Here is a 144,179-nt window from a genome sequence, read left to right on the forward strand (position 1 = left end):
AGTGGCCAAGCTAGGTCACAAGTACCTGGCAGCATGGGCATGGCCAGAGCCCAAGGAGGGACAGCACATTTTGGTCAACACCCCCCCCCCCCACCCACTGCCGTCACTGTAACATCTTGGCCAGTAGGAGTCCCCAACCCCCACCAGCTAAAGACTTCGTCCAGCACTGGTCTTCGGTGCCTCCAAATTGCTTACCCTGCAACTGAGCAGTTTCACTAAAAGGAATGTGCCTGACGTGAGGGAAGAGAGAGCAGGGCAGGCAATACAGCGGCGCTGCCGCAGATCAGCGCTGGATGAAATCTTCATCTGATCGGGGTTGTGGTCCCCCACCAGACAACCAGGGGCCCAGAGCAAATTTTGGGGAGCCCAGGCCCCCATGGCCCCACCTAGCTACGCCACTGCCTGGCAGAAACCCAAATAGTAGCAACATTCTATGCTAGCAATCCCAGGGCAAGCAGTGGCTTCCCCCATGTCTGTCTCAATAGCAGGGAGGTCCCGAGAGATCCTGTATTCTCTACAGGGAGAATATTCTAGCAATTGGTAATTGAACTTATGTGAGATAGGGCCATACTGGACTTAGTGCTTACGAATGGAAAGAGTGTTTTAGATGTTATAGTAGGTGATCATATAGCATCCAGTGATCACCAGATGGTGAGGTTTAAGATTAAGATAGGTGTAGAGAGGGTTCATTCAAAACTGAAGGTTCTAGACTTTAAAAAACTAACTTTGTTCAGATAGGGATTACCTCAAGGAATTGCTGGCTAGATGGGAACATCTGGAAGAAGTTGCAAAGCTGTGGTCAAAACTGAAATAAGCTATTGTAATGGCAACAAACCTTTTGTAAGGAAAATAAATAAAAGAGGAAAAGAAGGCCACTTGTAGTCTCAAAAATAGTAGCTGAAAAGGTAAGTAAAAGAGGTTAGCCTTTATAAACTACAAGAGATTGCAGAAAGAGGAAGACAGGTGACAATATCTGGAAAAGCTAAGAGAAGCTAGTAGAGTAGTCAGGAAAGCAAAGATGCAAATGGAAGAAAAAATAGGTAATACGGTAAAATGGGGAGGCAAGACATTTTTCAGATATGCTAGTGATAGGAGAAAGTTCAAAACTGGCATTGTTAGGCTGAAAGGAGAATGGGAGGAATATGTAGAAGCTGAAAGAGATAATGCAGAATTGCTTAACAAATATTTCTGTTCTGTGATCACAGCTGAAGGGCCAGGAGCAAGACTGCAGAAAACAAACACAAATAGAAATGATGGGGTGGTAGTTCCTGAATGATTTTCTGAGGACTGTGTTCGTGAGGAGCTGGATATCCTAAAGGTGGATGAAGTTGCAAACCTGGCAGCAGCAGTGATTCCCATACGCTGCCCTGCTGCTGGCACCTGCCTCTTCCTTTTATTTCGGCTTCCTGAGCCTCTGACAAAACAGGAAGTTACATCAGAGAGGCAGCTGCAGTAAAGGGAAGAGGTGGGTGCTGGCGGCAGGGCACCGTGTGGGAATCGCTGCCACTGTTGGGTTTGGAATGTGACGAAACAGGTAAACGCAGTGAACAGGGTGGAGGAAGGAAGGAGGAGATGCCGTTCCCTGAAGAGTGGGGAGATGCCATTCCCTGAAGAGTGCCGCCCGAGGCTCCCGCCTCAGGTGGCCTAATGGTCAGGCCGCCCCTGAGTAAATGGAAACATTTTTAAAACAGAGAAAAGCAAAGTTTTTTTGTAATCCAATGGATTACAGGACCTGAGGCAGCATGGTATAACTAGAGGCAGGTCTTGTCAGACAAATCTGATCAATTTCTTTGACTGGATGACCAGAGACTTAGGTTGAGGGAGAGCGCTAGATATATGTATTTAGATTTTAGCAAAGCCTTTGACACAGTTCCTTTTAGACGACTAATAAATAATCTGAGAGTCCTTGGTATGGGCCCTAAAGTGACTGACTGGGTTAGGAACTGGCTGAGTGGAAGGCGACAGAGGGTAGTGATAAATGGAGCTCATTCTGAAGAAAAGGATGTAACCAGTGGTGTGCCACAAGGTTTGGTTCTTGGATTGGTTCTTTGTAACAATTTTTTAAGTGATATTGCTGAAGGGCTGATAGGTAAGGTTTGCCTTTTTGCGGATGATACCAAAATCTGCAATAGGGTAGACACCCCTGATGATTTGGATGACATCACAAAGGACTTAGCGAAGCTAAATGAATGGTCTGGAATTTGCCAGGTTAGATTTAATGCTAAAAAATGCAGGTTCATGCATTTGGGCTGTGAAAACCCAATAGAACAGTACAGTTTAGGGAGTGAAGAACTTTTGTGCTCAAAAGAGGAGTGGAACTTGGATGTGATCGTATGTAATGATCCTAAGGTATCCACTAAAAAACAGTATACAAGGTATGGAAAAGTAAGACTCAAAAAATATATCAAAATACTACACTTTCCTTGCACTAGAATGATACAGAAAAATCAGTATGTCATACTGGGATTATAAAATGGAGGAAAAAGAGCCTCACAGAGCTCCTGGACAATAGCTGTCTATTAGAGCTAAAACGGATCTTAAATTGATCCTCTGTTCATCATTGGCTCTGAAAAAACCTCCAAATTAGTACTACCACAATAATGACAAATATAATGGTTCCATTCAATTGTTGCCCCACAAAATATTGGAACTAAGTGTAAAATAAACACTTATCTATAACTCTAGAAGACTTCAAACACTCTTCTTAAGGCGCTCCAAGCCAACGTGGCCAGCGTTTCGTAAAAAACTGCTTCAGGGCTTAGGTAGCGCTAATTTTATGAAAACCGCTGTAGCGGTAGTCTCCTGCATTCGGCATTCTACCGCTACAGCGGTTTTCATAAAATTAGCGCTACCTAAGCCCTGAAGCAGTTTTTTACGAAACGCTGGCCACGTTGGCTTGGAGCGCCTTAAGAAGAGTGTTTGAAGTCTTCTAGAGTTATAGATAAGTGTTTATTTTACACTTAGTTCCAATATTTTGTGGGGCAACAATTGAATGGAACCATTATATTTGTCATTATTGTGGTAGTACTAATTTGGAGGTTTTTTCAGAGCCAATGATGAACAGAGGATCAATTTAAGATCCGTTTTAGCTCTAATAGACAGCTATATTGTCCAGGAGCTCTGTGAGGCTCTTTTTCCTCCATTTTATAATCCCAGTATGACATACTGATTTTTCTGTATGATCCTAAGGTAGCCAAGCAGGTAGCAAAGTTGAAGGTGAAAGCTATAAGAATGCTTGGGTGCATAGGGAGAGAAATGGCCAGTAGAAAAAGGAGGTGATGATGCCCCTTTATAAGACTTTGGTGAGACCTCATTTAGAATATTTACAATTCTGGAGACCGCACTTTCAAAAAGATATAAACAGGATGGAGGGTGGCTACTAAAATGGTTACTGGACTTGTCATAAAGCATATGGGGACAGACATAAAGATCTTAATATGTGTACTTTGGAAGAAAGTCAGGAACGGGGAGATATGATAGAGATTCTACATTAGGAATCAGCCCTCACTCCCAACCTTTAAACAAGCTTTGAAGACTCATCTTTTCTCTATTTGTTTTTCCACTGTTACTTAATTCTTCTCAGATTTTATTTATTTATTGCATTTGTATCCCACATTTTCCCACCTTTTTGCAGGCTCAATGTGGCTTACAATACATCATGAATGGTGAATGGTGAATATATACTAGAAAATAGACATTTAGTGTTACAGAAGAATCATGGGTAGCATGATAATGATAGAACATGATAATAATATGACAAGCAGATATTATAAGACAGTTCTGAGTATACGTGGAGGAGTGGTGTATGTTCACATTTGTTGATCTTTGTGGTATGCCCTATTAAAGAGATGGGTCTTCAGTAGTTTGCGGAAATTGGTTAGTTCGTAAATCGTTTTTAGGTTGCGCAGCAGTGCGTTCCATAACTGTGTACTCAAGTAGGTAAAGTTTGACGCATGCATTAGTTTGTATTTTAGACCTTTGCAGTTGGGGAAGTGCAAATTAAGGAATGTGCAGGATGATCTTTTAGCATTCCTGGGTGGTAAGTCTATCAGGTCTGACATGTAGGCTGGTGCTTCTCCGTGAATGATTTTGTGAACTAGGGTACATATTTTGAATGTGATGTGTTTTTTAAGTGGGAGCCAGTGTAGCTTTTCTCATAGGGGTTTAGCACTTTCATATTTTGTTTTGCCAAATATGAGTCTGGCTGCAGTGTTCTGGGCTGTTTGAATTTTTTTGATTATTTGTTCTTTGCAGTAGAGTGCGTTGCAGTAGTCTAGATGGCTGAGCACCATTGATTGTACCAGGTTACGGAAAACAGTTCTTGGGAAGAAAGGTCTTACTATTTTTAATTTCCACATTGAGTGGAACATCTTCCTGGTTGTGTTTTTCGCATGGCTCTCAAGTGTTAGGTGTCGATTGATGGTAACTCCAAGAATTTTTAGGGTGTCCGAAATTGGAAGGTTCACATTTGGTGTGTTGATGGTGGTGAATTTGTTCGTGTTATATTAAGAGGTAAGTACTAGGCATTGGGTTTTTTCTGCATGAAGTTTCAACTGAAATGCATCGTGTATCTTGTCTACTTTCTTCTGCTTTTTTTTTCAAAATCATTTAGTTGCCTATGTGTAGTCCTTTGGTGGTATATCAAGTGTGGAAAATAAATAAATAAATAAATACCTACTTGGCATAAATGCACAGGAGGTGAATCTCTTTCAATCAAAAGGAATCTCTGGAACAAGGGGACATAGGATGAAAGTGAAAGGGGATAGACTCAGAAGTAACCTGAGGAAATACTTCTTCACAGAAAGGGTGGTGAATTAATGGAATGCCCCCCTCCCCCCCCCCAGTGGAAGTAGTGGAGAGAAAAATAGTATTTGAATCCAAGAGAGGTTGGGACAAGTACATAGGATCTCTAAGGGAGTGACAGTAACATAGTACGGTCCATCCAGTGTGCCCAACAAGATAAACTTATTATATGTGGTATGTGGTACTTTGCTATGTGTTTATCTTTTTTGGGCAGACTAGATGGACCGTACAGGTCTTTATCTGCTGTAATCTTACTTTGTTACCTGAGTTTGATTTGTCCTTGCCATTTTCAGGGCACAAACCGTAGAAGTCTGCCCAGCACTGTTCTTGTACTAAAATGTATTTATTTGTTATATTTGTATCCCACCTTTTCCCACTTATTAATAGGCTCAAAGTGGCTTACATAGTTCTGGAGAGGTGGTTACAGACTCCGGTGTGAACAAAAACAGTATAGGGGTACTATTACAGTGACAAGAATAATAAAGAAGTATCAGCAAATAGGTTGGGGTGATTCAGACAAAATGTTAGGGTGTGATCATGCATCAGGGTTGAAAACTGTCTGTTTCCTGATTAAAATGCCATATTTCATTATTTGGTGTTTAGGTCAGATACTGTGGGGTATGCCTTCTTGAACAGGTGAGTTTTTAGTTTTTTTTTCGGAATTCTAGGTGAATATTCGTATATTTCAGGCATTTTGGTAGAGAATTCCAGAGCTGTGTGCATATGTAAGAGAAACTTGAGAAGTAAAGAGTTAAGTACATTCTGACTGATTCAATTGTGTTTCTAAATGGTAAGTCGATTAGTTCAGACGTATAGCTCGGAGCTAGACCATGTATTATTCTATGAACAAAGGTACAAACCTTGAAAGCAATATGCTCCTTTATTGATAGCCAGTGTAGTTTTTCCTGGAGGGGTTTTGCACTTTCAAATTTAGATTTTCCATAGATAAGCCCGGCTGCCGTATTCTGAGCAGTCTGTAGTTTCCTTAGGATTTGTTCCCTGCAACCCGCATATACTCCATTGCAGTAATCGACATGTGTTAATACCATTCTTTGAATCGTGTTGCGAAAAGTTTCCCTCAGGAAGAATTGTTTTACCCGTTTGAGTTTCCACATTGTGTGGAACATTTTCTTTGTAATGGCGGTGGCTTCGTTCTTTAGCGTTAGGTTGCTGTCAATAATAATGCAGAGGATTTTCAGGTTATCTGAGATTGGAAGAGTATGTTCCAGGGTATGTATGGCTGTGGGATAGTTTGTAAAATGTTGAGATGAAAGAATAAAGCAGTGTGTTTTTTCTTTATTGGGTTTTAGTCTGAATGTCATAGCCCAGGTATCCATTAGGCTTAGACTGTTTTTTATTATATTGGTGATTTCTGAAAGGTTCGATTTGAAAGGTACTACTACTACTTATCATTTCTATAGCGCTACTAGACGTACACAGCGCTGTACACTTGAACATGAAGAGACAGTCCCTGCTCGACAGAGCTTACAATCTAATTAGGACAGACAAACAGGACAAACAAGAGATAAGGGAATATTAAAGTGAGGATGATAAAATAAGGGTTCTGAACAAGTGAATAAGGGTCAGGAGTTAAAAGCAGCATCAAAAAGGTGGGCTTTTAGCTTAGATTTGAAGACGGCCAGAGATGGAGCTTGACGTACCGGCTCAGGAAGTCTATTCCAGGCATATGGTGCAGCAAGATAAAAGGAACGGAGTCTGGAGTTAGCAGTGGAGGAGAAGGGTGCAGATAAGAGAGATTTACCCAGTGAATGGAGTTCCCGGGGAGGAATGTAGGGAGAGATGAGAGTGGAGAGGTATTGAGGAGCTGCAGAGTGAATGCACTTATAGGTCAATAAGAGGAGTTTGAACTGTATGCGGAAACGGATAGGAAGCCAGTGAAGTGACTTGAGGAGAGGGCTAATATGAGCATAATGACCCTGGCAGAATATTAGTCGTGCAGCAGAATTTTGAACAGATTGAAGAGGAGAGAGATGGCTAAGTGGGAGACCTGTGAGAAGCAAGTTGCAATAGTCTAAGCGAGAGGTGATAAGAGCGTGGATGAGGGTTCTGGTAGTGTGCTCAGAAAGGAAAGGGCGAATTTTGCTGGTATTATAGAAAAAGAAACGACAGGTTTTAGCAGTCTGTTGAATATGTGCAGAGAAGGAGAGGGAGGAGTCGAAGATGACCCCAAGGTTATGAGCTGATGAGACAGGAAGGATGAGAGTGTTATCCACAGAAATAGAGAATGAGGGAGGAGAAGAGGTTGGTATTGTGACATCATCCGCATACAGAAAAGGGTTAAGACCTTGATTGAACAGAGACTTGGATAAGGGGGTCATCATTAGGTTGAAAAGGATGGGTGAGAGAGGTGATCCCTGAGGTACTCCGCAGTCGTTTTCCCAGGGTGGAGAGATGTTGGAGTTTGACTTTACTTGATATGACCTTGTGGTTAGGAACCCCTTGATCCATTTGAATATATTCCCTCTGATTCCTATCCCGTCGAGTATACTTAGTAGTATATTGTGGTCTACCATATCGAATGTGCTAGACATGTCGAACTGAAGTAGGAGTATATTTTTACCTAGTGCAATTTCTTGCTTGAATTTGGCAAGGAGAGATACCAGTACAGTTTCTGTACTATGGAGGGGTCTGAAACTGGATTGTGATTCATGAAGTATAGAGAATTTGTTGATATACTCCGTGAGTTGTTTGCCTACGATACTTTCCATCAATTTGGTTGTCAGTGGGATGGATGCCACAGGACGATAGCTTGGTGATAATATTTGATTTCTTCTTAGTGTCTTTTGGTAATGGTGTAAGTAAAATGTTGCTTTTGTCCTTGGCATGTAAGATCTGCAATGAATCGGTCAGGTGGTGATTTCATTAAATTGTTGGGACATGTGTTGAGTTGACAATGAGCAGATGAGAATTTTCTGGTTACCTGTGCAACTATTTTATCTGTAGTCTGGGTGAAGTTTGACCAATGTAACCCCTAAGGGGTTAAAGATTTTACCTGGGGTGCACAGGAGCATTGGATCCCAGCTGCTCGTCGGGTCTGCAGATGCAGGGGCAAATTATTTTTGGCGCGCCGGCGCTATAGCGCGATCGCGTCGGGGAACGAAGGTGGAGGAAGCTTGGGAGGTGTTTTGGGCTCTGATTGGCCCTGCGTCGGCGTCTGACGTCGACGTAGTGACGTCAGACGCTCGTTTCAGACGCAGGGCCTAAGGATTCCCTTTTCTTAAAGGAACCGGCTCTTTTAAAAGTATAGAGCCGGTTCTGAAGAAAATAACGGACCGGCGTGGGCAGAGGAAGTTGGGGAAAGTGCTCCGGTGCACTTTCCCAGCGTTTTTTGTTTTTAATTAAGCGGCCAGCAACGATGTTAGCGCTGCACGCGCTAAGAGGAGGTGGAGAAGAGTCGGGTGCAGAGGGAGGCACGCGGATGATGTTGGCTTGCGACGGAGTGAGGAAGGACGCTCGTGCCAGGACAAAATGAGGAATTTGCAGGCTGTAAGAGCTTTCAGGTAACAATTAGACATGTCAGTTTTAATATAAATTAAATGTATATGTCTAGAAGGTGTTTAATAGTGTTTAAAAATGCTGTTTTGTGGCTGTGGGGACTTTTAGAATGTTGGGCTCGTGCGTGAGGCTCGAGCTCCATGGGGAAGGTAAGAAAGATTCTAAACTGCCTTCAGTGGTCAGTTGGGTGGGTATTCAGCTTCTGGACGGTTGTAAATGAGAGAGTCCGTCCAGAAAAGCCTTTAAAGTGTTTTAAAGTTGTGAAAATTGGTTAAATGTAACTTAAAATAGTTTGCCTGAGTAAAGTCTGGTTAAAGTTAACTTAAAAGAGCCCCGCGGTCGTTTGGCTCTAAGTTGTGTGAGTGGGAGACTGGGCTTCTGGTAGGCACTGAGTACATATTGTTATTGAGTTACTAAGACTCAGTGTTTGAGAGCTCAGGCTGAGAAATATATTTATGGGAGTTTTGTGTGTGAGTCTAGTTATACACTTCATTCAGAAAATAACTAGAGCACAGTACAGTTTCACTTTAAATATTTACTTTAAAGTAAGGGAGTCTAAATGGTAAAAAGCCATTTAGAATCTGTGAGCTGCATGTTTAGTTGAGCCGGGTATTCAATAAAAATATATACATATGTAATTTTAAAATAATTACTGAACAAAAAGTTGATATTTCCTATTTCTTTAATTTTTGTATCAACTTTGAGGTTTCCTTAATTCATTTTGGGAGAATTAATTGAGGGTGGGATCTAGCATAGGGATTCATGATTATATTTTTATTTAATTGGGTAGCTAGAAAAATAACAATTTTAGCATTTGCATAGGGAATAGGTTTTTTTCCTTTGAGTTTGTTAAGGTAGAGTAGTAGGTGTGTGGAGCGAAGGAGCTGATCTTCTATCAAGCACATCCTAAACCAACCCAACATCAAGTTTATGCTGGCCAGCCAACAAAAGAGCAAGGAGAAGAAAGGAAAAGAACAGTGTTAAAGAGAGTATCCTTTAATTTACATCTAAGTAAAGACTTATCAAAGACCTAGGTACTTGGGATAAACATAGACATTATACTTACCTGCACGCGTCCTGAAGAACCTGAAGAAAAAAACAACAACACAAAGTATCATTCCTTAGAAGATAGCGTCATCACAACATAGTTAAATAAATCTCTTATTTGTTTAAGTAAAAGCTGATAATATACAAGATTATACTTATCTAACAGTTCTGGGTAGCTGATAACCTGTTAGAGAAAGGAGAGATAAAAAAAAGTTTAGCATGTTGAAATGTTATGTTAGAAGAAATATATATAAATTCTGTGGTAAAATAAATTTTGTTTAATTTTACTTATAAACTCATTTACTTGTTTGAATTTCTTAATTTTTTTAGATTACATTCCCCTTCCCAATTCAGAATTAGGAAGGAGTGGTTAGTGTTTAATATTTTAACCTTACTCCCTCGTTTTGATAAGATATATCTGAGGTAGCTGCAGAGGTATGGTAGGATATATCTTTATCCTGGAGGGCGGGGTTACATATTATTTTGGCGTCACGGACAGGATATCATAACTTTTAGAACGTTCGCTGGGAAATCTTATTGTGGTTTTGGTGGGGAAAATAATTATTGCAGCATTGAAAATTGGTACTGACTGGTTATTGAAGATATACCTGAGTTAACTGTTGTGCTAAATATTGTAGTTTTGCTAACCTCTGTTTTCTTGGTGAGGCCTAGTCTCCAGGCTTATAGTGAAGATGGAAGAAATGAGGAAAGAAATGGAAGAATTGAAGGAGATGGTAAGAGCCTTGAGACAGACACCACCTGTGATCACGAATACCATTGTTCTGAGGAAGGACAAGGAGATCCCGGATTTCTTTGGATTCCCTAGGAATGCTGGGGACCTGTCTGTGGAGGAATGGGTAGAAAGTACCAAGTCGGCGGTGAAGATTTTGAGAATTCCTCCAGAGGATCAATTGGAGACCATTAAGGATCATATCAAGGGTCAAGCAAGGGAGACGGTTAAATATTCCGCTCCAAGAAGACACTGCACAGTAGATATGATTTTTGAACTACTTCTGCATGTCTACGGAGATAAAGTTCCGTTAGGTATCCGTGTAAAAGAATTCTACGACCAAAGACAGAAAGTAGGAGAGACCATAAGGGAGTTCTCTTATAAACTGCAGGAGAAGTTGGAGGCAATCCGAATAAGAGATGCCTATCGAGTGGGTAACCCGGAAGTCGTCCTTAAGGAACAGCTGATTCTGGGATTGCGCGATGATGTGCTCAGGAGAGAGATGAGCCGAAGACTGGAATTGAATCCGGAGCTGACTTTCGAGGATTTGATGCAGGCAGCCATAAATTGGGCAGAAGAAGAACGTAGACCCATTCGGTATTCTGACATGCCGGTTAAAATACTGCAGCGAGAACCAGTGGAACTGCCTAGGGGTGGATCAGGAGCAACAGTGTTAGGGTCGGGCCTGGAAAGGGATCCTATGTCAGATGTCATCAGGAGGCTTGAGAGAATGGAGAAGAGGCAAGAAGACTTCATGTACCAACAAAGAAGGAAAGAATTATCTCTAGCCGCGCGAGGGGAGTCAGTAACCCGCCCAAGAGATTTCTCCAACATTACTTGCTACAACTGTGGAGAACCAGGACATCTGGCTAAGTATTGTCACAGCGAGAAAATAGTCAAGAGACCGCAGAGATGTGAGGAAGAACAACCGAGTACTAGCATGCAAGGAAGAGTAGCAGAAAAAGGTCAAGGTGATGTTACTGTACCCAGAGCAAAATTACAAAGTCTAGAGTCTGAAATACTTCAGCAAGATTGGAGTGTTCTTCAAGAAAAGGCTATGGGAACGAGCCCGGTCCTTGTTTTGCGGATTGGAGATGTGGAGACCAAGTGCACAGTGGACACAGGATCCAATGTATCCACCATTCTCGCTAGTTATTTCTACAAACATTTTAATCATTGTGAAGATCTTCAGGATGCAAGCTGGATAAATGTGTCCGTGGCTAATGGGACGGCTCTCCCGGTTATTGGCTGTATTGCAGCGGAGGTGCAATGCTTGGGTCAAAAGATCCCGGAACGGTGCATTTTCGTGGTATGGGATACCAAAGCGATGGCAGAGGATGAAGAGAAAATTCCGGGTATAGTGGGCATGAACGTGCTCAAATATCTGGAGGGTTTTTTTAAGGATCTATCCTGTTTTACCCAGAATTTACCTCGGCAGGAAATTAAAAAATTGCATGTGGAAATTAAAAACAAGAACAAGTTTGATCGTTGCGAAGGAGAACAAATGGGATTTGTGAAAATGGCTGGAAGTCGTCCAACGGTGGTTCCCCCCATGTCAGAGAAAGTAATAAGAGGAAAGTGTCAGAAGTTACATGGTCTAACAGCCTGCACGATGATGGTGACAGCTACACCTACAGGACATCGGCCGGAAAACTTAATGGTGGCAAACACCTTAGTAAACCCGGTGCAGGGAAATGTCTTTGTAAGAGTGCTCAACGTGGGGGAAAAGGAGCTAATTATTCCACCCAGAGTGAGGCTGGCTGAGGTGGTAAAACCAGAATCCATTCTAGTTCCGGAGTTAGGAATGCTGTCGCCCGAGAAGAGTGAAAATTTACGGAAAGATATTCAGGAACATTCAGACATTCCTGCAGTAAAAGTGGATTGGGAATCCTTGAATTCTGAGCAGGCTCAGGCTTTGAAGTCGCTGTTGAGAAGACACAGTAACGTGTTCTCTATTAACAATCAAGATATAGGGTATACAACCTTGGTAACCCATCCAATAGATACGGGGGATGCTGTTCCCATAAAGCAACCCTATAGACGCGTTTCTCCTCATTTATACAACGATTTCAAGGACCATGTCCTAGAGTTAGTGAATCAAGGCATCTTACGAAACAGTAACAGCCCATGGGCGTCACCAGCCGTGGTCATACGGAAAAAGGACGGGACGCTCCGTTTTTGCTGTGACTACAGGAGATTGAATCAAGTAACCATAAAGGATGCTTTCCCATTACCACGTATCGACGAGTCTTTGGATGTTCTGGGGAGTGCTACGTGGTTCACGTCCTTGGACCTGACATCTGGATATTTTCAGATGGGCATGGACCCCACCGCAATCCACAAAACTGCTGTCACCACACCATTTGGCCTTTATGAGTGGACACGAATGCCATTTGGTTTGTGCAACGCGCCCGCCAGTTTCCAGCGCTTGATGGGCACAGTGTTGGAGGAATATGTGTTTCAGATTTTACTTCTTTATCTGGATGATATTCTGGTGTACGCCTCCACATTTGAACAACATTTGGAGAGGTTAGACCTGGTATTCACGAGACTTAAGGAATGTGGATTGAAACTAAAACCAGCAAAGTGTAAACTGCTGTGCAAGGAAGTAAGGTTCTTGGGATTCATCGTGTCCAGCAAAGGAGTGTCTACTGACCCAGAAAAAACAGAGGCCTTGAAGAATTGGGCTGTCCCAAGAACTAAGACCGAATTAAGGAGTTTTTTAGGATTTGCCAGTTTTTATAGGAAGTTTATCCAGAACTTTGCGCATGTGGCAAGTCCATTGCATTGTCTAACAGGGAAATCCAAGAAGGGCAGGAAAGAGGTACCGTTCCTTTGGAATGAACAATGTCAATCAGCCTTCGAGGAATTAAAGAACAGATTGTCAACAGCTCCAGTTCTTACCTTTCCCAGATTCGAAATTCCATTTATAGTCACCACTGATGCAAGTTTCAAGGGCTTGGGAGCTATACTGAGTCAAATCCAGGACGGAGAGGAGAAGGTAGTAGCGTATGCTAGTCGTGGACTTCGAAAGTCAGAACGTAACGACAAGAATTACTCAGCTTTTAAGCTGGAGTTACTGGCGTTAAAATGGGCTATAACAGAGAAGTTTAGAGAGTACTTACAGTATAAGAGATTCATAGTTCGAACCGACCATAATCCCCTCAAATACCTGAATTCAGCTAAGGTACATGCGGTGGAACAGCGATGGCTGGCGCAGCTAGCAGAGTTCGACTTTACCGTGGAATATAAACCCGGTAAATTAAATCAAAATGCGGATGTACTCTCCAGAATTCCAACCGTGGAAGAAGAAGAAGAAGTTGAAGATGTGGAAAAGGATTTTTGGACATTATCTGTGAAGGCTAGTCATGCTGTTTTAAGGAGAAGGGATCATGGAAGTAACGTTAAATGTACAGCAGAATCCAAATTTCTGTATACGGAGCTGGAGATAATTCAAGCCCAGAGAACGGATTCAGTGCTGAAAGAAGTAATCAACTCTCTAGAAGCAGGTACGGCACAAGTAGAGAATCACTATTCTGGAGAAGTAAAGAAGATATGGACTCAACGAAAATATCTCATATTAAAGGAGCGCATTTTATATCGCCTAATTGAGGATCCTAGATCAGGAGAACATGTATGGCAGTTAATGGTTCCCACTGCATATCGGGAAGAAGTGCTAAAATTATATCACGACAGGGGAGGACATTATGGGGCTGAATCTATGTTAAAAACCCTGAGAAAGAAGTATTTTTGGATAAATATGGCTAAAGACGTAGAGGCCTGGATAAAATCGTGCACCAGATGTATCCTGTCCAGAGAGTGTTGTCCTAAGGAGGCAGCTAAGATGACCTGTTTCGAAGTGAGACGTCCTCTTGAAATAGTAGCAATGGATTATACAGTTCTAGATAAGGACGTAAAAGGGTTTGAGAACGTTTTGATAATTTGCGACATGTTCTCCAGATTTACCGTAGCCATTCCCACCAAAAACCAATCCGCAAAAACAACAGCCAAAAATTTAATCAAATTCTGGATTTCTATTTATGGGGTTCCTTCCAGGCTACATTCAGATCAAGGCCGGAATTTTGAAGCTGAGATTATAAAAGAACTCTGTCTTTGGTATGGAGTTAAGAAATCCAGAACCACTCCATATCATCCCAGGGGGAACAGTAGATGTGAAAGGTTTAACAGAACCATGCACCATTTGGTAAAAACTTTAGCACAAGAGAAGAAGAAAGCTTGGTCAGAATATCTAACAGAGGTGCATCAGATCTATAATAGCACAGTGCATAGTGCTACGGGTTTTACCCCAGCATTTTTATTCTTGGGAAGGGAATCTCTACTGCCACATGTTCCGGTGAGTTCCGAAGAAGAGCAGAAAGACATGGAGTTATCTGACTGGATTCGGGAAAGACAAAGGAAAATGGAGGAGGTTCATGCAATAGCCAACCTATCCTCAGAGAAAGCAGGGCTGAAGAATAAAAAGCAGTATGACAGAAGAGCAAGAGGCGATTGTCTTAGGCCTGGGGATTGGGTCTTGTTAAGAAAACAGGGGTTCAAAACAAGGCACAAACTACAGGATGTATGGAACTCAGTTCCTTTCCAGGTATTAACTTCATGTGGTGCCAATGTATATAGAGTTTGGGACAAAAAGGGCACAGAGAAGGTTCTTCACCGAGATCAGTTAAGATTTATTTCGGGGGAAGATGCCAATCAAATTGCAGAAACTTGTTCACCTAAAGAAACTCAGAGAGCAAAAGAATGTTTAGAGATGGTAATGAATGACAGGCCTTCTAAATCAAATGAATGGTATGTCATTCAAACGGTGGTTGATGTTTCCCCAACATGTAGTGTATCAATAAGAGATGTACCTAGTCCTTTTGGGAGTAATTCTGAGGCCAGTAGTAGTGAAGGAGAAATTAGAAGTTCGTCCAGAACCACAAAGGGGAGGAAGCCAGAATTTCTGAGGGAAAACTATTTTCTGAATTAATGGTACAGAAGAAATTGTTAAGATGTAATATATAAAAAATGAAAAAAATGAGATGTTAAATTGTTATTAAATTTTGTGTTAGATTTGAAATTGAGGTGGATGAAAAAAATGTTTTTACAAACATTTTTTTACTTTGCCTGGCACGAATGTAACCCCTAAGGGGTTAAAGATTTTACCTGGGGTGCACGGGAGCATTGGATCCCAGCTGCTCGTCGGGTCTGCAGATGCAGGGGCAAATTATTTTTGGCGCGCCGGCGCTATAGCGCGATCGCGTCGGGGAACGAAGGTGGAGGAAGCTTGGGAGGTGTTTTGGGCTCTGATTGGCCCTGCGTCGGCGTCTGACGTCGACGTAGTGACGTCAGACGCTCGTTTCAGACGCAGGGCCTAAGGATTCCCTTTTCTTAAAGGAACCGGCTCTTTTAAAAGTATAGAGCCGGTTCTGAAGAAAATAACGGACCGGCGTGGGCAGAGGAAGTTGGGGAAAGTGCTCCGGTGCACTTTCCCAGCGTTTTTTGTTTTTAATTAAGCGGCCAGCAACGATGTTAGCGCTGCACGCGCTAAGAGGAGGTGGAGAAGAGTCGGGTGCAGAGGGAGGCACGCGGATGATGTTGGCTCGCGACGGAGTGAGGAAGGACGCTCGTGCCAGGACAAAATGAGGAATTTGCAGGCTGTAAGAGCTTTCAGGTAACAATTAGACATGTCAGTTTTAATATAAATTAAATGTATATGTCTAGAAGGTGTTTAATAGTGTTTAAAAATGCTGTTTTGTGGCTGTGGGGACTTTTAGAATGTTGGGCTCGTGCGTGAGGCTCGAGCTCCATGGGGAAGGTAAGAAAGATTCTAAACTGCCTTCAGTGGTCAGTTGGGTGGGTATTCAGCTTCTGGACGGTTGTAAATGAGAGAGTCCGTCCAGAAAAGCCTTTAAAGTGTTTTAAAGTTGTGAAAATTGGTTAAATGTAACTTAAAATAGTTTGCCTGAGTAAAGTCTGGTTAAAGTTAACTTAAAAGAGCCCCGCGGTCGTTTGGCTCTAAGTTGTGTGAGTGGGAGACTGGGCTTCTGGTAGGCACTGAGTACATATTGTTATTGAGTTACTAAGACTCAGTGTTTGAGAGCTCAGGCTGAGAAATATATTTATGGGAGTTTTGTGTGTGAGTCTAGTTATACACTTCATTCAGAAAATAACTAGAGCACAGTACAGTTTCACTTTAAATATTTACTTTAAAGTAAGGGAGTCTAAATGGTAAAAAGCCATTTAGAATCTGTGAGCTGCATGTTTAGTTGAGCCGGGTATTCAATAAAAATATATACATATGTAATTTTAAAATAATTACTGAACAAAAAGTTGATATTTCCTATTTCTTTAATTTTTGTATCAACTTTGAGGTTTCCTTAATTCATTTTGGGAGAATTAATTGAGGGTGGGATCTAGCATAGGGATTCATGATTATATTTTTATTTAATTGGGTAGCTAGAAAAATAACAATTTTAGCATTTGCATAGGGAATAGGTTTTTTTCCTTTGAGTTTGTTAAGGTAGAGTAGTAGGTGTGTGGAGCGAAGGAGCTGATCTTCTATCAAGCACATCCTAAACCAACCCAACATCAAGTTTATGCTGGCCAGCCAACAAAAGAGCAAGGAGAAGAAAGGAAAAGAACAGTGTTAAAGAGAGTATCCTTTAATTTACATCTAAGTAAAGACTTATCAAAGACCTAGGTACTTGGGATAAACATAGACATTATACTTACCTGCACGCGTCCTGAAGAACCTGAAGAAAAAAACAACAACACAAAGTATCATTCCTTAGAAGATAGCGTCATCACAACATAGTTAAATAAATCTCTTATTTGTTTAAGTAAAAGCTGATAATATACAAGATTATACTTATCTAACAGTTCTGGGTAGCTGATAACCTGTTAGAGAAAGGAGAGATAAAAAAAAGTTTAGCATGTTGAAATGTTATGTTAGAAGAAATATATATAAATTCTGTGGTAAAATAAATTTTGTTTAATTTTACTTATAAACTCATTTACTTGTTTGAATTTCTTAATTTTTTTAGATTACATTCCCCTTCCCAATTCAGAATTAGGAAGGAGTGGTTAGTGTTTAATATTTTAACCTTACTCCCTCGTTTTGATAAGATATATCTGAGGTAGCTGCAGAGGTATGGTAGGATATATCTTTATCCTGGAGGGCGGGGTTACACCAAGACTGATCTGCTGGATATTCTCCAGAGTGTGGGTCTAGTTCATCAAGGAAGGTATCAAGGTTAATGTTTTCATCAGACATGGATTTGCGAATGTTAGAAATTTTTTCTTTAAAGTATTTGGCAAGTTCTTCTGCTGGTGGAATGTCGGTATTTGATATGGTAACTGGTTTGGTGTCTGAAGTTAACATCAAAGCCCCTTAAAATTTACACTCCAGCCTGTCCATATCTATTCAGTTATGATCAGGGCACAGATCGTAGAAGTCTGCCCAGCACTGATTTTACTTCCCAATTACCAGCGTTGTCACCCAATCTCCGCTAAGATTCCATGGATCCATTCCTTCTAAACAGGATTCCTTTGTGTTTATCCCCCGCATGTTTGAATTCCATTACCGTTTTCATCTCCATCACCTCCCGCAGGAGGGCATTCCATTTATCCACCACCCTTTCTGTGAAAAAATACTTCCTGACATTACTCCTATTACTCCTGAGTCTGCCCCCCTTCAACCTCAATTCATGTCCTCTAGTTCTACTGCCTTCCCATTCCAGAAAAGATTTGTTTGAGGATTAATACCTTTCAAATATTTGAATGTCTGTATCATATCACCCCTGTTTCTCCTTTCCTCCAAAGTATACATGTTCAGGTCGGGAAGGGGGAAGGCTGGCACAAGGCATATGGGGTGGTGTATTCCATGGGGGAAGGGGTTTGAAGAAAGGTAGATGGAATGTGTGTGTTGTGGGGATTGGGATAGAGAGAAATAAGGTGGGGGTTTGTATGGGAGAGGGTGAGGAGACCTTGGTGGTGGTGTCTTGGCCTTTTAAAGTGTAATATTCTTAAGGCTTTAATATCCAAGAAGTGTAATCTCAACACATCAGCACACCCAGAAGTCTCTTCTCTTTTTCTGAAGTTTACTTTATTGAATAAATGTAGATCATTTACTCACATAGATATTCAGATGTTCATGCCCTGAGGCAAGAGACTTCGTAGTTCTGAGAGCTGTATCGGAGGATGGAGATGGAAATCTGAAGAGAAGAAGCTTTATTGCAGAAGTGGGAAAATAGTAAATAGATGAAAGCAGTTCAGAGATGGGATGCTGGGATTGTGCAATATCTTGAGTGAAAGAATGAGCGAGGTGAAAAGATGAGTTTTCTTCAGGGGAGCAGCAGAACAAGTGCTGCTCATGGCAAGAAGGAGAATGAGTCTTGTGGAGTCATGGAGGTCAAGAAATGCCCCACACAAGTCCAGGGAAGGGGACATAAAGAGGCCAATAGGGACAGAACCTACCAATAGGTAGCAGAGGTGGTCCCAGAGGGCAGCCCTCGATTGGAGAGAAAGGTCATAACCTGGCTGACCCATCAGGACAGAGAAAGTAGAAATAGTAAGGAAATGGCAATAGGTAAATAAAGGAATCAAGCTCAGTAGAGACTGGGAGATCTTTGCAGGAGAATAGACCACTATTGACAGACTTTATACAAATAAGCAGGGGTGGCTGCAGTGCATGTGAGACTACATTTCACATGATGCATTGCTCATATATCTTTGCAGTGAGAAAAACAGTAAAATCATTAAGCACTATAAAACTAGTGCAAGGCTGCTGAGGGGGCAGAACATGTGGACAGAATCGGGAGACAGACGTTTATCTCACAAAAACGAATAAATCGGTATAATGGAAAGCCGATTTTGGACGTTTTCAACTGCACTCCATCGCGGAAGTGTACAAAGTTGATGGGGACGTGTCAGAGGCGTGGCGAAGGTGGAACTGGGGCGTGGTTATCGGCCGAGAGATGGGCGCCTTTCGCCGATAATGGACAAAAGTATGCGTTTGTAGCTAGAATTTAGGGCACTTTTCCTGGACCCTGTTTTTTCACGAATAAGGCCCCAAAAAGTGCCCTAAATGACCAGATTACCACCAGAGGGAATCGGGGATGACCTCCCTTGACTCCCAGTGGTCACTAACCCCCTCACACCACAAAAAAATGATGTTTCACAACTTTTTATTTTCACCCTCAAATGTCATACCCACCTCCCTGGCAGCAGTATGCAGGTCCGTGGAGCATTGTTAGGGGATACAGTGGACTTCAGGCAGGTGGACCCAGGCCCATCCCCCCCCTACCTGTTACAATTGTGCTGCTTAATGCTTAGTCGTCCAACCCCCCCAAACCCACTGTACCCACATGTAGGTGCCCCCCTTCACCCCTTAGGGCTATAGTAATGGTGTAGACTTGTGGGCAGTGGGTTTTGAGGGGGATTTGGGGGGCTCAACACACAAGGGAAGGGTGCTATGCACCTGGGAGCTCTTTTACCTTTTTTTTTGTTTTTGTAAAAGTGCCCCCTAGGGTGCCCGATTGGTGTCCTGGCATGTGAGGGGGACCAGTACACTACGACTCCTGGCCCCTCCCACGAACAAATGCCTTGGATTTATTCGTTTTTGAGCTGGGCGCTTTCATTTTCCATTATCACTGAAAAACAAAAACGCCCAGCTCACAAATTGTCGAATAAAACATGGACGTCTACTTTTTTTTCGAAAATACGGTTCGGTCTTCATGGACCCGTTCTCGGAGATAAACGCCCATGGAGATAGACGTTTTCGTTCAATTATGCCCCTCCACGTCTCTTTATAAGATACTAGCAGAAATCCTGCAGCACTAGTGCCTCTCAAACCTGGTTCTGAAGGCACCACAGCCAGTCAGGTGTTTAGGATATCCACTGCATGCAAATATTTATGCTGGAAATCCCCAAAACCTGACTGGTTAGGGTGCCTCCAGGATCAGGTTTGGGAACCACTGGTCTAGATTGTGGGTGCTGGTCCTAGGAGCCAGCTAGTCAGATTTTCAGGATATCCATAATGAATATTCAGAAGAGAGATCTGCATGCACTGCCTCCACTGCATGCAAATCTCTCTCATGAATATTTATTGTGGATATCTTGAGAACCTGAGTGGCAGGGGAGCCTGCAGCTCCAGGAACCACTGACCTACAGGGAAGCGGGTGTAAATGTTAGTGTATGTGCATAATTGATCAAATATGCACGTCACTTGTGACTATGCCCACACTCCACCCAAATTCCATCTCTGAGCATGTCTACCTTACAAGTACAGGGGCTACTTGCACCGTGCAGACTTTTATGCATGACCTAATTTTACAAGAGGCTTTTTATGAGTGTAAATCAGTATTTTATGCAGATGAAGGTTCTATATATACGGCAAAATACCTTAGGAAATCAGACCCTACAAATTAAATAAAAATTATGTTATCTGTTAGGCACACAGAGCATGATGGTAGCTAAAGGAACAGAAAACACGGCACCTAATACTGAAAATGAGAAAACATCGAGGTAGACATTCAGCAGGACAAGCACTGCAAAGTGATCTGTTTAAAGTTAAATGTATATTCAGCCAACAAACATATAAGTGAACTGACCGGGTATAACTTTTAAGTGGTTAACCTATTTAGAGTTCTACTTGCTATGTCTGCAGCCAGAATGAAGAGAGTCACCAATCTCCACATAGCTTATAACGTGATCTCAGCACTCATCTAATCCTGCAGCAATTTAGGCCATACAGGGATTCATCTGGCCAAAATGTATGTGTTCTTTGCCAGGCAAAATTGAAAGAAAGTAGCTTATTGGTGAGCACCCAAATGTATCCTGCACAAATGCTTTTGAATTCTGCATTCACTAGTTATGAAGACAGCTCATAAATGTTATGTGCCCAAGGAGTAATTCTGACAGCTCTCGCTTCTAATTATCAGAACATTGGAATGGCAGAAATATTCCCCTGGTATTCAAATTTTTATGTATCCCCCTTATGCCTGATTTTTTCTGACTTTGAGACTTTTAAGTGCCACAGTTTACATTCACTTTTGATTCTTGATGCTTTTGATCTTTTGGGGTAAATTAGTAACTCACTATTTGCCCACTTCCCCTTCCATAAGCCCTGCATGATCTTCTTTTTTTTTTCTGATACTGTGCTTATGTACTTCACCTAGAATTAGAAAGACAGAGCGGAATATAAATATTAAAATAAATAAATAAATATGGTATTGAATTATGTTGCTGTTTGTGTCTCATCACCTCCATTGGGAGATTATTTCATGCGCTCATATCGCTTCTGGGAAGAAGCCATAGTCCCTACCTGTTCTGAACCTACATCCTGTCTACTTCATTCTTCAAAGGTTGTTGGTTGGTAATCTATATCTATCTATTTATTTATTCTTTAATTAATTACAAATTTTACACTATATATTTGCTTTCCTCTTAATTCAGTTTTCTAGGGCCTGGTAGATTCCTCCTGCTCTTTTGGGCTTCTGGTTGAATTAAAGAAAATACTGGTGTGAAGGGGGTCTCCTATTTTGTGTATTCACCTTGCAACTCATTTAACCCAATCACTGTAGAATCAGTCTTGAGTAGGAGGCTACATACCAGAGCATTTTCTAGGATGCTGCAATTGTGGATTTTTAGACCAGCTACGAGGTGTCACTATTGAATGATGACTGGGTCTCTCTTTGTCCAGCATTCTGCAGTATTCCCATCCATGGCTGACAAAGTGAGCAGAAGCCAGGCTGCGAATTAATCCAGACCTTCACATGTGCACATCTGTTACTATACTTCTGGACCAGTTTCTATGTTTATTTTTAATTTTGATTGCCTTGGTGTAATTATGCAACGAAATCCTCAACAAAACAGTGCCCATATGTACAAAATCAGCACAAAAACGCAATAAAATACTCTGGTTTAACGAAGAACTAAAAATTCTAAAAACGCAAACTAGAAAATTAGAACAAACTGGAAAAAAACAAAAATGAACAATCATCAAAAGGCCTGGAAAGAACATTAAAAAAATATATATATATAAAATAAGGCAATCCAAAAGAAACTTCTACAGAGAACAAATAGGCACAGATTACAAAGACACAAAGAAATTATACAAACTAATAAACAACTTACTTAACACCAAAACAGTAACTACACCGAATGCAAACCACATGCAGACAATCTTGCCAAATACTTTGAAGAAAAAATTACCAATCTATGCAAGAATCTGCATCAGAGAAATATTAATCCAGAAACCTTCATAAACGAACTAGATCTGAACCCAAGGGAATACCTGGCAGACCGTATTTGGAATAACTTCACTCATCGAAGCATTGAAATAATAGCTCACACACTCAGAAAATTCTACATCACCCACTGCCAACTAGACACCTGCCCCAACTATATAATGAATCCCCCCTAATCAATACGTCACAGAACTCACAGACCACCTTAATTATCTATTCAAAAAAGGCCTATTCCCACAGGACAGAGGAAATATCCTACTAACTCCCATCCCGAAAGACATCAAACAAAAAGTAGAAGACACCTTGAATTACAGACCATCCATACCCCTAACAACCAAATTGACAGAAGGCATAGTCGCCAAACAATTTACAGAATACCTCACTGATTTCAACATACTGCATGAATCTCAATCTGGCTTCAAACCTCACCACAGTACAGAAACAATATTAACCACACTCCTGACCAGATTCAAGCAGGAAATAGCAAGGGGTAAAAACATGCTCCTACTCCAGTTTGACCTATCAAGCACATTCGATATGGTCAACCAACACATACTACTGAGAATCCTTGACAAGATAGGAATTACAGGAAAAGTACTCACCTGGATCAAGGGATTTCTGACATCCAGAACATACCAAGTCAAATCAAACTTAGATATATCTCCACCTTGGAAAGCAGAAAGTGGAGTATCACAAGGATCACCGCTTTCACCTATATTATTCAACCTAATGATGACACCACTGGCTAAATCTCTATCCAAACAAGGCCTCAATCAATTTCTCTATGCAGATGACATCACCATCTATATTCCCTTCAAACAGAACCCCACAGAAATCACCAAGGAAATAATAAAGAGCATGACCATCATGGAATCCTGGGCATCGGCATTCAAGTTAAAACTCAACAGAGATAAAACCCAATGTCTCATTCTCTTCTCTCAATACATTAATGTTCCCTCCTCAGCAATTAACGCACAGGGTTCATCCCTCCCAATCTCACACCACTTGAAAATCTTAGGCATAACAATTGACCGCAACCTAACACAGAAAGCCAAGCTAAGAACACGACCAAGAAAATGTTCCACACTATGTGGAAGCTCAAATGTATAAAACCTTACTTTCCCAGGGATTCATTCCACAACATGATCCAAACCATGGTGCTAACCCATGTAGACTACTGCAATAGTATTTACATAGGCTGCAAAGATCAAGTCATAAGAAAACTACAGACAGCACAAAGCATGGCTGCGAGACTCATTTTCGGAAAAACATGCTTCAAAAGCTTGAACCCCCTCCTAAGAAGCTTACATTGGCTTCCTATTAACACATAACTTTCAAAATATGCACAATAGTCCACAGAATCATCTAAGGACTCACACCAGATTACATGATGGAACTTATTGATCTACCAATAAGAAACAGGAAGAGAACAGTAAGAAAAGCAGACTGAGAAGATAAGATGCACAAAATAAATGAGCAAGAAAATCTCTTTATAATCCTGAGGGGAAACAGGAGAAACAGCAGTTAGGATCACAAAATGTGAAACACACCACCATCTAAACTATAGTAATGTATATCTCCAGTGCTTTGTTATTCTTTCCTTTTACCACTTTATGTATTACTTTGATGACAAGTTGTGTCAATAAAGTTACTTGAATCTGATTCTAGAAGAAGAGAGATTCCTAAAGAGACTATCTGTTCCTAGCTAAAATATTTTTTTACAAACATGGGCTGGTGGTTGGGAGGCGGGGATAGTGCTGGGCAGACTTATACGGTCTGTGCCCTGAAAATGACAGTTACAAATCAAGAAGGTAAGATATACACAAAAACTAGCACATATGAGTTTGTCTTGTTGGGCAGACTGGATAGACCGTGCAGGTCTTTTTCTGCCGTCATCTACTATGTTACTATGTAACCTACCTAACCCTTCACTACCCCAATTGCAAAGGTATAAAATACAAATCTTCATATGCCGCCAGCCTCTTGTTTATAGGCACACAACTTTGGAACTCACTACCCAAAGACCTGAAACTCACAGAAAACTACCTACAATTCAGAAAAAAAACTGAAAACACATCTTTTCAAGAAGTCTTTCCTCCCTGGATCTGCCTAATCCCACACCACCATACATCACGAAAAGTTCAGAAATAGAAAATAATAATATTAACCTCTCTCACAATATGCTAATATGTCGACCTAAGTGTTTATTGTACTTCTGTATTATGTACTAGAATCTACAACTCTAAATTTTGTAACTGCTTTTTTAGCAATATGTAAGCCACATTGAACCTGCCATATGGTGGGAAAATGTAGGATACAAATGCAATAAATAAATTATTTATTTATTTATTTGATCCATTTAATCTTATGTAACCAAACAAGAATACATTTTGTCTTTAATCGTGAGCTACAAAGTTCATTAAGGGGCTCATTTTCAAAGCACTTAGGCTTACAATATAGTAAACAAAAAAAAGCGAGGTAGATTGAAGGAGGATATCAAGGAGTCTTTATTGTAAACAAGTTGAGAAATGATCTGACACAGCCATGTTTCAGCAGAAGGCCTGCCTCAGGGGTCCTGTAAATCTCCAATGTTATTGCAAAACATTAAACATGAGAATATCTAAGCTGTTGAATCCTTAAAAGTAGAAATACGTTAAAGCTACCAAGTCATGTGACCACCTGGGTTTGTGATGCAAATGGACCACTAGATGACCGATGAGTAAAAGGGGCGATCAAGGAAGACAAAGCTCTAGTGGAGAGATTAAATGAATTCTTTGCTTCAGTCTTCACCAAGGAAGATTTGGGTGGGATACCGGTGCCAGAAATAGTATTCGAAGCTGACGAGTCAGAGAAACTGAATGAATTCTCCGTAAACCTGGAGGATGTAATGGGGCATTTCTACAAACTGAAGAGTAGCAAATCTCCTGGACCGGATGGTATTCATCCCAGAGTACTGATAAAACTGAAAAATGAACTTGCGGAGCTATTGTTAGTAATATGTAATTTATCCTTAAAATTGAGCATGGTACCGGAAGATTGGAGGCTGGCCAATGTAACACTGACTTTTTAAAAAAGGTTCCAGAGGATATCCGGGAAATTATGGACCAGTGAGTCTGATGTCGGTGCCGGGCAAAATGGTAGAGACTATTATAAAGAACAAAATTACAGAGCATATTCCAAAGCATGGATTAATGAGACAAAGCCAACATGGATTTAGTGAAGGGAAATCTTGCCTCACCAATCTACTACATTTCTTTGAAGGGGTGAACAAACATTTGGATAAAGGTGAGCTGATTGATATTCTGTATCTGGATTTTCAGAAGGCGTTTGACAAAGTACTTCATGAAAGACTCCAGAGGAAATTGGTGGATGTATATACAAATAAAGATTCAAACATCACCATATATAGACAAGCCACCACAGGGGAAAGAATATAAATATTTGGTGCGGTAAAAACCGAATGTTCCGAATATCTATTTTTTACCGAAAATTCATAAGTCGGTAAGAAATCCACCAGGGAGGCCCATCGTTTCCTGTGTGGGGTCCTTGTTTGAACCTTTGTCCCAATTTTTGGAACATCATTTACACTCACATATGGTGCATATACAATCGTATATTAAGGATTCTGGTGATATGTTAGAGTTCTTAAATACGATACAGATTCCTTGTGATCAGCAAATTATTATGCTGACATTGGATGTGGCATCGCTCTTACAAGTATTCCGCAAAAAGCATGTTTGGAGATTATTGAACGAGCGTTAGAACAGCAAGATTTATCTCGATCTGAGATCCAGCTGCTGCTACAGATGGCAACTTTTGTTATAGAAAACAATTATTTTCGATTTGGTGATCAATTTTATTTACAAGTGAAAGGAGTCGCCATGGGGGCCACTGTTGCCCCTGTGGTGGCTTGTCTATATATGGCAATGTTTGAATCTTTATTTGTATATACATCCATATATAATTTTTCCCATCTGGTTACTTGGAAGAGATATATCGATGATATATTTATTATTTGGTCAGGTACTGAGAAAGAGTTACAAACTTTTGTGGAATACTTGAATGGATGTGATCCCAACATCCGTTTTGTGGTACAATCGAAAGGTTCTAATGTACAGTTTTTGGATATAGATATACAGTTTATGAATGGTCAGTTTACCACAGGAGTGTTTAGGAAGGTTACGGATAAGAATGCCATTTTACATTTTAATAGTCATCATCCGAGGAAGTTGAAAGAAAGTATCCCCATAGGTCAGTTTTTAAGAATTAAACGCTTATTGCTCTAGTCCAGTAGAATTTAATCAACAAGCGAGATTCATGGCTAGGAGATTTCAGATGCGTGGTTATCCACAATATGCGATAAAATCAGCTCATAAGCGGGCAAAATATGCACAAAGATGCTGGCTGAATAATGGGGTACCCTCTGTGAATACAAATGCTTCCCAGTTTAATTGTATTCTTCCATTTTATAAGCAGACACAAGCTATACAGGACATTATTCTTAAGCACTGGCCTGTGTTATCTCTTCATCATGGTTTACAGACTAGACCAAGATTTGCTTGTAATCGTGAGAAAAACATGGGTGAGATTTTATCCAAGAAAAAATTGAATCGATGGGGTGGTCAGCAAGAAAGGTGGGCATACCCGTTGTAATGCATGTGTGTACTGTAAATATGCCTTATGTACGAATCAGATTTGGGTACAATCTTCAAATAGATATTTTGAGTTACGATCTCATACGGATTGTAATACACAAAATGTAGTTTATGCCATATGCTGCCCTTGTCGGCTATGGTATATAGGAGAAACTACAAGAAAAATTAAGTTGCGTATTGCTCAACATCTGAGTAACATTCGGTTACAAAAAATAGATACGCCATTGGTTAGCCATTGGTTACAATTTAATCATTCAGTGGATGATTTACAGTTTATCATCATTAATTGCCTGCAGGGAGGTTATGGTAATGTAGAACGTGAACTTATTCGAAGGGAGCAGCGTTTTATTTTTAATTGGGGGACAGTGCACCCATATGGCCTCAATAAGGAGGTTGATTGGGCATTATTGATGTCAGTATAAAAGCAGCAGTTCACATAAAGTTAGATCATTCAATCTATTCGTGAGGTTTCACGCTATCAGAAGGGATTTCCCGTTGTGAGCCCAGTGCTCCGATGTGGCTGGTAAGGGCTTCAAGTAAATGTTATTTTTATGGTGTTTGAGGTTGATGATGTGTTTAGCAATGTTGTGTGTTTGTATATAGGATCTCCTGTGTTGAGATCTATGGATATATGTATAAATGTGGATTGATTTGATAATCACTGTGAAGGAAACCTGATGCAAGGATCCGGTTTGAGTGGAGTTATTTGCTTCAGTAGAAGATTGACCTACTCCAAAGATGTTGTGAATTCCTCTTTTGGATTCTTTTTTTGTTCATCAATGGACTGGTGATTGATACTCATCAATGAACTTTATGATGGAACATTTAATACTCTGTTGTTAGGAACGAAGATAAGATAAGTCATCTGATTAATTTATGACGATCGTCTTAATTTATGAAGGTCTAAAGAACTATATTGAGTATCAGTATGGGTTACAATAGAACACAGTCAATGGATGATTAGTTTGTTAAGTATTTAATCAGTGATTATGTATGTTTGAATTGGTATAGCTGAATAAAGCAATGTGTTTGTAATATTATATGGTGTTGATTTTGATAAGAGATGATTAGGTCATAATAAAGTGGTAGTTAACTAGATTGACCCATAATTAATTAATTTAACCCTTGTTATTGTAATAACTAAGTTTATAGTGATACATAGTTACAGTATCAGTAACTGTACTAATAATTGCCTTCATTCTGTCTAGAAAGTTTCAATACATTGCCTCAGGTTTCAAGTCCCTTCTTCATATTCCATCGAACCTCTTCCTACAACCCTTGGGGGGGTGCAGGCATCACTGGTTAAGAACCTCTGCTTTAGGGCATACATATTCAGGCCTTGGTCTTCATCTATTGGTGCAAACCTCATATCATTTTGGTTACCTTCCTCTGAACCCCTTCAAGTCTTATGTTTTTAGTGAGATAGCCTCCAAAACTGAACACAATACTCCAAATGAGGCCCTACCAGCAACCTGTACAGGTGCACCAACACCTCCTTTCTTCTTCTATGGTAGTATATTTAAACAGTGAATGGACAGTTTCTCAGTTTAAACAATTGAAGACATTTTTTTATATCTTCCATCGTTTACCCAACCGTAAGAAAATAATATCTAACCATTAAGCATACCATACCCTAAAACTGTGGAGGGCACAGAAAGCAATTATTTTTATTTACTCATTTTGTGTGTGTGTGTGGGGTGGGGGGGATTTACCTCTGCTGTAGGCTAATTTGGTATAACATTCCCCCTTCCCCCCCAATACTACCTTTGGCATCTTTAAACACTGGAAATAAAAATACACTTGTGCAGCTTAGGACACCAATTGGGTGGGGGCAGTTTGCAGGGAATGGATACATGGCTTGTCTTATCTGATAAGAGCATTGTCAGCTGGAGAATACTGCCTTCTTCCAGTAGGTGTAGTTGAGGCACTGGGTGGGGGCTAAGGAACTCAAAAGGGATCTAGCTAAGCTAAAGTTTCCATCTGAAATGCTCTGCAGAAAGCTGATCACATTAAGAGGAATGGTCTCTATTATGTATTGCCCCACTTTTTGAGAAGGCCCAGCACAGTAGAGTGGGAACAGGACCTTGGGTTGCTGTTGGAAGATAGAAGGAAAATATTTAAGACAACATGAAGAATACTTATCCAGTTTAATAGAAAATGGTTTTAAAATCCTATTTTGGTGGCACATACGATACACGGGACTTACCCATCAGCTGTTAAAGAACTGTGGGCCCAGCAGCAAATCTACCTCTTACTGCAAAGATGATTGAATCTGTGGTTCACTCTCGACTTACAGATTTTACCCACAAAACTCATGTCCTTCATCCAAACCAGACGGCCTTCAGACATCATCATAGCATGGAAACCACACGTCTTAGTATTACTGCTTTTCTTTACTGCTCACTCAATCAAGGTTGATCTGTTCTCTATCTTTGGATCTATCAGCAGCATTTGATCTTGTGAACCATTCCATACTACTTTCACATCTTCACTCTATTGGTCTGACAGACTGCGCCTTCTACTGGTTTACCTCATACTTTAACAGACATTACACAGTATCCTTCAATAATTCAACTCCTGCTCCATTTCATATGTTTTCAGGTGTACCCCAGGGCTCCATTCTCTCTCCGATCCTTTTTAATATTTTTCTTGCATCACTTCTCACATTAGCCCAGACACTAGAACTTACCAGAATGACATCCTATAGTATATCTCCTATCAAACTGAGCTCTCTTTTTCATCAAGCACTGCCATTTCCTCCCCTCACCCTCCCCACTGACAGTTTGAACTTCGTGGGTGTGGCTTGGATCTCTTTCAGGGAGAGAAAACTAACAACTTATAGCAGCAGCTTCAGAGAGCATTTTCCATCTCACAGATAGGCTGCAGAGAATACCTTCTCCTGCTTTAGACTTAGCCTGGCCTCAGAATGACATCCTATAGTATATCTCCTATCAAACTGAGCTCTCTTTTTCATCAAGCACTGCCATTTCCTCCCCTCACCCTCCCCACTGACAGTTTGAACTTCGTGGGTGTGGCTTGGATCTCTTTCAGGGAGAGAAAACTAACAACTTATAGCAGCAGCTTCAGAGAGCATTTTCCATCTCACAGATAGGCTGCAGAGAATACCTTCTCCTGCTTTAGACTTAATCCTACCCACCCTACCCCTCTACCCACCCACCCCTAGAGTGACATGTCTTATATAACCTCCCTATCAACCCACTCATTACTTTACCTCACCCATTTCTATTCTTCTATCACCTTCTCCCACTACTCCAACCAGAGTTACACCTAATCACACTGACCACCCTTCAACATCTTCTGTCCTTCTGTGACTGTTCTCTTGTGCTTGACTGCTTAAATATTTTAAATTTAAATGCTTTACTTTTTGTCTATTAGATTGTAAGCTCTTTGAGCAGGGACTGTCTTTCTTCTGTGTTTGTACAGCGCTGCGTACACTTTGTAGCGCTCTAGAAATGTTAAATAGTAAATAGTAGTACCATGTTTGTATATGCTGATATTTAAATTCTTTGTAGACTGGACAGCTGCACTGCTTCTGAGATTAGTTTATTATCCCTCAAATTTTCTAAGATAACTACTTGGCTACACGAACACCATCTTGTCTTGAACCCCAGTAAATCTAAATGCATTATTTTTTTTTTCTGAAGAAATAAACTTCTACTAATTCCATTTCCTCTTGCCAATAGCCCAGTACCACGATCAGATGTTGTTTGCATCTTAGGTGTCCTACTAGACTTCTCTCTCTCTCTCCTTTAAACCACAAATCTCAAAAGTAGTCCATAGCTGTTCTTGTTCAATCCCTTGTTATTTCACAGTTAGACTATTGCAATCACTTTATCAAGGCCTTAAAGTCAAAGAACTTAGACATCTGCAACTTATCCAAAATACCACTATTTGCTTAAACTAAAACGTTAGGAAATACGATCACATCACAACTCATCTGAAAGAAGCTCACTGGTTGCCAATAACTCACCATATAACAAACTTCTATTACTTGTCTTTAAAACATTTACTTCCAATGAACCACCTTACCTGTCTTGTCTTCTGATGCCTTATAGTCCAGTTCATGCTCTCAGATCCTCTTCTCAAAACTTGCTCATCACTCTCACCGAGCGTCTGATCACTCATGAACACACAACAAACTCCATTTTCTCAGTATAAGGTCCTCCTCACCTCTGGAATATTCTTCCTAATTTTCTGCATTCCAAATCCTTTCTTCATACCTTTAAAACTGACCTTAAAACATATCTTTTTAGATGCTTATAACAACTAATGCAGTAGTCTTGCAGGTCATATTCCACGAGCTTCATTTTCCCCTTCTCATGTCTTTCTCTACCCGCTATCCTACTGTATTATTGAAGTTCTGCCCCTTTTCCCGCTCACTCTCCTTGCTTGTCCTCTTCCTATTACTTCCCCCCCCCCCTTTTTTTTTTTGCATTTTTAGTTCTCTTTCTTCTCTCTGCTTTATTAGATTGTAAGTCGCCCTGATGCTATCCCAAGGGCAGGACAGGAAATTCTAAATAAACTTGGAAACCTGGCAGGAAGTACTTTCCCTCCATGTTTGGTAGGACTGTATTTGGGCAGAGCAGTATTAGCTGAAAATGGCCCAGTTGTAATGTTTGATAAAACATGTGGAACGCCCTTGTGGAGCTAGATATGTTTGCTATACTGTTTCCCTTTCAGTGCTAATAGGTGGGTAAAAAATTGCTAATTGTATTGTAGCTGCCTGCATGGGGATTGCTGTGGCCTGGAAAAGGGAAGCTTTCCCACCCCTTTCACTAGTTGCTGCAGTGAATTTATTATGTCTACTTCTCTAGGCTACCTGTGCTTAGGAACAACTGGCCCAGTGTGAAAATGTATGGAATCCATATCTGTATTAGGTACACAATCAGTGAAGGCAAGTGGGGGGAAATATGTTGTACAGTGCTACCTCCTCTTGGCACAGGGTAGAGAGGAGGGCATTATTTGTTTTGGATTCAAAATTTGAAAAAATGGATCTTGTGGTTATGTTGATATTGTTATTGCCGCTGTTTTGCATTCTGTATGACTTAATCCAATAAAAATTTCTTTAAAAAAACCCCAAAAAGCTAAACACTTTGGCTTTTATTTGGAGAACAGGTATTGTGCTGCCAACCTACCTCAAGCTGATGTTTTTGGGGAGATTGCTTGCACAAAGTTACTGCTGCATTCTTCTCAATTCCCTAACACAGTTTACATACGGTTGGTCCAAATGATCCACTGATCCTACCAACTTGCAGTAGTGTACGTTAGTGAATGTAACAAATGTCCCCCCCCCCCCCCCCCCCCCATTGATGCAGTTGGAAATAGTGCGCTTCCAGCTGCAGTAACATGAAGAGCCTACCTATACAGGGGGGAAATTAGCCTCTCTCCTCTATCAGTCGAGTTCCAGGAAGTGCCAGCTGCCGGGGAGGAGGAATTGAAGATTCCTTCTGTCTCCCTTAGAACCCCAAAGAGAAGGTGTACATGCAGCAATGTTGTGTTTTTGTTTTTTTATCCTGTAAGGATCGGGGTTACCATATATATATATATATTTTTATAATTTATTTATTCATTTTAAATCAAATTAAACAATCTGATTTGAACAGTAAATACAGACATGCAACATTTATAAAGAAATATACTTTCCATATGGAAAAATAAATTCAAGGAAAATTTTTTTTACTCTTCTTTAGACCACCATAACAAGGGGCTAGTCTAGGATTAGGAAGACTACTAATAGAAAAGAAGAAAAGAAATATAAAGTGGTAATATGCATAGCATGCAACCTATCCCAATGATTCATATATCTCATCTAGATCGACGGTTAACCAATTTTCTTCATATTTATAAATGCTTTCAGCTGCTCAGGCTGGTAAAAGATGTATTTTAATCTCATATACTTAACGCATTTACATGGGTAATTAAGATAGAAGGAGGCCCCTAAGGATATTACTTCTGTACGCATAGCTAAAAACAGTTTCCTCCTTTCCTGGGTCTGTTTAGTAATATCAGGATAGATCCAGACTTTTTTACCCCTGAACAGAGCTTGCATTTTTTTTAAGTACATTCGCATTACCGCATCAATATCTTGTTGAAAAATAAAAGATGCAATTAGTGTAGTTCTTTCAGAATTCACGTTCAAAGTTGTTTCTAAAAGTTCAGATACATTCAAAGATTCCTCTTGATTTTCATCTGGAATAGCTTCAATAGACGTTTCAGGTAATTTTTTTTGTTGGAATATAATAGACCTTATTCAATGGTGGTATAGTTTCCGGGGAAAAATTTAAAACTTCCAACAAATATGCTTTAAAAGCATCCTGGGGATTAATTCCCAATTCCTTCGGAAAATTCAAGCGTCTCAAATTCAGCCTGCGATTGAAGTTCTCTATTTGTTCTAATCTACGCTGTGTAGACAAATTATCTTTCATAATTGAGGCTGAAATATAATTCAATTTAATAACATCTTTCTTAAGAGCTTCCAATTGCTCTGATGTTTCTTGTTTTGCAGCATTAAGAGATACGGAAAGATTTTCAACTGTACTTACTAAGTCTTTTATTTCTTTCGCCGAATTGGCAACCGTCGCTTCTACCCTCTGGAGAGCATTCCAAATGCTCTCCAGTGACACAGCCGCTGTTTTTCTTGTCAGAGCTAAACGCTCAGCCCCTGACTCGTTCAGAATCGGGCCTCCTTCTAGCTCTGCTTTTCCCATTCCTCGAACCGCCATCGTACCTTCAACCACTTCCAGGTCAGGTCGATCACGTCGGGAGAGACATGCTTCGGGGAGCGGCGGGGGATTGAGATCCGGAGGGGAGAGTGAAACTTCCAGCCCCAGGTCTCCCAGGGAGTCTTCACCCACGGAGATAGCAGGGTCCCTCTCGGTATTTAGGGTAGGTGGTTTTGTAGCATATCTCTCTATAGTTTGTTGTACCGGAGAGGACGTCTTAGCAGTCGAGGCAACTACTTTAACAATCCCCTTACGTTTAGTATGGGGCATCTTGTCACGAAGGAAAAATAAATTCAGCAAACCGTAGCAGAGACTCGCAGACGAAACTCAGCATGCCGCCATCTTAAGACACGCCCCCCCATACCATATATTTTTTTTAAAGGATCAGGGGAGTGGAGAGGGAGTCTAGCCAGAAAGAGGGTGCACTTAAGAAAAATGGAGTAAGGACAGGAGATTTTTTTTTCTCTCTCTTTTAAATTAACAGCAACACTGGGAGTATCAGCTCATGCACTAGCAAAACAATGCTCCTGAGGGAAAGTTAACACCATCACTTTAGCAGGTACAACTTTCAATGTATAAAGCAGCTTACAGAAGTCTAAAGCATGGTAGTCATTTTGCATAATACAGAGATGTTTTGCAAACATTTACATGCTTCACAGCTCATCCTTATTTAATTTGTATTGCAGTAGAAAGCTTATGTTAAGTTAGACAATGAGAAAAATACAAATTTAAACAAGGTGACATGCCCAATGAGCATCTGTGGGACTTTAACCTTAACTTCAATACTGTAAAACTCAAATTTATCTTCAACATTGGAAGAAAACCACCCTTTAAAAAAATATATATATAATAAATCAAAACAGAACAGAGTATTTAATATATGCCATTTTATCTAAATGCCTGGACTTGTAAGTGTGCATACTACAGTACAATGAAGAGGTCATCGTGTAATGAGCCTAAAGTCACTGTGGAGATCAGCTATGTGAAAATTCGAAATTAAAAAAGAGGCAAGCTTTACAGGTGTTTGCTTTATTCCTTCCTTTATTGAGAAAGCCACAATAAAAAGGAAATTGACTTAAAATGTCTTAAAAAAAACAAAACAAAAAAATAATATTACAGAAGAGACACCAACATCTGTGTAGATTCAAACTAAAGCTCTTAAATGAGCAAAGTCACGGTTTTTATATATAGATATGTGGTGCAAATGTCAAGCTTTAGAGTCAATTTCAGAGGCTTTAAACAAAACAAAAATCCAACAAATGTCTGAAATCTGCCAAATTCTGAGAAGAGCTGGATTTTCAGGTGACCATTTTAAAGCAGCAAACACTCTCTACATGGTACAGAGGGGTTTAAATGTGAGCAAAGCATTCACTGTGCCATCTGGGCTTCCATGGCCTGTGCTGTCCACTCAGGAGCTGTCTGACTGATCTTTTCCAACAGGTTATTGACTTGGAAGCACAAAGACTGGATCTGTTTGTCCCACGTTGGCAAAGCTTCACGGGCTGAAAAACAGAACAAAACAACTATATTAAAAATTGTTCAAGTTGAGAATTTCTTCTGCCCCTTATTCCTACAACTTTCAACTTGAACTATCACACACAGAGAAAGGCTTTTACACATTTCTAGAAAGCTCTGGAAAAATCTGTTCATTTAAATTACAGCTGGCCTGACCAATATGCACCTGCCTAGGGCAGCACAATATTGTGGTGCTGGTATGCGCGCAAGCACGCGTTGAGGGGGGGGGGGAAGACTAGTCACACTCAAGGCCTTCCAGGTCCTGCTCCCTCCTAAATTCCTAATTTGAAGGGGGCAGGGCCTTGTAGGCCTTAAACATGCATCTGCGAGCTACAATAAGTCTTCTTAGGCACACTGACCACTATGATGGAGGGGGAAGGGATGGCCAAAAATGCAGACCAGTGGGAGCAGAGGAGGGAGGTAGCAAAAGAGAGATGCTTGGAGTAGGGCCTTCAGCTGCTGTTGTGTGTGTGTGTGATTCCTTTGGTCTGGCCCTGCGTTTAACGTCAAATGCAGTCACATGACCATGATGAATAACATCTTCAGAGACTTTCAAATATCAAAAGTTTTCACATGTGGTTGTATTTCAGTACCCCATCATCTTCCAGAACCCTGAAGTGTGTGTGTGTGTGTGGGGGGGGGGGGGGGGGGGGGGGGGGGGGGTGGGGTGGGGGGGGAGGGGAGGAACAGCTTTTCTTAAAGAACCTGCCTTCAGGTATTTCATATGTAAAAGAAAAAAAAAACAAAACCCAAAACATAAAACATGGAACATTTAAAAGACAGCTGTAATGTATACAGCAGCACTTAAGTTTTTCTAATTTGCTGATGTTCCCTGAATTAGTTCAGAGAGAAGATTAAATGATCATATCCAGGTCAGAGCCAAATTGTATTTGGCAATACCAGGTCAGACTAATCTCACTCATCATTACTGAAGGGCACATTTTCGGTCAGCAATTTTCTCTGGTTGAAACAAACTAGCAAATCCCCAGCTGAGCAAGGGAGAGAAAACCAGGAGCCTTCTGCATGGCAGTGAACAGTATTACCAATGAATAACCAAGCCATCCCTTTTTAGTAAGCTCCTAAGCTTTACTGAATCTCATAGACAGAAACTTGCTCGCAATATATAAAGCATCTTTAAAATCAAAGTTAAATATGTGAAACAAGTCAATCAGAAAGGTCCAGTCCCAACATAAAAGTTTTAGACGTGCAAGAGTACCTCATGCTGAACTTGCACTCCTCCTACTTCATCCATAGAAGTTGTGTTAAACTATATTTTTCCTACGTCACAAGCTGCCGCTGTTTTTTCAATCCTTGTCTATCAGTTCATGAATGCTTTGGAAGAATATCCAGCATTTTTAGAGTGGTTCAATCTGCATTCTCAAGAATACTGAAAGTGTTGTTGCTTACCTGTAATGGGGGCTCTTCATAGACAGAAGGGTAATGGAGTCACACTTATTGGTGACATCTGGTTCTCCTCTAGCTCAGGGATAGTACACCTGTCTAATTTCAGCTCAGCCAGCACAGATTCCCTAAGGGACCCCGCTAACTACCCTTCTCCATTGCGCATATTGACCTTTTAATCCTACTCTTTCCTATCTTTCAACCAGTTTTAAATCCACAGTAAGACACTACTTCCGATCCCATGTCCCTCTAATTTCCTCTGTAGTCTTTCATGAGGGACCTTATCAAACGCCTTCTGAAAATCTAGATGCTTTCTTTTACTATGTAAGCCGCACTGGACCTGCTGTATGTGGGAAAGAGCGGGGTACAAATGTAATAAATAAATAAATAAAAATAAAATCAATGCATAAAACTACTACTACTACTTATCATTTCTAAAGGAGAGGAAGGAGGAAGGGAAGTAATGAGCTGCATCCCCTTACTGTTTACAGCAGTGGTTTTCAACCCAGTCATCATGGACCACCTGACCAGTCAGGTTTTCAGGATACCCACAATAAATATGCAAGAGAAATATTTGCAAGCAATGGAAGAAATATATGCTAATACAGCTCAGGCATATTAATTGTGAGTATCCTGACTAGCCAGCTACTCCTTGAAAACTGGGTTGAATACCACTGGTTTACAGAGAACCCTCATTATAGGTAAGCAACTATGCGTTTTCCTCAAACAAGCAAGGGAATTGCAGGTACATTTGTTAGTGACTTCTCGCTGAGGGTTGTTTGAAAATTACATGGTATCAACGGATGACACCGGAAAAGAAAAAGAAAGCAAAGGGATAGGGTGGTGGCCAATCACATACCAAGAGCAACATCATGCTTTGAAGAAACATCCTGAGTGTAATGACTTGTGAAAGTATAGACTGAAGAACATGTAGCTGCTTTATATATATCTGCTATGGATGTGGACTAAACCCTGAGGAAGCGGGCCATCACTGACCCTAGGCAGACCTGCATTAGGAGTAGTAGACAAAAACTGAACACTGGGAGGTGGTATGCTTGTGTTCCTGGATTATTTGGACTGTAAAAAGTACAGAAGCATTTCGCATAGAGGGAGTACTGCTCTATGGCAGTTTCAGAATACACAGAGAATGTTCTACTACAGTAGAAACAAGGCTCAAAGGGGAAAAACAAGTAGATTGATGGGATTGATTGATGTGGAACTCAAAGAATATAAAAATAGTCATTCGGGGTCAGGAAAACGGTCCATCTAGCCCAGTATCCTGTTTCCAACAGTGGTCAATCCAGGTCACAAGTTGGCAGAAACCCAATTAGTAGAAACATTCCAAGCTACCAATCCCAGGATAAGTAGTGGCTTCCCCATGTCTCTCTCAATAGCAGACTACTTTTCCTCCAGGAACTTGTCCAATCCTTTTTTAAACTCAGGTACGCTAACTGATGTTACCACATCCTCTGGCAATGAGTTCCAGAGCTTAACAATTCTTTAAGTGAAAAAAATATTTCCTCCTATTTGTTTTAAAAGTGTTTGCATATAATTTGTCTCCCTTAGTCTCTGTACTTTTTGACAGAGCAAAAAAAAAAAAAAATCAATTCACTTCTACTTGTTCTACACCACTCAGGATTTTGTAGACCTCAATCATAGCTCCCTTCAGCTGTCTCCTTTTCAAGCTGTTGAGCCCTATATTCTTTAGCCTTTCCTCATACGAGAGAAGTTCCATCTCCTTTACCATTCTGGTTGCTCTACTTTGAACCTTTTCTAATTCCACTATATCTTTTTGAGATACAGCAACCAGAACTGAACACAATAGTTAAGGTGAGGCCACACCGTGGAGCAATACAGAGGCATTATAATATTCTTGGTCTTCATTTATCATCATTCCTTTCCTAATAATTCCTAGCATCCTGTTTGCTTTTTTGGTTGACGCCACACACTGGGCAAAATATTTCAGCATATTGTCTACAATGACACCTAGATCTTTTTCTTGGGTGCTGACCCCCAAGGTGGAAACTAGCATGAGGTAACTATGATTTGGATTATACTTCCCAATGTGCATCACTCTGCATTTGACCACATTAAATTTCATCTGCCATTTGGATGCCCAGTCTTCCAATTTCCTAAGGTCTTCCTGTAATTTTTCACAGTCTGCATGTGTTTTAACAACTTTAAATTTACACTGACACAAAACTATTCAATCACCTCACTTGTTCTGATTTCTAGATCACTTATAAATATGTTAAATAGCACAGGTTCCAGTACAGATCCCTGCACACTCCACTATCCACTCTCCTCCACTGAGAAAAATGGCCATTTAATCCAACTTTCTTTTCTGTCCAATAACCAATTCCTACTTTGGGAAGGAACTTGGAATGGGATCCTTTAAAATAACTTATGAAGGAACCAAGTATAGTGAGGGTAGTGAAGTAATGGTTGATGCTCACCGACTTGTGACTGAAGTGATTGCTTTAAGAAATACCACCGCCAAGTAAAATGTTTAACAGTAGATTGTGACACTGGTTCAAATGATGGCAGTAAAAGGGATCCCAAGGGGGAGGCTTCTGAAGAGGTGGTCTCGTATAAAAAGACCGTTCATGAATCAAGACACTCGTTTTCAGTTGCTCTTTAATCTAGTTCTGAAATAGTGGCTGATAATAAGTTAATCTTACATGCACACTATTTGGAGAATGCAGTCTATTTAAAAGCATAAGAATTCTAAATGGAACTTTTCCTCAAAGTCAGAATAATGTTTCTTATTTCTTGATAGACTGGAATATGAGCAGTTGACTTTCAATATCCATACCATGAGATTGAAAATAGGAATAAGTTAACTTACTGTTGAGTTAGCAATTTTGGGTGATTCCTAGGTAGAGTGGTTGCTCTACTGCTAGTGATGGTCCCATGTTTTCAACAACAGAACCCATTTGTTTTAGTATCTAGGGAACATGTATAATAAATCATCATGAAATGCAGTTTTAGTTTCTTAGTGTCTACGGTAGATGTGACCAGAGTCAATTCTCACACTTAATTCAAGGAAGCACTTACTTTCAAAATGAACTATCCCATCAATCTGGTCAATGAACCCATTCATACGACCCTCAGTTATCATCTGAGACGCTATTTTTTCTGCCTGAAAAAGAATAAAAGTAAAAAAATACGTTGTGGGACTTGCTTTAACTTCCACTTTCCATTCTATTTTAAAAGGGAAGCTTTACAAGTTCACTTCAGCATCTCTTTTTTGTTAGGACTTAAAGACCATGTGAAGTGACCTAGGATGGTCTTCTATAAGTATTCACAACCAAACTTTTCACCCTAACCTAAAGATCTTCTGCTTCTCTACTAATACTTGGACTACAAAAAGGGACATTCCTTTACATATCACCTAGTATCAATGAAAGTATGGTCTCAAATACAACTCTTTTAGATGCTATAGCTTAAAAAAAGCCCATTAAAAACTGCACTAAAATGTGAACCTCAGATGCAGCAGCTCTCTGGTGTTTTGATTGGCATTAAACAGCACTAGGAGTATTTTATCTAAACACAAAGACAATAAGCAAAACTTTCCTGATTGTACACTGTCCTTCCAGCCCTAGAAATTTTCTAAACTAACATCACTGACCATGGAAGACCATTAGAGGGCAACCAAAACTGTTTCAACTAAACTGAATCTGTGGCTAAAATTCACTGCTCCTTTTTGGCTGAAGATAATAAACCTGGCCCAGACTCCACTCCCTCTTTCTCCGCCCCCCCCCCCCCCCCAATTCCTTCCTTCTTTCCTTTCTCCCTCTCTCTTCCCTCCTGAACATAAGCAGCCTCTTTCCAGACCCACATATAGGCCATAGCAGCCCTGCCTTACTGCCCTGTCCATCCCATGTCTGCAGTCAAAATGGCTACAATGGCTTCCAGCGGCAGTCTTGAGAGAATTCTACTGGGACTGCAGCCAGCACGGGTAAGAGTGACTGCTGCTAGCCCCTACCCGTGGTGGCTCCAATCACAAAATGGTTGCCATGACCTCCAGCACAGCAATCTTGTGAGACGACTGTAGACATGGGATGGGCAGGAGCAACTAGACATCACTCCTGCCTGATTCTCCACTAGACCAGTAAAGACAGATCCAAGGGCGGTAACAGCAGTCTACACGTGGTTCCTGGGGGGAAAAGGGGAGAAGAGCCAGAGATAGAAGAAAAAAAGAGTTCCAGCTGAAAATGCATCGGCCGCTGGATTCGGTGCCGAAGCCAAAACCAAAAGTCAGTTGGCTTCTATGTGGTACCTCTATGACACAAATGTTCAAAAGATTACAATTAAACTTAAAACAGTGCACATCATCCAGTAGAGTAGCTAAAAGTCCACGGGGGGGGGGGGGGGGGGGGGGGGGGGGAGCATGTACTTCCTCTCAGCTCTTCCCCCTCCCCCTCATGCATTTAAAATCATACCTTTGCTAGCAGGAATGTCCAAGCCTCGCCAGCTGAAGAGGTCCCCTGCCCTACTCCTGTCCCCCACCCCCCCCCCCACCTCAATGCTGCTTGAGTAGCATGGAAGTTAGTGGCACGCTTCAGCAGCGGAGGTTGGCACTCCTGAGCATGTGTGAGAAGGCAGGCAGCCACTGGACTGGTGCTACAATTTTGAAGGGGTCCCAGGCCTCTGAGGTTCTCTGATGGCTACACTCCTGACATCACCTAAGGATTTAAACTGGATTTCAATTTAAAGTAACAAGGTAAACAATCTCCTGTTTCATACTGTAACAGTATGGGAGCATACAGAAGTCTAATAAAATTGAGGAAAACCATTTTACAGAAGACCATTTTTACAGTATGTCATTATTTATAAAAAGTTTACCTTTGCTGCAGGAATTTCCAACAAAGCCCCAAGCTCTTCAAAAGTAATGTTGTTGTACAGTTTGCTTGCAGACAGCAGATTGTGCTCTATTACTGCTCTGTCCAAAATACTAGAACCTGAAAGTGAGCAAAATAATACCAGCATTCTCAGTTTCAAGCTCACGAAGAGGCCAACTTTCAAAATGTCCAGACTAGGACAAAGTCCACAGTACTTCTACACATGGATTTACACATATTTTCACAGAAAGTACACCTATCTTTTCTTTGAAAACTGCTGCACATTTGCATTTTCTTTGTGCGAGTACATTATAAATAGAACAAAGATGTGAAGATATTTATGAATACTATTTTGCACCCTCAAAACAGACCCAGAAGAACACTTCCTCCAATGAAGATAAACACATGCTTTTGTGAAAAATGCACATTTAGCTGCACTGAGGGTAGGTAATTTTCTGACAACCAGCTCACACAGGTAAAATGTAGTTGGTAAAATGTGACTTTTTCATGTATACTACATTTTGCATAGCTAACAGGGTTCTTTTTTTGTCACTACAGACCTAAGAGACAGCTCCAAACAGAAGCCCAACAAATGTCTTTTAACAGAACAGTCAAATTCTTGAAGAACAGCAAGTCTCCAAGCGTCTTCAGTACCTCAGCTTTAACTGAGGTGGCTGCCATCCAGTTTTGTAAACTTTTATTATAAGAATTCACTGGAGGAGTAGCCTAATGATTACTGTAGTTGCCTGAGAGCCTGGTTTGATTCCCACTACAGATCCCTGTGACTCTGGGCAAGTCACTTACCTTCCATTGACCCTGGTACAAAATAATACCTGTATGTAATATGTAAACCACTTTGATTGTAACCACAGAAGGTAAAATTATGTATAATCATACCTGATAATTTTCTTTCCATTAATCATAGCTGATCAATCCATAGACTGGTGGGTTGTGTCCATCTACCAGCAGGTGGAGATAGAGAGCAAACTTTTGCCTCCCTATATGTGGTCATGTGCTGCCGGAAACTCCTCAGTATGTCGATATCAAAGCTCCATCCGCAGGACTCAGCACTTAGAGAATTACACCCACGAAGGGACACTCTGCCCAGCTCACCACCGCCGAAACGGGGGAGGGGAATTAACCCAGCTCATCCCCACACAAGTGGGGGAGGGGAATCCGTCCAGCTCATCCCCGCGGAGCGGGGGAGGGACACCACACCCGCCGATGCGGGGGGATCTGGCTTATCCTGCAACCGCAACCGCGGGAGGAGCTGACTGACCCTAACACCGCCGAAGCGGGAGGGGTACAAAACTGCCCTACAGCCGCACGAAGCGGGAGGGAGTGCCGGCAGAATTTTAAGTCTCAATCCAGCCCCGTAAAACGGAGGGGAGAGGAATGCAGCAGCTCACTGTAACACAAACTCGTCTTAACTCTTGAAGAATCCAAGTGAAAAACTTGAACACGAAGTCTTTCTGAAGTAACTGAAGACTGAACTTGAACCTGAAATGCAACCAGAATAAAAACAGTACAGATATCTGGGAGGGGCTATGGATTGATCAGCTATGATTAATGGAAAGAAAATTATCAGGTATGATTATACATAATTTTACCTTCCATATCATCAAGCTGATCAATCCATAGACTGGTGGGATGTACCGAAGCAGTACTCACCCAGGGCGGGACATAGAAATCCCTGACCGCAACACTGAAGCTCCAAACCGGGCCTCCGCCCGAGCAGCCACAGTCAAGCGGTAATGCTTGGAGAATGTATGGACCGAAGCCCAAGTTGCCGCCTTGCATATCTCTTCCAAGGAGACGGAACCGGCCTCTGCCATCGAGGCCGCCTGAGCTCTTGTGGAGTGAGCCTTCAGCTGGATAGGCGGCACCTTCCCCGCGGCCACATAAGCCGCTGCAATGGCTTCCTTGACCCATCTTGCCACTGTAGGCTTAGCAGCCTGCAGACCCCTACGAGGACCTGCATACAGGACAAACAGATGATCCGATTTCCGGAAATCATTGGTCACTTCCAAGTATCTGATGATGACTCGTCTCACATCCAGATATTTAAGAGCAGAGTACTCCTCTGGGTAGTCCTCCCTACGAAAGGAAGGGAGACAGAGCTGCTGATTCACATGGAAGCGAGAAACAATCTTGGGCAGAAAGGAAGGCACTGTGCGAATAGTCACTCCTGCCTCAGTGAACTGCAGAAAAGGCTCTCGACATGAGAGCGCCTGGAGCTCGGAAACTCTTCTGGCTGAAGTGATAGCCACCAAAAAGACTGCTTTCAACGTCAGGTCTTTCAGAGATGCCCTTGACAAGGGTTCAAACGGCGGCTTCTGCAATGCTCTTAGCACCAGGTTGAGATTCCACGCAGGCACCACTGAGTGCAGAGGAGGGCGCAGGTGATTAACTCCCTTGAGAAAGCGCACCACATCTGGCTGCGAAGCCAGGGAAGCACCCTTCAGGCGGCCCCTGAAGCAAGCCAGAGCCGCTACCTGGACTTTAAGGGAACTGAGCGACAGGCCTTTCTCCAGACCTTCTTGCAGGAACGCCAACACTGAAGAAATTGGAGCAGTGAAAGGAGAAAGTGAGCCTGCTTCACACCACGCTGCAAAGATACGCCAAACCCTGGCGTAAGCAGTAGAAGTAGAGCGCTTCCTCGCTCTCAGCATAGTGGCGATGACCTTGTCTGAGAAGCCCTTCTTCCTCAGACGCTGCCGCTCAATAGCCAGGCCGTAAGACCAAAGGGGGAGGGATCCTCCATCACCACGGGACCCTGATGTAACAGGCCCTGCTCCACTGGCAGCCGCAGAGGATCGTCGACTGAGAGCCTGATCAGGTCCGCATACCAGGGACGTCTGGGCCAATCCGGACCCACCAGGATTACCCTGCCGGGATGCTTTGCCACCCGGTCTAGCACCCTGCCCAACATGGGCCAGGGCGGGAACACATAGAGAAGCTCTTGTGTCGGCCACTGTTGGAGAAGAGCATCTACTCCCAGGGATCGAGGGTCCCGTCCTCTGCTGAAAAAGCGCGGCACTTGGCAATTGGCCGATGACGCCATCAGATCTAGGCTCGGCTGGCCCCAGCGCTTCGTGATGTCCAAGAACGCCTGAGCAGATAGCTGCCACTCTCCGGGCTCCAAGGTATGGCGACTGAGAAAGTCCGCCTTGACATTCATGACTCCGGCAATGTGGGCCGCTGACAGCTGTTCCAGGTTCGCTTCTGCCCACTGGCATAGACTCATAGCCTCCTTGGCTAGAGGGGCGCTCTTGGTACCTCCCTGGCGGTTGACATAGGCCACAGCCGTGGCATTGTCCGACAGGACCCGTACAGGCTTCACCACCAGTACCGGGATGAACTCCAAAAGCGCCAACCGAATGGCTCTGAGTTCCAGGAGGTTGATAGACCACTTTGCCTCTGCAGGAGACCAGAGCCCCTGCGCTGTCCTTCCCAAACAGTGGGCTCCCCAGCCCGACAAAGAGGCGTCCGTCGTGACGACAATCCACTCTGGGGTCACCAGAGGCATTCCCGCAGACAACTTGTCTGTCTGCATCCACCAGCTCAGCGCCTTGCGCACTGCTGGATCCAAGGGAAGGCGCAGAGCATAATCCTCCGACATCGGAGTCCAACGCTGCAGCAGAGAGTGTTGAAGTGGTCTCATATGAGCCCTGGCCCAGGGCACTACTTCCATCGTGGCCGTCATAGAGCCCAACAGCTGCACATAGTCCCAAGCCCGAAGAGGAGAGGCTACTAGGAACTGGTCCACCTGAGCCTGAAGTTTGACAATCCGATTGTCTGGCAGGAACACTCTGCCCACTTGGGTGTCGAATCGAACTCCCAGATACTCCAGGGACTGAGTCGGGCGCAGCTGGCTCTTCTCCCAGTTGATGATCCATCCCAGGGAGCTCAAAAGAGCAACTACCCGGTCCACAGCTTTGCCGCACTCTGCATAAGAGGGGGCTCGGATCAACCAGTCGTCCAGATAAGGATGGACTTTTACTCCTTCCTTTCGCAGGAAGGCCGCTATGACCACCATTACTTTGGAAAAGGTCCGCGGAGCAGTAGCCAACCCGAACGGGAGGGCTCTGAACTGGAAGTGTCGGCCCAGGACTGCAAAACGCAGAAAGCGTTGATGAGGAGGCCAGATGGGAATATGCAAGTATGCTTCCTTGATGTCCAAGGATGCCAGGTACTCCCCTGCCTTCACTGCCGCTATAACAGAGCGGAGAGTCTCCATGCGAAAGTGCCGCACTTTCAAGGCCCGATTGACCCCTTTGAGGTCGAGGATAGGCCGGACAGAACCTCCTTTCTTTGGTACCACAAAGTAAATGGAGTAACGCCCCTTGCCAAGCTGACTTTCTGGCACCGGAACGACCGCACCCAGGCGGATCAGATTGTCCAAAGTCTGCTGCACTGCCACAGCTTTGACCGGAGACTAGCAGGGAGAGAGTACAAACCCGTCTCTTAAGGGTCGGCAGAACTCTAGCTTGTAGCCGTCTCTGATGACTTCCAGCACCCAAGCGTCTGAAGTTATTGTGGTCCACTCGCCCAGAAACGAGGACAGCCGTCCTCCGATCTGCACTGGGGCGTGGACCAAGACCCCGTCATTGGGTACGAGACCCTGGGGGAGGACTGGAGGGAGCACCTCCGGGACGGCGGTCTCTGCGAAAGGAATGCTGCTTGGGGGAGAAATTCCTCTTAAAGGAAGAGGGGGCAGAAGAACCCGACCTGCCCGGGCGGTACCGACGGGCTTCCTGAAACCGTCCTCTGGAGGTACCGGGACGAGCACTAGCCCGAGCCCTGACCTCTGGTAACTTCTTGCCCTTAGACGTGCCGAGATCGGTCACGATTTTGTCCAGCTCGACCCCAAAGAGCAGCTTGCCTTTAAAAGGCAATCTAGCCAGGCGGGATTTAGAGGCGTGGTCAGCAGACCAATGTTTCAGCCAAAGCCACCGCCGCGCAGAGACTGTCTGAGCCATGCCTTTAGCTGAGGCTCTCAAGACATCATACAGCAAGTCTGCCAAATAGGCTAAGCCCGATTCCAGGGCCGGCCAATCAGCCCTCAAGGAAAGATCCGAGGGGGAAGCCCGCTGCACCATAGTCAGGCACGCCCTGGCCACATAGGAGCCGCAAACTGAGGCCTGCAAACTTAAAGCAGCCGCCTCAAAGGACGACCTTAAGGCCGCCTCCAATCTTCTGTCTTGGGCGTCCTTTAGGGCCGTGCCACCTTCCACCGGCAACGCCGTTTTCTTAGTCACCGCAGTGATTAAAGAATCCACGGTAGGCCACAGATAGGCCTCACGCTCACTCACAGCCAAAGGATAGAGGCGGGACATAGCCCTAGCCACTTTAAGGCTCGCTTCTGGGGCATCCCATTGAGCCGAAATTAAGGTGTGCATGGCATCATGCACGTGGAAGGTTCTAGGCGGGCGCTTCGTCCCTAGCATAATGGCAGAGCCAACAGGGGCTGAGGGAGAGACGTCCTCCGGAGAGGAAATCTTCAAAGTGTCCATGGCCTGTAACAACAGGTTGGGCAAATCCTCTGGGCTAAAAAGCCGCGCTGCAGAGGGGTCATCCGCTCCAACCGAGCGGGGATCCGTCTCCTCCAAGGAATCCGCAAAGGACCGTTGGGAGACCTCAGACACGCTGCCCTCATCTACATCGGAGGAGACAAATTCCTCCAAGGCCTGGGAATCAACCCGAGGGCGTTTGCCTCTGGGAACCTCAATCTCTTTACCAGACGAGGGAGCAGGGGCAGCGTTGTGCATGAGGAAGGCCTGATGCAGCAGCAAAACAAACTCGGGGGAGAAACCCCCCAGACTGTGCACTTCCGCAGCCTGGGCAACAGCCCTAGACGCACTCTCAACCGGCGCTCGAAATAGCGGGGGAGAGACATGCTGCGCATCCAAAATGGCGTCCGGCGCGAAACTCCGCGAAGGAGCCGCGCGGGAAGAACGGCTCTTAACATTAGCCGGTTTTGTGCCGTCGCCCAAATTAAGGGCGTTCATGGCATTAATGTCTCCAACCTCAAGGGCGGCCCCCGAAGAAGCCGTCCGAGCCGCGTGGCCGGCCAAGATGGCGGAGGCGAGGAGCGGGGGATGGGCGTTTATGGCGGGAAAAACCGCCACGCCGGAGGAAGGACCGGGACATTCATCGGTCACGAAACTGTCACCCAACAAGGGCGAATCAGGCTTTAAGACCCCCGCATCCCCTCTAGAAGCGCTCAAGCGACCCGGGGAGCGACCCTTTGCGCCCTCGCCCTCCGACGCCATATGCCACGAGGAGAAGAATCGGGGAACCCCCTGCCCGCTATAAAAAGGTAAAAATTACCTGCTGTCCGCTCCGAGTTGTAACGACCTGGTGTCCCAGTGAGTAGCTGCAATAGACGCTTAAATAAACGTCGAGATAAACGCCTTTAAAGACGTTCAAATTTTTTTTTTTTTTTTTAACGGAGCCAGCGGGAGGGGGGAGAAAAGGAGGGACCTGGCACCACCAGGTTTGCACTTGCTCAAAAGAGCCCTCAACCCCAGGCCTCAACAAAACCTAAGGATTAGGCTTGGAGGCCTAGCCAGAGCTGCTGCTGTGTGTGACCACCACCTGCTGAGATAGAGAACATACTGGGGAGTTTCCGGCAGCACATGACCACATATAGGGAGGCAAAAGTTTGCTCTCTATCTCCACCTGCTGGTAGATGGACACAACCCACCAGTCTATGGATTGATCAGCTTGATGATATGGAAAGGTGGTATATCAAATCTTATTCCCTTTTTCTTTAATAGGAGGCTGTGCTCAAAAAAAAAAAATTGTATCAGCCTTAAATTAAACTAGTAATATGCAGTGTATTCAAAACATTACAGAGTAGAGAGCTGCACGGAAACGCAATTGTGGGAATCCCGTATGTAAGAAGTTGCACGGGATTTGCACGGGGATGGAAGAAGTTGCCATGGGATTCCCACAGGAGTAAAGTCCAAATCTCTGGTGACTCCAGAATGAGACTTGGAATGCCCAGAGAGGCAGCTGACTGAGGCCAAGAACACTCATTGAATAGTGAATACCATCTAAAACACCACAGGAGGCTGTTGGGGTTGGGAGGAAACAGAGGGCCGCGAGAAAGTAAATAATAGTGTAAATTCCTGCAGGTATGGATGGGGATGGAAGAGATTAATTGCGGGGATGGGTGGGGAAGGAATGGATCTTAGCAGGTACAGGTGGGGATGGGTGAAATTTCTGTCCCTGAGCAACTCTAGTAGAGAGACAGCAGGAACCTGGCTTCTGCTGCCATAGTAGGAATCCGTTTAGAACTGCAAGATATCGGTGTAAAACATTAGAAGTCAAAGTTCCAACAACATACAAAAACCTACATTTTAACAGAAGTTATTCCCCAAAACCCCACTAGATGGCTTTTTTTTGTTTTTGTTTTTATAGCTATTAAAAAAAATGTTTTACCCATATTTCCAACTAGAAGACCCGAGGGCATCTGTTGCAGAGATGGGCAGCGTTAGTTTTCTGCCACTGTTTTCTTCCACCCCTGGGCAGTCATATGCATTAAAGAGTTATAACAGGATGCTACACTGCACTTTTATAGAGCACCCTTGGCTAGGGCATTGGAGTGGAGGAGTGGCCTAGTGGTTAGGGTGGTGGACTTTGGTCCTGAGGAACTGAGTTCGATTCCCACTTCAGGCACAGGCAGCTCCTTGTGACTTTGGGCAAGTCACTTAACCCTCCATTGCCCCATGTAAGCCACATTGAGCCTGCCATGAGTGGGAAAGCGCGGGGTACAAATGTAACAAATAAATAAATATGAATGTTTATATCAGATTAAGACTTTAGCCTTTACGTCTGTCCTCGAGGGCCATTAACTGGTCAGGTATTCAGGACACCTAAATAAACTGAGTGTCCTCAGTATGGACCCTATAGTGACTGAGTGGGTTAGAGGTCGGTTGAGTAAAGGCAGCTAAGATAGTGGTAAATGGAGTTCACCCTAAGGAACGTGACATTACCAGTGGGGTGTTGCAAGGATCAGTTCTTGCAGAAGACCTGTCTGGTAAGACTTGCCTCTCTGCGGATCATACCAAAATTTGCAATAGAGCGGACACCACTGTTGATATGTGGCCGAACAGATAGAAAAGATGGCAAAAGCCAGAAGGATGCTTAAGTGCATATGAAGGTGATACCGTCTCTATACAAGTCTCTGGTAACACCTCATTTAGAATACTGCGTACAATTCAGGAAGCCTCATCTTCAAAAAGATATAAACAGGATGGAGTCGGTACAGACAGAGGCTACTAAAATGATCAGTGGTCATCATATGCCTTGAGTGAATTCCTTAAAAAAGGTAGTAAATAAATCCTAATAAACAAACAAATAAAGAGTATGGGGACAGACAAAGATCTCAATATGTAAGGCAGGGGATATTTGACAGACATTTAAATACTTCCATGGTATAAATGTACAGGGGGCAAGTTCCTTACAATTGAAAGGAAGCTCTGAAATTATGGGGTGTTGAGCGAAGGTGAAAGCAGAGATTCAGGAGTAATAATCTTTAGGGAAAGAGTGCTAAATGTATTTAACAGCCTCCCAGTGGAGGTGGTGAAGTGGAAAACTATCCACGAAAAAACTAGGGGACAGGCACATAAGATCTAAGGGAGAGGAAGGGATAGTATAGTATATGGTATGGATGGGCAGACTGGATAGGCCAGGAGTGGGCAACTAACCAGAGCCTGAGGGCCACAACCCAGTCGGGTTTTAAAGACATCCACAATGAACATTCATGAGATCTATTTGTATATAATTGAAAATGTATGTGCAAATCAATCTCATGCTTATTCATTGTGGAAATCTTGAAAACCTGACTGGGTTGTGGCACCATGGTTGTCAACTCCTGGGATAGACCATGGGGCTCATTTTCAAAGCACTTACAAAATTCCATAGTAACCTATGTGGTCTTTATCTGCTGTCATATTAGTGCTTACTAATGGGGAGAATGTTTCTGATGTTATAGTAGGTGATCATCTGGCATCCAGTGATCACCAGATAGTGTGGTATAATATTAAAAAGGTGTGGAAAGGGTTCATTCAAAAGTAAAAGTTCTAGATTTCAAAACAAAACAAAATCTTAACTTTATTCAGATGGGAGATTACTTCAAGGACATGCTGTCTTGATGGGAACATCTGGAAGAAGTTGGAACGCAGTGGGCAAAACTGAGAGGAGCTATTGTAAGCTCAAAGATTTGATTCTCAAAATTAGCAGCTGAAAAGGTAAGGAAAAAGAGGTTAGCCTTTATAAACAAGAAATTGCAGAAAGAGGAAGACAGGCAACAATACCTGGAAAAGCTAAGAGTCAGGAAAGCAAAGATGCAAATGGAAGAAAAAATAGCCAATGGGGTAAAATTGGGGGGGGGGGGGGGCACAAGACATTTTTAGACATGTTAGTGATAGGAGGAACAGCAAAAGTGGCGTCGTGAGACTCAAAGGTGAAGGGGAGGAATATGTAGAAGCTGACAGAGATAAGGCAGAATTGCTTAAGAAATATTTCTGTTCTGTGTTCACAGTTGAAAGACCAGGAACAGGACCGCAGAAGACAAACAAATAGGAATGGAGGGGTGGTAGTCCCTGAATGATTTTTAGAGGACTGTGTTCATGATTTGCTGGCTAAACTAAAGGTGGACAAAACGATGGGTCCGAATGGGGCCGCTTAGTAAACCTTGTCCTTAATCTCTAACTTCCAATTAGAGTAAATTTGAATACTTTTACTCTTCCTCCAATTCCTCTCTAAGAATAGCCACACTGGGTCAGACCAATGGTCCATCTAGCCCAGTATCCTGCTTACAACAGTGGCCAATTCAGGTCACAAGTACCTGGAAGAAAATCAAATAGTAGCAACATTCCATGCTACCAATCCCAGGGCAAGCAGGGGCTTCCCCATGTCTCTCTCAATAGCAGACTACTTTACCTCCAGGAATTTGTCCAATCTTTATTAAACCCAGATATATATTAACTGCTATTACCACATCCTCTAGCAATGAGTTCCAGAGAACTACTGTTTGAGTGAGAAAAAAAATCTCCTATTTGTTTTAAAAGTATTTCCATGTAATTTCATTGTGTGCCTCTGGTTTTTGTACTTTTTGAAAGAGTGAAAAATTGATTCACTTTTACCCGTTCTACACTACTTAGGATTTTGCAGACCTCAATATCATCCTGCCTCAAGCAATCTCTTTTTCAAGCTGAAGAGTCCTAACCTCTTTAGCCTTTCCTCATATGAGGTGTTCTACCCCCATTACCTTTTTGGTCACTCTTCTTTGAACCGTTTCTAATTCCGCTATATCTTTTTTTTAGATATGGCAATCAGAATTGAATGCAATACTCAAGGTGAGATCACACCGTGGAGCGATAGAGGCATTATAATATTCTTGGTCTTATTTACCATCCCTTTCCAAATTCCAAGCATACTGTCGGCTTTTTTTGGCCACCGCCACACACTGGACAGAATATTTCAGCGTACCGTCTACAATGACACCTAGATCTTTTTCTTGGGTGCTTACTCCTAAGGTGGGTCCTAGCATCAGGTAACTATAATTCGGATTATTCTTCCCAATGTGCATCACTTTGTATTTGTCCACATTAACTTTAATCTGGATGCCAAGCTTTCCAATTTCCTAAGTTCTTCCCTGCAATTTTTCACAGTCCGCATGTGTTTTGACAACTTAATAGTTTTGCAAATTTAATCACCTGTCTTGCTGTTATGATTTCCAGATCATTTTGTTAAATAGCCATGGTCCCAGTACACCGATCCTACTTCCAAATAGTATTCCATGCATAGGACATTACTGAAGTGTTCCTGGGCACTGGCTGATTAAAGTAATCTTAATAAAGACAGCTTTAATGTTTACTTCATGTTCCTTTTCCCTGTGTATTTGATGGTACAGTAATAACTTTTTTTTTTTTTTTTTTTTTTTTTTTTTTAACTATAATGCATTTTACTTAACTATAGAGTTTGTTAGCCCTGTTTCTCTTATTGGTGATTCTAAAATTAGATTTATAGGTGTATTCTTGGGAACTATATGCTCCCTAGGTTTTGAGGTCACAGTGTCACTAGGCAGGATGAATGCCCACAAGCAAATAAGAGGATCCTGCCAGTATAAGTGCTCAGGAGCAGGTAAGGTCTAAACAGTGTCCAGCAGAAGACCAAGTATCTGCAGGGCTAACCCTGTGGCACTATGTAACAATATTTAATGTCAATGTTCACCTTAAATTTAGCTTGCTAATTTGCTTTTACTCCATAATGTATGCATTCAGTGACTATTTCTGCATCTTTATTCTTTCCAAATCAAACTAGTATGTGCAAGCTTTTGAAACAAATTTAACTTTGCACTAGCAAAGTACGGGGCTGATACTTTATTAAAAGTACACTATGTGTTAAAAATGAGTTAGCACGTGAGCTAACTGTGCAAAGCCTCATTCTGACATCAGTGCACAGCTCATTTAAATGTCATGGAAATGAAGGCTGAATGCAATGTTGGGGCTTTAACACAACCTTTTCACCATTGCTTTTGGCTCCTAACCACTACTCAATTCCCCTATCCTTGTTCCTTCTCACCCAGTACTTTCCTCGCCCTTAATTGTCTTGTCTGTCTGTATTTTTAGATTGTAAGCTCTATCGAGCAGGGACTGTCTCTCTGTGTCAGGTGTTCAGCGCTGCGTGCGTCTAGTAGCGCTATACAAATGTTAATAATAATAGTCTGATTGAAAAGGTTAGCAAGTTCTTCTGCAGTTAGAGTGAGGATTTCATGCCTGTTTCTTCTGTAACTGGGAAGCCGATGCTCAGAACTAAACGTGGATGCTAGAGGCAATTAGCGCTGGACTTGCAGCCACATTAGTAAGCGCAGAATGCTCAGAGGCTCTAGTGTGCCAAAGATTAGTGCAAATAGCATGCTAATGTGGCACAACTAGGTGACTTCAAGGAGCTGCCCATACATGGATAAGGGCCCCACCCCTGCCCGTTCCCCCAACCCCTTCCAACAGTCATAACAGTCTGATCACTAAAAACCAGCCTGTTCAAAAAGGCATACCACAATGATCTATCCTAAATTCCAGATAACGAAACTTATACCAGAACTGGACAAAACTGAACCCTCGATAACTTGATTGCTTAATTTACTCTGTCACCACTGAACTTCAACGCAATACCACTTTATTTCTCATTCCGGAAATGAACTCTCTATACCTGACTGCTTAAAGTATTCTGTCACTTATGAACTTTAATGCAATACCACTCTGTATTTCTCATTCCGATAATGGCGATCGCCACTACGGCATAATGTAAGCCACATTGAGCCTGCAAATAGGTGGGAAAATGTGGGATACAAATGCAACAAATAAATAAATAATACAGATATTTATGAGATAATTTCCTATTCCCTCCCAATGCTCAAGAGAACAGCACACAAAAAGCCACCTTACCTCTGAAACAAACAACACCGGCTGGGAGCAGGCGTTAGGGTGTTTGAAAAGAGGATTTCTCTTGATTCTCTTTACAATCTGCCAGTTTTAATATAATTTGGAAGCAGAAGGAAGCTGACACAAGCCCCTAAGCGCTGGTGGTGTGAGACGAATGTGTGTGAGTCAGAGCAAACCCAAAAGTGAAAGCACACATTGGTGCCTGTTTCCTGCGTCCAAGAATTTAAAGGTGCAGAAAACAAATGCCAATGTGTGCGTCACTTTCGGGTTTTCCAGGTGCATGTGCACAGGAGCTGAGCCTGCTATGAACCTCTTCAGCACATGCACCAAGCACTTCCCCCCTTGCTTTTACAGCACGCATATAATTTGAACACCACTTCCTTTGATCACTGGCAAGCTAGGTTAGTGCGCTGTTCCAGCGGTATGGTTTCTGTGCTGCTGGCTTACTGCGGGAGTTCTGAGAATCGGCCCCTGGGAGCATACAGGACCCACAACCTTTTTCAAGCTTTAAAAGGATTAGTTAACAAGAATGACAAGACTTGAGGGGGAAGTGTGCTGAACAAAGGCAAAGTGCTGCAATATTGACAAACTGGTATTGCCAAAATTGTATCAGCATATGTGTTGGAATGTTACTCTGTACATTAATTGCAAAAACAGTATGCACAGAACAGTATTCCAGCACATGTGCAGACCTATGCACAAACAGCAGCAGATTCAGATTACAAGCAAGATTAAGCTGTTCCTAGTGATCTCCCATGTTAGCTCACTTTTTGTGCACAGACTGTTTGCACACTATTAGCTTACTGAATTGTAAAGCAAAATATATATTTTTTTGCTCATGTTAAGAAGCTGTGCACGGAACTGCACCGCAGTGCTAATGCAAGGTTATGGCATCAGTCCCTATCTTTCTCAACACTGTATTTATGCCCCCAAGCCTTTGCCAGCGAAATCAACTTTTACAAATGAAAATAATTTCTACCATATTTATCTGCTGTTATGGTACAATTCCAAAACTTGTACATTACTAAGGAATACATACCATCTGCTGTGGTTGCTTTCTGGTGAGGCATCAGCATGGCTGCAAACTCTTGCAGCTGGTTTCCTCGGATAATCCTGTCCAAGTACATTTTCTCCAGAATCCCATAGGCTGCAAGCTGTTGGCACCTTTCATCTTTGAACAGGGTGGCTAGCATACGAGAACGCTGTTGTCCTGGAAAAAGTACAACGGCACCAAACACATCACACTCTTTGAAAACGGCAACTGATGTGAGAATAACTGAGAAGAGTTCCTAAACAGCAGTGTTATCTTTAGGCTATTTTTCATTGCCAGAGATCAGAGGAGATGTTAGGGCTCACAACAGCCACAAAACAAAAATTAGACAGCAAGTTAACAGGTGACAGATTTAACCAAATATACGGCTCAACAGATTTGTTGGAAATAAACTGCTAGCTATCCTTCCACTAAGAATATTAATATGAAAGTATACCTCCATCAATGAGACAGAGAGTCTCCACTCACCAATCTATTACATTTTGTGAACATATCTCCCTCAACAGGTTTCAATTTAATACTTTTTATTTTGCCTTTTTTTTTTTTTTTTAATTTATTATTTATTCATTTAAACAATTTTTACAAGAAACCATCTTGTTTAGGAAAGAGTCTTAACAAATAATTTTTAAACAGGAAAAAAAAAAGAAAATAAGAAAGAGCAAATAAAACTTTACACTTTCAAGTTTCAAACATAAGACACTCAAGTCCATAATTAGAGATCCATGAATTTAAATTTAGAGAGAACTATAACTTCAGGAAGTAATATAAGGAAATCCTTCTCTATTAGGAACTATACATTATCTTTAATGCTTATCCTTCTTAGCTGAGATGATTAGCGAAGACAAATGTCCAGGTTCAGTAAAGACATACTTTTGTCCCCCGAGCCTGATTATGCACTTGCAGGGGTATCTTAAAAAGAAGGTACCCCCCAAGTGCAAAACCCCAGGCTTGAGGAGCAAAAATTGTTTCCTCCGTCGTCTCGTCTCCTTAGAGACATCTGGAAATAACATTACTTTAAAACCCAAAAAGGGTTTATCCTTATTACGGAAAAACAAGCGGAAAATCCAATTCTTGTCGGGAATCAATGCGACGGTTGCCACCAAGGTGGCAGCCGTCGCCAATTCTGAATCAGAGGTCTCAAGCAAAAGGGAAACATCAATAGGTTTTTCAGATTCTGGATTCGTGTTTTTCTCCGGGATATAATAAACTTGTGAAAAAGGTGGAAAATCTTTTTCCAAAATATTCAAAGTTTCAAGGAAATAACGTTTCAACATTTCAAGTGGAAGAACATTTTGTAACCTAGGAGCCTTTTTTTTTTTTTTATTGAACAAGTTACACACTGGCCAATATATATATATATTGTAAACAGGGAGACGTTCTGAACCACATACTTCCTCCTACCAATCCTTGTAAAAAGATAAAACTCTCAATGCAGAACTGATTAACCGCCTTGTTTACTAATCCGCGCGGCAATGCCAATACAGCCCATTCAAAGTGAATGAGCTGTGTCAGCCTTGCCACACGGCTTGGTAAACGGGGGAGGGGGTGTCTTTAATAACTTGGTAAGAATTTTTCAGATTTATATTTGTTCCATCATTAGCTCAATCAATCTTTGCTGCATTGCTAGCAGCCTCTTCTCCTGCTTGAATTTCTTCTCTTACTGTAATGAAGTTTTTGTGGTTCTACCAGTGCTAGAAAAAACTGGATTCTCTGCAAGACACTAGTTATCATTAATTTAGATAATGCTCTCTCTAAACCAGGAAACTTTTTGTAGGCTTTATCATCCCACTTCGGTATATATTTTCTCTTATTTCATCTCTATTCTTTTTCTGAAATTGAACTTGTCAGTCTTCTTATGTTCTGCTTGTGCAACAGCTTTACTATTGTTTATGCACTCTTAACTGATTAAAATTATAAACTGCTTTGTTGTTATTACTAAAGGAGCATAATTCAACCCAGACTCAAGATTTATGCTGCATTATACAGATTCACACAGTTCCTTCTTACAGCTGACAGTTTAGTTGCGATACAAGGTAAGTGTGTGGGTAGAACAAGGGACAAGATTTAAAATCTGAAAGGCAAGTGAATGAAGTGCATCCAAAAAGAGCGACATGCATGAACTTTCCACATCATATAGATCCTTTCTGCAAAGGCTTCTGGCTGCATTTTTGGATATTTCTGGCACTGGCATAATAATAAAAAGAGCAATTTGCAAACAATCCCATTCTCTAACTAGGATATTAGTCATCTCTTTTCAAGCAGACAGTCTATCAACTTTACCCCCCTGTCTCCTATAGTGGCCAATCCAGGTCACAAGTACCTACTGCCTTACATTGAGCAGATGTTGATTTTTCATACAGCACTTTGCAAGTATAAAGCATGTGCTACAGTTTCTGCAGGACTATGTGCTGACAGATTTCACAGAACTTTTTGGTGTTATAGGGACAACTCAAGCTACTCCTGGTTTTCAGTTGTGGGTTGAGGGAGGGAGATGGAGCTGAAGGTATGAGAACTCCGACACTATTGACTGTCCCTCACCCTTAGGAGGAGACTGGTTAGAACTATCCATGTCACACAGTGCTTCAGTTTCCTGTTTCTGCACTGTTCACTGTAAGCCAGGATGCTGTGGCAAAAGGAAGTGCAACCACAGATTTGTTTTGTCTGTTTCTGAGAGAAAGGTATGCATAGCTCTGGCACATGGGAGCTGAATGACTTGGTGCAGTCAAAAGCAACCAATAGGACAGGAACTTGTGTGTACGTTTTATATTTTTTATTGTATGGAGAGGAGCACTGCCAGCACATATCTACTTAAAAAGGTCCCAGTCCTTCTCCCTCCCTCCCAACCCCAGGACACGGGGACTGGCGGTCCAGTGGACCTCTAGACATCTAACTCCCCCCCCCCCCCCATGCCAAAAAAAGTCCCTGGTGGCTCAGTGGCAACTCTACCCCCACCCACCCTGGTGGCCCTCAACCCCCCATACCTTTTGAGGGGAGGAGGGAGTAGTACTCCCTCCTCCTTCCAGCGCCTTATATGGTAGAAAGCCCCGTCCAGCACATCCTAAGATGAATAGGGCATGGCGCAGTCATTTTGGAGGTGGCACTGGAAGGAGAGGGAGTGCTACTTCCTCCTCTCTTTGAAAGGTACAGGGTGGGGGATTTGGGGGGCAGTAGGCCACCAGGGAGGGTGGGAAGTGGGTGTAGAGTTGCCCCACCAGGGACTTTTTGGTGTCGGGGGAGAGATTAGAGGTCCACTGGACTTCCAGCTGTTCGGAATAGCGCAGGGAATTTGCTCATTGGGGCCAGATGTATTTCATTTCATAGTGGTCATTTTTTTTTTTTTTAAATGAGACTCCCCAAGCTCAATTACCTGCTGATGCCAGGATAGTGCAGTGTAAGGCATGCTTCAGTGCTTCCAGCCTCTCACTCTCATGAACAATAGACTTGTAAGAAAGCTCATTATATCGCTGGGCAGCTTCAATAAACTTCCTTCGATAATCAAGGACACGAGCATAGCAAACCTAATGCAAAAGTAAAATGGTCTATAATCAGGAAACAGACTACAGAAGCAATACTCTTAACTGGCATATAATGGAGGCAGTGCATGCAAGTTAATGCATATTTCATTGTGAACATCCTGAAAACCTGACTGGTATTCCAGGGCCGGACTTGGGAAACACTGATATAGAGGACTCACACCAGAAGTCCACCTGGCATTGCCTTTAAATTCCAAATACTAGAGTTGCCATCAACATCATCTCCAGCCCATCCGAACCTGTCTTGCCATACAACTTTAGATTTTCTTTTGTGGCTGATGAGTCCCTGATTTTTGTGGGGGCTGCCGCACTATTATCCTCATTACAAAGAAGGAAGACGTGAAGCTTTCCAAAAATACTAGGACTAGGGGGCATGCGATGAAGCTACAATGTAGTAAATTTAAAACGAATCTGAGAAAATGTTTCTTCACGCAACGTGTAATTAAACTCTGGAATTCGTTGCCAGAGAATGTAGTAAAGGCGGTTAGCTTAGTAGAGTTTTAAAAAGGTTTGGACGGCTTAGACTGTTATTAAATGGACTCGGGGAAAATCCACTATTTCTGGGATAAGCAGTATAAAATGTTTTGTACTTTTTGGGATCTTGCCAGGTATGTGTGACCTGGATTGGCCACTGTTGGAAACAGGATGCTGGGCTTGATGGACCTTGGTCTTTCCCAGTATGGCAATACTTATGTACTTATGACAGTATTGTGTCAGGAGCTACTGAACTTCCCAATGACCCAATGTGGCCCTTGTGGGGGTAGATGGAAGTTTCTGGCTCTTAAGCTGTTAACCAGAGTGTCAGAATTTCAGTTCATTTTTTTCCGATCTTTGTGATTTTCTGTGACTTTACACTATATATAAGAAAGAGTGCTTCTAATGATGTTCTACTGGGTGAGGCTGGGTCATGGAAGCTGGAGGGAGGTGTAGGAATATATAGCAGTCTGACTTATTTGTTTTTCCAATAGGTGGTGATTTATTTTTCTCTAGGATCTTCTATACTATTTGCAGTGCTGACTTGTCAGATACAGTTGTTGTATTTGAAAAATCAATAGGTAGTGTCGTTTTGCTATGGCTGGTTTGTCTTTTTGGTAGAGTTTTGTGTTGGCTCATCAGGGCCAATATAATAAATTATGCATATTGTGCTTTTAAATTATAATGTGTTTAAAGTCTATATGTTCACAGTCACAGTGGTTACGATTTTCTTGGTTCTTTAGGAAAAATTGTGTTAAGATTTCTGACAAATCATTGTTTTTTCCAGTTTATCTTGTAGAACCCATGATTTACATTAGCTCTCTCACAAGTTTAGGTTGTGTTGCAAATACAACATTGTAGGGAATAAAATACCATATAACAACTAATGTGATTTTACTGGATTGTGCTTGAAGAAATGAGGCAGTCAATTTGTAAAACATTTCCAAATTTGGGAGGTAGGGGTAGAACAGGAGTAACTATGGATCTGTGCACTGGATTTTTTTTTTTTTTTTTAAGTATCTACTAATACTTCTGTCCTGAGATCTTGTATTCCCAAGTGATATTTTTCCCTTCAAACCCTTGAGCTGACAGGCAAAGGATGGCTTATCTCCTTTTCCTTTAGGCAGTCTGTAGAACAGAATGACATGGGGACAACGTCTGTCCCCATCCCGTGGGCTCTGGCCTCATCTGTATAAGCCTCAAACACTTATGATTTTATATTTAAATCTTTTTATTAAAATATAAAAAGGAGAACTATTCTGTAAAACTATTGTTTATAAGTCACAAATAGAAACCAAGAATAACAAAGAGAAACTATAACAACCCCTCCCCCCCTCTACCCTTCCATTCCCAACAGTAGGTGACTTCTACTACCCCAAGGAACCCTAATCCACCCAGGAGTGCAAAATACAAATCATTCTGCCCTAGCAGGGGAGAAATATGCCCTATGAAGCACTGTTATGATTTTTTTTTAATCTGTGGATGAATAAGTCATAAACAATCTCAGGATTCAGGTTAGCTCTCCTGTTTTGCGCAGTCCAGAAAATGACCTCTCAGATGAAATGCTGGTAACAGGAATGTACAGGCGTCCCGGTGCAGGTTTGGCCAATACTTTTGATTGTTTTTCCAAAACATCGTTGTCTGCATTACAGAATGACATGGGAACAAAGTTTGACCACGACCCCACGTATCATTCTCTATAGTCTGTACGTATACTGACTCTTGGAATTCTAACTCAAGTGAGGTTTGGACAGCATATATCCCAGTACCCAATAGGAGTTAGATTCTAACATTCTGCAATGTCACTATTGCTCAGTACCCTGACTAGTCCTTCAAAATACAGGCTAAAGGTGGACTAACAAAAGGAATCCACAATACAGAACAAAAAAATAACCATAAAGGAAGTATGGAAGGAAAAGCCTCAAAGAGCTCAAGGATCATAAAATGATCTAGTGCGATGAAGCTGGATCCCTTCAGCTCGCTAGATCATTTTACAATCCACGAGCTCTTTGAGGCTTTTCCTTCCATACTTTCTTTATGGTTATTTTTTGTTCTGTATAGTGGATTCCTTTTGTGATTCTATATATAATTGAATCCTTGTAATCCACACTCGAGTTTTGATAATTTATAGTTGATTAAGATGGACTAACACCAAATGTGCTAGAACTTTCCAGTTTTGGCTGGGGGTACAGTGGAAACAGATCTATGCCAAAACACTGTCTCAGCTCTACATACCATAGCTAGGCTAGTTATCCTGAATCTTACCAGGAACTGGCCAAGAATAGTGAAAGTCATCTAGTGAATTGTATGGATCTTTGTTATTTTTTGTTCACGGTTAAACTGTTTATTAACAAACGTTTCAGTTTATTAGCTCTGTATCTGATCAGAACTATGGGGCTGAGTATTTGCTGAGACATCAGGAACTCAGTTAGTGGGTAAGTGATTTCCAGCATAGAGACACAAGTGGAGGCAAAACCCAAGCAATGCTTGGAAGGACTTTCCAAGTGCCCATGGGGTTAATTAAGTGGATTTTAAGGGCAGTGCTGAAAAATTACATGACAATGCATTTACCAAATATATCTGCATCTTCTACTCACTCAAGTTATGCATGCCCGAGAAATTATTTCACCTTATAATGTATCTGCAGTTGTTCGTTAGTGGATTCATTCTGCAGCAGTGATGCTCGGTTAATATACGCTTCTGCTTGGACAGGGTCGTCATCCTCCAGGTATAGGCGAGCAATTTTCAGATAAGTCTCCAACTTGTAATCCACATTGTACTGCCTGTCCAGAAAGGGGGGGGGGGGGGGGGGGTGACAAAAAAAAGACAGACCTATATGGAAAACCTGGTCATCTGAAAACAACTCATTCAGATATTCAAGTCATAATCTTTGATACATTTGAAAACATTACATTTTTTGTTCATACTAAGTTTGTTTTGAATATGTGGGGGAAAGTGACCTGTGCTCCCAGAACTTTTTATTCAGGAATACAGAAGACCTTAGGAAACCAAAGACTGGGCATCCAAATGGCATATGAAATTTAATGTGGACAAATGCCAAAGTTAATCTGCATCATAGTTACCTGAGGCTAGGGTCTACCTTGGGGGTCAGAAACAAAAAAAAAGGTTTGTAGATTGTAGATAATATGCTGAAATCTTCTGATCAGTGTGTGGCAGTGGCCAAAAATGCTAACAGGATGCTAGGAATTATTAGGAAAGAGATGGTGAATAAGACCGAAAATACTATAATGCCTCTGTATCACTCCATCAGTCACTCAATGGGCCTGTCCGGAGGGACACTAAGGAATACGCAAGTAGCCCTAAACAACTTTTATGAGAATGAATACAGTTGTTCTGGAATGGAGTTGCAAGAAAAGACATGAGGATTCATCTACTAGTGTGTCACTAGAACCACAGCTGATGACAAATGCTGTTGAACAGAGGTGTGCTGATGAACAGGTGATGCCTGTGTAGCAGTAGTGATATCTGTGCTAATAGATCTTGTGCTGTGTCAGTGATCTCATTAGATTTGTGCTGGTAGGGTTGCACAGAAGTAGAATCTAGTCTTCGATATCTAGACTGCCCCAACTTGACATTTCGTCCTTTAGATTGTAAGCTCCTTTGAGCAGGGACTGTCCTTCTTTGTTAAACTATACAGCGCTGCGTAACCCTAGTAGCACTCTAGAAATGTTAAGTAGTAGTAGTTGGAGGAAAATAACTTGCACAGAACATTCTCACTGTGAAGTTCCAGTGTAAATGCTTTCATTTCTTCAAGCTCTTTGGAAGGGGGTCAAAGAAGACACCTTCCCTTCAAGCCTAAGCAAGAGCTCAGAAGGTGGTTGCTCATTAAGCCTAATCTAACCATTACTCTTATGTACCACATTTTCCCTATAAAAAAAAAAAGAGCTTGAGGTAGTTAACAAAATAAATATACAATCTTCTTTCAAGAGAATCTCAAATATAAAATTTCTGAAATTAAAAAAAAATTCTTCAAATTTTTAAAAAACAGAGAATATGAATTACTATTTTGAATATCCTTAGGAAGAGTATTCCAGAACAAAACTGCTCTATAAGAAGAGGAGTGCGCCAACAGTTTTTATTTTATTTTTTTAATGAACTGACTTAAAAATCAACATCTTATTGTGGATTTGACAACGAATCACATTTCCTGAGAAAAGTGAACTAGCAAAACAATTGCTTCTGGAGTCACCTATGAAAAGTTTTGAAAATGAAACACAACACTTAAATTTAATTCTTGCCTGTAACGGCAAATCAGTGAAGTTTCACCATAAGGGGGAAAACGTAATCAAATTTAGTTCTTCCAAAAATTAAACGGCCGCCATGTTCTGAACCAACTGTAATTTCTTTAGAACACCTACTGCTATACCCCCATAAAGGAAGTTGTAGTAGTCAAGTTGTGACAAGACTAAACTGAACCAGAATAGCAAAATGATTCACATCAAAAAATGAACGAATAGATCTCAAATATCACAGGTTAAAAAAAGCATTTTTTGACCAAATTAACCATTAACAACCTGTGGTTGAAAAGTCCAAAATGACTCCCAGTACCTTTGATGAATTATGAATAGAAAGAGATTGATGTATTCAAGGCCAGGCTACCAGAGAAGGATGGATCTTAAGGAAACTTAAGGATCTCTACATTAGTTTAAGCATTATCTGGCAGTAATCTCATGTGACTGGACTTCTGAAATCATAACGACAGGAGATCAAGGATGGTTTCAATGATGATTCTCTACTAAAATGCGCAGAGCCAACTGATTTCTGCATGAAAGAGACCCTCTTCTGATTTTTCTGTACCTGACACAGCCTTTCCTCAGCTTTGCAAAGATAATTCAGTCAATCTTTCTGGGCTCAAGGAGACATGGGTACAGAATGCAAGCACTGTGCTCTCACTCTGATTAGACACTGAATGAATATCAAGGTTTAAAATGTTTTGTTACAATGTAGGAAGGACCTAAACCCTGACTTATATGACATGACTCGAAAAGTGAAATTTGTTCTTACCTGTTAATTTCCCGTCCTTTAATCTTGTTAGACCAGCCCAGATGATTGGGCTATGTTTCCTGACCAGAAAGTGGTGGCAGAAGACACCGACAACTCAGTGACATGAGCCGTACAAGGTGTAGTACAGCCCTGGAATTTGCCAGAATACAAAGGAGATCTGAAACACCTGAACATGATAATTAAACCAATTGAACCATTATAATTACAGAACGTTCCCAGTCAGGAGAAGACTGGGATATTCTTTCCCAGAAACCACAGTAGGAGAGGCAGGAATATCCACCAAGGCGCTAGACTATGCAGTGAGGAAAGCCCAGAGGACAGATTTCCCAGGTGGGTCCTGGACTGATCAAACAGGATTCAAGAAAATTAGCAGCTAACAACAAATGTCACCTTCCTTATTATTCTGCTTCACCAGTCGAGTGGGATGTACCAAAGTTCTAAGGACCCTAGATGGGATGAAGACGAGGCCCAGATACACCACATTTTGTCAAAGTGATATCCTGCTGATCTTTTGCAACCTACCGCAACAGACAAACCTGGGAATAAGAAAGACCAAGCAGACATAGTACCCCTAGACACATCCACCACTGCTGCAAGACATCTAGAGGCAGTGTTTCACTATTATCAAGGAAGCTCAAATGCCAAAACTAAACAAAACAGCTAACAGATCTTACCCTGCCTTGCTTATTTGTACAGCACTAAGCAGGGCAACTTTAACTGCCCATACAATCAAGTATAACTTGCCCTGACCCCAAAACCATACCTGAAGGAAAGGAGACCAGGTTTGCGAACACTTACAAGACTGCCACATATTGCCCTGCAATGGCAGAAGGAACTAAGTCCACTTATGTTCAAAAATAAGTTACGTGCCTATCTGTAATCTAGGAAGTATGTCCCATCATAACGTATATTGGTTTTATGCATAGCTCCTTCAAGGTCCCCAATATTTCATAAACAAAATGCAGTCAACTCACTGCAAATATACCAAGCAAAACATATTTTCTCCCATTTTCCCATAAATACTGGCCAGAACCATACAAGCCTTTTCTTTTTTTAAAACCACTTCTATGAACTGGTCCAATACTTCAAAGGGCTAGAAACTTAAGATAATGATGAGACAAGACCCTGTAACTGCTTGGAAAGATGACGACTACAAGCATAGAATAGTTTATGCACTCACCACTGCGTGTAGGCTTGGCAAAAAGAACTAAGCAAGTCAGTATGATAACCCTCTCCCCTCAAGAGAGGGATCATGAACCTCCCCCCCTTTGGGCAAAGCCACTGAAAGCAAACCCAAGAACATACTGCTTATCCCTGGAGGGAAGGAAAACGGTCCCAAAAAATAAAAACACATCACCCAATACCTGAGACCCAGACAGGCCCAACTAAAAACAGGAGGCAGGACTACGATGCAGGGCTTCCCTCCATCTTGCCTACTCAGCACATCAGCCCTGGGGCTACCACTCATCCTGGGGTGCAGAAGCCCAAACTTATGCAGACAAGTCCTTCCAGTATCTTTTATCTTTTGTTTAGTTATTTTTTTCCTTTTTCATGGTGGTACTTCAAACCAGCTCCCCACTGCTGCCAGGCACCACTTCAATATTTATAGGTGGCTGAGAACTTACACTGCCATTTTCTCCTAGAGGTCCAGTCCACTGTCTGTGGCTGGACCACACAGAAGAGCCAGGCTATCCCCCAAATGTGCATATCTACAGCGAAACCAGAAAGGCCAGTTTCAATAGACTAGTTTGAACGATTCTACCCAGAGCCGAGACATAATCACTAGACAACCCCATGGACCTTGTGTCCAGCTGCACCGACTGCTGGAGCTCTGCATTTGCTGCCTTCAGTTGCAGGAGCAGCAGGTAGTGCCAGCCACATTCTACAGCCCTCAACTAATAGTAGCAGAGAAGAGAAGAAGCCACAGCCATGTAAACGCCCCTTGATCACTGCTTTCCCCACAGTGGCAGCTATAAGAAGTGCCATTCTCCCTGACCACAAAGGCAGCAGTGGAAGCCACAGCAATTATCACTCTCCCCTGTCAAGCTGAGAATGTTCTCTGCCCAGCAAGACTGCAGCCTGGCCACTGCTCAACATAAAGGCGATGCCCTGCCTCGTGAAAAGCACATACCAACAAAATGAGGTTCCTCAAGGATGTTTAAAAAAAAAACAAAAAACAACTCCGAGCAAGTCTAAGCAGATATGGGGGTAAGGGGTGGGGGAAGAGGACAACGAGGAAGGAGACAGTGACCAAGAGAGATGAGTAAAGAGAAAGGTAGCCCCCGAGGGACCATACAACCCCAACCACCACCCCTTCTGCCAGGACTGAGACCACAGACTGTACTGCCTACAACAGGGGTCCAGTGGATAGAGCAGAATGCTCTCTCCATCTCCCCCCACCCAAAACCCTGCCAGCCCAGCTGAGTTAAGGCCCATGGACTGATGTTCTGAGTTGAGAAGGAAAGAACCCTCCAAGTTCAACCAGGGCAAAGGTCCGAGACTAATCCTTAAGAGCGCACACAGAGCACCAGCTCAGCCACAGGCCACAGTCCTGGGTAGCCTGGCCTTATTAAACACTTTGCTGCACCAGAACATCTGCACAATCTGCTGGACGCAGAGAATGCTGATAAGTTTCAGGGCTGCACCACACCTTTTATGGGTGATGCTGCTAAATCAGTGTTCTGTCACCATCTGCCAATCAGGGGGATATAATCCACTCATCTGGAAGAAAAGGACAAAGGAAACAAACAAAGCCGCTAAACAATTACACGGGGGGGGGGGGGGGGGGGGGGGGGGGGGGGAATGCCCTCCAGCACTGGCTCCTAGCTTTCATCTTGTCTCTTAACTCAGTAGCCTGGATTTCAGGTTTTGCACCCCCCTTCTGTAGTCTGCAAAGTTTACTGCCAGTTCTTGTTGTTCTCTAGTAACGATGGACTTCCTATAGTCTGTGTTTAAACATATATACAAGCTTCCACACACTCCCCAAAGGACAAATTTAAATCTATTTCCTTGATTCAGCAAAATTGGTTCCCAATGACATTTTAATATGACTGACTTTTGACAAAGGGTACTAAAAAAAAAAAGCCTGAAACACTTAGAGAGACAGCTTTTGTAATTCATATACTTTCCTTTAACCAATTGTATTTTGCCATATGATGCACTTTCCAGCTCCACTCTCCACAACTGTTCTTAGTTCTGCCCCTGAAAGTGTAGATATGGTTTTCTACTTAGTTTCACATAAGAAAATCTGACCCCCACTCAACAGCAAAACTTAAAGTTACTTACATGTAGCATGTGATCTCCAAAGACAGAACTTAAATCCTCATATATGGGGTGACATCACCAATAGAGAACAGTGTGAGAAGCACTACCCCAGCCACTTTTCTAAAAGTGTTTGAGTAGGTTTCACCACACATGGGGTTTCTGCCTGCTGCTGTTCTGCAGGATCTCTACAGTACATTATAAACTAGGGGAATACAATTTCTAGGGGAGGTGAAAGATCTGTAAGGATTTTAAAGTCCAGCTGACCCCAGAGAACACATTCTACAGGTAACTAACTTAGTTTTCTCCATACAAGCAGGACTGCTAAATCCTCATATATGGGGCTCCATAGTTACAAGCTGTCTTCAACATAAAAGGGAAATTTTAACACAAACGTCTTTTAGAGTGCTCCATACTGCTCTTAGATTTAAGAGGTTTGTCTGATGAAGTGTTTCCTGAACAGACAATGTACCCTGGAGTATAAAGCCCACCCAAAATGAGCACCCAAATTTGAAAGGGTATTCCTTTTATCATTTCAGAACAATGTCTCCATCAGCACAGTGAGTCCAGTACAGGTCTGCTGACATACTGGAGATTCCTCGAAGAGTGGGTTCACTGGGTGGATAAAGTCCACAGAGCTGGGTAGGGGAAAGATGGCATCTGGATGACAGGAGTGTGCAGGAGCTCCACACATGTTGAATCTGTTTTAATTCCCCCTTTATAAACATTATTCTTACCTTCTATGATGCTGAAGAGAAAGGGGGAAACTCCTCCCTGTCCTTCTGCAAGTACTCCTCAGCAAACTATGATTGCGTACTATTTTCCTGGCACACAGTTTCCTTCCAGTGGGGAGTTTGCTAGCGTTGGAGGGGAGAGGAGCCTTCTTGGCCCTGGGAGAGAGGGTTAGAGTGCCCCGTCCAGAAGCAAAGAGGTTCACCAGCTTCACTGGGTTGTCCTGTGGAATGTCTCCCCAAAGACCATAGGGAGGAGGCGAGCAGCTGTAGCCATGCAGTGTCCGCAATAACAACTTTGCAGATAGCTCCAGAAGTGCTTGGAGGAATGACGACACCCCCAACGTCAATATTACATTCAAGACACTGTTACTCCATCAGTGTGGACTCATTATGGACTGTGCTGGCATCGGTGGATGCCTGTTTCAGCATTGGTGAGAGTTTGTTCTGCTACTTATACTGTTTACAGTCCCAGGAAAAGGGCAGAGATTGATCTTCTGCAAGATAAGCTTGTACTCCATAGGAAATCTCCTGGACCGGATGGTATTCATCCCAGAGTACTGATAGAACTGAAAAAAGAAGTTGCGGAGCTATTGTTAGTAATATGTAATTTATCCTTAAAATCGAGCGTGGTATCGGACGATTGGAAGTTGGCCAATGTAACACCGATTTTTATAAAAGGTTCCAGAGGAGATCCGGGAAATTATAGACGGGGAAAATGGTAGAGACTATTGTAAAGAACAAAATACAGAGCATATTCAAAAGCATGGATTAATGAGACAAAGAGGGGCATAATCGGGACGTCCTCGCAAAAGTGTGGAGGGGCGAGGAAACCCGTATTTTCGAAACAAGATGGGCGTCCATCTTTCGTTTCGATAATACGGTCAGGGACTTCCAAATCTTGACATTTAGGTCGTCCTTAGAGATGGTCGTCCCTAGACTTGGTCATTTCTGATATTCGGCGATAATGGAAACTAACAACGCCCATCTCAGAAAAGACCAAATGTAAGCCCTTTGGTCGTGGGAGGAGCCAGCATTCGTAGTGCACTGGTCCCCCCTCACATGCCAGGACACCAACCGGGCACCCTAGAGGACACTGCAGTGGACTTCACAAATTGCTCCCAGGTACATAGCTCCCTTACCTTGTGTGCTGAGCCCCCCCAAACCCACTACTGTACACCATTACCATAGCCCGTAAAGGTGAAGGGGGGCACCTAGATGTGGATACAGTGGGTTTGTGCCACTACAAGTGTAACAGGTAGGAGGGGGTGGGCCTGGGTCCGCCTGCACCCACTAAAACTGCTCCAGGGACCTGCATACTGCTACGATGGACCTGAGTATGACATTTGAGGCTGGCATAGAGGCTGGCACAAAATATTTTTAAAGATATTTTTTGAGGGTGGGAGAGGGTTAGTGACCACTGGGGGAGTAAGGGGAGGCCATCCCCGATTCTCTCCGGTGGTCATCTGGGGCACCTTTTTGTGCCTTGGTCGTAAGAAAAACAGGACCAGGTAAAGTCGTCCAAGTGCTCGTCAGGGACGCCCTTTTTTTTCTCATTATGGGTCGAGGATGCCCATGTGTTAGACATGCCCAAGTCCCGCCTTTGCTACACCTCCGACATGCCCCCGTGAACTTTGGTCATCCCCGCGACGGAACGCAATTGGGAACACCCAAAATTGGCTTTCGATTATGCTGATTTGTGTCGAAAGATGGGCGTCCTTCTCTTTCGAAAATAAGCCTGAAAGTCAACATGGATTTAGTGAAGGGAAATCTTGCCTCACCAATCTACTACATTTCTTTGAAGGGGTAAACAAACATGTGGATAAAGGTGAGCCAGTTGATATTGTGTACTGTATCTGGATTTTCAGAAGGCGTTTGACAAAGTACTTCATGAAAGACTCCAGAGGAAATTGGAGCGTCATGGGATAGGAGGTAGTGTTGTATTGTGGATTAAAAACTGGTTAAAAGATAGAAAACAGAGAATAGGGTTAAATAGTCAGTATTCTCAATAGAGAAGGGTAGTTAGTGGGGTTCCCCAGGGGCCTGTGCTGGGACCGCTGCCTTTTAACATATTTATAAATGACCTAGAGATGGGAGTAACTAGTGAGGTAATTAAATTTGCTGATGACACAAAGTTATTCAAAGTCATTAAATCGCGGGAGGTTTGTGAAAAATTACAAGAGGACCTTATGAGACTGGGCGTCTAAATGGCAGATGACATTTAATGTGAGCAAGTGCAAAGTGATGCACGTGGGAAAGAGGAACCCAAACTATAGCTACGTCATGCAAGGGTCCACGTTAAGAGTCAAAGACCAAGAAAGGAAACTAGGCATCGTCGTTGATGATACATTGAAACCTTCTGCTCAGTGTGCTGCTGCGGCTAAGAAACCAAACAGAATGTTAGGTATTATTAGGAAAGGAATGGAAAACAAAAATGAGGATGTTATAATGCCTTTGTATCGCTCCATGGTGCGACTGCACCTCCAATATTGTGTTCAATTCTGGTCGCCGCATCTCAAAAAAGATATAGTGAAATTAGAAAAGGTACAGAGAAGGCCGACGAAAATGATAAAGGGGATGGGACGACTTCCCTATGAGGAAAGGCTAAAGCGGCTAGGGCTCTTCAGCTTGGAGAAAAGGCGACTGAGGGGAGATATGATAGAGGTCTATAAAATAATGAGTGGAGTTGAATGGGTAGATGTGAAGCGTCTGTTTACGCTTTCCAAAAATACTAGGACTAGGGGGCATGCGATGAAAATACAATGTAAATTTAAAACGAATCGGAGAAACATTTTCTTCACTCAACGTGTAATTAAACTCTGGAATTCATTGCCAGAGAATGTGGTAAAGGCGGTTAGCTTACCAGAGTTTTTAAAAGGTTTGGACGGCTTCCTAAAGAAAAAGTCCACATACTATTATTAAATGGATTTGGAGAAAATCCACTATTTCTGGGATAAGTGGTATAGAATGTTTTCTACTTTTTTTTTTTTTTGTTACATTTGTACCCCGCGCTTTCCCACTCATGGCAGGCTCAATGCGGCTTACATGGGGCAAGGTAAAATTATGTATCATACCTGATAATTTTCTTTCCATTAATCATAGCTGATCAATCCATAGACTGGTGGGTTGTGTCCATCTACCAGCAGGTGGAGATAGAGAGCAATCTTTTGCCTCCCTATATGTTGTCATGTGCTGCCGGAAATGCCCCAGTATGTCGATATCAAAGCTCCATCCGCAGGACTCAGCACTTAGAGAATTACACCCACAAAGGGACACTCTGCCCAGCTCACCACCGCCGAAGCGGGGGAGGAGAAACGTTCCAGCGCACCACTGCCGGGGCGGTGGGCGGGAAACCACACCCGCCAACGCGGGGGGAACTGGCTTATCCTGCTACCGCAACCGTGGGAGGAGCTGGCTTACCCTAACACCGCCGAAGCGGGAGGGATACAAAGCTACCCTACAGCCGCACGAAGCGGGAGGGAGCGCGGGCATAATTTAGTTATCAATCCAGCCACCGCCGAAACAGGGGGAGAGGAAGCAGCAGCTCATTGTAACACAAAATCGTCTCAACTCGAAGAGACTTCAATTGGAAGAACTTGAACACGAAGTCCTCGTGAACAGGAAATGAAGACTGAACATGAACCTGAAATATAACCAGAACACAAACAATACAGATATCTGGGAGGGGCTATGGACTGATCGGCTATGATTAAGGGAAAGAAAATTATCAGGTATGATACATAATTTTACCTTGCCTATCATCAAGCCGATCAATCCATAGACTGGTGGGATGTACCGAAGCAGTACTCATCCAGGGCAGGTCATGGAAATCCCTGAACGCAAAACTGAAGCCCCAAACTGGGTCTCGGCCCAAGCAGCCACATCCAAGCGGTAATGTCGTGAGAAGGTATGAGCCGACGACCAAGTAGCCGCTCTGCAAATCTCTTCCAAGGAGACAGATCTGGACTCCGCCTTCGAGGCTGCTTGTGCTCTAGTAGTGTGTGCCTTGAGCTGAATAGGCGGAATCTTCCCTGCCGCCAAATAAGCTGACGCGATCGTCTCCTTGACCCAACGTGCCACCGTAGGCTTAGGTGCCTGCAGACCCTTACGAGGGCCTGCGAACAGCACGAACAGATGATCCGACTTCCGGAAATCATTGGTCACTTCCAAGTATCTGATGATGACCCGTCTAACATCCAGGTATTTGAGCGCAGGGTACTCCTCTGGGTAATCCTCCCTACGAAAGGAGGGTAGGTAAAGCTGCTGATTCACATGGAATCGAGAAACAATCTTGTGAAGGAAGGCACTGGGCGAATCAATACTCCTGCCTCAGTGAATCGCAGGAACGGTTCTCTACACAAGTGCGCCTGGAGCTCGGAAACTCTTCTGGCTGATGGGATAGCCACCAGGAAGACTGCTTTCAACGTCAGGTCCTTCAGCGATGCCCTTGGCAAAGGCTCGAAGGGCGGCTTCTGCAAGGTCCGTAGCACCAGATTGAGATTCTGCAGTATCGAGTGCAGAGGGGGGCGCAAGTGATTAACTCCTTTGAGAAAGCGTACCACATCCGGCTGTGAAGCCCCCTTCAGACGACCCCTGAAGCAAGCTAGAGCCGCCACCTGGACTTTCAGTGAACTGAGCGACAGGCCTTTCTCCAGCCCCTCTTGCAGGAACGCCAACACTGAAGATATTGGAGCAGTGAAGGGCGATACAGAGCCTGCCTGGCACCACGACGCAAAGGTACACCAAACCCTGACGTAAGTGGTGGAAGTAAAGCGCTTCCTCGCTCTCAGCATAGTGGCGATGACCTTGTCTGAGAAGCCCTTCTTCCTCAGCCGCTTCCGCTCAAGAGCCAGGCCGTAAGACCAAAGGGGGCGGGATCCTCCATCACCACGGGACCCTGATGTAAGAGGCCCGCTCCGCTGGCAGCCGCAGAGGGCCGTCCACCGAGAGTCTGACTAAGTCTGCATACCAGGGACGTCTGGGCCAATCAGGACCCACCAGGACCACCCAGCCTGGATGCTTTGCCACCCGGCCTAGCACCCTGCCCATCATGGGCCAGGGCGGGAACACGTAGAGAAGCTCCTGTGCCGGCCACTGCTGGAGAACAGTATCAACTCCCAGAGATCGAGGGTCCCGTCCTTTGCTGAAAAAACGCGGCAATTGGCCGAGGACGCCATTAGATCCAGGCTCGGCCGGCCCCAGCGTCTCGTGATGTCCAAGAACGCCCGAGCAGACAGTTGCCACTCTCCGGGATCCAAGGTATGGCGACTGAGAAAGTCCGCCTTGACATTCATGACTCCCGCAATGTGGGCCGCCGACAGCTGTTCCAGATTCGCTTCCGCCCACAGACATAGCTTCATGGCCTCCTTGGCTAGAGGGGCGCTCCTGGTACCTCCCTGGCGACTGACATAGGCCACAGCCGTGGCATTGTCCGACAGGACCCGTACAGGCCTCAGCACAAGTACTGGGAGAAACTCTAGAAGCGCCAACCGAATGGCTCGGAGCTCCAGGAGGTTGATGGACCATTTCGTCTCTGCAGGAGACCGGAGCCCCTGCGCTGTCCATCCCAGGCAATGGGCTCCCCAGCCCGTCAAGCAGGCATCCGTCGTGACGACAATCCACTCCGGGGTCGTAAGAGGCATTCCTACGGACAGCTTGCCTGGCCTCAGCCACCAGCTCAGCGCCTTTCGCACCGCTGGATCCAAAGGAAGGCTTGTGGCGTAATCCTCCGAGACTGGAGTCCACCGCCGCAGAAGAGAGTGCTGAAGTGGTCTCATATGAGCCCTGGCCCAGGGCACTACCTCCATCGTGGCCGTCATGGAGCCCAACAGCTGCACATAGTCCCAAGCCCGAAGAGTAGAGGAGGCTAGGAACTGGCCCACCTGGGTATGAAGCTTGACGCTCCGGTTGTCCGGCAGGAACACTCTGCCCACTTGGGTGTCGAATCGAACTCCCAGATACCCCAGGGACTGAGTCGGGCGCAGCTGGCTTTTCTCCCAGTTGATGATCCATCCCAGGGAGCTCAGAAGAGCAATGACCCTGTCTGTAGCTCTCCCGCACTCCGCATAGGAAGGGGCTCGGATCAGCCAGTCGTCCAGATAGGGATGGACTTGCACTCCCTCCTTGCGGAGGAAGGCCGCAATGACCACCATTACTTTGGAGAAGGTCCGCGGAGCCGTAGCCAACCCGAACGAGAGGGCTCTGAACTGGAAGTGTCGGCCCAGCACTGCAAAGCGCAGAAAGCGCTGATGAGGCGGCCAGATGGGAATATGTAGGTAAGCTTCCTTGATGTCCAGGGAGGCCAGGAAGTCTCCCTTTTTCACCGCAGCTATTACGGAGCGGAGGGCCTCCATCCGCAAGTGCCGAACTTTCAAGGCCTGATTGACTCCCTTGAGGTCGAGAATAGGCCGAGCAGATCCTTCTTTCTTTGGCACCACAAAGTAAATGGAGTAGCGTCCCTTGCCAAGCTGATCTACTGGCACCGGGACCACCGCACCCAGGCGGATCAGGTTGCTCAAAGTCTGCTGCACGGCAGCTGCTTTGACCTGAGACTTGCAAGGAGAGTTTACAAACCCGTCTCTTAGGGGTCGGCAGAACTCTAGCTTGTAGCCGTCTCTGATGACTTCCAGAACCCAAGCGTCTGAAGTTACCCTGGTCCACTCGCCCAGAAACGAGGCCAACCTTCCTCCTATCTGCACTGGGCCATGGACCAGGTCCCCGTCATTGGGTACGCGACCCTGGGGGCGGGCCGGAGGACGAACCTCCGGGACGGCGGTCCCTATGAAAGGAATGCTGCTTGGGGGAGAAGTTCCGTTTGAAGGAAGCGGAGGCAAAGGAGGCCAACTTGCCCGGGCGATACCGATGGGCTTCCTGGAATCGGCCCTTAGAGGAACCAGGATGGGCACTGCCGGCCCGAGTCCTGACCTCCGGCAACCTCTTGCCCTTGGACGTGCCGAGCTCAGTCACGATCTTGTCCAGCTCGTCCCCAAAGAGCAGCTTGCCTTTAAAAGGCAACTTGGCTAGGCGAGATTTAGAGGCATGGTCAGCAGACCAGTGCTTAAGCCAGAGCCACCGCTGCGCAGAGACTGTCTGAGCCATGCCCTTGGCCGAGGCTCTCAAAACATCATACAGAAAGTCTGCCAAGTAGGCCAAACCCGACTCCAGGGTCGGCCATTCCGCCCTCCAGGAAGGGTCCGAGGGGGAAGCCCGCTGCAAAACAGTCAGGCACGCCCTAGCCACGTAGGAGCCGCAAACCAAGGCTTGCAAACTCAGAGCGGCCGCCTCAAAGGACGACTTTAAGGCCGCCTCCATTCTCCTGTCTTGGGCGTCCTTCAGGGCAGTGCCACCTTCCACCGGCAGCGCCGTCTTCTTAGTCACAGCAGTGATTAAGGAATCTACCGTGGGCCAGACAAAGGCTTCCCGTTCCCCCTCAGGAAAGGAGTACAGACGGGACATAGCCCTGGCTACTTTCAGGCTCGCCTCAGGGGCATCCCATTGCGCTGAAATTAAGGTCTGCATGGCTTCATGAACGTGGAAGGTTCTAGGCGGGCGCTTCGTTCCCAGCATAATGGCGGAGCCAGTAGAGGCTGAGAGAGAGCCTTCCTCCGGAGAGGCAATCTTCAAAATGCTCATGGCCTGCACAAGCAGGTTGGGCAAATCCTCTGAGCGAAAAAGCCGTGCTGCAGAGGGGTCGTCCGCTCCATCCGAGGAAGGTTCAGTCTCTTCCATCGATTCCGCTAAGGATCTCTGGGAGAACTCAGACATGCTGCCATCATCCACATCAGAGGAGATTGAGTCCCCCCAATGGTGGAAGATCCACCTGAGGGCGCTTAAGCATAGAGGCCTCATCACCCCGATCAGAGAGGTGGGCAGGGGCAGTGTTCTGCATAAGAAAGGCTTGATGCAGCAGCAAAATGAACTCAGGGGAGAAACCCCCCAGTCTGTGCAATTCTGCAGCCTGTGCCGCGGCCCTAGAGGCGCCCTCCATCTGCGCTCCCAGTAGCGGGGGAGAGGCGTGTTGCGCGTCCAAAATGGCATCCAGCGCGAAACTCCAAGAAGGAGCCGCATGGGAAGAAGGGCGTTTTAATTTCGCCGACTTCTTACTGTCGCCCGATTCAAGGGCGACCAAGCTGTTAACGTCTCCCATCTCGAGGGCGGCCCAAGAAGAAGCCGACCGAGCCGCGTGGCCGGTCACAACCGGGAGGGCGGCCAGTGGGGGATAGGCGCCTAAGGCGGGAAAGGCTGCCGCGCCGGAGGAAAAACCAGTGAACTCTCTCAGTTCCGAAAGGGCGCCCAAAAAGGGTGACTCTACCTTCGATCCCCCCGCTTCCCCGCGAACGCATTCCAGGGAGCATCTTTTCGCGCCCTTGCCATCCGAGGCCATAGCCACGTGGAGACCGTTCAAGGAACCCCCTGCCCGCTAGTAAAAGGTAAAAATTAGCTGCTTCTTGCTCCGAGCAGCGACGACTTGTTCCAGTGAGCAGCTGTAAATAGACGTCCTTTTTGAACGTTTAAAAAAAAATTTTTTTTTTTTGTTTAACGAAGCCAGCGGGAGGGGGGAGAAAAGGAGGGACCTGGCACCACCAGGTTTGCACTTGCTCACGAAGAGCCCTCAACCCCAGGTACTCAACAAAACCTAAACAATTAGACTTGGAGACCTAGCCAGAGCTGCTGCTGTGTGACCACACACCTGCTGAGATAGAGAACATACTGGGGAATTTCCTGCAGCACATGACCACATATAGGGAGGCAAAAGATTGCTCTCTATCTCCACCTGCTGGTAGATGGAAACAACCCACTAGTCTATGGATTGATCGGCTTGATGATAGGGAATGGAGGGTTAAGTGACTTGCCCAGAGTCACAAGGAGCTGCCTGTGCCTGAAGTGGGAATCGAACTCAGTTCCTCAGGACCAAAGTCCACCACCCTAACCACTAGGCCACTCTTCCACTCTTGCCAGGTATTTGTGACCTGGATTGGCCACTGTTGGAAACAGGATGCTGGGCTTGATGGACCTTTGGTCTTTCCCAGTATGGCAATACTTATGTATTTATATGTACTTCACCAACAGATTTCCTCTATGAATATGAGTAAGAGTGCTCCTAGGATTCTAAAGAAAAGCCTGGGTGGAGCATGGGTCTCGCCTATCAGCTGGATCACATCGGCACTCAATGTCAATGTTGTCAAAACTGCAGCATTGTAAGTTCTACATGAGCTGCTCCTCAAAGGGTCTCAATGACAAAAGTGTGGGCATCACAGTAGAAGTGGCTGTGTCCTCCTGAATAACTTGGAATGTATCAGAACTGGGGTCTCATGTTCATGAAGGCTGTTGTACCCTCTCTGATGGCACAGAGAATGAGTGGTCCTCATGTCAAGGGCACTTGAAAACCATCACTTACTTCAGTGCCATGCTTTGATGGGAATCGATGCCTAGACGTTAGTCTCTGTCCCTTGTTCTGTATCACTCTATCAGCACAGACGAAGATGAAGACAAATATTTATTTTTCGAAAAAGAATTGGATGATGATTGTTCCTGGTGGCCTTTACTGATGCTAGATGTCAGGGTGATTGAGATAACTCTTGATACAACCCCAGCATTTGATGCACTTCCTAGACCAAGAGACTGATGTTTCTGATGTTGATGGGCCAGTCTTATCGCCAAAACGTTTTTCTGTGGAGTGGAGGAGTGGCCTAGTGGTTAGGGTGGTGGACTTTGGTCTTGGGGAACTGAGAAACTGAGTTCGATTCCCACCAGGCACAGGCAGCTCCTTGTGACTCTGGGCAAGTCACTTAACCCTCCATTGCCCCATGTAAGCCGCATTGAGCCTGCCATGAGTGGGAAAGCGCGGGATACAAATGTAACAAAAAAAAAAACACCTCTCTGACATCTATGAATAGAGAATACAATGAGGGATCAATGTACGATCCCAGGTATCGCAGGCACCAAAAACAGGTATTCATAATAAATATGATCCTGTTGCACCAGAAACATCTCAAATATATTAGGGGTAATCTTTTAGAACACATCTGAAAAAAGTAGCCACAAGGAAATCAAACAACTCACTGGTGGCAAGGCAGCCCACACTGATCTAACAAGTTGTTTTTTTTTCCTCTTCCCCTCACCCCCTCATGAAAAAGCCTAATGAATCACCAGGGAATTGGTGAAAGTAAACCACACGATGACAGGACTAGCAAATGGAAAAACTACGAAACTTGGCTGAGGTAAGAATGACATGAAAAAAGGGTCTGATCAGCTCTACAGAAAGGTGGTCATGTGTGTGCAAGCGGGAACAGGCAAGAACGTACAGTGAGCCTACTCAAACACTTCTTGAAAATTAAAAGGGATGTGCTGGGGGTCACGTGATGCTGTGAATAACAGCAGACGCACCTGGGATTGCTGCGAGGCCCGAACTCCCCCAAACACCTTGAAATTCGACTTTTAATACCCAGATCGAGAAAGAAAAAGGTGCAGAACGGTCCGAGAATATATGGACAAATTTCTGACTAACTCGCAAACGCTGATGGCTGCTAAACCACCTCGCAGAGGCGCGGACAAGGCAAAATCGGGAGAAGACAAAATGGCGCCTAACTCACCGCCCCGGTCGGCCCAGGCAAATTTAACGGCGGAACTGACGGAAGCTGTAGTTAAAGCATTAGACCCCCGACTGCAGCAGCTTTCTGAACAAATAGCAGGAATTGCGCAGTCCACAACAGATCTACAACGGCGCACCGGAGAGATCGAGTGCAGAGTTTCGGATGTGGAAGACACGCTGCAGGAGTACAAGGATAAAGTGGGCAGTATGGAGGCCATAATTAAAACACAACACGACAAACTGGAGGAGCTGGAAAACAGGGCGAGGAGGGACAATCTCAGGTTTGTTGGCTTCCCTGAGTCGTTAGCGGAGACGTCGCTGGCAAAGACCCTGGAAACCTGGCTAATTGCGCATTTCCCTGAGGTGGCCATTCAAGGGGAGATAACAATGGACAGAGTACACCGGGTGGGCCCAGCGAGATCGGATGCCACGAAACCCAGAGTTATAATAGCAAAATTTCATAGATATGCTCAAAAGGCACAGCTCTTAAGTTCTTTTAAAAATAAGCGAGAGTCTGTGAAATATGAGGGGCAACAAATCAGGATGTTCCAGGACTACTCGGCGGAATTAGCATCCAAAAGGAGGGCCTTTTCAACCATATGCTCTCATCTAGTAGAAAAAAAATATCGTTTTATGGTACAATTTCCAGCCATTCTAAAGATCCAGCATTTGAACCGCTGGCATGCATTTACAGAGGCAACAGAGGCAGAAGAATGGGTGAAATCTCTGGAACCTGTGTGAAGGCAGTATTTATTGCAGGTGTGTAATGGGGGTCAGCCGGGAATGGAATTTTTGGTTATAAGTTGGATGGTTTAAGCATAAATGTTACATGAGGGAGAAGTCAATTGATGGGGGGGAGACGGCTCTCAAACACCAGGTGAAGACCCGGATAGGCTAATCCCTCAGAGAGAGAGGGGAGCCCAGAGCGAGACTGGGGAGGGGAGGGGAGAGTTATGGGGGGGGGGAAAGAGGATTACAGTAATCGTGGAACAGTGAGAGGTAGGGAAGAACACGGGGGGGGGGGGGGGGAAGGGGAGGGGGGAGGGAGCAAGGAAGAAGAACATTGAGAGTTGTAGTCAAAATAGTAAACAGTCAACACACATTGCGAATTAAGAGACAGAGAAAGGATAGGGTAGAACCACAGGGGATGGGCTGGGCCCCTGGGGCAACTTATCAAAAGGGATCAAGGGAGGATACAGAGAAAGAGCTAGACACATAAGTCCACTTTAAGAGTAATCTCGTGGAATGTTTCGGGCATAACATCTCCCGTCAAGAGGACCAAGATTTTAAATCAGCTTAAGCATCATAAGGCCTCGATAGCCTGCATACAGGAGACTAAATTAACAGACATAGAACATGAAAAGCTAAAACAAAAATGGGTGGGAGAATGCTATTACTCGTCTTCGGGGGCTAAAAGAAGTGGGGTGGCGATTCTAATTAAAAAAGGCTTGATGTGTGGCTCTAAACTGATATATAAAGATGGGGAGGGAAGAGTGGTACTGTTGAGTTTAAACATACAGGGACTGCGGGTTTACCTGTGCGCGGTATATGCCCCCAACTCCCATGCAAACACGTTTTACCAAAAGTTAATTTCTCTGGGCCTCCAATACACGGACGCGCCATGGATATGGGCAGGCGATTTTAATAAAGTCCTGGACCCACAATTAGACAGGTCGGGAAAGAGAGAACTTGAGGAGAGGGCTAGTTTGCAAGAGCTGGGAACAGAGTTGGGATTGGTGGACCCCTGGAGGTTACTGCACCCAACCACCTTAGATTACACGCACCAATCAAAGCCCATGGGACGTGGTCCAGGCTGGATTATATTCTAGTGGACCAGTCATTATTTTTTAGAATTGAACGAGCAGAGATAGGCCCAGTGGAAGTGTCAGACCACTCACTAATTTGGATAGATGTGGTGCATGACATCCCTGGGGAGAAGGGCTATGCATGGAGCTTTCCCTCCTTCCTGTATAAAGATGAAAGATTTGCCATATACATTAGAGAGCAATGGGACCAGTACATAGCCACGAACGCAGGAACATGCACATCCCAATTATACTATGGGAGGCCTCCAAAGCCGTAGTCAGAGGGGGGATAATAGCTTATATGAGTGCTAGAGGGAAGCGGATAGCGGCGGGCATAATCAACCTGGAGCATGAGCTGAAGAGGGTAAAACATAAATACATACAGCACCCAACAACTGAAAACCGAGATGCCTTAACGGCCACAACGGTGGCACTTAACTCCCTTATACATGACAAAACCCAAAAACAGATGGCAGGGAGCCGGTTATATTTTCATAGGTTTGGGAATAAGGCGGGTAGACTGTTAGCCAAAGTGGCGCAAACGCAGAGGCCTAAGAAACTGGTAGCCTCCATTCTCCCTAGGAGGGGCCCACGGGTTCATAGTATAGAGGGAATCACAGAGGCCTTCCATAAGCATTTCACGGAGATGTATTCTAGGGGCGATAGCCCAGAGGAGCAATTAACCATTGACTACATAGTAGACTCCGGAATGCCAAAATTGACACAGACGGAGCGAGATTTGCTCTCCTCACCAATACAGGCCCAAGAGATTCAGAAGGTGCTCAAAACTCTCCCTCTGGGTTCAACACCGGGCCCAGACGGATTTTCAGCTGAATATTATAAGATTTTGCCGATACAATTTTGTGGGCCATTGATTGAGTATTATGAAGCGGTGGTGCAGAGGGGCTTCTTTACCCCTGGAGAAAATGAAGCAATGATAACACTAATCCCCAAGCCGGGTAAACCGGAGGATCGAGTTGAGTCATACCGCCCAATATCACTTATCAATGTAGATTTAAAAATTTTGGCCCGAGTACTGGCAGAACGGTTAGCACCGCGACTAAAGGAGTTGATAGGGGAACATCAAGTGGGCTTTATAAGGGGTAGACACTCAGGAATTAATGTGAGGAAGGTCCTTATGTCAATTGCCCAGAGTAAAGACACAAAGACCAGGATGCTGATGGCTAGTCTCGATGCAGAAAAAGCTTTTGATAAAGTTAATTGGGAATATCTGTTTCGAGTGCTAACATATGTGGGGGGAGATGACTGGTTTTTAAGAGCAGTTAAAACTTTATATGAAGGCCCCTCTGCGAAGATTTTAGTAAATGGGGTCAAGTCCCCAAAAATTGAGATACAGGCGGGCACAAGGCAGGGATGCCCGTTATCCCCACTATTGTTTTTGATTTACTTAGAGCCTCTGTTGCGCACGATTGCAGTGGACCCGGACATAGAAGGGGTTCAGTTTCCGGGGCAGGTGGTGAAGGTACTAGCCTTTGCGGATGATCTATTTCTAACTTTGACAAAGCCACAATCATCATTACCGAGGTTGTTAATGACAATAGAGGAGTTTGGGTTCCACTCAGGGTTTACTTTGAACACCCAGAAATCCGTAGCCCTTCCTGTAGGCCCAGAATTAGTAACAGAATGGGAGGGAACGTTTCCACTACAATGGGCACAAGGGGCGGTGACATACTTAGGGGTCCAAGTCCCGGCTGACCTTAAAACACTGTATACCTTAAATATGGCCAAAATGAAGGACAGAGTGGAGAAAACACTTCACAACTGGCAAGCACTGCCCATCTCATTAATGGGACGAGTGGCTCTCTATAACATGATCCTATTTCCTACATGGATTTATGCGTTTCAAATGTTGCCAATGTATCTGAGTGGGAAAGATGAGAGATGGTTACATCAACAACTCAATAAATTCCTGTGGCAAGGCAAACGAGCGCGAATGTCCATCAAGCGAGTCATGCTTCCGCGAGATAAAGGAGGATTGGGCCTTTTGGATTTGAGGCTCTTTTCAACAGCAAGCTCAATGCGACACCTCTCTGACTGGTTTCGGAGCAAAGAATATTTTACAAACACACAAACAGAGACACAATGGTTTCGACACCAGCACTTTGCCAGCTGGTTACATATGCCCTCCAACACCAAAAAGATTGTTGGGGCGGCGGCTCCAATCTTCAGACCGTTGCAAAGGACGTGGAGATGGCTGACAAAGCATTTCGAGCTGAGCACGGCGTCCTCACCATTATTGCCAATCAGAGGCAACCCAGCATTCCCTGTGGGGGACACATCCAAGATATTCAAGAACTGGGAAGACCATGGAGTTAGATATCTGTTCCACGTGGTGACGGAGCAAGGTACGATAAAGCCATTCGAAGATTTGTGCACGGAATTCAAGCTGGACAAGAAAGATGCATTTGCATTTATGCAACTACGGCACTATATCCAGTCACTTCCTAGCTCATCGCTTAGTGTGGGAAGCTGGGAGACATATAACGCAATGTTGGGTCTGGACGATCAAACACGGATACCACTTAAATGCTTCCACTGCCTTCTCCGGGAACGGACAAAGAAATATGATTATGAGAAAGAAGCGGGACAATGGACAGCAGATTTGGGAGTACCTGTTACAGCGGAACAGCTGGGAAATTGTGTGCAACGAACCTATAAATTGACTGAGAATGCGTGCTGGCAAGAAACGCAATATAGGTTTATCCTGCGCCTTTATGTATCACCACGCAGGGCCTATAGAGCGACACTAAGAGACAATGATGACTATGCAAAATGTGGGTTAGCGAATGCTCACTTAGGCCATATGTTTTGGTCGTGCCAAAAGGTACATAAATTCTGGAAATCCCTGGCAGAACAGGTGTCAGACATGTGGAAAGTAAAGTGGCACCACTCCCCGAGACAATTATTTCATAGATTTACAATACAAAGTCATAAACCGGCTGGCATGGAAACCTTTTTACAGAGGACAGTCTTAATGGGGAAAAAGACGATCTTGCAAGTTTGGCTGTCTACAGAAAGTCCAACGATAGCCCAGTGGAGAGCACTTATGATCCACATGTGTTCACTAGAACGGAAGAGAATTACAGACTTAGCTTCCCAAAAGGGAGATGACTATTGTAAAATATGGGCCCCATTTTGGGAGACTTTGACTGCAACGACAAAAAGTAGAATATTAAACTCTTGAAATAAAGGAAGGGAGGGAGGAGAGGGGGGGATAGAGGGAGGGGAGATATCAAAGGGGGGAAGGGGGGGAATAAAAAATGGAAATAAAGGGAACAGTTTTGGTTGTAAGGACTGTTATTAATATTGTAACCTACATGTATGTTTTAAGTTCCTTTGTGCACTGATGTGAATAAACAAGATTTATAAAAAAAAAAAAGGGATGTGCTTCCCACGCTGGACTCTGTTGGTGACAATAAGGATTTTAGCAGTCTTGCTTGTCTTTGAAGAAAAAAAAGAATACAGATGATGAAATTCTGTGTTACCCATGAGGAATAAATATTATTTACTTTTGTCCGGTTTCTAATGGGATTCCCACCAACACTTGTGCAGCATTTCTCCAGTCTTCTTCCTTCTCATAAATAGATGCTAGATGCTGCCGGATGGAAGCCACCTGGAACAGAGAATTTTAAACTGAAAAAAAATACATTATCCCATAAATGTCTTTTACATGCTTTTCAAATTCTTGAAGTGATGATAGTTGAGATCAGAATTTTTTTTTTTTTTTTGTAGAATCAAACCTCACCAAAGATGTGGAAACAATTTTTTGTCTAATTATTTTGGTATTTTAGGAGAGGGATGCAGGAAAGTTACTGATTGGACTGCTGATCTAGCACACCATCACTATTTGATGAGGCCTGGCCCTGAAATGCTCCCCTTTCATCAATAAGGACACCTAGAGAAAATGATGAAAAATTAGTTTTTCCTGTTTTTAACCAAGCACTTGCAAGTAGAATTCAGAATTTCAAACCTAGTATAAACCAGATCAAACATACTACTGAATTTGTTCTTCCACAGAAGCTGGTTCAGAAACCAGCATTGCCTTTCCATGGTCAAGAGAGCATCCAAGAAGACAGGAGGAGCCTCCACGGAAAGTCAAAGCAAAACAGCGGCTGACAAATGCGCAAACCAATAGGGAGATGATATCACAAACCAGTTTATTCAGAATATTCATATCAAGGACCCGACACGGTCCGTGTTTCGGCGCCAAAGCACCTGCCTCAGGGGTCACAATCAACTTTCTCTGAGTAGAAGCTGATAGGCTTGAATAATTCCTTTATGTATGCAAGTTAATCCACAGAGAGAACAAAAGAACAGCCAACCGAGCATCCGACACATCATATTGCCAGAAGGATTACGTATGTATTATGTTATCCCCAGTAAAGACTCATGGTGAACAAGAGAGCAGAGTTCTCTCCCCCTGGGAAGGTATAGACTTATCTATATATCTATTCCAGGAGAGAGAACTCGGCTTTCTTGTTCACCATGAGACTTTATTGGGGATAATATAACATATTACAGGCTGTATTCCCTAAAGCCTGCTCCCATTCAGTGTCAATGAGAAAGATTTTGTTTTTAAATTATAGCTTTTTATTGCAATTTATTATTTAATTCTTTAATTTCTATTTGTATATTGTATTGTAAACTGCTGTGTTACACTATTTCTGACAGTAGTTATATCAAGCTTTAATAAAGTGAAATACATACATACAGGCACTTAGATCAATTGGGTCAAATCACCAGTGTTTCTATCCCAGCTGCAAGAAACACCTTTTTTTTCTTTTGAAGCAGTGGGATTCTGTTCCCTTTTAGGCTTCCAACTCAATCAGATTCAACCTCCAATATAGCACCATGAACCTTCATTCACACTTACTAGGAACTATGTCCCTATTTTCTATCCATCTCCCAAACTGGTCAACCCAGCCACTGAAGCAAAAGTCCTTGGCCTGGAGCCACTCACCAAGGTTCTCTCTGGAACACCGAGTCATGGGTACCCCTCTCCTAAGAATACACCCTCTACACTGACCTGGGAATCAAAACCATGTGCTCTGCAAAGCAGCAGGTGGTGGTACCAAGCAGTCATGGGACTAGCCAATGAATATATATATATATATATATATATATATATATATATATATATATATTATATATACACATACACACACATACACTGTATATATGGAAAGTGTACATATTTTAATCAGATCAAAACTTCATGGTTATTTCCATGAATAAAGTAGTGTCGAGGTGCTCTGCAAACCTGTAAAAAATGTCATGCTTAATATTAATTTTGTATAAGTTTCAACTCACCTGCTCCTCAAATGAAATGACTCTAGGCTGGATCTTTTCCAAAGTGAAATGATAAATTTCTTTGGCAGTGCCATCGGGCAGACTTGGGAGGTGTGTGCAGAAGTCTGTCAGTAACTGCCGTGAGATTACCAAACTGACATTCTCGTTCACCACTGATTTCAAAAGAAAGAGAGAAGAGGTGACAGTGGCAACCTACTATAAATCCTATACCTAATCATAACTTAGTGCAACCTTATTAATAGAAACTCAGCTAGCAGTTAACATTCTAGCATGCCTTTCTGAAAAACTAAGCTGTTTACAAAATACAAATTTACAGAATTAAATATTTTGACTGTCAACCCCCCCCCCCTTTACAAAAAAAGAACTGTCATATTCAAAAGGAGATGTATGTTTACTAGTAGCCAGTAAATGTACAACTCCTCGGACAACCAATTTTCAGTGATACTATATGGATACTATCACCAAAAATCAATTTAAATTCTTCACTACTATTCTTACAGTGCCCGAGTGGCACTGCATAAGCACTACTGCCCATATTTCATCCTATATGTATGGTAGTGATATTCAGCCACTGCAAATATTAGCACCAGCTGCCAAATATTCTACATATATAGTCAGTGCTGCTGTCCACTGTGTTGTGCTAAATAAGCACAGTTATGGGAGTTCTCTGAACAGCAGAGGAATGCACTTCCTGGTGACACATGTACTACCATGCACCAAACATCTCTCCTAGTAAAAGTACAAGTTTATGTTGTCTTGGCATGTTGGGGGGGGGGGGGTTATTCTGGTTCTGCAGAATTGTAGTTTGTTTCTGAGGTGGAGAAAGAGGTATTTCTGCAGAACCAGAATAACCCCCCCCCCCCCCCCCCCACATGCCCAGACAACATTTCTATAGCACTACTAGATGCATGCGGTGCTGTACATATTATATGCAGTACTTTTTCTGTTCTAGTGGGCTCAATATCCAAGTTGGGTTTTTTTTGGTACCTGGGGCAATGAAGGGTTAACCGATTTGCCTAGGATCACAAGGAGCTGCAGAGGGAACTGAATCCAGTTCCCCAGGATCTCAGTCCGCTGCACTACTATTAGGCTACTCATTCACTCCTCTTACAACGCATCCAAAATGTAAGAGGGGGAGGAGGGCGGGTAAAAGTGGCTTTGTTCCCCTGTCTACAGAGTAAACTAGACAGAGTAAACATTACAGGTAAACTATAGGTCACTGATGATAATCCGAATGTGGGCAATCAGAAAATTCTGGGTGGTGTAATCTAATAAGCAAAGAAGTTGCAGAGGACTGCTTGTCCAAAGGCCATGTCCTGAGAGAATGTCGAGTCCAGGCAACGTTTGGTTAAAGTATGCAGCAAAGACTCGGTTCGATTAAGATAAATACAAGGGCGCTCTTCTGCAATCTAGTGTATGCAAAGACTCCTCAGTAAGGCATGAGTGAGGACTAGAGAAAAAAAAGAAGGCAGTACAAGTTTTGTTGATGTGAAACTCAGAAGTCAATTGGGGAGGAATTTAGAGTTGGTGCAGAGGTTTAACTTTCCTGGTCACCAAAAGACACTGATTTCCCAAGTCAGATGTTTGAGTGTTGCTTCACCAAGGGGTTCAAATGGAGGTTGAATAAGATGTGCTGACATATCATCGAAAGTTCCAGACTAGTGCTGGGTGTGCAACAGCAGGCAAATATTGAGAAGACCTCTGATGGAATAGGACATGATAGGATAAGTTGAGAATTCAAGATAATCCGCAACAGTTGAAAGGTCAAAATACACCGAGTTAGTTTGAAATCTGGAGGTGAATAAACATATGTTAGGACCTGTGAAATGGGACTGAAGAAAGGGTCCACAGTCGCACAAAAGCGTATGGTTCGGAATAAGGTATATCGCCCAAACAGGGAAGACAGGGTTTCTTGGATAGTGAGGGTGCAAAAGATACTGTAGTAGATTCAATGTCCTTAAATAAAAATAATAAAAACCAGCCAAAAGATAGTAAAATAGTACTGTCAAGTAAACAATATGATGTGATAAGGAATAACAAGTCTAGCTTGAAGTGTCTATATGCAAATGCTAGGAGCCTAAGACATAAGATGGGAGAATTGGAATATATTGAACTGAATGAAGAAATAGACATAATAGGTATCTCTGAGACCTGGTGGAAAGAGGATAACCAGTGGGACACTGTCATATCGGGGTACAAATTATATCGTAGTGATAGGGTGGACAGGGTTGGGGAAGGAGTAGCATTGTACGTTAATGAGAGGCTTGAATCAAATAGATTAAAAATTCTGCAGGAAACAAAAGACCTCTTGGAATCACTGTGGACCGAAATTCCATTTGTAAAGGGGAAAAGGACGGTGATAGGGGTGTACTACCGTCCGCCCGACCAGGATGAGCAGACGGACGCAGTCATGTTAAAGGAAATTAATGAGGCAAATAAATTAGGCAATGCAATAATAATGGGTGATTTTAATTACCAACAACAATCCCACAATCCTACCTCATATACAACATGTTTGAGGGCAACAATGGCAGGCAAAGATGAAAAAAAGTGGAGGAAAAAAAGACCTCAGATCATTCGGAAACTCCTCGTTCTTAAAGGACACGCCTTTGTATAATGAGGTAACCGCATCAGTCATGCATCTTTAAAAAAAAACTCCACTATAACAAATTTCACACTAACTCTGCCATGTACCCCAACAAACACTTGTAAAGGAGACCCAATTTTCACATTTCCCAAAGCTTGGAAAGAGTACTTATCTCAATTGACGAATTCTCCAAAAATTATTATATAAGTCCAGTCTTGTGTGCAATGAAGTCCCGACAGGGAAGCCCTGTTTCGCTAAAGTATAGCTGCTTCAAGGGAATCTTTCTTTAATTAAAGCACGTCCAAGCCTTTGACATCTCTCCGTCTCCAAATCACTCTAGTGCAGAAATGGCGGCTTCTTTTTTACAAGATGTTTATATACTCGGCGTCTGACATCACTCATTGATCCTCCAATCATGTGAGCCAGTAGTCAAAGAAAAGCTTTCCATTCAATCGCTACATTTAAACCCCTAGGTATGACAGTCTGTAACTCAAATATCCAGCGCTGCTCTCTTTGTCTTAAAATCCGTCTAATATCCCCTCTTCTTTCTGTTACTCTCATTTGCTCCAACACTATACATCTCAAATCTGAAAACTGATGTTGATGTTGTATACGATACCATAGGTTCATAAGTTTTCCCCGCCTGGATACAGTGTCTGTGTTCTATTAACCGTGTTTTTAAATATCAAGATGTCTGTCCCACAAAGCACAATGCGCATGGACACATTATGATGTATATTACATTCACCGAAGTGCAGTTCGTTTTACAGTGCAACGAATAAACTTCTCAGAGCGTAGATCTGTGAAAGTTTTAGCTTCTATCATGATGTTACACACAGAACAGTGCCCACAGGCGCTATGGAACCCATCTTCCGATCTTCTAACAATATCACGATTCCAAACATCCGTCGGACATAAGGTGTCATATAAGCAAAAATCACTCGCAGATCTTGAAAACAAGGATGAACTCGCAACAAATTACCCCCATATAGACTGGGTTAATGTAACATCAGGGCACACTAGGGAGGTAAACTTCCTTGATGAAATAAAGGACAGTTTTATGGACCATCTGGCACAGGAGCCGACGAGAGAAGGAAAAATTCTAGACTTCGTCATTTGTGGAGTGCATGATCTGGTACGGGAGGTAGTGGTCCGGGGGCCGCTTGACAACAGTGATCATAACTGCTTTCAAAAAGGTAAACATAGGAAGTCAAATATGTTAGCGTTTAACTTTAAAAAAGGAAGCTATGATAAAATGAGAAGAACGGTAAAAAAAAAACCAAAAAAACTTTAAGGAGCGACTGAGAAGGTAAAAAACCTACAACAGGCGTGGATGCTGTTCAAAAACACCGTCCAGGAGGCCCAGGCCAAACATGTTCCATGTATCAGAAAAGGAGGACGGAAAACCAAACGACAGCCGGCGTGGTTTAAAAGTGAGGCAAAGGAGGCTATTGGAGCTAAAAAGGAATCCTTCAGAAAATGGAAGAAGGAACCGAATGAGGAAAATAAGAAGCAGCATAAGGAATGTCAAGTGAAATGCAAAGCGCTGATAAAGGCAAAGAAGGTTTTCGAAAGATAGTGTTAGAGGCGAAAACTGATAGTAAGATTTTTTTTAGATACATTAAAAGCAGGAAACCGGCAAAAGAATAGGTTGGCCCACTAGATGACTAGGGTGTAAAAGGGGCGATCAAGGAAGACAAATAGCAGAAAAACTAAACGAGTTCTTTGCTTCGCTCTTCACCGAGGAAGATTTGGGTGGGATACCGGTGCCGGACACGGTATTCGAAGCTAAAGACTAGGAAAAACTTATTGAAATATCTGTAAATCTGGAAGACGTAATGGAGCAGTTCTGCAAACTGAAGAGTAGCAAATCTCCTAGACTGGATGATATTCACCCTAATGTACTGATAGAACTAAAAAATGAGCTGGCAGAGCTACTGTTATTGATTTGTAATTTATCCTTAAAATCGAGCGTGGTACCGGAAGATTGGAGGGTGGCCAATGTAACGCCTATATTTTAAAAAGGTTCCAGAGGAGACCCGGGAAATTATAGACCGGTGAGTCTAACATCGGTGACGGGCAAAATGGTAGAGACTATTAAGAACAAAATTACAAAGCACATTCAAAAGCATGGACTAATGGGACAAAGTCAACATGGATTTAGTGAAGAGAAGTCTTGCCTCACCAATCTGCTACATTTCTTTGAAGGGATAAACAAACATGTAGACAAAGGTGAGCCAGTTGATATTGTGTATCTAGATTTTCAGAAGGCATTTGATAAGGTCCCTCATGAAAGACTACAGAGGAAATTAGAGGAACATGGGATCGGAGGTAGTGTCTTACTGTGGATTAAAAACTGGTTAAAAGATAGGAAACAGAGAGTAGGATTATAAGGTCAATATTCGCAATGGAGAAGGGTAGTTTGCGGGGTCCCCTCAGGGATCGGTGCTGGGACCTCTGCTTTTTAACATATTCATAAATGACCTAGAGATGGGGGTAACTAGTGAGGTAATCAAATTTGCCAATGACACAAAGTTATTCAAAGTAGTCAAATCGTGGGAAGATTGTGAAAAACTACAAGAGGACCTTACGAGACTGGGAGACTGGGCGTCTAAATGGCAGATGACGTTTAATGTGAACAAGTGCAAAGTGATGCATGTGGGAAAGAGGAACCCAAACTATATCTACGTCATGCAAGGTTCAGCGTTGGAAGTCACGGACCGAGAAAGGGATCTAGGTGTCATCATTGATGATACGTTGAAAACTTCTGCTCAATGTGCTGCTGCGGCTAGGAAAGCAAATAGAATATTGGGTATCATTAGGAAAGGGATTGAAAACAAAAATGAGAATATTTTTCTGCCACTGTATCACTCCATGGTGTGACCGCACCTCGAGTATTGCGTTCAATTTTGGTCGCCGCACCTCAAAAAAGACATAGTGGAATTGGAAAAGGTGCAGAGAAGGGCAACAAAGATGATACAGGGGATGGGACGACTTCCTTATCAGGATAGGCTGAAGAGGCTGGGGCTCTTCAGCTTGGAGAAAAGGCGGCTGAGGGGAGATATGATAGAGGTCTATAAAATAATGAGTGGAATGGAACGGGTTGATGTGGAGCGTCTGTTCACGCTTTCCAAAAATACTAGGACAAGGGGGCATGCGATGATGCTGCAGTGTGGTAAATTTAAAACGAATCAGAGGAAATTTTTCTTCACTCAACGCATAGTTAAACTCTGGAATTCGCTGCTGGAAAAGGTGGTTAAGGTGGTTACCTTAGCGGACTTCAAAAAAGGGTTGGACGGCTTCCTGGAGGAAAAAGCCACAGAATGTTTTTGAATAGACGAGGGAATAATACAGTATTTCTAGGATGGGCGGGACAAATTGCTTGTTCTTTTGGCCGCTGTCGGTGACAGGGTGCTGGGTTCGATGGACCCTTGGTCTGTCCCACCATGGCGATGCTTATGTACTTATGCTGTCCTATTTAGCAAATTGTTTCCATTTGGCCTGATAGGAGTATCCGGTGGAAGGCCTACAGGCTGAAAGAAGAATGTTAATTATTTATTGCGAAAGTGGTAGACTAATGTTTGCTGCTCAACCTCCAAGCCATCAGAGAAAGCATGAGCAGTCAACTCTGCTGATATGATAAATTGGCACATATCTTAACTTAACTGACAACCAGACTTGCCAGGGCCAATGAGGATCATTTGCACCTTGATCTGTCATTTTCTGGAGAAATCTTGCTATTAACAGAATCGGAGGAAGAGAGTATAGTACAACTTGGTTACATGGAATGACGAATGCATTGTGGGTTACTCAAGAACAAGAGGGTCAAATGGAATCATGTAATGTTTGAAGAGTCTGATCTAAATAAAGCTGATAGAACTCCCTCCCGCTAGATATCTGTTCAGAAATTTCATTTAAGAATTTCAAATCAAGATTAAAGGCCTGGCTGTTTGCAATGGCTTTTCACCACAGCCTGAACTGTTGAGACCAATTGCTGCTGTCTTCTTCCCTCTCCCCCTTTTTCCCCCTTATCCCTTTGAATGCTTGATCTATCCACTTTTCCTATCGAATTTGTAGTTCATTTCCTTTTCTGATGTTTGGATTATTGTAAACCACCAAGAACTGCCAGTTAGTCACGGCGGTATAGCAAATTCTAAAAAAGCATAAAGGTAGATGAAATTATATTTCTTTCATACATGTGCTACTACTAATGCTAAGCATTTTATTAATACCCTGGGTGTGAAGGAAAGGCCAAATAGAAGAATTCAACAGTGGTAGTGACAATGAAGAAAAGTGAAGAAACTACCAAAGCTGAAGATGAATTGGAATGTGGGTATATGCATCCTTGAGATCATAAGAATAGCCATACTGGATCAGATCAATGGTCCATATAGCCCAGTATCCTGTTTCCAATAGTGGCCAAACCAGGTCACAAGTACCTGGTAGAAACCCAAATCATGGCAACATTCCATGCTACAAGCATAGAATGTTGCTTCCCATGTCCATCTCAATAGCAGACTATGGACTTTTCCTCCAGGAACTTGTCCAAACCTTTTTTAAACCCAGATATGCTAACCGCTGTTACCAAATCCTCTGGTAAAGAGTTCCAGAGCTTAACTATTTGTTGAGTGAACATATATCTCCTCCTATTTATTTTAAAAGTATTTCTATGTAACTTCCTTGAGTGTCCCCTAGTATTTGTACTTTTGGAATGAGTAAAAACAAATCGATTTACTTTTACTAATACTACACCACTCAGAATTTTGTACATGTCAATCATATCTCCCCTCATTCGTATCTTTTCCAAGCTGAAGAGCCTTAACTTCTTTAGCCTTTCCTCATACAAAAGGGAGTTCCATCTCTTTTAGCATTTTGCTCATTCTTCTTTGAATCTTTTCTAATTCTGCTATATCTTTGGAACCCATATTGATGTAAATTGTAATACATTTGACTTGACTTCAGCGTAGAAATAAATTTTAAAGAAAAAGAAAAAAAAAAAAGATGCAGTAAAAGTGCAGAACACATTCAAGAGTCTCAGGCCCAAGTCTTCTGAGGGCAGGTTGCAGAACAAAGTAGCTGAGTAAAGGAAATGATCAAGCAACATAAGTTTTCCTTCCTTAATGTTTAGCTACACTATTCTGCACAAATGAGGTGTACTGATGCAGACCTACTGCTGGGGGGGGGGGGGGGGAGAGAGGAGACAAGGCCCCTCGAATGATGGCCCTACCAAAGTCCAAACGGACCCTGGCTGACTCGTTCAATTTGTACTGTTTGACAAATGAATGGAGCAACAACCATGTCACCACTCTACAGATCTCTTTAGATGCCACTGCCCGGAACTGTCTTGAGCCCGTGTGGAGTGGATCCTTAGGCACCAAGCAATTCTTGCAAATGTAAGCAGTCTCCAATAGCTGCCTTGATCCACCTTGCAATGGAGGACTCAGAGGCTGCATGGTGCCCCCTAGAGCCATGAAAAAGAATAAAGAGGTAGAGAAAATACTGGATCTTCCCAAAGAGCATGCCAGCTAACACCAAAGAGGTAAATGGTAAAACTCAACTTTCTTATCTACCTCCATCTGCTGGAAGGAAGGGATAACACCCACTGGTGCAGAACAGGGTAGCTAGATGCTAAAAAAGACCCCTTGGAATCTGCCAGGTTATAGGCTATACAGAATGAGTTGGAATGACTATCTTGTTTTTTTAGTGTCCTGGTCTCACCTTAAAATGTGTACTCCATGCCTGTCTTTTGTTTGACATGATTAGGAAAACAAGTTGGAGTACCCAGTTCATTTTGTAAATGAAATGAATGTTTCCATGTGCTCTGCTCATGGGAAAATGCAAAGTGTTACTCATGTCTGCCCCTATGATAGCACTGCCTGCCTTGAGTACTGTTGGTTTTAATTGCCCCTATAGTGAGAGGTGTTCTCAAGAAGAAAAGTTGGAAAAAGCAGTATCTTGTCTAGACCCCCGCCCCAGCAGTCGGTGAGGAGGTAGTCTTTGAGCCAGAGGAGGCAGACACGGTGAAAGAGCAAAGAGCTCTTAACTGGAACCTTGCTGAAATAAGATATATCCAGGATGCTTTTTCTTTCTGCTACAATTTGCAGAAAATATATTAAAACTTCTATATGAGGAGAGGTGTAGAGTGTGAGACTGATCAGTTGTGTGAATGAAAGACTGAGATGAGGAGGAGCTATTGCTGCTAAGTAGGTAACTGCCATGCATGTACAGACAAGTTTAACTTGGATTTTTACTCAGGGAGAGCTCCGGTACATGGCAAAGTTGGCTGATGTAACCAGGAAGTGTGCCTGTATTACCCTGCTTGTCTTCAGAGAAAACATGCTTTCAATGCTGTGGCTAGCATTTAATATAAACATTGACTGCTGAGGCTCAATTGTGACCTGAAAACAACAAAACCCACATCATTATGCCCTCCATTCTCCATACCCATACATTCACATCAGTTCAAAATTAATTACAATCTACATCACAAACCATTTGACATCAGTAAGCAGCAAAGAAGTCCATCCCCTAATAATTTCAGATAATTTAGGCAGTGAGGAACAAGCATCATCCAGAATGACCTGGGGTCACAAAGAAAAATGATGTCTTGCCCGATATATTTTTTTTTAATTTTAGACATACCAGATGAATCCAGGAACTTATGGGTTATGACCATCTACTAACAGGTGGAGTTACAGGATAGCATACTGAACTCTTATTATATAGAATGGAGTGCATCCTGGTCAGTCAGTATTTCCCATAACAAAGCAGAAATAGTGAAATTTCAGAAGACATTCTCTTTCCTCATGGATCCAATAACAATGCAATAAGAACTCACCACAAAAGCAACTTGAATCAATAACCCTAAACAGAGAAGTCAACTGAGAAAAGAGACACGATTCAGGGTGGGATCTGCTGTGACTAAAGGAAAGAAAATTAACAGGTAAAAAGTTTTCCTTCCTTAGCATCTTTAGCAGATGAATCCAGGAACTTGTGGGATGTAGTAAAGCAGTCCTCAAACAGGACAGGAAACAGAAACCACAGCAGCGAGAATCAACATACTAAATGGTGCACCCGCCCATGCCGCGATATCCAATCAATAATGTCTGGAAAAAAAATGTGCAAAAAGGACCATATCGCTGGCCTACAAATCTCCTCGAAGGAGAATGAAGACTCAGCCCATAAGGTGGCAAAAGTCCTGGTGGAACGAGTCAATGAAAGAGGAGGTCCACCAACCAAAATGTAGGCTGAAGAAATAAAGTAATAGCTTCCTTAATCCAGCGAGCAATAGTTGTTTTAGAGACCTCTTTGCCTTTATTTGGTCCCCTGCAAACAAGATGATTTGACCGCTAGTAATCATTGGAAACCTGTCGAGGATGAGATATGACGAACATTGAGAGGATGCAACAAATCGAATTCCTTCTCATGATCCTCCCTCCAAAAGAAACAGCTGGTTGAGATGGAAGGTGGAAATCACCTTGGGCAGAAAGGAAGGCTCTGTGCGTATGGTCCCTCCAGCATCAGAGAAGTGAAGGAATGGATCCCTTCATGAAAAGGCCTGAAGCTTAGAAATTCTGCAAGAAGCAATGGCCACAAAGATCACCACCTGCAAAGTGAGGTCCTGTTTAAGCAGCTCAAAGGGCAACTTCTGAATGGATCAGAGCACCAAGGTAAAATTATGCCTTACCTACTGATAATTTTCTTTCCTTCAGTAGCAGCAGATGAATCCAAGAACTGGTGAGTTGTGTCCATCTACTAGCAGGTGGAGATGGCTGAAGGCAGTGATACCAGACGGCCAGCTCCTCCTTCACCTCAGTACATGTCTCATCACCAAGCAGAAGACGACAAGAAACCAGGAAGCCTTCCTCACCAACCATACAAAACAGAAACTTGTCAGTCTGACTTAAGAGAAACCACAACTGCGATGGAGTCCTCTTCTATGGTTTCTGTTCTCTTTCCTCTTTTTTTTTTGAGGGGGGGGGGGGGGGGACTAAAGACCAGGACAAGAACAGATAGGCAAAACAAGCGTGGCTGACAAAGGGCAGGATCCTGGATTCATCTGCTGCTACTAAAGGAAAGAAAATTATCAGCAGCTAAGGCATAATTTTACCTTCCTTAGCGTATGCAGCAGATGAATCCAAGAACTGGTGGGATGTACCAAAGTAATCCCTAAATAGAGTGGGAAGTCGCCGTTCCCCGAGACAGAACCACCACTGCAAAGGCAACATCTGAATAGTGAAAGCACACCCGTTCCGCCCAAGAAGTAGATAGCAAACTCGTGAAACGAGCCTGGAATGCCACCGGCGAGGCACAACCTTTCCAAAAAGTCCACAAAGTATCTGCAATCCAACGAGAAAAAAATCAGATCAGACCAGAGGATGCCATACCACAGCAAGAACCAGCAACAAAGAGAAGATCTGAACGCTGAAAAACATGCAACATCTGCAAATACCGGAGAGCCCTCTGAACATCCAGAAGACGAAGCACCTTGTACTCTGCGTGAAAATTCCCCTCCTGAAAGGAGGGAAGAAAGAGAGGCTGAAAAAGAAAAGCCAAAGGAAGGAAGGAACCGAAAGCAAGGTCACTCCAGACTCACTGCTCAGAATGGCTGTGCTAAAAATTCATACACTCTACATGCTGAACAATTGGCGACCAAGAACACTGCTTGTAAGTTCCTAAGTGAAGCATTCTGCAAAGGAACAAAAGGAGTCCGAAGCAATGCTCGGTAGACAAAGAGCCCCAAGCTAGACTCAGAGAATACGAACGAGGTTTCAGGAAGAAGAAGGTCATAGCAGCAGAGGAGCAAAGCACTCTGCAAGAAATGCACCACCTCCAAGTGTAAGGCCAGGCCCTTCTGCAAACCATCCTGCAGAAAGAACTGAATCGCTGAGGAACAGACACCCGCAATGAAGACCAAGCGTGGGCCGCAACCAGCCTCAAAAAATCCTCAACACCCGAGAATACCCGGTTATAGTGGACCACATACAAGATCGCAACAGAACAGTAACCATAGCGTCCAAAGAACTCTGTTCCTCAGTCGGCCTCTCAAAAAACCAGGCCATAAGACCAAAGCGAGAGGGATCATCCACTCAGCAGCGGATCCAGAAGGAAGAACCCAGAGTCAAGCGGATCCAGAACGAAGGCACCACCAGGAGCCTCACTATATCCGCATACCAAGGGTGCCGTGGTTAATCCGGAGCTACCAGAATGACTGGACCCCGGTGGAGAGCGATCCGAAAAGAACTTGGCTGCACAGAGGCCACAGAGGAAACACTATCGAAGAACGTCCTCCGGCTAAGGAAGCAATAGAACAACCAGCCCTGCCGAATCATCCTCTCTCCAATGACAGAAGAAAGAAGGCACCTGGGCGTCCAGCCGGGACGCCATCAGATCTACTTACAGAGCTCTCTACCTCAGGCCATGTTGGAGAAGCACTGGTATGGAATAACCATTCTGCCGAGACATGTACTGAGGGAGAATCCTCTTTATCAAGTATGCCTGGTGAATTCTGGGGAGAAGAGCTCCAGAGAAGCAGATGCAGTACCAGTCGGGCCTGAAGACACTGTCTCCAATGCCCCACCAGCTAGCTGACACACCCCTCCACAGATGCTTCTTGACCTGAGGGAGCCAAATTCAACAGGCCATTACTGATGACGCAGCAGAAGAGAAAGGCAAGATCGTGCAAAAATTTCCCCTCTGCGGGGACCCAAAGTCCCTGCCATTTCCCCTTGCTAATCTGGAGCTGCCAGGCCGTACACTGCCACAACGTTGCTCTTCATGTTTTACAGCATAAACAGTGTTTAACTGTTTCAGCTGCCATGCACCCGCTGGGAAGGGAACCGTGGCGGGCCTGAAAGAGAAAACAAAATTTAAAGATATACTCACCCCAAACACCAGCCTACTAGCTCTAAGGCTCTCCGACAGGGCTGTTGACTTTGAGCAGTGCCAGGAACTGTCAACAACCATTGCAATAGCAGAAAACTGCTTTTCTCACACAACTTTTTTTTTTTATTATGGGGAAGGAAGCGGGGGGGGGGGGGGGACTGGCACCACCAAGTGTACCCTAAAACAAGGACCAAAAACCAGGCAACCCAGAACAGGATCACTCAAGCAGCAAAGACCAAGAGCTTCAGGGAGACCGTCCACCAGGATGCACTCCATCCTATATAACAGAGTTCAGTATGGTATCCCCTATATCCACCCGCTGGATTATGGGCATAACCTACAAGGTCCTGGATTCATCTGCTGCAGATGCTAAGCAAAATGGCATTTTGGAAAGATGAAAGTAAATGCTTCACTTCAGGGTTTTCCTTTCTATTCTGATAGTAAATTCACTACACACAAAACACCCCCCCCCCCCTAAAAAACAAAACAAACAATTTTCACTGTTAGTCATGAGAGCAACATAATTATGAATAAAACTGTTGTAACTAAGTGCTTGAACAGCTCTACACTAACCCCATCCAAATGTTTCTGAGAAACATACTTGCTTCTACAAAAGCTTTCAAAGCTTCTAGCTGTTCTGCTCCTGGAAGCTGGAGGGCCTTTTCAAGTATCTGACGGTACCTGGTGAGGAAAGAGAGAGAAATCACTATTTAAATATTAACAAAGAGATCATGGACTCCTGACGTCATGTTGAGATCAGCTTCCCACCAGACTGCAGCTATAAAAAGTTAAATTTCCCTTGCAATAAAATGTAAGAAAAGTGACAGAATACCACCAAAAAGCACCCACAATGAAAGCTGTGCTCCAGAGAGTCACAAATGAAGAGGAATGAGAATGGAGCAGAAGAACCACTTGCTATCTTCTCCCTAAGCAGCATCTACGGCCGAGGAAATAGGACTGAAACAGAGGTAAAATAAGTATCAAGACAGCCTGAACTAATATTATTGACCATAAAAGACAAATATTGCATATGATTATAGATAAAGGCTTTCTGCCCGATAGTCAGTGCTATTAACTGGTTAGGAACAGGCCCTGGCTGGTTAAATAGTGCTTAACTGGCTATTTGTGAATATTCAATGGGAAATAGTCAGTTATCTCCTGCTGAATATTCATGGTCAGCGCTTAGTGGATAACCAGCCATATCACACGATATAGCCAGCTACCTGCTAATATTCACTGCATTACTGGCTAAGTTTGGTAGTCAAATTTGGACAAAGAAATAGCAAGCCTATCTTTGGCTGGTTAACTGGCCAAGTCAATATTCAGTGCTGACCAGTTAAGTTGAAACTGGACAAAATAAACTGCATATTCAATGACGGTCACCGGAAACAGCCCAGCATTCAATATCTGGGCTCAGCAACAACTGCGGGAGTCAGCCCAGCTAACGTCCATAGTCTGAATATTGGGCCCTATATGTCCCTTCCAAGCTATCCATCCCTTCTTCTCCCTCACAGATCCTCTGTGCACATCCCATGTTTTCTTGAATTCAGATACAGACGTCTCATCTCTACTACTTCTGCTGGGAGATTGTTTCATTTGGACCAACAGCTTTCATTTATTTATAAGTCGCTGATGCAGAATTGGCTCAAAGGCCTTGCTGATACCTATTGCTCTACCCTGATCCAGCTCTGGCCACTGAATTACAAAACAGTTAATCAGATTCATCTAATAAGACCTACCTCTAATAAAACCATAGGGCTGGATTCTATAAATAGTGCTCAAAATTAGGTGCTGAAAAAAAAATGAGCGCTACACATTATTCTGTAAAGGGTGCATACCCTTTATAGAATAAGGCATAAGCACTGATCTTGCACCTTACAATGCCAGACTTACGCCTGCTAACCAACCTGTTTAGAAGGCCTAACTACAGAAAAATGTATAACACCTGGTTGAAAACCCATATCAGTATAGTGGTGTAACATACACACAGATCCTCTCTTGTTCTTCTATCAGGAGATCCAACAAAGGCATAAACATTTACTTTTTGAGATAAAAATATAGTAATGAACTCTGAAAAATGAATAGACTTTTCAGTGAAGTTGAAAAACAATTTTTTTTGGGGGGGGGGGGGAGGGGCGGGGAGGAAATCCATTGGAAAACGTAGATACCATATTGTCTCTAATAATTGCCCACCCCCTGTTTCAGGGCTGGAAAACTCCTTAAATTTAAGTTGTATATCCAACTTTTCATTCCTCCAATAGCAGCAACCTCGCACTGCTCTCCTCCATCCTCCAATTAACAGATCTTCTTACCTCTTCTCAAGATCATGGTACTGGGTTAGGGTTGCCAACTGCCCAGTTTTGAAAGACCAGGCCGGCAGCCAGTGGATCCTTCAAAACGGCAATTGAAAAGTTTGAGTTTTGTTTGTTTTTTGCCGCGGCATAGCACAACTGCTTGCTGATGATTACCCCAGCCTGTCTTCTGTGCCTTGACCTCCATCAGACTCAAGAGTCGGTCAGGTCACCCACCACTCAGTCAGCTCAGTCTAAAGTAGACCCTCCCTCTTCTCTCTCACTTGCTCCTCCTCTTCTATTCCCCTCCCCCCCACCAAGCAGGCCAATTTATTTATTTATTTATTTTACTTGACGGGCATTCGCTGCTTTAAATTCCAAGTTCCTCCTTCATCCAAGCTCCAGTCATCCACAGAATCTCTGCTGCTGCAGCCCGCCTCTTAATGTAACTTTTTGTTTCTGTGTAGTAGCAGCAGAGGCAGGCAGGCAGCCTGCAAGTGTCAATTATTGCTGGTATGGACCGGCCACAGCACAGCCTGACAACTACATGCCAATGCGAGTCAGTGACCACGAAAGCTGGTATACTGGCAATTGCTTGCTGCCACCTCTCCAGGCTGTCCCCAAACTGAGAAGCCACCAAGCACCATACCAAAGGCAAGTTGGCGTTTAAAAATTAAAAAAAAAAAAGTGCAAAACTGCCAGTAAATGATTAATGCTGAAGGACAGCTGCAAGATGTAGAGGCCAGTGCACAGTACAGAAATTAGGGTACAGGATGTAACCTGGCAGCATGAACAGCCTTCATAAAAAATCTGAAGCTCCTTCAATAATAATAGCTCATCACAGACTTCAGAAAACCCAGCATTTCTAATAATAGCCCAGGCAATTATTAGAGACACTACACATTTAAGATAGGTGACTAAATTCTTTTTATCTAGGTATGGGAAAATTAGGTTCTTACCTTGGTAATTTTCTTTCCTTTAGTCACAGCAGATGAATCCATTAATTGATGGGTTGTATCCGCCAACCAGCAGGTGGAGATAGAGAACACTGAAAGACCATAGTGCCTCTAGGACGGCTAGCCCCAACTGCCTTCAGTATTTGAGATTTCCAAAGCAGAGTGAACCATAAAGGCATAATAACAAACTTTCCTCACAGAGAACAATCGCCCCATAACAGAAGCATCAAAGGCGGGACGACCTCAACCTCCTGTAGTAGAACATCATGTAGAAATTCTGATAACTGTTTTCCAACTTCTCCCAATGAGATTTATATCTGCATGAAAGATCTGAACAAAAAAAACAAAGTCAGACAGGGAGGGATCATGGATTCATCTGCTGTGACTAAAGGAAAGAAAATTACCAAGGTAAGAACCTAATTTTCCCTTCCTTGTCATCAGCAGCAGATGAATCCATTAACTGATGGGATGTACAAAAGCAATCCCTACTTAGGGTGGGAACAGGCCACACCACGAGCCAATACTTGAGCTCCAAAAACAGCGTCCTGCTTCGCTGCAACATCCAGCCTGTAATGTCGGACAAAAGAGAGCTGAAAAGCCCAAGTAGCCGCACTACAGATCTCTTGAAGAGAGAGTGCACCCGTTTCAGCCCACGAGGAAGAAATGGCTCTCGTGGAATGCGCCTTAAACGCTTCAGGCGGAGACCGACCTGAAAGCAGATACGCAGCAAAAATGACTTCCTTGAGCCAACGGGCTGTAGTGGCCTTAGACGCTGGACCTCCATGCTGAGGACCTGACAACAAGACAAAAAGGTGATCAGAAGTCCTGAAGTCATTTGACCTCTGTAGATACTGCAACAGCGCCCTGCGGACATCCAGAAGATGTAACTGCCCAAAGGAGTCCGGGAACTCTTCCCTAGAAAAGGAAAGAAGAAAAATGGGCTGGTTCAGGTGAAATGCTGAAACCACCTTAGGCAGGAAGGAAGGCACTGTACGTACCGTTACTCCGGACTCCAAGAATTGCAGAAAACGGTCCCGATAGGACAGCACCAGCAGCTGAGACACGCGTCTAGTCGATGTGATGGCCACCAAAAAGACCGTCTTAAGAGTCACATCCTTCTCCAAAGCTCGCCTAAGCAGCTCGAAGGGTGAACATTGAAGAGCCTTCAACACTAGCCCCAGGTTCCAGGCCGGATAGGGCAACCGGAGAGGAGGATGAAGCCTAAGCACCCCTCTGAGAAATCTGGCAATGTCCGGATAAGCAGCAAGGGACAAGCCAGAGACCTTCCCTCAATAGCATGATAATGCTGCCACTTGCACCCACAGGGAATTGTAAGCCAGGCCTTTTTGTAAGCCCTCCTGCAAAAAGTCCAGCACAGTTGCAACTGTAGCTCGCGTGGGAGCTACGTCCACACCTGGTGGGAGACAGAGAAATACTGAAGGCAGTTGGGGCTAGCCGTCCTAAAGGCACTATGGTCTTTCAGTGTTCTCTATCTCCACCTGCTGGTAAGCGGATACAACCCATCAGTTAATGGATGCATGCTGCTGATGACAAGGAAAGGGCAGATAAGCAAATGGAAATGTTTATCGAACGGAGAAGTTATGTCTTACGGGATAATTTTCTTTCCACTAGTCTCTCCCACTATTCCAGAACCTGTGAGATAGTTGTGTCCCATCAACCAAACAGGTGGAGACAGAGAACTGAAAACAGAGCCAGCTCTGGAATCCAGTCCAACTCCTCAGCATTTATGTAGAGGAGCAGTAAGGATAATATTCAGAACAAACACAACAACCTTAAACAACTCGCTAACCTAACACTAACCAGACGAGCAAACACATGTGGAACTCTCATCTCTGGACAACTTGTAGAGAATGAGAGACATGCAGGTAGCATCATGCAAGGCGACAGTCATTTTGGCCCATTACTTTACACTAATTATTAGGTTGGCCTCTAGAATGGTGGGAAGGACTAATGGAAAGAAAGTATCAGGTAAGACCTAATTTCTCCTAGCTTCCCACTATTCCAGAACCTGTGGAATGTATAAAAGCAATCCCCTAGAGTAGGTGCCACTGCCCTGAGGACGAAAGCCCCAGAACTGATTTCTGAGTATGCTACAACATCCGCCCTGTAGTGCTTGGCAAAGATACGCAGTGTTGACCAAGTCACCACCTTGCAAATATTCACCAGAGACAACAGTCTCTGTCCAGGATGTTGCTGTAATAGCCCGCATGACCTGAGAAGCCTGCTTCCCTCCAAGAAAATAAGCAGATATGATAGTCTCCTTCAGCCATCTAGCAATTGTGGACTTGGAAGACATGAAAATAAGCCTCTCTTTACCAAAAAGCATAAATAGATTTTGATTTGCGAAATTCATTTGTGACTTCCAGAGATCTAATGGAGGACTCTACGGACAATGAGAAGCTTCAAGGTAAAATACTGAGCATCCTCTCTGTGAAAAGGATGGAAACTCCTCAGATTGGTTGAGATGAAATGTCGATAACACTTTCAGAAGGAAGGAAGGAACCATGAACAGGGAGACCCTGTCTCTGAAAGGCAGAGAAAGGAATCCCAACATGAGAAAACCTGAAGCTCTGAAACCCTAAATGCAGACAGCCATCAAGAATGCTGTTTTTAGCATAAGATCTTTCAAGGTGGTCTTCCATAATAGCTCAAAAGGAAGCTTCTGCAGAGCTTAAGAACTAAATTAAGATTCCACTGTGGATACGGCATACAAAAGGGATGCTGCATGCAGCCCACTCCCTAGAAGAAATCGAACAATATCTGTGTGAGTAGCACGAGAAGCTTCTGTAGTTGGCTCCTGAAACAGGCCAAAGCCGCAACCTGAACTTTTGGACAGCCCAACACCAATCCTTTCTGAAGGTCTGCCTGGAGAAACGCTAGGATAAGAACAAAAGAGCAGCCATACTGGGTCAGACCAATGGTCCATCTAGCCCAGTATCCTGTTTTCCAAACAGTGGCCAGGCCAGGTCACAAGTACCCGGCAGAAACTCAAATCATGGCAACACTCCATACTACAAATTCCAGCAAGCAGTTGCTTCCCATGTCTCTCTCAATAGCAGACTATAGAGACTTTTCCTCCAGGAATTTGTCCAAACCTTTTTTAATCTCATGCATGCAAATATCTCATGAATATTAATTGTGGATATCTTGAAACCTGACTGGCTGGGATGCCTCCAGGATTAGGTTTGGGAATCACTGACCTAGATATAGTCCCAGACCCTACGCCTGCCACGACTGAGGACAAGACAAATCTGTTGAACCAGCTTCGACCTGCAAGAAAGATCCTGTCCCTTACTGTGTCAAATAGAACATCCAGATACTCCAGGGTCTGCGATGGAATCATTCTGCTCTTCTTGAAACTGATCATTCAACCTAATGACTGCAGAAGATCACCGACTTTCTGTCGCAGATGCACGAATGAGCTGGTCGTCGAGATACAGATGAATTCTAACTCCCTGGCACCGAAGACCGCCATCACCATAACCTTGGTAAACATTCTTGGTGTTGTGACGAGACTGATGGGCAAAGCCCTGAACTGGAAGTGAGGGGCCCACCACTACAAAATGTAGAAACCTTTGATGCAGCAACCATAGAGGTATATGCAAGTACGCATCCTTGAAATCGAGGGTACTGAGAAAGAGGAACACTTGGAGGCACTTGTTTAGTTCTTTGAGATCTGAGGCCGGTTGAAATTTGCCTTCCTTCCTTGGGACAATGAAGTCGACATCTGCCTTGTCCCTGTTCGGCCTGGGGAACTGGAATAACAGCCTGAAGTGCCAGCAAGTAATCTAGTGGCCTGAACCTCAACCACCTTGGTTCCTTTTTGACAAGAAAACTGCAAGAACAGAAGTGACTGGGTGGGAGAACTAGTAACCTTTTGTAAGAATACTCAGAACCCATTGGTCTGATGTGATTTTGGGCCGCTCCTCCCGAAACTCCTGAAGATAGGAGGAAGAGAAATAAAGTGAACCAGCCTCGCATCACTGCAAAGCTTAAGAGGCATTGGATGCCAAGCTGAGAGGACTTCTTATTCGCACGAAAGGAAGATTGGCGTGCCTGAACACAGGATTTCTGACAATATTGCTGATGATCAATACTGTTTGCTGTCTCAAACATGAAGGCCCCTTGCAGACAACCAGAGGCTTTCAACTTATCCTCCAGCAAACGCTCTGGCTTAGTTTCCCCCCTTTCAACAGGTTACTGAGATCTTCTACAATGAGTCACTTGCCCCGAAAGTGCAATTTAACTAGAAGTGACTGACGCTGCATTCCCTGCCCCATGCCACAACCAGAGCTGCCAACATGCCACGATAGCCGAAGACATACTGCAGGCCATAACATGTCAAACAGCATTCACCTGTCTACCAGCTGGGCGTTATGACACCCATCTTGTGTTACAGACTGCTGATGTCACTTCAGGCATGCTTTTGCCATGAATGAGCTGCACACTGTCACTTGAAGGCCCAAAAAGAGGCCACTTCAAAGTCTTGTTTTAGCAAGCCATCTAGTTTCCTACCTTTTAGGTCTTTAAGGGCAATGCCCCCTTCCACTGGCAAGGTGGTCATCTTAGTCACTGCTTTAACAAGGGAGTCCACCTTGGGAAGCTGCAATTTATCTTTCTCCTCCAGAACCAATGGGTAGTGGTGAGCTATGGCTCTTCCCTCTCAGCCCCGCACCCGGCTAGACCCATACTGCAGTAATCAGGTCCTGAATGTCTGGATGCATCGGGAATGCCTTAGAAGGACCTCTAAACCTTCTCATGATTAACAAAGATAGAAATCCTGACGCCGAAGTAGAAGGCTTATCAACAGAAAGCACAGTCAATGCTTCAGAAATAAGAGCACTGAGCTTCTCTATGAAACAACCTCAGTACTTTTAGGTCACCCCCCTCCTCAGGAACGAGCATCCCTCATCTGAGAGCTCCTTGAACGATGGCTTCTCTGAATAGACACAGGCCACATCAGATAAGGAGGGAGAAGCAGAAAGCCTCATCTACCCACTCCTGGATGTCTAAATGAGATGTCTTAGGAGTCGGAAGGGAAGTGGAGTGAGAAAGTGAAGCACCTTGCAGCAACTCTGTCCCTGATTCAGTAAATAGGCCTGGTTTAAGAGCAATATAAACTCCGGAGAAAACACAGATCCCAATGCAGCCGAATGCTCTGTTGGGCCCAGAGGTTATAAAATGGCGACTATGCTCCAAGCATGATCAGAGGCTGTTCCTCACTGCCAGTTGGCCCAGACAAAATGGCACCCATTCTCACGCTCTCCTGCATCAAACTGTGCACCAATTCTGCTGAAGAGCCCAAAGTTCTCAGCCTATTCAGATGCTGTGCGATATCTGAAGACATGCTGCTGCCAATTGTCTATTCTCGGCTTGTACGCAATGGAAGTCCTGAGAGGGTTTCACCCAACAGGACAACAGGGCTTGCTGGAGCAGATGCATGTGAGCCCTCTCCTACGGCACCACCTCTAGAGTAGAAGCCAGGGAGCCCAAGAGCTGCAAGTAATCCCAAACCGTGAGCTCCCGGAGATTGCACAACCAGCACAAGTGTGCCCAGAGTATCTCTACCAACTCCTCCGAAAGAAAAAAAAAAAACATCCCTCTGGCTGTGTCAAAGCAGACCCCGAGATACACCAGGGATTGAGACAGGGCCAGGGCCAGATGGCACTTGGGTCGGATCACTACCCAACCCAGGGACTCCAGGATAGAAATGATCTGCAAGGAAGCCAATGTGGCCTTCAAAGCCAAGTCGGCCCAAAGCAGCCAGTTATCCAGGCGGGGATGAAGCTGAATACCCCAATGTGAGAGGTGTGCAGCCACCACCCCCATTACCTTAGAAAACATGCAGAGCACCTTAAAGTCAAGGATCGTTGTACACCCTTGCACAGCTCAGGGAGCTGGAGAGTCGTGCCTCCCCTATATCCTTCACCAACTTCATTACCAAACAGCAAATGTCCCTGAAGGGCAGCCGACTCAAAAGCTTCTTTGAAGTTGTACTCACATCAATGACGAAGCCACAACCAACAGTAACCCTTCATGCCGTCACTGAGCAGGAAGCCAGACTAACCGTATCATATAGAATGTTCACCCAAAAAGGCTGTCCTGGACTCTAGGCGAGAAATCTCCAGGGACTCTGGCAACTGCTGCCAACACAGTATAGAACTACCTAACTGCCATAAATTGCAGCCTGAATGCTGGACCACCCACTGAAAAGGCCGGCTGAAGCTGTCTGCTCCACATTCTTTTCATAGTTCTTTTCATGGAGCTCCCTGAGGACCGAGCCCCCTTAGACAAGTACAGTGGTTACCTGCATAACCGCCATGACCAGAGCGTCCACCCTTTGGAAGACCCAACTCTTCTCAACCTCCTGCGCAAGAGCCCCAGAGATCCTAAGGGGACGAGACTGTTTCTCATAACAAAGGAGCCAGAACCCATAGGACTGCTCCTCCCCAGCCTCCCAACAGGAAGGATCCTCAGAACTGAAGTCCACAGAGACTGAGAGCCCGAGAACCACCAAAGACCATCCGAAATGACCAGATCCATTTCACAGTGCTGTGACTCCAAAACAGGGCCCCCACCGATCCCCTTAGGACCCCCCACTAAGGATGAGGGTTAGGGCCAGGGTTAGGTCACAAGAGGGGACCTGTGCAGGGCCTGCTTAACCAACTGGGTCAAGTTCTGGAGCAAAAAATCATTGGGGCCCTTAAGGACCCCCCTGAAGAGGGACCCGGAATGAACAAGAATGAAAAAGCTTGTCACATGGCCAGGGAATTTCTCTCTCTCTGTCTGAGTGAATTGAGAGAAGACAGGACTCTAACTGCCAACCGGTCCAGCATAAGAACATAAGCGTTGCCATACTGAGACAGACTGAAGGTCCATCAAGCCCAGCATCCTTTTCTGACAGTGACCAATCCCTGTGAGCACTTTTAGAAAGTCAGGGAACCTATGGGGAATACACCCAAACAGGGTGAACAAGAGGGTTGGGGAGGGGGGGATGGAGACCTACACCCCTCAGGCAAGGCCCCACAGGACTGAGTCAAAGCCTCACACAGTGGCACTAAGAAGAGCAACTGGGGGCTGCGAAGCCAAGCTCCAAGCTCAACCAGGGGAGATAGACCAAGGACAGGAGCACTGTCGGCACAACCTACCACTTTCTGAAGGTAGAGAAAAATACTGGATTGTTCCAAGGAGCACCTCTGCTTATGCTGGTGATGTCATTGGCAAAATTCTGTTTTCTCTACCTCCACCCACTGGTAGAAGGGATAACACCCATTGGTTAAGAACAGTGGATCTAACGTTAAGAAACTGTAAATCCCCCAAAACTGATAGGTAGCTGAATGGGGTGGGAGATGATTAAGTACAAGCTACGTTGGTCATGACATGGGGAAATACCAACATTTTCATGAAATTTGTGCTGGCATTGATAGTTAAGAGGGCATGAAATCCCCTCATGTAATGGCTATGATTCTAGGCACATGTACTTGATGGGTCCTCTGGGCAAACTCCAAGAACAGTATATTTGTAATACACATTTCCGAGACTATTAGAAAGGCAGAAAAACTGAGGGCAAGAACTGTCCCTATAGGAAGCTAGATATAAGATGTGTTATAGTATTTTAATTTTTGAAACTAGACCTATGGACCACTATGGTGTACAGCGCTGTGTATGCCTTGTAGCGCTATAGAAATGATAAATAGTAGTAGTTTCTGTGGAAGGAAAGGGTATAATTAGCACTTCAAATTATGTCTTGTAGATTCAAAACCTGTTCTGACTCTGTGATAATGTTGCAGTCTTACTGCTATGTACTGCAAACTGTTGAAGAACCATGCCTCTCACTGGTTACAATAACAAATTTAAGTCTCAAATCACCTGGATGATATGCTACAGACTCAATGAGTGGAGCATGGCCACATACAACTTTTGAAACAGGCTCCAGGTGTGATCTGGAAAACTACAGGCCTGAGTCTGATCCTAAAGATAATCTCTCTAACGAATATTCATTATGGGTATCCTGAAAACCTGACTAGCCAGAGTGTCTCCAGAACCAGGTTTGGGAACCACTGACCTAGGTCAGAAAAAAAAAATCTTAACTGTATGTACACAACACTGGATTCTATATTAAGAGTCACCACCCAGGAAAGGGATCAGATCAGAGACAGTGTCAAAATCATCAGCTCACAGTGTGTCAACGGTCAAAAAAAAAAAGCAGACAATGGCACAATTCAGAATGTTTCTAATCACTTGATGGTGTAACAACACCTTGAGTATCTTCTGCAGTTTTGGTTATCACGTTTTAAAATAATATAGAGAAACTTGAAAAGTTAATTATGTTTGGCCAAAAAGGATGGATTGGCTCCCCTACGAGGAAAGGATAAGAATATTTGGGATCTTCAGCTTGCAAAAGGGAAAGCTGAGGGGGAGTTCTACAAAATCATTAAAAATGGAATGGAGTGGAATGAGTCAATAAGAAATCAGTTGTTTACCCTTTCAAGAAGTACAAGACTCATGTCATGAAGTTACTAAGTAGCACAATAAAAATGAGTTAAAAAATATTTTAAATTCAATTCACAATCAAACTTTGGAATTTGTTGTTGGATGAAATGGTGGAAACAATTATTGTAGCTGGATTTTTTTTGTTTTGTTACATTTGTACCCCGCGCTTTCCCACTCATGGCAGGCTCTATGCGGTGGGCAATGGAGGGTTAAGTGACTTGCCCAGAGTCTCAACGAGCTGCCTGTGCCGGGAATCGAACTCAGTTCCTCAGGACCAAAGTCCACCACCCTAACCACTAGGCCACTCCTCCACTCCACTCCAGAAGAAGGCTCAAGTTCCTGGATGAAAAATCCATAACTGTTGTTTACCAGGGAGACTTGGGAAAAGCCACTGCTTATTCCTGGACACGAGCAGCATGGAATCAAATCTCTCAGGGATCCTGCCCAGACAGACCACGCTCAGAACAGGATACTGAGCTTGATGGACCTTTGGTCAGACCAAGTATGGCAATTCTAAAGTTACAAAGGTAAGTGGTATCACACAGGCAGTTAACTTTGGGCATACAATAATTTGTATGCCCAGATTTCTCAGTTTTGACTGCCACATATTAAAAGAAACAAAAACAGAACATAACTGCAGGGTTAGGACTGCTGACGACAAGTGAAGTGAAAAAGCTCTCTCAACCTCCTGATTCCCCCTTTTTAAAAACATAAGCGTTGCCATATTGGGACAGACCGTAGGTCCATCAAGTCCAGTATCCTGTTTCCAACAGTGGCCAATCCAGGTCACAAGTACCTGGAATGATCCCAGAACAGTAAAACAGATATGGTACGTGTATCTATTTTTAGATCCACCCCAATAAATATTCTTAATGAAACCTTTAAAAAAAAATTGGACTCAAAATAAAATATTCATCTTTGCAAAATTCAAAGAAAAATGACAGATTAAGCTTAAAAATTACAAATGTGTTCTATGCCTGATAACATCTATGTTCATTCCAATTCACGCTTGGCTATAAGTTTTCCTAGATAATCACTGTATGGGGAGGAGGGCAGAGAGAATTTAGCCCTATAGATGCATCTCTGTAAAACTATAAAGAGGAAGAGTAAATTAATATTTAAAATTAAAAAACTGAATTAACTGCCTAGAATATGAATTTCCTGACCTGATGGTACTAAAACAGGAGCTATCAACCCAGTCCTCGGGTCACACCTAGCCAGTCAGTTTTTCGGGATACCTACAATGAATACACATCGAGATAAGTTTGCATACCATGGAGGTAGGGCATACACCCAATACCTCTTATTTCTCATTACGAAAATGAATTCTCTTTAATGATTGCCTAATCCACTCTGTCACCTGCATTATAACTATGTATTTCTCATTCCAGAATTGGTGATCGCCATTACGGAACAATGTAAGCCATTTTGAGCCTGCAAAAAGGTGGGAAAATGTGGGATACAAATGCTACAAATAAATAAAGGTGGTATGCTTAAAAATGTAAACAGATTAGACAAAAGCCTGGTTTCCATATAAGCAGTTATTTAGGTGCAAATCACACAGAAATGAAAGTATCTATTGAGGAGGGTATTTCCATCTATCTAATCACACTTGAGTACAAAAAACAATGAATGAACTGCAGGGGTGGCTTCGGTCCTGCCATCAAAGAACAGCAGGAACCAGCCTTAAGGACGTGGAATGGTGGCAGGGAGCCCAGTCCTCACTTCAAGACGAAGAGGAGGTGGCCCTGAAAGTGAGGGAAGTAGGGACAGTGGTGGGGTCCTACCACTGAAGACAAAGATAAGGCAGACAGGGCTGTGGAAGAAGAGCAGACAACCCAGAGCAGTGCTGCAGAAGGAATTAAGAAAATGGGGTACAGGCAGGAATGAAGACTGAAAGCAAGGGTGTGAGAGGAGAAGTATGCATGGCAAGCGTAGAAGTAAATTTAACAAGACTATCTCTACTTCAGGAAGCAGGTGAAAGATTGGCTCTTCAACCAGGCCTTTAATGGAAGAAGTAACTAACTCATTAGTCTCACACACACACAAGGATTGACTCAGGCTGCATATACTGCAGCAGGACATGTTTATCCACTCCTACCCTAGCTGAGATAATATTTAACCATCTCTCTGACCTCACATGCAACTTTCTTCAAATCAATCACCTTACTTTCTAACCTATCTATATGTTCCATCTTTGCTTTACCCTTCACCATTATAATTCTCTATTACGTATTGTGTTGACATTGTAAGTAGTATATCATGCCATACTTTGTATTGTTTTTTAATATTTTTAGTGCTGTAATTGTCTATTCTTACTGTACACCGCCTTGAGTGAATTCCTTCAAAAGGCGGTAAATAAATCCTAATCTATATATATAAAACTCACCCTCAACATTCTATTGTCTGCTGACGTCACTGAAGCCAAGGTTTGTATGTTCGAAGCTCTGAAGCCACAAAAATCACAGTCTCTGGGCCCCGCCCTCGCGTCAAACGTTATGACGTTGAGGGCGGAGCAGATTCTCACCTCCAACGATCTACTCAGGCCACAAACTCTGGATTTCCACACTGTAGTTCTGCTCTGCCCTCGCGTCAAAACGCGATGACGTTGAGGGCGGGGCACGAAAACCGCCACCCACACAGACCTACAACGGAAACAGCAGCGGTGCATGCCACGAACCAGGTAAAACCGCGACGAGCCATGCAGCCATGAAACCCTTGCTAGCGCCCGTTTCATTGCGCTCAGAAACGGGCCTTTGTTTACTAGTAAATAAATAATAATAAACACAGACGGGAAGGGGTAAGAGTGCAATAGAAGGAATCCAACTGGGAGAGAACATTGGAAGAAAGAAAGTAAAATCAAGAGAACAGAACATGTAAGGAAGAACTTCTGCCCCTGACATCTACACACACTCTAACCTTCCAACGGACATACCTACAGACTTCCTATAAACAAATACACACACACACCACTTACATACAAGAACCCATATCTCCCCAACTACTGCCAACCAGTAACAGTCCTCCACTCAGAACTGACAGAGTCTTTGGGGGGGGGGGGGGGGGAGCCATTGTGCCACATAAGTGTGCACTTTCAAATATCAGCAGATACAACATATCTTACATACAATACCAGAAAGTGCAATTGAAACTCCCAAACTATCACTGATCTTAGGGGAAGTAATTATTTACCATAACGCTTAAAAAAAAAAAGCAATGCACTGACTAAGGAAGAAAAGGATGAAAGTATTTTCTCATGAAGTTTGTATTTCAACAATAGAATCCCTACAATGAGTATTAGAAAACAATCTGATACCATTTGCACAGGATGTGTTATACAGCTGACAGACAGCCTAAAATGGACTGGTTACCTTCTTCTAATTGTACAAAGTGCAACAAGGAAAAGACAATCTTTTCCATATGATTTAGAGATGCGATATGACAGAGCTCGATAACTCCCAGGCGCCAGGTTGCCATGGTGCCTAGAAATTGCATCCTGCTGCCCAGGATTTCATACCCGGAAAGATTTTTTTTTTCTCTACTGCTCCACTGCCTTAAACTGCTTCTCCATCCTACATGGCAATTGGGCTCTCAATATACTTGAGCCGCATGGTACAAAGGGTTTGAGAAGTTTCAAAGGATTTGAGCCATGCAGTTCAGGAAGTTTCACAGTTTCAAGTATATGAAGAGCAGAAAACTATGCAGGGTGGAGAGAAGCAATTTTAGGTAGTGCTCTCAGTAATGGGTGAAGGCTTCGGGATGGGGTTGATATGAGAGAGAGAGAGAGACAGACAGGACACCGGATGAAGGCTGTGGGATGGGGGTTGAGAGACTGGACGAAGGCTGCTGGATACATTAGACAGAAAGACAGACTAGGTGAAGGCTGTAGGAAGGGGGTATGAGAGAGAAACTGACGGGGACCCAGGCTATGATGATAAGTGAAACAAAGACCTTTTTTTGCTTGGTTTTGGTTTCAGCCAAAGTTACTTTAATTTTCGGCCGTATTTTCAGTTTAGGCTGAAAATGAAAATGCATTTTCAGTGGAAGCCAAACATTTGTGCTTTGTTCCAGTGGCGTAGCCACAGGTGGGCCCACCCACTTAGGGCTCAGGCCCACCCAACAGTAGCACACGTTTAGTGGTAGCTGTGGGATCCCAAGCTCGGCCAGCTGAAGACTTCCTCCAGATGGTAACGAAAACGCTACTCTCCATGATAGCGGCACCTGCTTATGTTCAGTTTTCAGTGCATGCCTGCTGCAGACTGCCAAGGTGGAAAGAAGCGTTTTCCCACCAGCTGAGATAGTTTTTGGGTGGTGGTTGGGGGGGGGGGGGGGGGGGGGAGGAACAACAATTGGTGCCTACCCACTTCTTCCCTAGGCCCACCCAAAATCTGTTGTCTGGCTACGCCCCTGCTTTGTTCGGTTTGTCTCCCTCCTGAACAGGAGTTTCCTCTCCTCCGTCTTTCTCTTGGTGGTCTAAGGGTATAGTTGAGGCAGCAGCAGTCCTGCCTATTTCCTACAGGAAATATGCAAGAATCCCGGGGGGGGGGGGGGGGGAATACTCTTTTTGTTTTGGTATTCTGTGATTGCAAGTAATGCAGTTATTTTATTTGTATTTTGATCACAACTTTTTCAGTAGTAGCTCAAGGTGGGTTACATTCAGGTACACTGGGTATTTCTGTCCATGGAGGGCTCACAATCTAATTTTGCACCCGAGGCAATGGAGGGTTAAGTGACTTGCCCAAGATCACAAGGAGCAGCAGTGGGATTTGCACCGGCCAACTCTGGATGTCAAGACTGGTGCTCTAACCACCAGGCTACTCCTGGTCATAAGTTATGACCTTACACAATAGTCTAAATGGTAAATAGAGTGCAGTTATTTTGCTTGGAAATAAAATATGGTCTTTCATTATTTACTATATTCTGGTTTAGATACAATGAGTTTTGCAGAAGGATGCAGACTACAGCTCCGACAATCCCCAGAGGCCCTCACCGGTTCTCATTCACACAACCAAACTTGAGTTTTCAGTTTAGGCTGAAACCAGGAGATGAGTTTTGGCTATGGTTTTGGTCTAAACTTAAAAAAATCAATTTCATTCAGCTTATGAAGTAGAACAAAAATGAGGCTTCAATGTTAGCTATGCATTATTTCATAAATACTCCCAATTCATTTATCCTCAGCTGCAGCATCTACGCCCCTCACAATTACAAGAACATCATGATTTGGGAATAACGTGAGGACATACAGGCACCCGATAACAGAAAGACAGTGATGGCCAGAAGTTGAGGCTTTCATGACCGGCGTTACTGCACAAAAATATCAACCTTGGTTCACTTCAAGTTTTTTTCTTTACAAATTACTGTGGTTTCATTTCTACCCACAGGTCCTGTCATTAAAGACAAAAAATAACCCAGAAAAAAAAATTCAGAAACTAGTTTAGCCTACCTCATTATTTAGAACACAAAATAAGGAAGAATTATTATTATTAATTCAGTGACCACCAGCGCTACGGTTCCCGGAGGTGGAGCAGTTTCAGAAGCGTTAACTGAATTTACCTCAATAACAGCAGGCAGCCCAGGGATGGGAGTTAACCCTCTCTGCCCTCACAGAAGGAAAAGGTAAAACCCAGATCCTCAGAGTGCCACCATAAAAAGGGATCACTAGTTTGTTTACAGTGCAGCAGTCCTTCTCTAAAGAAGGAAGGGAGCCTTCCAGCTCCAGCACTCATTTTCATAACTTTCTAATGTGCTTTATCCAGCAAACATTCTTCTGTAAAGGGCTAGAACCACCTTTGACCAGCAATCAGAAGGGCTGCATCCACCTGGATCCTTCACTCCTTCCACCCAGAAGGGCTGCATCCACCTGGATCCTTCACTCCTTCCACCCAGAAGGGCTGCATTCACCTGGATCCTTCACTCCTTCCACCCAGAAGGGCTGCATTCACCTGGATCCTTCACTTATTTCCTCCCAGAAGGGCTCTATCCTTCTGGGTGCAGCAGCCATTCACCCCAAAAGTGCCCTATCTCCCTGGATGCAGCTCTGATTACGCACAGAAGGGCTGCATCCACCTGGATCCAGCTCTTATTCTTCCCATAAGGGCAGCTTTCACTTGAATCCAGCCCTTATTCCTCCCATAAGGGCTGCTTGCTCCTGGATCCAACACTCATTCACCTCCAACATTGCTGTATGAATCTGGGATCCATCACTGTTTTCACTCAGAAGGGCTGCATCCACCTGAATCACACCCTTATTCCCCCCCAGAAAGGCTGTTTCCCCTGGATCTAGCATTTATTCCACCCAGAAGGGCTGCTTCCCCCAGGATCCAGCGCTGTTTTCACTCAGATGGGCTGCACCCACCTTGATCCAGCCCTTATCCCCCCCCCCCCCCCCCCCCCCCCCCGGCTGCTTTCCTGTGGATACAGCAGTCATTCCCCCCCAAGAAGGGCTGCTTCTTACTGAATTCAGCACTCATTCACCTCCAACACTGCTGCATGTATCTGGATCCAGCACTGTTTTCTCTCAGAAGAGAGGGCTGCATCCACCTTGATCTAGTACTACTTCCCCCCCTCCCCCAGAAGGGTTGTTGCCTCCTAGGTCCAGTACTGATTTCTTTTAAAAGAGATTCACTGTCCCGGAACCCACCCTGGTTGTCCTTAGAAGGGCTTCACCCACCTGGATCAAGCACTCATTCCCCTCATAAGGGCCCTATCCCCCTGGATACAGCACTCCTTCCTTTCAGAAAGGCGACATCTACTTGGATCCGCCTCTCCAGCACTACAGTGTATCCAACACTCATTCTCCCCAGAAGAGCAAATTCCCCTTGGATAAAACAATGCTGGATTCAGGTGAATGCAGACCCCCTGGATTGATCAAGGGGATTAAATCGCACTGGGGGGGGGGGGGGGGGTTGTAATGAGTGCTGGATACATGTGGAAGCAGCCCTTCTAAAGAGAATAAGTGCTGGATCCAGGAGACGCAGCCATTCTAAAAATAACAATTAGTGCTGGATTGAGGTGGGTGCAGGCCTTTTGGGGGAAATGAATGTAGGATCCAGGGGGCCACAGCACTTCTGGAAGAAAATGGTGCTGGATCCAAGGAGATGCAGCCCATCTATGGGGAAGAAATGCTGGATCCAAGGGAATGCAGCTCTTCTGAGAGGAACAGAGTACTGGATTCTGAAGAATGCAGCCATTCTGGGAGAAAACAGTGCTGGATCCAGGGGGATAAGGCCCTTCTGTGAGGAATAAGTGTTGGATCCAGGAGGAAGCAGTTCTTCTGGGGGGAATAAGTGCTAGATCCTGATGGAAGCAACCCTTCTGAGTGAAAACAATGCTGGATCCTGGTACATGTGGCCCTTCTGGGAGAAAATAGTACTGGATCCAGGGTGATAGGGCCCTTCTGGGGGAGAATGAGTGTTGGATCCGGGGGGGGGGGGGGTGCAGCCCTTTTGGGAGAAAACACTGCAAATGAGGCCTGGAACAGGAAGATTCCTTCTCTTCTTTGGAGAAGGGCTGCTGCACTACAAACTCGTGATCCGTTTTTAAGGTGCTGGTAATCTGAGGACCAGGAGGACCTGGAAGTTACGGAGTACTACAAGTAGAATAAGATCTGTAACAGAGTGGACACCCCGGAGGGAGTGGAAAACATGAAAAAGGATCTGAAGAAGCTAGAACAATGGTCTAAGGTCTGGCAATTAAAATTCAATGCGAAGAAATGCAAAGTGATGCACTTAGGGAATAGAAATCCACGGAAGACGTATGTGTTAGGGGCGAGAGTCTGATAGGTTCGGACGGGGAGAGGGACTTTGGGGTGATAGTATCTGAGGATTTGAAGGCGACGAAAAAGTGTGACAAGGTGGTGGCTGTATCTAGAAGGTTGTTGGGCTGTATAGAGAGAGGTGTGACCAGCAGAAGAAAGGGAGTGTTGATGCCCCTGTATAAGTCGTTGGTGAGGCCCCATCTAGATTATTGTGTTCAGTTTTGGAGGCCGTATCTTGCTAAGGATGTAAAAAGAATTGAAGCGGTGCAAAGAAAAGCTACGGGAATGGTGTGGGATTTGCGTAATAAGACATATGAGGAGAGACTTGCTGACCTGAACATGTATACTCTGGAAGAAAGGAGAAACAGGGGTGATATGATACAGACGTTCAAATATTTGAAAGGTATTAATCCGCAAACGATCCAGCGAGAGGACATGAAATGAGATTGAAGGGGGGCAGACTCAAGAAAAATGTCAGGAAGTATTTCTTCACGGAGAGAGTGGTGGATGCTTGGAATGCCCTCCAGCGGTAGGTGGTGGAGAGGGTAACGGAATTCAAAAATGCATGGGATAAACATAAAGGAATCCTGTTCAGAAGGAAAGGATCCTCAGGAGCTTAACCAAGATTGGATAGCAGAGCCAGTGGTGGGAGGCAGGACTGGAGGTTGGGAGGCAGGGATAGTGCTGGGCAGACTTATACGGTCTGTGCTGTGCTCTGGCTAAAGTGCACAGGTACAAATCAAAGTAGGGTATGCACAAAAGTAGCACACATGAGTTGTCTTGTTGGGCAGACTGGATGGATCGTGCAGGTCTTTTTCTGCCGTCATCTACTATGTTACTGCACCAATGCCAAGACCGGGAAAAGTGGGCACTCAGTCTATAAAGAAGTTAGAAAACAGAGCCAGCCAGAAACAAAACAAGCAAACAAAACATTTCAGTTGCTCCAGGCGGCGCACCTGCCCCATCGCCTGTTACAATTCCGTGACTAACCCCACGCAACCTCACCTAAGCCACGAAAACATCACCCGTGAGGTGAGCCCTCCATCTCAAACATCAACAACAGCTAGTCTCTCTACTAGGGCAGCGGGGAACCATTCTGGTAGCTGAACGACATACACTTACTTTCCAGCTAGGTCCTTGTGGGAGCCGCTCGAGTTCATCAGTTGGGCCAAGTCCTGCCTGGCTGCCGCCGCCATCTTGAACAGAAACGCACGCGCCGCGCGCTCACCGAAGGTTCACGCGATCGCACGCACGTAGAGACACCCAAAGACGTTGAAGAAAGCACCGGCGTGACGTAAACAAGTTGAAGCTAATTTGGTTAATCGCTGTTTCCCATTCTCCGCGCGCAGTCGTCATCTAGTACACTCAAAACAAAGCAAGCAAAACTATGAGCTGCTGCATCCTCGTTGTTCTTTATTGTTGGTTGCATTTTTATTTAAACTCACTTGTATTTTCAAACCGGCTTGTGCAGCATACGGATGTACACAGAGGAAGTATAATGAAATAACTGTTCATAAGTATAGTAGTAATTTCTTATAAATCGTAATCAGTGTCATTTGGAGGGACTGGTTCTAGGGACTTTAGCACGTGTTGTGTCCGTGCAGACTTTTTTTTTTTTTTTGCTTCCTAGTAAAGGGTCATTAAAACAGACATCATGTTAAGAGAATTAGGTACTCAGCGTTCAGAGTTTTTATCTATTTATTTACTTACTTATTAATGACGTTTATATCGCACATTAAACATTAATTACATTGAAACCTGGGAGCATTTAAAATATTTTTTTCCTATACCTAGATCAAAAGAGAAAGATGGTGTGTAGCAACTTGCTTCTTTTGATTTCTTGAATGCAGTGACTGCATTCAAGAAAACAAAAGGAGCAAGTTGTTACACACCATCTTTCTCTTTTGATCTAGGTATAGGAAAAAAAATATTTTAAATGTTCCCAGGTTTCAATCTAATTCATGTTTAATTCATAGGCGGTCGCCGGTGGCCCAACTGTTTGGGGAGGCTAAAGGGGTGGGGTTAGAGGTGGGGCCAGGGGCGGAACTTACATCCATAATTGTCTGACAACACACAGAAAAAAAATAAGTAAAAATAAAATAGTCACAATTAATACGATGTAAAGGAAATCACAAACAAGACCAACCTAAGCCTCCAAATCATGCACTCCTGGGCGGACGCATTCCAGTTAAAACTTAATGCAGAAAAAAACACAATGTCTAGTACTCACCTCACAACATAACACAAACAACTTCTCCACCATAACCACACCAAACTTTTCTCTCCCCGTCTCACATAATCTGAAAATTCTTGGAGTCACCATTGACCGAAATCTCACACTCAAAACCCATGTGAAGAACTCAACGAAAAAGATGTTCCACTCAATGTGGAAACTCAAAAGAGTAAAACCTTTCTTCCTGAGATCCATCTTCCGTAACCTAGTACAGTCAATGGTACTAAGTCACCTGGATTATTGCAACACACTGTACGCTGGCTGTAAAGAACTGACTATCAAGAAACTCCAAACGGCCCAAAATACAGCCGCCAGACTTATATTTGGTAAAACAAAATATGAAAGTGCTAAACCCCTAAGAGAGAAACTCCACTTGCTCCCAATGAAGGAATGCATCACGTTCAAGATTTGCACAATTGTACACAAAATCATTCACGGAGACGCCCCGGCCTACATGCTAGACCTTGTAGACCTGCCTCCCAGAAATGCCAAAAGATCATCCCGCCAATTTCTGAACCTACACTTCCCCAGCTGTAAAGGACTAAAATACAAGCTAACTCATGCGACTACCTTCTCTTACATGAGCACGCAAATGTGGAACGCCCTACCAACGGACCTGAAAACGAATAACGGAATATCGAACTTCCGTAAATCTCTGAAGACATATCTCTTCAACAAGGCTTACAAAGAGATCCCATAGCCTAACAATACCACCTCATCAAACTACTCTGTTCTGAAAGTCATCCTTCGATAACTATCTGCTTAGATCTCTTTTCCTATCTTTATTCTTTTTGCATTACCAATTGTATTTGATATCCTGGAATGGCGTCGCCATAATAGGTCTACGCCACATTGAGCCAGCAAATAGGTGGGATAATGTGGGATACAAATGCAATAAATAAATAATACCTTTTATTAAATTTAGTTATTGGATATGTATCATATGTCAAAAAATAAAGTGGTTGCTCAAAGCATATACTAACCACAATCGCTCAACTGCAAAACACTATGAACATCTTTGTGCAAAAACACACTCAGAACCTTACTGTACCATACATATCACACTGGGCTGACCCTAATACACCATATACCACCCAAACGGACAACATCACAGACCGAAGACCGTCAACAATATGAAACATGGTGTCGTGGCTCTGATGTCACTCTGGTGTTGGTGAGCTCTCGAGTCTTCCCGAGCCCCACTAGGCCCAGGAAATAACCTAGCACCCCGATCTTCACCTGCGGCGACCGCCGTTCACCGAGGGTTGAGCCCTCAGCTGCGGGCGGCCAGCAGGACTGCTGGAACCGTGGGGTGACGGCTGGCCTGGCTGGATGTGGGTACAGAGTCCTTGGTGAGCGTGGCTTAGCCGGGCAGCTAGCTGAGCACTGGGAACGGACACAGTCTGAGGAAGTGGCTAGCCCCGGCTAGCCGATAGCAGGGACAAACACCGTCTTCACTGGCAATAGCTAGCAGGCTGGCTAGCTGGCACTACTACTACTACTACTAGTACTACTACTACTACTACTAACTAGCATTTCTAAAGCGCTACTAGGGTTACGCAGCGCTGTACAATTTAGACATAGAAGGACGGTCCCTGCTCAAAGAGCTTACAATCTAAAAGACAAGAGAACAATCTAAAGACAAGTGAACAATCTAGAGGACGAGTGAACAGTTAATCTGATAGAGTGGATAGATAGGGGCATTCTGTCTATCTAGAGCGGTTAGGTGCTGAAGGCAGCATAGAAGAGGTGAGTTTTAAGCAGAGATTTGAAGATGGGTAGGGAGGGGGCATGGCGTATGGGTAAAGGAAGATTGTTCCAGGCATAGGGTGAAGCAAGGCAGAATGAGCGGAGCCTGGAGTTGGCAGTGGTGGAGAAGGGTACTGAGAGAAGGGCTTTGTCCTGTGAGCGGAGGTTACGGGCGGGAACATAGGGGGAGATGAGGGTGGAGAGGTAGTGAGGAGCCGCAGACTGAGTGCACTTGTAGGTAAGGAGGAGGAGCTTGAATTGTATGCGATATCTGATTGGAAGCCAATGAAGTGACTTGAGGAGAGGGGTGATATGAGTATATCGGTTTTGGCGGAATATAAGACGTGCAGCAGCGTACTGAACTGATTGAAGGGGGAATAGATGGCTGAGTGGGAGGCCGGTGAGGAGTAAGTTGCAGTAATCAAGGCGAGAGGTAATGAGAGCGTGGACGAGAGTTCTGGTGGTGTGCTCAGAGAGGAAAGGGCGAATTTTGCTGATGTTGAAGAGGAAGAAGCGACAGGTCTTGGCAGTCTGTTGGATATGCGCAGAGAAGGAGAGGGAGGAGTCAAAGATGACTCCGAGGTTGCGGGCAGATGGGACGGGGAGGATGAGGGTGTTATCAACAGAGATAGAGAGTGGAGGAAGAGGAGAAGTGGGTTTGGGAGGAAAGACGAGGAGCTCGGTCTTGGACATGTTCAGCTTCAGGTGGCGGTTGGACATCCATGCCGCGATGTCGGATAAACAGGCCGATACCTTGGCCTGGGTCACCGCGGTGATGTCAGGTGTGGAGAGGTATAGCTGAGTGTCATCGGCATAAAGATGATACTGGAAACCATGAGACGAGATCAGCGAGCCCAGGGAAGAGGTGTAGATTGAGAAGAGAAGGGGTCCAAGGACAGATCCCTGGGGAACTCCAACACATAATGGGATGGGAGTGGAGGAAGATCCATGGGAGTGTACCCTGAAGGTGCGGTGGGAGAGATAAGAGGAGAACCAGGAGAGGACAGGGCCTTGGAATCCAAAAGAGGATAACGTGGCAAGAAGTAAATCATGGTTGACAGTGTCAAACGCGGCGGAAAGATCGAGGAGGATGAGGATGGAGTAATGACCTCTGGATTTGGCCAGGAGCAGGTCATTGCAAACTTTAGAGAGTGCTGTTTCTGTCGAGTGCAGGGGGCGAAAACCGGATTGAAGTGGATCGAGGATGTCATGAGAGGAGAGAAAATCAAGGCAGCGGCTGTGAACGGCGCGCTCAAGTAATTTGGAAAGGAAGGGTAAAAGAGAGATGGGGCGGTAGTTAGAGGGGCAGGTAGGGTCAAGTGAAGGTTTTTTTAGGAGAGGTGTGACAACAGCGTGTTTGAAGGTGTCAGGGACAGTTGCCGTGGAGAGAGAGAGGTTGAGGATGCGACAGATGGCGGGGGTGACAGTATGGGAGATAGTGTTGAGTAGGTTGGTGGGGATGGGATCAGAGGAACAGGTGGTGCATTTCGAGGAGGAAAGAAGGCGGGAAGTTTCATCCTCGGTGATCTCAGGAAAGGAGGAGAAGGAGACCTGGGTAGGTTGGTTGAGGGAGAGGGTTAAAGGGTGAAGGGGAGGTGGAGGTTTGGTCGTGAACTCAAGGTTGATCTTTTGCACTTTGTCGCGGAAGTAGTCGGCCAGTGATTGAGGAGAGAGAGAAGGGGGAGTAGGAGCGGGGGGCACTTTTAGGAGGGAGTTAAGGGTGGTGAAAAGACGACGAGGGTTGGAGCTGAGAGAATTGGTCAATTGGGTGTAGTAGTCCTGTTTTGCACGGAATAGGGAGGAGTGGAGGGAGGATAGCATGAATTTGTAGTGGAGGAAGTCTGAAAGGGTACGAGATTTCCTCCAGAGGCGCTCAGCGGATCGGGTGCAGGAGCGAAGGTAACGGATGCAAGGAGTCAGCCAGGGCTGGGGATTGGTGCGCTTTGTGGGACGGGAGATGGATGGCGCGAGGGTGTCCAAAGCAGAGGAGAGAGCGGTATTGTAAGCGGAGACCGCTGTGTCGACAGTTACGAGGGACGTGATGGAGGGGAGGAGATTAGAGATAGTAGATGATAAGGTGGAGGGGTCAATAGCCTGGAGGTTCCTGGAGGTGGTGGTTAAAGTTGGACGGGGTGGGGGGGGGGGGGAGTGAAGAAGTGTGAATGTGATCAGGTGATGGTCGGAGAGAGGAAGAGCTGAGACGTGGAAATCGGAGGGTGAGCCGGAGGATGAGAGGACGAGGTCAAGACAATGTCCGTCACGGTGAGTAGGGGTGGTGGAGCACAGCTGGAGGTTGAAGGAGGATGTTAGGGTGAGGAACTTAGAAGTATGGGGGTCGGATAGGTCATCAGCATGTACGTTAAAGTCTCCGAGAATGAGGGACGGAGATGAGGGGTCAAGAAAGACAGAGAGCCAAGCATCAAAGTCGGTAAGGAAGGAAGGGAAGGATTTATCCGGGGGGCGGTAAATGACTGCCACTCTGAGTGGTAGCGGGTAAAATAGCCGGATGGAATGGACTTCGAAGGATGGGAAGCAGTGCGATTGCGGTAGGTGGAGGGGTTGGAAACTACAGGAGGGTGATAGTAGTAGCCCAACGCCTCCGCCGCGGCCGATTGGGCGGGGCGTGTGGGAGAAGAGATAGCCTCCATGGCAGAGGGCTGCAACTGAGGCAGAGTCTTCCGGGGAGATCCAGGTTTCGGTTAGGGCGAGCAATTGAAGGGAGCGAGAGATAAAGAGATCGTGGGTGAGAGGCAGTTTGTTGCAGACTGAGTGGGCATTCCACAAGGCGCATGAGAAGGGGAGGGAGGAGGGGGGAAGGAGGGGAATAGAGACGAGATTGGAAACATCGCGGGACCGTTCACAAGGATAGGATGGGGACAGGTGGGGGGGACCCGGATTAGGGTTAATGTCTCCTGCGGATAGCAGGAGGAGGAGCAAGAGAGTGCGGAGGAGGGTGGGGGAGGTCGGGCGACGAAGGCGACGAAGACGGGGTGTACTTAGGAGGAAAGGGGATGGGTTAATGGCAGGAAGGAAGTGCCGAAGGTTGAGAGCCAGGAAGGAGGAGGGGGACAAGAGGGATGGTGAGGTGAGGGATGGAGGTGAATAGGGTATTGTGGTTGCGGGCAGGGTGGGAGGGCAGCGGGTAGTTCTAATGGTAGACAGTGGGAGTGGGGGGGAAAGAAGATTAGGAAGGGACAGGGCAAGGAAGAGAACATGGACAGGGGCCATAGGTAGTGACTGAGGTGTAGCAGGTGACTATATAGTGACTGAGGTGTTGAGCAGTTAACAAGTGTTAGTGGGTGAGTCTGTAATGACTGAAGTATTAGGCAGATAGATAGGGCTTGAAGCAAGGTTTTGGGTTGGCGATTAGGTAAGTCTATGGCTGAAAATCTGGCAGGCAGGTAGGTAAGTCAATGGCTGAGCAGGCAGGTTGATTGGCTAGCAGGCAGGCGGGAACAGGTGATTGGCTAGCAGACAGGTTGATTGGCTAGTGGCTGGATCAGGCGAGTTGAAACATGGTGGGGCAGATGGACTGGAACAAGCAGGCTGGAGCATGTGGACTGGAACAGGCAGGCTGGAGCCGATGGACTGGAGCAGCCAGGGAGAAGCAGGATCGGGCAGGCTGGAGTAGATGAACAGGCAAGAAGTAGCTGGATCAGATGAACTGGGACAAGCTGGAGCCGATGGAGCAAGCTGGAGCCGAAGGACTGGAGCAGCCAGGGAGAAGCAGGATCAGGCAGGCTGGAGAAGATGAATAAGTAGGAAGAGGCTGGATCAGTTGAACTGGAACAAGCTGGAGCCGATGGGACAAGCTGGAGCCGATGGACTGGAGCAGTCAGGGAGAAGCAGGATCGGGCAGGCTGGAGTAGATGAACAGGCAGGAAGTAGCTGGATCAGTTGAACTGGAACAAGCTGGAGCCGATGGGACAAGTTGGAGCCGATGGACTGGAGCAGCCAGGGAGAAGCAGGATCGGGCAGGCTGGAGTAGATGAACAGGCAGGAAGTAGCTGGAACAGATGAACTGGAACAAGCTGGAGCCGATGGACTGGAGCAGCCAGGGAGAAGCAGGATCAGGCAGGCAGGAGAAGATGAATAAGTAGGAAGAGGCTGGATCAGTTGAACTGGAACAAGCTGGAGCCGATGGGACAAGCTGGAGCCGATGGACTGGATCTGGCAGGCTGGAGCAAGCTGGACTGGGGCAGCCAGGGAGAAGCAGGATCAGGCTAGCTGGAGCAAGCTGGGGTAGTTGGACCGGGGCAAGCAGGAGGATGTTGGATCAGGTAAACTGGATCAAGCTGTAGTTGGTGGACTGGAGCAGGCAGGGAGAGGCAGGATCTGGCAGGCTGGAGCAGGCTGGACTGGAGCAGCCAGGGAGAAGCAGGATCAGGCAGGCTGGAGCAAGCTGGGGTAGATGGACCGGGGCAGGCAAGCAGGGAGAAGCTGGATCGTGCGGATCGGAGCAAGCTGGAGCAGCTGGGCTGCCACACACGCCGCCCTCAGAGCAAGAGAGCAGATTGAGTGCTCGTGGAAGTCAGCGCCGCAGGGACCGAAGGATTGACACTCACTACATGCGGATGGGGGCAGGCCGCGACCACGTGGCTGGTCGGGTAGTGTGGGGATCGGGCTACAGGGCCGGTCGCGCCGCGAGGTAGGTGGACGAGCGCTCCCTTGTTATATCCACCTGGGTCGGCTGCACTGGCCTGAGACGGTCCCGGGCAATTCCTGCCGGGGAGCGCGGTGAATGTGGGCGAGCACGCACAGATCCGGCAGACTCGGCGACCGGCACTGCGAGGCCGCCTCACACCCTGAGCCCCTACACCGCAGCGGGAGCGATGGAGAGCCGATCCTCGGATCCGGGTTCGCAGCGCGGCTCCCGGGGTCAGCGAACTCGGCCTTTGAGCGGCGTCAAGCTTTAGTTCAGCCCGGTTGGTTCAGGCTGACCTGGGCAGTTCAACTAAGCCCATGCGGTCTTGTCTGGTCGGGGATGCGGCGCGGCCTTGAGGTTCAACAGGCAGATCGCCTCCGCCGGATTCGGGCTCAGCAATGCCACCCCGCAGTTCCCGCTGTTCCCCCGTCGGCTGCGGTTAGTTCAGGTCCACTTCAATCCGGTTTTGGACGGCGTTGGATGGTCCAGGTAGGTCTGTTTCTTTTTGACCCGAGGAGCTCCTTATCTGAGCTCCTTACCTGTCGGCCATCTTAGCACGAGGAACAAACACCGTCTCCAATGGAAATAGCTATCAGGATAGCTAGCTGACACGAGGAACAAACACAGTCTTCACTGGCAATAGCTAGCAGGATGGCTAGCTGGCACGAGGAACAAACACAGTCTTCACTGGAAATAGCTAGCAGGACGGCTAGCTGACACGAGGAACAAACACAGTCTTTACTGGAAATAGCTAGCAGGACGGCTAGCTGACACGAGGAACAAACACAGTCTTTACTGGAAATAGCTAGCAGGACGGCTAGCTGACACGAGGAACAAACACAGTCTTTACTGGAAATAGCTAGCAGGACGGCTAGCTGACACGAGGAACAAACACAGGCTTGGGAATAGCTAGCAGGACGGCTAGCTGTCACGAGGAACAAACACAGGCTTGGAATGTGGCTTCAAACAACAAAACGGAAGCACTGGACCCCTTCCGTGTTTCCGTTTAAATCCCCCGCTCGTCCTGGCTGGGGAACAGCTGGAACCAATCCTCTTCGCCCAGGCCGGCAGCGGGGGCCCGGATTGGTCCTCCCGTCCAATGGGCGGAGTTCCTACGTGGGTGCGCCAATCCGGCGCAAGTGGGCGGAGCCTCCTCGCTGGTCCCGCTGCAGCGAGGAGGACGACGATGCCGGCGCCGCCATCTTGGCCAGCGGATCTCTTTCTCCGAGGCCGGCGCTTGCTCTTCTGGATCGCCGGCCTCGGGGCAGCCTGCAGTCGCGGCGATCCCCGTGGCAGCCTTCCCCCGCCGCCCCGCATCCCACGGGCGCCCCAGCCTCCCGCTCCGGCCCGCGGACCGCCAGGTAAGGGCCCGGAACGGGACAGTATCTTCCCCGGATGACCCCTTCTCCCGGGGCCCGGGTTTGGACGGATATCGGGCGTGGAAGGCTTTGACCAATTCTGGGGCATGAACATTAGCTACGGGTTCCCAAGAATTGTCTTCGGGGCCAAAAGATTTCCATGATAACAAATAATACAGTCTTCCCCGCCGCCACTTTGGGTCGAGAATTTCTCCTACCTCGTACTCCGGGTCCGGGGCCACCTGGAGATCTTCTTCTTGGGCTGGGTGCGGGTGCCACCCGGACCCCCGGAACCTCTTCAATAACGAGATATGGAAGGCGTTATGCACTCGTAGGGTGCCGGGTAACCGCAACCGATACGTTACTGGCCCAATTCGTTCTTGGACTGCATATGGTCCCGCATATCGAGGTCCCAGTCTTCGGGAAGACCCTCGGAATCTCAGATGTTTCGTGCTTAACCATACCTTCTGTCCTGGTTGGAGCACGGGGGCGGGCCGCCGATGGCGGTCAGCAAAGATCTTGTCCTTGGTCGCGGTTTTCTGTAATTGTTCCCTAGCCATCTTCCAGACCTTTTGTAGGTCGGCCACGACTTGGTCCCCCGCTGGGGTTATGGCGGTAGCCGGGAACGGCCCTGGAAGCCGAGGATGTCGTCCATATACCAGGAAGAACGGGGACTGCCCTGAGGATGAGTGGTCACTTTGGTTATAGGCGAACTCGGCCCAGGGAAGTAGAGAGACCCAGTTATCTTGTCGTTGGTTGACAAAAGCTCGTAAGAATCCTTTCAAGGTTTGATTAATCCTCTCAACCATGCCGTTGGTTTGAGGATGGTAAGCGGATGAAAAATGGTTCTCCACCCCCAAGGCCGTGCACAAAGTTCTCCAGAAGCGGGAGGTAAATTGGGGTCCTCGGTCACTGATGATCCGAGTGGGTAGTCCATGTAGTCGAAAAATGTGGTGAATGAAAGCTTGAGCTAGAGAGGCGGCCGACGGGAGGTTCGCGAATGGAACAAAGTGAGCCATCTTTGAGAACCGATCTATCACAACCCAGATCACGGTATGACCCTGGGAACGAGGTAAGTCAGTGATAAAGTCCATGGATATCTCCGACCAGGGACTGGTCGGCACGGGCAGTGGTTGTAGGTCTCCCACGGGGGGTCCTCCTACTGGCTTGGTTCGGGCACATACCGGGCACGAGGTAACAAACTGGAGGATGTCTCGTCTCATCTGTGGCCATCGATAATGTCTTGTGATGAATCGGAGTGTCTTTTGGTACCCGAAGTGCCCGGCCCATCTAGACGAGTGCCCCCATTGCAGAACCTCTTTCCGATCGGCGGGCGCCACAAATTTCTGGATCGGTGCAACCTCCCCTGTGGCCGCACTGAGACAAGCGGGGTCTAACATCGGATGAGTCTCCTTAGTCTCTTCTGGTACCTCAAAGGCCCGGGAGCGCGCATCTGCCGGGGTATTCTGGGAGGCCGCCCGGAACACTAATTGAAAATGAAACCTGGCAAAGAATAATGACCACCGAGCCTGTCGGGGATTCAGCCGCTGAGCCTCTTGGAGGTATAGGAGGTTCTTATGATCAGTGATGACCGTGAACCGGTGTTCCGCTCCTTCCAGCAAGTGTCTCCACTCCTGCAGTGCTAGTTTCAGAGCCAAGAGTTCTCTATCCCCTACCGTATAATTCCGCTCGGCTGGGGAGAATTTACGTGAAAAGAAGGAGCACGGTTGGCGCCGGCCTTCGGGGTTGATTTGAGAAATGACCGCCCCGGCCCCTAGGGCGGACGCGTCCACCTCTACAATGAAAGGTTTCTCAGGGTCGGGGGTCAATAGAATAGACGCGGACTCAAAAGCCTCTTTTACCTGACGAAAAGCCGCTTGCGCCTCTGGCGGCCAATCCCTGACCCTCGCGTTCTTGTGGGTGAGCGCCGTCAACAGGGTTGTCAACCGGGAGTACTGGGGAATAAATTGGCGATAGTAATTGGCGAAGCCCAGGAATCGTTGTAAGGCCTTCAGGCCCTTCGGTTGAGGCCACTCTCGAATGGCTTGGAGCTTGTCTGGCTCCATCTGCAACCCCCCTGGAAGCAGGATATGCCCTAAAAAGGGTAAGGATCGCTGATGGAAAGCGCACTTACTCAGCTTAGCAAACAGATGGGCTTGACGTAGGCGGTGCAGCACTGCACGTACATGGCCCGGATGCTCCATGGGGTCCTTAGAGTAAACTAGGATGTCGTCCAGATATACAATCACCGTGGAATTTAGTAAATCCTCTAGTACACAATTGATAAGACGTTGAAACACCGCAGGGGCATTGCAGAGACCGAACGGCATCACCCGATATTCAAAATGTCCCTCGTGGGTGTTGAAAGCCATTTTCCATTCGTCCCCTGACCGGATTCGTACTAGATTGTAGGCCCCCCGCAAATCTAACTTCGTGAAGATCTGAGCTCCTTGCAGTCTGTCCAAGAGCTCGGGAATGAGCGGCAGCGGGAACCGATCCTTCACGGTGATGGCATTTAGTCCCCGATAGTCAATACAAGGTCTCAGGGACCCATCCTTCTTGGTCACGAAAAAGAACCCTGCCCCGGCTGGGGATGTAGACGGCTGAATGAACCCTTTCCGTAGGTTCTCATGGATGTATTCTCGCATTGCCTTGAACTCTCCTCGGGACAGTTTGTACAGTCGGCCCCGTGGGGGTACCGTATCCGTCTTCAGATTGATAGCACAGTCAAAAGACCTATGCGGTGGTAGTACCTCCGCCTCCTTGGGATTAAACACATCTGCAAAGTCTCTATAATCCATAGGCAAGGAGCCCAGTTCACCCGGTACCTCCTCGGGCAACGTATTTAAGGCCGGACAGCTGCCAGCCCGACCCTTACAACAGGTCTCTTGACAGGAATTACCCCACGCTTGAATTCTTCCCCCAGCCCAGTCGATGACCGGGTTGTGGTATCGTAACCATGGCAATCCCAGAACCACAGGGTGGATGGTCTGGGATAACACTAGGAATTCGGCTTCCTCCCGATGGTTCTCCCCCACTTGCAGTCCCAACATTGGAGTAATCTCAGTGACCGGCTGGGGAAGGGTAGTTCTTTGGATGGAGGTTATCCACAGCATCGGCCTCCGGGGGAGCGTGGGCCAGCCCATTTGCTGCAGCAGTTCGAGCCCAATAAAATTGCCCCCTGACCCCGAGTCCACCAGGGCTCGGGTCTGAACCGTGGTCTCCTGCCACCGTAAGGTCACCGGTAGGATGATCAGGGGGTCCGGTAGGGGAGCGGAGTGCCCCAAGAACCCTCCCCTCAGGGTGCCTTGGGGAGCGCATTTCCCGGCCGGATGGAACAAGTCCGGAGGAAATGCCCAGCCTTCCCACAATAGAAGCACAGTCCGTTTGACTGTCGTTGCTGTCTTTCGGCGGGAGTCAACCGTTGCCGGCCCATCACCATCGGCTCCTCCCCGGGCTCCGCAGTGTCCCGGTTCCCCTGGCGAGAGGACGGCCCTTTGCTCGTCCGGGGGGTCCCTCGTGCCCACTTCTGCCGCTCCGCCCGGGCTCTGGCTCGCTCCTGGAATCGGGTGTCCACCCGTATACAGAGTGAGATGAGGGCATCCAATTGTCCGGGAATCTCCCGTCCCGCCAATTCATCCTTGATTCGTTCTTGTAATCCCTCCATAAAAATGGCCATCAAGGACTCCGGATTCCAACGCAGCTCCGTGGCTAAAGTACGAAACCGGATGGCATAGTCGGCCACCGTACCTTCTCCCTGATGAATCCGGAGCAGTTCAGATGCCACGGAGGAGGGTCTTCCCGGAAGGTCGAACACCATCCGGAACCGGCGCTGAAATTCGCTATAATCATCCAAAATGGGGTCATGTTGTTCGTTCAGGGGGGCCACCCAGTCCTGGGCCTTTCCTTCACAAAGGCCCATAATGTAGCCCACCTTACTTTGGTCCGAAGCAAAGGCCTCCGGTTGCATCCGGAAGGCCAGGTTACACTGGTTGAGGAACCCCCGACAACCTCCCGGGGTCCCATCGTATCGTGCTGGTTCAGGGAACTGTAAATTCCAGGGCTCCTCTTTGCACCCCAGGAATTCTACTATGTGTTGGGCCGCCTGCCTAAATCCTTGTGATATTCCATCCCACTGATATCCCTGTTGTATAGATACCAGAAGGCATAATTTAAGGATACTGTCCATAACCATAGTCTTCTATCCATCAGGATCTAAGTAGATCTTTGTCCATTTAAGTTCCCATATATATATATAGTATTAGAAGTCTATGAAACTTAGTGTAAAAAGAGTGTGAGAGTTGTATGTGGCTTAGTTTTAAGTTAGAATGACAGGTAAAGAATTATTGGAAATAAAGACAGAGATAAATTTCAGAAAGAAGACTTTAATCTTACCAAGTTGTTCAATTAAGTACAGACATCAAACAGACTCTGGTTTCAGTCGCACAGGGCCTTGCCGTCTGAGCAAGCGTTGGGGAGAACTCCAACTCTCTATCAAAATCTTATCCCTTTTATACCCACAGATCTCAATAGAAGTCTATGGCAGGACCTATTTTTTTATAATATTTCACAATTTCTGAGATCATACTTTCCTATCCGGCCAGGTGCTTCCGTTCTAGCTTTTGTACGTTATTTTGCAATTTCCTCTTTTGTCAACATGTTTTCTCTTCTGCCAGAACATCTTATTTTTAGCATATCAGTTTCACTTCCTCTTTTTCCATTATCTAAGTTTCATCTTATAGAAAGAAAAAACTCCATTTTAATAAGTGCTACATTCAATTTGTACCTGATTTTGTTAAGACTCATCTATAAGGCCATTAGTAGGTTATCAGGCCTAGTCAGTACTTTTCAGCTGTACAAAGCTATGTAGCTTGGCCTACCACTATTCCAGTGGATAGATCTTAGGGTAGAACACATATTAACTTGCAGGAAAAGCAAGTCCTTGCTCAGCCAGTCATAGATCTTTAAACCTAGCTGGTATTTTTACAGCCTGAGTCCTAACATCTGGCCTTCCACCCTTCCGGTGGGCATCCAGTGAGGGCCTCTTGCTGTAGTATAATTATACAGAACCGAGGTCCCACGCGGAACCCTCCCATACGGTGAGCCGCTGCGGGCCTGGTTCTGTACCTGAAGCGTGGAAAGTTGAGAACATACATTCTGGAGCGCCCCAGACAGGGCATTAAGCTGTTCCTGTTGCTGCTGGAGAACCTTGGCCAGGTCCCGTAGATCAGGTTGCGTCGGCGAGCTCATGGCTTCCGTTTACTGTCGTGGCTCTGATGTCACTCTGGTGTTGGTGAGCTCTCGAGTCTTCCCGAGCCCCACTAGGCCCAGGAAATAACCGAGCACCCCGATCTTCACCCGCGGCGACCGCCGTTCACCGAGGGTTGAGCCCTCAGCTGCGGGCGGCCAGCAGGACTGCTGGAACCGCGGGGTGACGGCTGGCCTGGCTGGATGTGGGTACAGAGTCCTTGGTGAGCTTAGCCGGGCAGCTAGCCGAGCACTGGGAACGGACACAGTCTGAGGAAGTGGCTAGCCCCGGCTAGCCGATAGCAGGGACAAACACCGTCTTCACTGGCAATAGCTAGCAGGCTGGCTAGCTGGCACGAGGAACAAACACCGTCTCCAATGGAAATAGCTATCAGGATAGCTAGCTGACACGAGGAACAAACACAGTCTTCACTGGCAATAGCTAGCAGGATGGCTAGCTGGCACGAGGAACAAACACAGTCTTCACTGGAAATAGCTAGCAGGACGGCTAGCTGACACGAGGAACAAACACAGTCTTTACTGGAAATAGCTAGCAGGACGGCTAGCTGACACGAGGAACAAACACAGTCTTTACTGGAAATAGCTAGCAGGACGGCTAGCTGACACGAGGAACAAACACAGTCTTTACTGGAAATAGCTAGCAGGACGGCTAGCTGTCACGAGGAACAAACACAGGCTTGGAATGTGGCTTCAAACAACAAAACGGAAGCACTGGACCCCTTCCGTGTTTCCGTTTAAATCCCCCGCTCGTCCTGGCTGGGGAACAGCTGGAACCAATCCTCTTCGCCCAGGCCGGCAGCGGGGGCCCGGATTGGTCCTCCCGTCCAATGGGCGGAGTTCCTACGTGGGTGCGCCAATCCGGCGCAAGTGGGCGGAGCCTCCTCGCTGGTCCCGCTGCAGCGAGGAGGACGACGATGCCGGCGCCGCCATCTTGGCCAGCGGATCTCTTTCTCTGAGGCCGGCGCTTGCTCTTCTGGATCGCCGGCCTCGGGGCAGCCTGCAGTCGCGGCGATCCCCGTGGCAGCCTTCCCCCGCCGCCCCGCATCCCACGGGCGCCCCAGCCTCCCGCTCCGGCCCGCGGACCGCCAGGTAAGGGCCCGGAACGGGACACATGGGATCATATCACAATTCTCACGTACAGCCACAAAACATCCTTTTAGGGTGGAAATTCACAATTAACTCCTTTAGGGTAGAAATTCACAATGAGCTCCTTTTATTAATGATCAGATAGAGATAACAGTTTTCAAATTTCAATTTTGGCATAGTATAAGTCATCACAAACAAAATATAGGAAAGCCAACAGCATTAGGGGCTTATAGCCCATTTAGTTATGTTTAAACAAAAGAGATCTGCATGAAACAAAATATTTATTTTTTTTATTTTGACTTAAACCTTCAGAGTCAGCACCTACCTCTCCTGAAATCCAACGTGCGCTGCGTGCCACAATTTCCTTATTATGATCTGGGTCGGAAGTGGGAACACCTCATACAACCACTGTTAACCAGCCTTGAGTGTCGTTGAGTCTTCCCTTCCCTACTCAGTGACGGCCCCTCCCGCGCGGAACAGGAAGTTGCATCGCTCTCGTAGGGAAGGCTGACTGGCTGAGGTGGCGAAGAAAGAAGCACGTCATCATGAATATCCCACCCAGTCACACACATCGTCAGCGTCAGTCAACCCAGGCTCCGCCGATCCATGCATCCACCCATCACCCCTTCCCCGCGCGAGCTCTAACTCACTGCCCCCATCCGGGATGATCCCCACATCATTAATCTCTAGGCAAGAAGAGGAGGAGGAGGAGGGACGTGGCGCGCCGGAACTGGGCATGGCGCTCAGGTGATGGTGAGCCGGCCAGCAGTACTCAGAGCACTGCAGAGAGAGAAGAGGACGGGTCAGTCTAAGAACGGAAAAGATAAAGAAAGATGGTGTGTCAGCGTCACGTCGGAGAATGAGACTGCTGCGGCTGCCGGCCTCTTATACCGGGCGCCTATGATGCAGTGGTATATTATACAAATGCAGTTAATATTGTTAATTACTACTATTTATAAGAGAGTGGAGAAGTAGCCTAGTGGTTAGTGCAGTGGACTTTGATCCTGGGAAACTGAGTTAAATTCCCACTGCAGCTCCTTGTGATTCTGGGCAAGTCTCTTAACCCTCCATTGCCCCTGGTACAAAATAAGTATCTGAATATATGTAAACCGCTTTGAATGTAGTTGCAAAAACCTCAGAAAGGCGGTATATCAAGCCCCATTTCCCTTTCCCTAATGAGGACAGAGAGGGCAGAAGTCAGAGGGGTGGCTGAAGTCCGTGGGCGGACCTTGCTGCCATATTGGGGGACATGAAACATTTGCAGACACAATTGAAAACAATAGCAAACTTGTGTGTGGCTTCTGTTGTATTAATCAGTTACCAAGGAGGTTAGATTGAGACAGGAGATGGCCTGGTCCCAATTTTTCCGTCAGATTCAGCATAGGGCTGAGATGTGCTTTGATGGTTTGATTCATACATTCTACCTGCCCCGCTGCTTGGGGATGGTACGAAATGTGCAATTGCTGTTCTATGCCTAGAAAATCAAACAATTCCTTGACTAGCTGAGAAACAAAAGCAGGACCATTATCAGATTCAATAGTCTTAGGAATTCTCCAACGTGTAAAAAATTGCATAGTTAAGACCTCAGCTGTGGTTCTGGCAGTTTGATCTGATACAGGAAAAGCTTCTATCCAGTGGGAAAAGGAATCGACTACCGTGAGTAAAAATCTGTTTTTCCTAGCTGTTAAAGGGAGAGGGCCCACATGATCTATCTGTAGTCTCTCAAATGGGCCCCGTGGTGGCGCTCTCATCAGCTGTCCCCTTTTCTTTTTAGATTGTCTCCCAAATGAAGCACAAATCACACAGGAGTTTGGATATATATAAAGTATATTGTATTTGCATATATGTATAGGCTCACAGCACTTAGTACAGGTACATGGTACAAGGCTGTCTCTGTGTGTGTGTTTAGAGAAAGAACAGCTAAGCCAGCAGAGCCATGTGCAGAGAGCGGGAAAGAGAGAAAAACTGCCAGCCCCCAGAGCCCTGTGCTCTGGGGCTCAAGATGGTGGTGGGCAGAGGGAAAGAAAGAGAGAGAGAGAAGTGCAAGCAGGGCTCTGTGCTCTGCTGCACAAAGAAAGACAGAGACGTAGTGCCCCCCCCCAAAAAGAGCCCTGTGCTCTGTTTTATACCTCATAAGAACAGAGAGGGAACAGGAGCAGAAAGAGATCAAATAACTTCTCTCCTTCCCAGTTATTTCCTTTACAAAACTCCAGATTACTTTCTAAAGTCAGGAAAGGTGAGCATTTTCACAGGTTGTACCTCTTTGAAGTCCCTAGTGATGGAGCCTCTATGTCTGGCTTCCTTTGTTCTTAAGAGAGCCCTGCTCCCAGATATGACAAAAGGTATGTTAATCAGGAGTAATTAAGAAAACCAGGGCTAGCAGGCAGTTCAATACCATTTGGTCCATGTCATCCTCAGTGATTCCTGAGGGAGGGGGAAGAGTTATCAGAAGCTAGTCTAATATTAATCTAAGTATGTCAAGCTGGTTTCATATTAATCCAGTAATCCTGACATCCAGCAATCCTGACATCTCCACCACTTTTTTTTTTCATGGAGGCAAGATGGAAGCAAACCTGGATACCTGGTCTGTCAGTGTAGTGATGACTGTTCATGTTCCCTTACCTCCAGTTATATTGTTCCTACTAATTCTAGCAGGTCCCCTGTCCTGCTTATTCATATATCCACAATAGTGAGATGTTGATGACTCCTTATGAGTCCAAGCCTCGTGCCTTAGGTGGGGCAGTCATTAGTGGGTGGGGATAACCCAATATGCCACCCCTTACCCGTCTTGGAGAATGGACAGTGCATATGGGATGCAGGCATTTTGAAGGTTAAGGCCTACAGGTACCAGGATGCCCGTTATAAAAAGCTCAAATTAACCTGCTAGACTAGAGTGGCTCCAAAGTAGATGATGGGACTGTTAAAAAAAACCAAATTACCATGCCAGATTAAAAATGTAAAGGCTGGGAAGAGAGTAGTTAAAAAAAAAAATTCAGATGGGAAGGAAAGTTGTGTGTGTGTGTGTGTGTATAGCTGCCTTATAGGGGTGAGGGTATTTTATAGGTTAAACTTTGCACAGAGTTGTACATATGTCTAAGTTTACAGCACATGAAAATCATACCAATGCATAGCAATACTTGTACACCAGTTACAATAATGATAGGGTGAATTAAAACATTAAAGATATGATCAGCAGTAGGTGAATATCCAAAGAATAATTCCCATACTGAGACATGGGAGTCTTGTACCAAATTTTGAACAGTTTGTCTAATTTGTCCATTCTCATAAGTGATGGTATGATTCACTTCTGTGGAGGTTGTTTTCAAATGGTCCATATAGGCATGGAGTTCAGTAAAGTTCAGTAGTTTATGTAAAGTCTCTTCTCCCATGCCCAGAGGGAGTGGATGGACAGCGTATGGAATAAAATCTGGAATGTCAATAGAGTCATTGGTAACCAGAGGTGCAAAATATGTTGTCTCATTAATGGTGATGGAAACCAGCGGTGTATGACCGCACCAAGTATTGTTCTGTAAATAGTTCGAACTGTACAGCAAAGTGTTCTTAGGGAGGCGGATGTCATGTACTTGGGGAGCAATGGAAAAAGAAATATTTTGAGGAAAGAACAGATTAAAACAAAAGTGTCCAGCTCCAAGGTAGTACACCCTATGTGAGACAGTGGGTAAATACAAATGTTCGGCAGTCAGAGTACAGGAGGATGAATTGTTCCAGCAGGAGCTGTCACTCTCTTTAAACTGATGAGGTTCACAATGGAAATGAAAGGGTGTCCGCTGGCACAGGTTAGGGTCCATTGGTTTGAATGATGTCCACTTATTGTCCAGGGGCTGCACCCATGCGAGATGGTCCAAAGGATACACTATCACATTATTAACTTGCACACCAATATTAACAAAAGGGTAAATAACTGTATGTTGTCCTGACCATGGGATCAAAGTACAGATACAGCATCCTTGTTGTGAACAGATTGGAACACTAACCGTCCACCAATCAAGGTGAGCTATAGCAAATTCTGGTAATTTGGTGCTAGCCAGCTGAACAAGAGATGGTGGCCAGTGGCCTAACTTAGATGTGATTAGAATTTCCTTTAAGATAGTAATAAGGTCGATCTGTATTTGATCACAGGCCATAGCCCATGAAATATTCTTTCCCAACCTGTATTCTTCATGTGCTAAAGTCACAATTTTCTGTTCTATAATGGGTGATATAAGAGCAAAAGTATCTACAATTACATTAGTTTAGCTGAAGCCTCATTAATAATATGTTGTGATGTAATCCCTTCAGAAGCATGTTGAACTGTGGATCCCATCTTATTCCGGAGCACCTCTTATCAATTGTATTAAGGGCTCCCAGTGCAGTTCCTGTGCCCCCTAAAATGGTGTCCAATAATTCCCGCTTGTATCTAGAGGGATTGGCTGGGGGTATGGCTGACTGCATATCCAACCACGTATTAAGCATATGTATGTGGTTGGCAACAAATTGAGAGCAGTTTGGATATTTGGTAGTGACTAGAAATACTTTAGGAAACAGATGCCAAGTAAGAAAGTGGTATTCTACATCATATAAAACATCATGGGGTGCATCGTATTTAATCTGAAATGGTTTCCCCTCCTGGAACAAATTAATATCTGAGAGGTTCAGAATAGGAGGAGCTGGAGTGGTAGGGGAGGTGGGAGGAGGGGTAGTAGGTAAATAAAGTACATCAAAAAAGAAAGAAGTCTCAGTAATGTGCTGTTGATTACTTTGAATCCACATATAAGTGATCTGCCAAGTCCCTTTATCCTGACAGGAAATATTGTATAGAATCAAGGCAGGAGGGCCTAGAAAGTATTTCTTTGGGGGTGCAATCAATTCTTGTGTTCTTTCTAGGGAAGTGGAAATTGGTGGAGTCGACTTCATGTGCGTGATGTTTAGGGAATAGTAGACTGGTCTGTCTTGCACTGAGCAGAAACTCAGGATAACCAGGTCTTTTCCTTCAGGGAATGGTGGGGGTATTTCTTGATAGCGATATATCCCATCTGTGGAATTGGTCCAACCAATTGTGTATATTCGGACTATAGTTCCTGTAATGAGACTTGGGTAAAGGAGAACACATACCACACTAAACAGAAAACGTGCCATACTAGAAGCACACTGATTATTACACTATAGTAACTAACCTACTTACTTATAAACTTACTTATATAACACCTCAACAGAAATAATGTTTACTAATGTTTACTAAGTATTATTATCACTATTGAATGCTTGCATCAACTATACATTATGAGTGGCTACTATAGTTACCACTCTTCCAACATCTTTTGTTCGGGACAGCCTTCTGTGCTGTATTCCGGAGTCAGTCATCTGTGCTGTGTTCAGGAATCAGTCATCTGTGCTGTATTCAGGTGGAATCTGAGAACAAAAACTGGTAACCACTAATTATCCATAAAGTTTCAACTGAGTGATGTGTTTCCAACATCGCTGGTTGTCCGGCCTTAGGATCTGATATAGGCTTGGGCCTAATGTATCTGTAACCAAGTATGGTCCATCCCACTTTGCTGTGCCGAAGGGGAGGTTTGGTCTAGGGTTTAGGAGCATGACCTTACTCCCCACTTTGAGTGGTCGTAAATCAGAATTTTTGGCCTGCACCTCCTGTAGATAATCCCTAGACTTTTCTGTGTTTGCCAGTACAGTGGTCTGGATTTCTTTTAGGTGTTCTTGCAGGGATTTCATCCACTCGTTTGCAAGAACTACAGTCTGATCCTCCGGGAGAAAAGGATGTAGCAGGCTTTCCCATCGAGGCATTGGCCTTCCCATTAAGGCTTCATATGAGGCAAAAACCTGTGGAATTACAGACATTGGCTCTGATACGCATAAGGACCAAAGGGAGGGCCTGATCCCAATTTTTCCCTGTCAGATTCAGCGTAGGGCTGAGATGTGCTTTGATGGTTTGATTCATACATTCTACCTGCCCCGCTGCTTGGGGATGGTACGAAATGTGCAATTGCTGTTCTATGCCTAGAAAATCAAACAATTCCTTGACTAGCTGAGAAACAAAAGCAGGACCATTATCAGATTCAATAGTCTTAGGAATTCTCCAACGTGTAAAAAATTGCATAGTTAAGATCTCAGCTGTGGTTCTGGCAGTTTGATCTGATACAGGAAAAGGAATCGACTACCGTGAGTAAAAATCTGTTTTTCCTAGCTGTTAAAGGGAGAGGGCCCTCATGATCTATCTGTAGTCTCTCAAATGGGCCCCGTGGTGGCGCTCTCATCAGCTGTCCCCTTTTCTTTTTAGGTTGTCTCCCAAATGAAGCACAAATCACACAGGAGTTTGGATATATATAAAGTATATTGTATTTGCATATATGTATAGGCTCACAGCACTTAGTACAGGTACATGGTACAAGGCTGTCTCTGTGTGTGTGTTTAGAGAAAGAACAGCTAAGCCAGCAGAGCCATGTGCAGAGAGCGGGAAAGAGAGAAAAACTGCCAGCCCTGGGGCTCAAGATGGTGGTGGGCAGAGGGAAAGAAAGAGAGAGAGAGAGAAGTGCAAGCAGGGCTCTGTGCTCTGCTGCACAAAGAAAGACAGAGACGTAGTGCCCCCCCAAAAAAGAGCCCTGTGCTCTGTTTTATACCTCATAAGAACAGAGAGGGAACAGGAGCAGAAAGAGATCAAATAACTTCTCTCCTTCCCAGTTATTTCCTTTACAAAACTCCAGATTACTTTCTAAAGTCAGGAAAGGTGAGCATTTTCACAGGTCATACCTCTTTGAAGTCCCTAGTGATGGCGCCTCTATGTCTGGCTTCCTTTGTTCTTAGAGAGCCCTGCTCTCATATATGACAAAAGGTATGTTAATCAGGAGTAATTAAGAAAACCCAGGGCTAGCAGGCAGTTCAATACCATTTGGTCCATGTCATCCTCAGTGATTCCTGAGGGAGTGGGAGAGTTATCAGAAGCTGGTCTAATATTAATCTAAGTACGTCAAGCTGGTTTCATATTAATCCAGTAATCCTGACATCCAGCAATCCTGACACTTACCACACAGCCATTTCCTTTTTCCTGCCTTTTACCCACTGCGGTAAAAGGGGCCTCAGAACACAGCAAATCCACAGGCTGATGCTACTGCAGGGCCCCTTTTACCACAGCTTGGTAAAAGGAGCCCTAAATGAGCTATAAATGCAGTCCATTGTTTTTCTGATATTTTGTTCTTGTGATGACTTATACTGTACCAAAACTAAAAACTCTTTATCTCTTCTTTCTGGAAGATAATAGCATAATGGGAGAAAGTTGGTGGACATGTCTGAAACATTTCCTCTTTTCCATTTTCCAAAATTCCAGACAGCAGCTGTACAGATCAGCAGGACCCAAAGCAGTCCAAAATAAGTAAAGTCAGAAACAATACAGTTTATACCTAATTGTTCAACCACCCTTAGGTTTAAAAAGCAATACAATGTTCATGTAAGGTCTGGATAAATGAATTAAAACCATCAAAGTTTTAAGCAAATGTCCCAAATATATAATACTTGGTAGCAGTAACGAAACAGTGATGGAATATTCATATAGCAGGCAGCCAAAAGATTTATTTTACACTGCAAATAATTAACTTTGTATGAACTAGGCAGCTAACAAACAGTGTGCTGCTTGCATTTACATCCAGACAGACTTTAAGTAGAAATACATATATTAACATCACTTTTTTATTGGGATCCATAAAAGCTGGTTCTGTTGGTCCTACTGATCTGTACAGCTGCTGTCTAAATTGAACTGGCACATTTAGACCGACTCTGGACTTTTGCATAAAGGTAGCGCTTCCCTTATTATTCAATACCTGTCTTTTAAATAGTAGTAATAAAAAATATCAAGTGCATTTGTATAATATACCACTGCATTCCACAAAACAAAAGAAGTATGTTCCCACATACCCTCTTTCTCTTTTGATTAGGCATAGAAAATATATTTTTTTAATGCTCCCAGGTTTCAACCTAATTAAGGTTTAAAACAACTTTTGTAGTTAAAAATAAAAACTCTCAATGCTCAGCACATTTGTTTTAGTGGCCCTTTATTAGGTGAAAAAAATCTCAGCACCAATACAACACATGCTAGGGTGTCTCTAAAACCAGCCCTTCAAAATGACACACATTGATTATGATTTACTAGTAATTACTACTCTAAATTGTTCTGTTGTGATACTTTCTCTGTGTATATCCATATGCTGCACAAACTGGCATGTTTCTAACTATAACCAAGATAAAATAACGAACAACACTGTGGAGACAAGTGATTGTTTTGTTCTGACCAGTAACACCTTCCTCCAACGTGTCTGCGTTGGGGGGGGGGGGGGGGGTCAGGCTCACCCTATTGGCATCATGCCGTCTCCTGTTATTAAAGCTCCTTGGAGCAGGGCCCCAGGAATATCTTTTCTATAGGTGAAGCCTAACAAACCTCCAGCCCTGCCCCCAAGTTCTCTATTTACTGATACTGTATTAGATAAAATGTTGGTGGTGCCATGGGCAATCCCATTCCATTAACTATAAGAGTAAGCGGTATTTAGATCAGTATGGTGGTGCTGTTTTGTGGTGGCTGCATTTGTAAAACAAAGTGTTAATCTTATTGCTGTAGTTTTTCAAACTTCTACTAATTCGACTTTCTTATTCGAAAAATCTGCAGGAAGTGCTCATTATTTGACCTGAAAAACTGCATGCATCTTTTTGTTCAGCAGGGTAGGATTGCAAATCACAGCAGAGGTTACAGGGTTGGCACTTGCCCAGCTGCTTGCTACCCTTCACCCCACTCCATGGCTCATCCTACTCCCAATCCATGCATTTCCTCAATAGCTAGGTACAAAGAACATCAACAACAACAAAAAATCTATACAGCACTGACTATTCTTTCACACATGAACATGTTGGGTTTTGACAATCACCACCTTGATTCATGTTGGCAAAATGGTATTTTACACATAGTAAGGGCTTCGGTAAATGCCCTCCAAATGTAAATAAAAAGGCTTTTATTCCCTTACTTATGCAGCTTTTTAATCTCTTCTGTTGAAACACCTGAAGTGATTTATCATGTACATATTCTGAGACACCAAGGGTGGCCCATCCCAAAGCTGGAGATTTACCACCGCAATGCTGGCGATTGAAGGCCAATGAGTGAGGTCTTTCTCGCACATCCCAGCCATGTCTAAAAGTAGTTCAGGCAGATGCACATTTTAAAAAACCAACATATTCCAAAGAGAAAATAAATTTTTTTTTCTACTTTTGGTGTCTGGTCATTTTATTTTTCTTATTGTTTTGGTCCCAGTCTCTGGTTTCTGCTTTCATCTTTCTTCTCTTGTCTTCCCAGTCTCCTCGTCCATTTAGCACTTTTTTTTTCTTTTCCATGTCTACCAAACATCTTCTTTCTGTGTCTCTATGTATTTCTGTGTATCACCACTGTGTCCTTACCCCTATCTTCCTGCGAGGTTGAGCATCAGTCATCGCTATGTCCTTATTCTTGCCCTATCCAACATAAGGCTTGTGTGTCCCAATACCCCCCCCTCAAAACTCTATGTGCCAGCATCACTCCCTCTCTTGTCCTTTGTGCCTGCCCCCCTCACAGCAGACCAGCATCTTTCCCTCTCTTCCTTCTCCCCCAGGATCCAACAATTGTCCCTTCACCTCCTTCCCTCCTGTTGTGTGCTCTTCCCCCCTCCCATGCATCCAGCATCTTTCCCTGTTCCTCCTTCCCCATAATCCTAGCATTTCTTCTTCTTTCCACCCCCCTCAGGGTCCAGCAAGAATCCTTCTCTTATTCCTCCCTCCTGTACCCCCTTCCTTCCCACTGGTGCATCTAGCATTGCTCTGCCTCTTACCCCTTCCATCCAGCATCTGCCCCTTTCCCTCTTTCAGTCAGCATCTCCCCTTTCCTTCCCCCCTTCCATCCAGTACCTGCCCTCTTTGTGTACTTTCTCCATCCAAAATACTCCTCCTCTTTCTGTCCTTAACCCCTTTCCCTCCCGAACACCCCAGTCACTACTATAGCTGCTTTACCTAACCTGCAGCAGCAGCGGCAAAACTTCCTGGGTCGTTCTTCCTTCTTCCAGTGGT

The 144,179-nt window shown here is 44.7% G+C and overlaps 1 protein-coding gene and 1 non-coding gene across 2 annotated transcripts; both read right to left on the reverse strand.

Annotated features, from left to right (window-relative positions):
• Positions 1–34,765: 34,765 nt before the first annotated feature.
• COPS4 (COP9 signalosome subunit 4) lies at positions 34,766–118,973 on the reverse strand. The gene is made up of 10 exons (XM_030190565.1): positions 118,874–118,973; positions 98,836–98,915; positions 85,763–85,914; positions 83,962–84,065; positions 61,648–61,801; positions 58,379–58,529; positions 55,000–55,170; positions 41,507–41,622; positions 39,716–39,800; positions 34,766–35,244 (listed from the first exon to the last, which is right to left on the reverse strand). Exons 1-10 carry the CDS (start codon positions 118,945–118,947, stop codon positions 35,111–35,113), a joined length of 1,221 nt encoding a protein of 406 aa, XP_030046425.1. The 5' UTR covers positions 118,948–118,973; the 3' UTR covers positions 34,766–35,110.
• Positions 36,096–36,187, reverse strand: LOC115463927. Its single transcript, XR_003941184.1, has one exon. It is a non-coding gene; the product is annotated as a Z30 small nucleolar RNA (small nucleolar RNA).
• Positions 118,974–144,179: the final 25,206 nt, after the last annotated feature.

Source organism: Microcaecilia unicolor, chromosome 2 (assembly GCF_901765095.1).
Source record: "Microcaecilia unicolor chromosome 2, aMicUni1.1, whole genome shotgun sequence".
Taxonomy (NCBI): domain Eukaryota; kingdom Metazoa; phylum Chordata; class Amphibia; order Gymnophiona; family Siphonopidae; genus Microcaecilia; species Microcaecilia unicolor.

Coding starts and splice junctions, on each gene's coding strand:
- COPS4 (XM_030190565.1), bottom strand. CDS start 118,947: ATGGCGGCGGCAGCCAGGCAGGACTTGGCCCAACTGATGAACTCGAGC. Junction 98,916..118,873: donor CACAAGGACCTAGCTGGAAA/GTAAGTGTATGT, acceptor TTTCCTCACCAG/GTACCGTCAGATACTTGAAA. Junction 84,066..85,762: donor TCATTTCATTTGAGGAGCAG/GTGAGTTGAAAC, acceptor TCTCTGTTCCAG/GTGGCTTCCATCCGGCAGCA.